The sequence below is a fragment of the Eumetopias jubatus genome, unplaced genomic scaffold (assembly GCF_037043125.1).
Source record: "Eumetopias jubatus isolate StellerSeaLion01/CBP00866 unplaced genomic scaffold, mEumJub1_p1.0 scaffold_1, whole genome shotgun sequence".
NCBI lineage: Eukaryota > Metazoa > Chordata > Mammalia > Carnivora > Otariidae > Eumetopias > Eumetopias jubatus.
This window is the reverse complement of record NW_028274807.1, coordinates 121,002,779-121,146,957: the sequence shown is the minus strand read 5'-3', so window position 1 is coordinate 121,146,957 and position 144,179 is coordinate 121,002,779. Positions and strand designations below refer to the sequence as shown.

Genomic DNA, 144,179 nt, shown 5'->3' with positions numbered 1-144,179 from the left:
ATCTTCGGTGCAAAATATAAGGGGGTGCCCCAAAGCTCAGTAACCGAGATAAATAATATTGTTTGTTTAAGTAAGCTCCACGTGGAGCCCAATGCGGGGCTTCAACTCACCACCCTGAGATTAAGACCTGAGCTGAGATCAAGAGTCAGATGCTGAACTGACTGAGCCACCCAGGCAGCCCAAGATAAGTAATATTTTAATGCAGTCTGTATTGGAATCAAAATTAATGCAAAAAAAATCCGCGATAATGAATGAATGAAGACCTGGCCAACAGAGCCAGGATTAGTGAGGGAAGCAGTGAGTTGTGCAAGGCCGGGTCAGATGCTGCCTTTACATGGGCCTCGTGCTGGCCCTGTGTCTGGATGCGCCCGCCTCATTCTCTACCATCCAGCTGGGCCCAAATAGCTGTTCAGCATCCCTCAAGCACCACTTTGCAGTGCTGTCCCCTCCTCCTGGAATTTTCTCCCAGCTTCCTTCTCCCGTTTCTTCTTCGCCTGGATCCTTTGAAATGCCTCTGAAACTCAGCTCTGCCAGTCCCTCCCCTACCCCCAGGCCAGGTAAGGAGACCTTCCGTGTCACCCCTGCCCCCACCCACACTGCCTGTCATTTGGCTTCTGCTCCTTCAGAGTGGAATGTTGACTCATTCATCTCTGCATTCTTAAAGCCCATCATGGGGGCTGACGCAGATTAGGCTTTGATTGGCTCTGACTGACCGATGAATGAATGGACAAATGAGAGAATAACAGGGCTATGGGTCATATGCCATTTCAACTAAAACTTTAATGACCAAAACCAAACAAAACCCTTAGAGTTCCTCAGGCCCAGATGAGTCCACATCTATGCTGCTAGCACCTTAGAGTGCTGTGATGTTTTGGCCCAATGAAGAGATTCTAGCAGTCTCTGAAACTCTCCTTGATGGAATTTGACCTATAGTTTTTAAAAGCACTTTTCTTTTCGTGAATAAAGCTCTTCAGCTAAAAGATAACATAGGAAGAGGGAGACCGTGCTGGCCAATCCTCTCCAAATAAGGCAAAACCCAACTTTCCTTTATTTTTAGCCATGAGTTTCTCAGCTGCAAGAAGGCACAGGTCCATGAACCAGCCTTGCATTTTGGTCCAACAAACCCACCAACTTCCAGAAAATTTTCAACAACTCCTGAAGATTCGAATGTCCATGATAACCCAATCACCCCTTTGAGAGATGGGGCCCTCAGACAGAGGCTGAAACATGAGTTGGGGCCCAGTCGCCCGGTCCCCAGGACAACTCCCCAGCCAGACTGGCCAGTGAGGCCCCCTGAACAAGCCTCCTCAAACTCCTGAAGAAATTCAGTTTTGCATTTCCCTGAAGTTTGGTGGACCTGACACCAGAACACCCTTGAAAATCCCGTTCCAGAGCCCTGGAGAGCCCAGCCTACAGCAGAGGAACCGGAGGAAGTTAAAGCACCTCACTATCACTACCCATATCCTCACTGCCCTCATCTCCAGACTGGCCTGGGTTGCCTTTAACCTGAGCGAGAGCCGCCTAGCACCAGGCTGGCTGGAGGGAAATGCGTGGGCCCTCCTCTGGTCAAGTCAGGAGCACTCAGTGCCTGTCGACGCATCTGGAAAATGGGGGTAACGTCAGGATGAGCTAATCGAAGTGAAAGCCAGAAAGCCCGCTGTCTTGCCATCTCTGTTTCCAATATGATTTTTATGGCCTCCAAGATGGTGTCTCCTTGTAGTGTCTCTGTTACAGGCTCCTTTTTCTGTTCAAATTCCTCTCTGTTTGGCTAAGAACAATGTGTTTTCCCTACATTCGTCAAGTTGCTCAAAATTCCTAATGCTCATTCATGTTCTTTCCAAGGATTAGCAGAACACCCCTTGCTCATCTTTCACCACACTCCCTCCGCACGTGGGGTAAAAATTATACTTGAGTAGAACCCTGGCTATCGATGCCCATAAAATGGAGACTTTGGCGAGACTCCCTTGCATGGGGCAAAGTGGGAATGAGGCTGAAAAGCAGGCCTGAGCATCTTTAATGACGTGCAGAAAGAGAGGGGCCTCTGCCTGCCTGGGCAGATGTGCACAGCTGTTAATGGAGAAGCCCCTAATACTGCGACCAGCGCAGAGTAACGGATACCCTCAAATGCTTCCTAGCGGAGTTAAGAATTTTTTGTTGATAGTGCCTTTGAACTAAGGTCATTTAAGTATACAACAGATGTTCCTCTGAGGGAAACAGACTTATAAAGTCAGGAACACAGAAGGGACCTAATGGTTTACTGGGGGTGGCGCATTAAGTTCATAGCAGTTTAACTCCTTTCAATGTTAAACAAAACAATGACGCAATTTTATGCACAATAAAAACCTGTCAAAACAATCATCCTGGGCAGTGGAGGTCCTTTCAGTCACTCTTCTTCTAAAGATGAACTGAGGGCACAAGTGACGGACATTTCTGGCTTCTCCGTGTGGTTAAGGGCAATCCGTGTGGCAGCCTTAGCAATTTCAATGCTGAATCGTCAGGGATGGTCAGAGTCTGAAGCTTGGGGGTAGAGGCAGGGAGGGGGCAGGCATAACATTAAAAGGCAGAAAATTCATGGTCTGTGTGGCTTACAGGTCTTGCTAGCCTTCCACAGGTGGAATCCACAGTCACTTGGGAGGTGATGTTGGTGGGGAGCTGGGTGAATCCCGTTCTTGTAGCTGCCTCCACGTGTCACACTCCATCATTAGAGCTTTTTCAGTCTGACCACAGATAGCTTTTGAGTGCCTGCTAAGCATCAGGCGCCTCCACCGGGGTTCAGCATCGACCCTTTCAGGGTCCTCAATGGAAATGTGCTTCTCTCTGGGAGAGGTCCTGGAGCAGAGCGAGAGAAGACTGGATTTGAATTCAGATCAGAGGCTGAATCCCAGTCCTGGCCTTTATTAGCTGTGTGACCTCAGGCAAGTCGCTTATCCTCTCTGAGCCTATATATCCCATTTATGAAATGGAAGTGGTCATACTCACGTCACAAGATTATTGTCAGACTTGAGTGAAAGTAATGGATGAAAATTCCCAGTATGGTTCCTGGAACAGACTGGAGGTTTCACTTCCTTTCTCAGGGAAGAGCTGGGCAGCATCCTGTCTTCAGGGAGCTTATAGCTTAGATGAGCAGACATACTCCATGTGCACAGAGCACATTGATTCTGCTGGGCCTTAAGAACGCCGGTGCTTTAGAAGCTGAGCAGAAGGCAGGCCGCTTGGACTGGGGGACCAGGGATGGGTCCCTGGAGGCATAGGCCTTGAGCTGGGGCCGGTAGACTGTGGAAAGGAGAAGAGTGGGCATTTCAGACAGGCAGAGCGCAGTGAGTACAGGTGCGCTGGGAACCCTGAAGGCATGTTGGAAGCCCAAGGCGAGGCAGCCGGTCTGGTGGAAGCATAAGGTTCAGTGAATAACTGGGTAGGAATCAAGATTGCTAGGGACGTGGGGTACAGATTGGGAAGGGCTTCGAATGCCAAGCTTGGCTTTTTCTGAGGTAGCCCGGACCATGGTGGCTCTTTGAACTAATGGACACGAATAATGTTTGTATTCCAAGATGTGTCTAGTTCATGAACGGGGGAAACCTGGCACACTCCCCTCTCTCCTCTGTCCATAGCAGACATGATTAATCAATCTCAGCCTGGAGGCCGGGAGACAATTTCGGAGCTGCTGTAATTGTCTGTGGGTATGGGGGACAGAGGTGTGCCCTGTGTGAATTTGTTCAGTTACTTGAGAACTTGGGGAGAAAGGGCTCACTGTGAGTGTACAATGATCTTCATCTCTGCTGCTCCCGGGACAGACTCTGGGTCTGGAACCTTCTCGCCAGTCTCCCTCCTGCTCTGCGTTCACCATCCTGAGCAGTCTCTGGTGCCCCCTGTTGGATCCCCAGACCAGAGTCTGAGAGCTGCCGCTGCCCTGGCATCTAGCCGCAGAGCCCTGGCCTGCGGGGAGAGGGGCTGGGGCTGGCAGGCTGGCCCCTGCAGCCCTGGGTCCGAGGTTCAGCAGTCAGCTGTGAGTTGTGGTTTCCCTCTTTGGCAACAACACACATCTGAAGTGTCTGACTATTTGGGCAGGAGCTTGGCAGGTTTGACTTCGCTTTGGAAGGGGGGTGGAATTTTCCCAAAAGGACAAACCATTTAAATCTTTCGGGACTTTCTACAGTTACCAAAGTGCCAGAAATAGAAGGCAAGTCTGCTTCACATTGTTGTAATTTCCTTCTTGATTGGCATTTCGAGCCAATTTTGATCTACAGAGATGGCAGCTCCCAGAACTGAGGCCTGTCTCTGCAGGAACAGGAGAGGTGTGGAGGCCGCTGGAGAGGAGAGGCCACCCTTCAGCCAGCCCCACCCCACACCCCAGCATCTGTATGGGGTTGCTCCGTTCCACTTGGCCCCTTCAGAAGGGAAGGGCAGGGGCGCCTGGATGGCTCAGTTGGTTAAGCGACTGCCTTCGGCTCAGGTCATGGTCCTGGGGTCCTGGGATCGAGTCCCGCATCGGACTTCCCTTGCTCTGCGGGGAGCCTGCTTCTCTCTCTGCCTCTGCCTGCCACTCCCCCTGCTTGTACTCTCTCTCTCTGTCAAATAAAGAAATAAAATCCTTAAAAAAAAAAAAAAAAAGAAGGGAAGGGCAGCTGCGTTCTGCTACCTAGAGAAGCCTTGAGCAGCCTGGGGCGTGTGAATGGCCGGTTTCACGCCTCCCTGAGCCTGGCATCTCCAGCCATGCTGCAGCCACTCTCTTCACCTCCATGGCCGCTGTCATCTCTCCTAGAAGACTGGAACAGCCTCCTCCGTGGTCTCTCTGCCTCCTCTCTTGGTGTCTGGCCCCCCGGCTCCACCATTTCAGACGGTAGCCAGGGTGGTCTATTTAAGAGCAATGCTAGTAATAGGAGAGACTGATTGGATGGTCTTCTAGGTCCTTTGCACGCAGCAACCCGGGGAGGGGGATGGCATTATCACTTTCCTCATGCCCGTTTTATAGAGAAGGAAACTGAGGCACGGGTGTTTAATAGCTCCCTAGAGACTACACAGCTAGCAGTGGAAGAGCCGGGACGTCCATGCACCGGGTCCTACCAGCTCTGCTGATGCCTCAATTCTGCTTAAAGCCGATCTCCGGCTTCCCGTTGAGCTTAGAATAACAGCTGTCCCTTGCCAGGCCCTGCAGGATCTGCCCAGGGACCCACCTTTGATCTCTCTCAGGCCATTTCCGTCTTGCTCATTCTGCTCTAGTGAGCCTGGAAAGAGGGTTCGAGGGTTCCTGGATAAAATAGAGAATGCCCAGTTAAATTTGGACTTCAGAGAAACCATGAGTACTTTTTCAGTAGAGGTATGTCTCAGGAAGGGTTTGGGACATACTTAGACTAAAGAAGTATTTGCTGCTCTCTGAAATTCAAATTTAGCATTTGTGGGTGTGTACATGTGCGTGCGTGTATGCGCGTGTGCCATTAAACCTTGCAACTCTGGCTTCGGCTTTTTCTGTTCCTCCAGTTGCTGAGTGTGTGCCCCCTCAGGGCCTTTGCTTCACTTTTCCCTCTGCCTGCAGGGCTCTTCCCTCACTCTGCCTAGTTGGCTCCTCCGTGTCCTTCACGTGTCAGCTTGGGTGTCACCTCCTCCGGGACGCCTTCCCTGATCACCAGTCTAAAGCAGGACTCCCTCTTCTTCTGCCTCAGAGCATCCTCTTCTCTTCCCCACGATTTGGAGTTACACGTATAACCTTCATTCAGCCTGCCTTCCTGTCTGGGCTGTGAGCTCCCCCGGGAAGGGCTGATGCCCAGTGTCGGCAGGAGCCAGGCCCACGACGCTTGTTATGTCGATAAATAGCTCTGCTTTTACCCATGTCGGTCCCTCCTCCGGAAGCCCTCTCTCTCGCCTCACCCCGTTCTCTATTCTTACTGTCCTTTTAATTTGGTTGAATCAGTGTTACTGATGAGCCTACCTGTGTCTGGAGCCAAACTAGATGGGTCTCCAGGAGCTCAGTTCTTGCCCACAGGGAGCTCGCGTGAGTGAAGGGGACACATGGGGACAGTGAGCTCTGGTGCCGTGCGCTAAGTGCAGAGCTGATGGCCTGGGTGATGTGTTGTCAGGGGAGTGCCCTCCTGGCAGGCTCCTGTGCCACCCGCCTTCACCCTCACCCTGGGAAGAGCCAGTCCTCCTGGCCCTGTCCCAGGAGAGCTTTGTATAGACTTCAGCCAGGGGGCATCCAGCTGACTCCCCTGCCCGTGCCTCCTGGAGGGCGGAGTTCCTGCTTGCTCCTCCCATCCCCCCAGCTCTTCCTAACAGCCCCAATCACCAAGAATTGGTTTATACCTTAGAATGCTTTGGGCTGCAAGTGACAGAATGTATGACTCAGACTACTTAAGTCAATAGGAAATGTCTTGTTTCACACTGCAAGGAAGGCCAGAGGCAGGGTACACAGATCCAGCAGCTCACTGGTGGCTGCAGGGACCCTGGTCTCCCTGCCCCTCAGTTCCATTGTCCTCAGCGTGGGTGCCGTGCTGGGGGCAGTTCCCTGAGATCAAGGTGGCCACAGGTGGCCCTCGGGTCTGCGTGCAGCTCTGTTGTCAGCCAGCAGGAGAGTGAGACAAGCAACCAACCATGGCACATCTGTGCCTATCCTCAGTCTCACAGGGACAGTGGCACACTCTGGACCACAGACAAGTATCAGGGAAGTTCTTTGTTCTTATTAGCTTAGGGCAGAGGTTTCCAAACTGCCTCAGTGATGGCACCCTTAGTGCCCCAGAAAGTTTTAGGGCATCGTAGGCCAAAAGAAATATCTAACAGTTCTCCTTATTAAGTACTTAGGTACAAACTAATAAGGTGCAAAATTAGTGGTAATTAAAAAATAGTGCACATAAAGTGAAAAGAATTATCTTTTTATAGCATTCTTAATTAACCATAGATAAATATCTGAACAAAATTCGGGTTCTGGTTTGAAAGAGAAAGAGGGAGTGGGTGCCAATAGGTAACAGAATCCACCAAAGTGGACATTACGACCGTTGCCCGAATGTTGAATTTCAAGCCATCAAGGAAAGGGAACTACCTTCTAGCAGCTACTTCCTGATGCTCCCCACTGCCGTTGCTTCGTTCCTGTTACATAGCGTCATTTCACTTGGTTTCGGTAGGTGACTCTGTTCAACACGTCAGTAACTGGCTCGGGGATTCCTCACCTCTTTTGTGACAGGCTGGTGAAGCCTCTGAGCCCGTCCCAGAAAAATGAGATGGAGTAGACTTATGTTCACATGCTGCTTGGCCCCTAATTCACTTTGTCAGTTTTAGGCACATTTTCTGACCACTCTCAACCTTGGTTTCGGGTTGAGATCTGTGAAATGCTGACGGGCTCTCCCACGCAGTCTCCTCCAGGATGACCTCCTGCTCTGGAATCCGGGGTTCCTCTCGCCGCTGGGCTAACTGGGGTGCTGAGGACACCTGTTCACCAGAGCCGTGACCCCTTCCTCCCGAGAGCCTGGGTGTCCCCTGAGCCAACCAGCCATTCGTCCCAGGCGGTTCTGGCTTGGCCCAGCGGCTGGCCGCTGGTCACAGGGCACATTTCGGATCATGGCCTGTTCTCTCCATCCTCAGCCCAGAGAGAGGATTCAGTCCTGATGTCAGTGACAGCCTCCACCACCTGGAGCCAGGGATCTGGCTCCTGGCTCACCAGAGACCCGGAGGAAATGTCTGCGCTCTGAGTCAGCGAGGCCCGCAGGTACAGTTTCTCTTGGCTACTACACAGGCTTATCGGAGGGCAGTGTCCTTGTTCCCCAGCGAGTGAGTTTAGACAATCTCTTTCCGGAGATTATGTTCCCAAGCCTCCACGCAGCCTGGGGCTTTGATAACCACCTGGTGAAGCGGCCTTCACCTCCCCTCCTGGGGAAGCTTCGTGTCATGTTTCGGAGCTGCCTGCCTGAGGGGTGCTGCATGGCCAGAGCTGGGGGTCAGATGTCAGATGAGCGAGTGCTGGTCACTGCCTGGGCCAGACGGAGACAGGGTAAGACTGAGGCCAGATAACTCGTGCTCTCTCTCCTTGCTGGATGTGTCAGCCTCCGAGCACCTCCTCTGATTGCGTTGGTGTTCCTGCTCTAAACCAAGCAAAAGTGATCCATCCATCAGACCTTTTGTGTACTGTTGACTTTGGGTCAGGCAACCTTTTTCAAATGTTTCAATATATAATTATATTTAATCCTCATGATAGCTTGATAGAGGTAATTTAATTTCCTTCATTCCCATGTTACAGATTATAGGATTGAGACGAGCCAGTTAAATAACTTCCCAAGAGCATGCTATTGGCAAGTGGGAAGGCTGGGTTAGGAGGTGAGGCGATTTGACACCCTTGTCCGGATCTCTGCCTCCTATACTGCCAGCCTCTACCCCGGGCTGGGGCCTTTGTTCCCCGTTCCAGTGCCCTGCCTGATCAGTGAAGACCCGCATTCACTCAACTCGCTGGTGGCAGAGATTCTGAGACCTGCGCTTCTAATCTCTTGGGCCCAGAGCGCTTTCCAAACATGTTTAAAGTTTTTCTTTTCTTTTCTTTTTTTTCTTTAATTTTGTGGGGAAGATGGCCTTTGAGGGGTGGGGGAGACAGGGAAATGTTTGGTGCTTGGAAACCCCAGGATTGATAGTGGTGGCAAGATAACTGGATCCAGAGCAGCAAGGTCTGTGGTTGAGGGCTCTTCTCTCACTTGCACAGAGCATGGGGTAGCAAATTTTCTGTTTATCAAGTATAAACTGGCTCAGTCCTCCCAGAGAAGATTGGGTAACAGAGACCAAGAACCCTAAAAATGTTCCTACACTTTACCCAATAGGGCCATTTCTAGGAATCTGTCCCAGGGAAATCTTTTGAAATATAGGCAAAGCTTTTCATGTCATGACTTTTGCAATACCACAAAACAAACAAACTTAGGGGAATGCTCATATAAACCCTGGTTCAGTCCAGGGAAGGAAGATCATGCAGCCTTTAAAAATGGGGAAGGTGAGCACAGAATGACAGAATGATAAATACTATAGCATCTCAGTTATTTGGAAGGAAAAAATGAACAAAGGGTAAAAAGACTGGAAGGAAAATCCTATAATACTGATTGCTCCTCTTGGCAATTTTCTGTTTGTATGGTTTTCTACAGATTCAGCTCTACTTGTGTAGTTGGAAAAAACCAACCAACCAGTCACAACAATAAATAGAAGTGAACATTCCGGGGGGGGTTGGTGCCTCTCCAGACCTGGAGGGCAAGGGCAGCCCCAGCCTTCTCTGCTCCCACAGGACCCAAGGGAGGGGTAGGCTCAGGGACTGTCAGAAGCACCATGTTGAACTGATGTGGAAGACTCGCTGCCCCAGTGTTGGGGGGAGGGGATAGTGCTCCAGCTCACCCTCGCTGGAGAGAGGAGTGTGCGCACCTGGGTGGGTTGGGGTGGCTCCTTCGTGCAACCAGCTGAGTCGACTTTGCCTGTTGCTTGGGGAGGGCCCAGGAAGGAACAGGCCCACTGGGAGGGTGTCCCAGCTGGCCGGCCAAGAGTTGACCTGTAGTTGGGCTTCCCTTCATCCCTTCTGCAAGGCCAAAAAAAATCCATGTTGCCATGGAAAGTGCTGCACGTTGAGTGGGTGTGGAGAAGCAGAGCCTCCAGGCAAAAGGAGGTCTGAGTTCAGGTCTGGTTTGAAGTCCAGAGAGATGGCTGGAGAGTCAGGGGAAACCTCCTACATGGTCCAGGATGCCCAGCAGGGTCCAGAGCTCTGGGCTGGGGTGGGTCCACCAAATCCATGCCACAACTCCCTCTGCATACCCACCTCCTGTGGAACTGAGGTCCAAATGGCTTGCCCCCCGGGCAGGCCACTGGCTTGGGGAGTGAGTGGACAGAGCCTACGCATAGGAGACTGTGGCCCTCAGCAGAGTGGACTCCAAAAAGTCCTGCTGCTTCATTAATAATCGTATCTTCTGTCTTTTGAGTGCTTGCCTTGCTGTGGTGCACCCTGCCCCGGAAACTACTCAGATGTCTACATAGGGGTCAGTTGGATGAACAGCTGGAGCAGCCTGGGACCCGCCCCAACCCTTGGTCTGCTGCCTGGGCGAATCAAGCGTGAACAGCGGGGCGGGGTGGGGAGGGGGAATTGGCCTCCAGAAGAGCCACAGGGTGCTGAGGAAGGCCCCCAAGGAGCCAGTGGAGCGACTCTCCACATGGCAGGATTGACAGTGAGGCTCCACTGGGTGGAGACCTGAGCTCTCCACAGCTCTCCTCTGTTCATGTGATTCCTGTGTTCTGCATATTCCTGAGCCTCCTCTCCACCCACCCACAGACTCACGGCCAGAGTGGTGTCGCCGGCCCTGGCGCTGTGCAGATGTGCGCATGGGCCCCCTGCTGTCCCCCGCTCGCCCTGGCTGCCTTGGTCTCCACGCTGGAGTCTGACTCACCACCCCCAGGAGCAGTGTCGGGTTTCCTTTGCTGGATCTCACTGGGACTTCTTTCTCCGTGGTGGCTGGACTGGCCCACTCAGCTATGCCTGGCATGCGTGTGGTCACGGGACAGTTATGGAGTTACTTGGTGCTGGTTATTTTGGTTTTGCGTTTTGTCTGTTACTGTTTTTTAATACTGCTTAGATGAGACGGAGATGTGGTTACGTAAAAAGAGTAGGGACTTTTGGCTGTCGGCAGCAAGGAAACTCACAGCGCAGGGCTTCAGTGCTCCCACCTACTTTATCATAGTAGCTACCATTTATTGAGTGCTTACTGTGTACTCCGCCCACCCTCATCATGTTTCCCCTAATCCTCACAGCAACCCTCCAGAGTAGGTGTTTTTGGATCACTCATTCACGCCACAACTCTTGGACTAGTCTTCACTGGCCGTCAGGCATTCTTACCACCCCTATTGTAAGGTGCAGCGACCCGGGCTGAGCCTCTCGCTCAGTAACTTGCCGAAGCACTCAAGGCAAGGAATGAAAGGAGGTGAGGGAGGCCTGGAGGGATTGGGCCCAGCTCTAGGAAGGCCTGTGTGTGTCAGACTGGTGAGTCTGGGGATTGCTGCTGAGAATGGGACCTTCAGGAACATGATTTAAAACCAGCAGGTGTGTGTGTGCGTGTGCGTGTGTGTGTGTGATGATTTACTGAGAAGGGGCGTGGCTCTGGAAGAGGACACAAGCACTGATTGATGAGCTTGGGGTCTGTTGGAGATGAGCCCAGTTCATTGTACAGGTTCCCCAGACTTTCATTGAACAGAACAAACACAAAAGGAAGAGCTGAGAACATAGGAACAACTGAAACTGAATTTGAAGTCATGAAATTTGTTTTATTAGATTTGACTTTCTTAAAACTCCCTGTAAGGCTCAGATTACTCCCAGCCCACGTTTCCATCCAAAGGTCTTAGTGGACACGTACCAGGTGCTTGGGCCTGGGCCTGCCGCTCTGGGGAGGGAGGGAGGGAGGGAGGGAGAGAGAGCAAGTGTGGAGCCTGCACGCAGGGAGTTACAGCCCAGGCAGAGGTGACAAGACCAACGTGTGTTTCCATGCGCCATGGGCTGGAGAGCTCACAGATGTCTCCACGGAGGAGGTGGCCCCTGAGTTGGGCCTTAAAAGTAGGGTAGGGGCTAGATTGGTGAGACAGAGCTAAGGACACGCAGGGAGAAAGCCCAGCATGAGAACAGAGGGGACTGTTTTAAACATGATTGTTGCAGGCCAGGGTCTAGCTTGAAGGGAGTGGAGGAGGGTGTGTGTGCTTTTTTTCCCCGTTATTGAGATGTAATTGACATAAGGTTAAGGTGTACAGACAGCATAATGACTTACACATATTGTGAAATTATTACAATAAATTTAATGTTCATCGTCTCATATAGATACAAAAAAAAAGTAAAAGAGAAAATGTTTTTTCTTTGTGATGAGAACTTTTAACAACTTTCCAATATACCACACAGCATATAGTCATCTATAAGTCATCTTGCTGTGCATTACCACCCTGGGACTTATCTATCTTTTAACTGGAAGTTTGTCCCTTTTGCCCACCTTCCTGCAATGCCCTGCCCACCACTCCTGGCTCCTTCCAAGTCTGATCTCCTTTTCTATGACTTTGATTTTTCCTTTTTTAAGATTCCACATGTGAGATCATACAATATTTGTCTTTTTCTGACTTATTTCAGTGAGCATAATGCCCTCAAAGTCCATTCATGTTATTGCAAATGGTAAGATTTCGTTCTTGTTTATGGCTGAATAATATTCCATTGTATGTATCTACCTCAACTTCATTATCCATTTGTCCATGGACACCTAGTGGTTTCCATAGCTTAGTTGTTATAAATAATGCTGCCGTGAGCATGGGGGTGCAGGTATCTCTTTGACATAGTGATTTCATTTCCTTTGGGTATGTTTCCAGAAGTGGAATTCCTGGATCCTATGGTAGTTCTATTTGTAAATTTCTGAGGAACAACCATCCTGTTTTCCATAGTGGCTGCACCAGTTTGCACTCCCACCAGCTGTGCACGAGGGTTCCCTTTTCCCCCACATCCTTGCCAACACTTGTTATCTCTTGTCTTTTTCATGGCATCATTCTCACAGGCATGATAATTTTCCTAATTATTAATGGTGTTGAACACCTTTTAATGGCCAACCGTTTGGCCATTCATATATCTTTTTTAGGGGAGAAAATTATCTCATTAGTTCTTGCCCCTTTTAAAAATTTCATTATATGGGGTCTGTGTTCTTTGAAAGCTTTAATCTAAGATGTTCCTGCTGAGAAGGAAAAGCAGAGTCCCAGGTCCAATCTGAAGAGTAGAAAAAACCTGTCTTGAATTTCTTGCCACCTACTCCCACCTGGAAAATCACACCTGGAGTCCCTCACTGGTGAACTGCCCATGCTCTTCCAATTACCTACAAAGAGTAAGAGGCAGTATGACAGAGGCGCCTGGGTGGCTCAGTTGGTTACATATCTGCCTTAGGCTCAGGTCATGATCCCGGGGTTCTGGGATTGAGCCCCACATCAGGCTCCCTGCTCAGTGGGGAGCTTGCTTCTCCCTCTCCCCCTGCCCCTCCCCCTGCTTGCGTGCTCTCTCCCTCAAATAAATTAATAAAATCTTTAAAGCAAACAAAACAAGAGGTAGGATGACATAGTGGCTATGAGGTCAGCCTCCAGAGCAGAGAGACTTGGGTTCTAGTCCTGGCTGAGCTCCTTCTCAGTGCTGTACCTTAGGCGTATTGTTTAGACTCTCTGCATTTACTTTACTCAGCTGTTTAAAGGAGATGAGAACTTCTATTTCACCCAATTGTTGTGACGATCAAGTGAGATATAACACTAGAAGTTCCAGTGCCTAGGTGGCTCAGACCGTGCAGAGTCACATTCAAGGAAGCCCAGTCTGAGGGCCAAAAGTAACAAAAAATATTTCAGTCTTCACGTATGTCTTAAAGAACCTCCGAGGAGAGCCATTCTGTAACTCTCCAGAGTGAGTCCCAAAGTCACTCTCCTTTTCCCTCAATTCTCCTGCACCTGCTGCAGAAATCCTCACTCACCAAAGGGCTTTTCTGTTCTTTCCCTAGTGATTAGTTGAATTGCATCATGACATGGCAAGTGGAGGGAGCCTGTGAGAGCTCATACATTGTTTTGTTTTTTGTTTTTTGTTTTTGTTTTTGTTTTGCATCATTACAGAAATAGTGCTTACAAAGCACTTAGCACAGAGCCTGGCTCTTTAAGACCTCAATGCATTCTGTTATTAATAGGAAACACTGGGGGCGCCTGGGGGGCTTAGTTGGTTAAACTTCTGCCTTCTGCTCAGGTCATGATCCCTAGGTCCTAGGATGGAGCCCCACATGGCGCTCCCTGCTCAGTGGGGAGCCTGCTTCTCCCTCCCTCTTCCTCTGCCGGCCGCTCCCCCTGCTTGTGTGCTTGCTCGCACTCTCTCTCTCTCCCTCTCTGTCAAATAAATAAATAAATAAATAAATAAATAAAAAATCTTAAACAGTACGGAGGTTCCTCAAAAATTTGAAAATAGAGCTACCCTATGACCCAGCAATTGCGCTCCTGGGTATTTACCCCAAAGACACAGATGTACTGAAAAGAAGGGCCATATGCACCCCAATGTTCATAGCAGCAATGTCCACAATACCCAAACTGTGGAAAGAGCCGAGATGCCCTTCAAGAGATGAATGGATAAAGAAGATGTGGTCCGTATATACAAAGGAATATTACTCAGCCATCAGAAAGGATGACTACCCAACTTTTACATCAACGTGGATGGGACTGGAGGAGATTATGCTAAGTGAAATAAGTCGGGCAGAGAGTCAATTATCATATGGTTTCACTTATTTGTGGAACATAAGGAAGAGCATGGAGGACATTAGGAGAAGGAAGGGAAACATCAAGGGGGGGAGGAATTTGGAGGGAGAGATGAACCATGAGAGACTATGGACTCTGAGAAACAAACAGGGTTTTAGAGGGGCGGGGGGGAAATGATTAGCCCGGTGATGGGTATTAAGGAGGGCATGTACTGCATGGAGCACTGGGTGTTGTACGAAAACAATGGATCGTGGATCACCACATCAAAAACTAATGATGTATTGTATGGTGACTAACATAACATAATAAAATTTAAAAAATTTAAAAAATAGGAAACACTGTGAAAGCACATAGTAATTGTTCAAAAACTGGAGCTCAAAAATATAATCAGCTAATTCAAATAGTACTTTTTCTCCTAAAAATATTAAATAACTGAAAACCGTTATTTAAACCTTGAGAATTTTTACTTTCTTTTTTTTTAAATTTTTTATTAACATATAATATATTATTTGTTTCAGGGGTACAGGTCTGTGACTTATCAGTCTTACACAATTCACAGCACTCACCATAGCACATACCCTCCCCAATGTCCATCACCCAGCCACCCCATCCCTCCCACCCCCCTCCACTCCAGTAAACCTTGAAAACTTTTAATAAGTAACACCCCTAATGTTTTAGTTCCATCAGTCTGCTTCCTGAAATGGTGTCTGTGGATCAGCAAGGGAAATTCTCCCCCCAGGCCAGCTCCAGCAGACTTTCTACTTCCCTTTGCCACTCCTTGTCCCGAAACCACAGTGAGCACTGCTGAAACTCTGGAGACAATTCAGGGAGCTCTGAAGCTGGAAGAGATTTCGGGGCCCCTTGGCCTCCAGAATAGGAGGGGCCACCAGAAAGGAATTCCAGGTGGGAGTGGGCAGGCAAGGAGTCCAAGTGACTTGCCACTTGGAGTTGGTTGGAGTCGTAACTGAGAAGAATTGTGTGAGGACAGAGGAGAGATGGACAGTACAGAACAAGAGCAATTCATTCATTCATTTATTCATTCATTCATTCACCAGCCCTTCATTGAGTAGCTGCTTGTAACTGATTGTGGCAGACCGTCTTCCAAGGATAGCCGCCAGACATCTATATTTATTCCATCCTATGTGCTTTCCTTACGGTGTGACTGTCGCTCTTTCCACTGAGAAGCGGGTACCTATGTTTATTCTCCTTCAGTCTGGAAGGGTGTGTGTAGCTACTTTGGTCAACAGAATACAGCATATGCTGTATGACTTGGAATTTTAGGTCATAAAAATGATACAGATTCCTCTTGTGTTTGTCTGTCTGACTCTCTGTCTCTTCTTGGATGCTTGCCCTTGGCACCCAACCACCCAGAGGAAACCAGGCCACAACAAGGGGCCCAGCTAATGCTTGGTCAATAGGCAGCATCAACCACCAGCCATTGTGAATGGTCCTTCACATGGTTCTAGACTCTAGCTAAGGCCCCAGATGCTGTGGGTACGATGTCCCTGCTGTGGTAGATTCCTGATCTCTGGAAATGTTGGACACAATAAACAACTGTTGCTGTTTTGAGTCCCTGACTTTCAGGATAGTTTGTTATGCAGCAATAGATTGCTAATACATAGGCTCTGTGAGGAGGCTGGACCCACAGAGTGGGAGCGCTGGCAGGGTCTCTAGGGAGATGTCTAAGTTAACAGATAGCAATTCTCTTGCTTGATAAGGTGAGATAGAGAGAAGCGCCGAGGACATTTGTCAAACTCCCCTGGGGCCGTGGGGTTGAGGGCTCAGAAAGTCTTTTTGGAAGAGGCAACACTTCAGCTTGGTCTGGAAGGGCAGGTAAGAGTTAGCCAGGGGGAGGATGGGAAATGGGGAAGAGTGTGGGGAGAAATCCCTGAGAAATGGGTGTCAGGGAGTTATCTGGCTTTTTCACTCGGTACACGAGTGACTGGTCTCTCCATGATCTGCCAGAGCGTATCAGGACAGCGGCTCCAGAACACTGTCTCCAGCCAGGCTCTGGGCCCTGGCAAGGTGCCAGGCAGTGGCGCCACTGACAGCAGTGGGGCCTCCTCCCGAATTCTGAAGGGCCAGCTTCTGAAGGGACTGGAGACCGGCGGTGGTGGGGAGGGTCAGCAACCACAACCAATGCAGTGGGCTAACATTGGGCAGTTTCAAAATGGTGCCCTGCTCCTAGGATTGGGGTGGGGGGAGGAGTTCTTAATATGAATCACAGCAGCATCAATGAGCTGACTTCCTTCAGATGCTCCTGGCCACTCCTCATGGTCCAGGTACACCGTGTGAACTACCCTTCTCTGAACATCGCTTCTCCCCAGTTTTCTTGGGTTTTGTCCTTCCTGCCATTTTCACCTCATCCCTCACCTCAGGTGCCCCCTCCTCTGGGAGGACCTCGAGGTGCCCCCAGGCTCCTTAGGACTGCACAGCCCCCTCTGTCACAGCCCCGAGCTGTGGTGATGCTCGGGCCTGCTTACCCGTGGGCCTCCCTGACTAGGCTTAGGATGGTGGGTTATTAGAGTAGGTGGGCTTGGGGTGTCTGTAAGTGTCCTGTGGTTTGGGTCCATGTGTCCTGTCTAGGTACGTGTACTGGCATGTGTCTCTGAGTGTCCATGTGTGTCTAATCCTGGATGTGTCCATATGTATCTTCTGTGACTGCATGCCTTGTGTGTTGTGTGCGTGTGTGGGGACGCTCTCCCTCTGGGCTGAGAGCGGGGGTAGAGACAGTCACCAGTCAGGAGCCAGCCAGTTATGTCTTCATGTAGTCTTTTGCCTGCTGGCCTCCCAGGACAGCCAGCCCAGCCCAGCAAGACACTCTGTGCCCTCTCTTCCAAGTTAGGACATGTGACACAGACATAGCCATGGCCCTGCCCACCCTCCACGCCACCCCCCCCCCCGCCCCCCGCCTGGGTGGTGTGCGTGTAGACATGGCCAACATCTCTCTGGTCTCTGTGCTGCTCAGTAAGGAACGGATTATAATTCCTGGGCAAGCTGCATCTGCAACCAACTTGAGGGAAATAATTGTTGAGCGAGTTGAAAGAAAAAAATCGTAGCAAGGAACTTCAATCCAGCCAGCCATCCGTGTCATTAAATTAGGCTAATCTAAATCCTCAGAGCCTAATTTAGCAGCCTCCAAGGCCAACCGAAGCCTTACCCTACATGGCTCTTTGGAGTTCCCACTGCAGTGTCCCCGGCAGAGGGGAGCTTCGGGGGACACGGCGGGCAGTGACCTCACGGCCTGAGGACACGCAAAGCTATGATGGACACCAGCTGCTCCTCAGGGACCTGGCTGTGCAGGAGGAGGCCTGGGATGCGGCGCGGGCCCGGTTCCTGTGCTGGCCCTGCCACCAGTGTCCAGCCGCTCCAGGCCTTGTCTCTGTGCTCGCCCAGCTCGCAGGGGCCATTAGCAACGTGAACGGGAACAACGAATTCCCTCAAAGTTACCTTAGTGTTGCTCCTCTGAGCTGAGGGCTGTGTCTCGTCAACACCAACCTGTGGCTGAATGGGAGAACGAACGGGTGCAAGGTGAATCTGTGCCATGAAACACAGCTTTTGTAACGACTACTGTGAATCATTAATTCCTTCGCCCAGTCAGACACTTACAGACTCACTCATTCAACCATTGCTCCCCTCCGTTGTTTGTTTTTTCTTAGACCCTCTCCCTCCTCATTCTTTCTGATGTACTCATTCATTCTCTGACTCTTCCTACCCTCCCTCCCCCCCCCCCCGCCTTCCTTCTCTCCCTCCCTCCTTCCCTCTTTCCCTTCTTTCTTCCTTCGCTCCCTCCTTTTATTCCTACCTTTGAGGAATTGCCTGGGAGTTGCTCATCCCAGTGGCTGGCCAGAAATGAAAAGCACTTGAGGCCTCATGCCTCAAGGATCCGAGGATCCGTGTCTAGGCCAAGCTCCTGAACTTACTCCTCTTCCTGGATCCTTGCTCCTGGCTCCCCACTGCGCTCTTCCTGGCATTTCCTCCCTGCTCCCCTCCCTAGGGGGCAGGGGGAGTGTGGGAGCTGATGGTGGGCTGTTGGGTGCGCCTTGCCAGGGGCACTCAGGAGGAAAGGTGCCGAACTGACCTGATAAATGAACCAATAGGGATGTGTGGCCTGGCCCCCCTCCCCCTTTGATCAAAAGCCTCTGAACCCCTGATGACATCCCATGGCGTATTCCTCTATTAATCAGAAAAGCCTTGACAGATGTAAGCAATTTGTCTTTGGAGAGGACTGGAGGGGGGGGTGCGGGGAGGGAGCCCGCTCCAGCCCCATCAGTGTGGAGAAGATGCTGAGGGTAAGTCTTGAAATGGGGGCTGAATTCATGCATACTAAGGAGGCAGGAGAACCAAGAGCCAGCAGATCAGAAAGAGAAGCGTTTTCATTTCAAAGCATATTTCTTCCTTGATTGAATAGGGCCCCCCCACTACCACCACCAAACCAGGATGCTGGAATGAGGCTGGGATCCAGGGGTTAATCCCACCCAGACCCTTTCAGGGCTCAGATGCTTCGAGCGCGACAGGGGTTGGCAGGTGGGGTTCAGGTGTGGATTCTCTGACAAAGCAGTGGTGGGCATTCTCCTAGTGCCCTGTGGTTCCTTTGGTTCTGGCCTGCTGCTGCCGGGGAAGCTCAGCCTACAAACACTGGCAGACGCCCCCCGAAACCACTGCGCTGCAGGTCCAGCACTGGCACTGGAGACACAGAGAGGAAGTAAGGGCCACTCTCCCAAGCACCCAGCCTAGACCACCAGGCAGCTCCGTAACCCAGAGATGGGGGTGGGGAGGGGAGGGCGTGTACCTGGTACAGTGTGGACAGGGAGGGGCTCACCAGCTCAACAAGGTGGGGACACTTCCCAGAGGAGGAAACATAAGCTGGGTCTTCAAGGCTGAGTAGATGTCCTTGCACGGGAAGGGCCTTCACTTTTTTGTCAGTTTGGAGAACTCCTCTTCATCCTTCAAGACCCAGCTGGGCCTCCTCCTCTCTTCGCCTCTTTTCCTCACTAATTCTTGAGGTCGGAAACTATGTCCGACTCATCTCTGTGTCCTAGTGCCCAGCCCAGGGACTGGCATAGAGTAACAACAAATGCTCCCGGAAGTGAGTGGAACAGAGTTGCAGACAGTGGGAACAACGTGTACAAAGGCATGGAGGCAGGCAGGAATCAACGTGGGGATATAAGAAAACTACAGCCTGTGTTTACATCGGTAGGGCTGTGTCCACACAGGGTTCTGTATCAAGAGGGAAACTGAACACTGATTTGCATTTCTCAGTTTTTATTTGCATGTCTGACACCCTACAAAGGCAGCCCAGAGATTCGGCTGCAACTGAGGAGTATATACAATCTTATTTTCATTGTGACTTAAAAAAAAAAAAGAGTGCTCCGTGAATCTGTTTAGATGCTTCAAACATAGATTTTAAAACTCGCTCTTGCAAATTTCAGAGACCAAAGATACAGCCAGTGTTTTGATCATTTGCCTCCTTCCCTTTCCAATAAACACCTAACATACTTTGCCAAGCTTTCTGTGGTCAGGATTTACAGATCTGTGACTCACCCAAGTGAGCCAGGGAACATGAAAAGATGTCGCTGGGGAGAAATATGCAGGAAGGATGGGAGAGGTCAGCTCCTCCACCAAGCAGGACAGACTCCCACAGCTTTTCCTAATAAACAAGTTTCCAGGGCCCTTTGAATTCTTCCGGAGAGGAGAGGAACGTTAGCATTCACATGGTGGGGAGGAACATCATGGACAGTGACCACGTGGGCCCAGATCCCAAGAGAGGGGGTGTAAACTCGGGCAGGAAACAGAACTGGGAGGTGGGCCGGTACCCGAGTGGTGGTTGCTGACAACCATCATTGAGCACCTGCTGTTTGCCCATCCCACAGAGGAGGTGGACTGTCTTGTCGGAGGTCTTGTGGCCTATAAGCAGGGAGCTGGGATCAAACCTGGATTTGTTGGTTCCACAGAGCCTGTTGTTCCATATTCCACTGTGATTTGGGCAGTGTTGGGCCTTTCAGTAGGGCTGTGACCCGGGGCCTGGGCCTGAACTGCCTCACTGGCAGATTGCTGCTCATTGAAACATGCCCAAGGACACTCAGTGATGCCGAGGCTCTCGAACTAGTTCCAAGGGAATTTGGGGTAAGAGGATTTTAAATAGGATTCACCCCAGGCTTAGGGTATCCTCTGAATGCCCACCAATCTGCAGGACAAACCCTCTGCCAACCAGGACTACGCATGTATAAGTTCCATTGCCTGTGACCACACTGTTTCCTCCAAATGCCTGACCCCCTCCGAGTTCAGAGCGGCATCCACCCCCCTGCACACAGCCCGCTTTGGCTCCTCTGGCCTCCGTTTATGTCCTGGTCTCCAAGCGCCTGACCATGATAATAAAAAGCTGTCCTGCTTACTCAGTGCTTCTGGGTTAACTAACTCCCCAACCCTGCCAAGAGGTGGGTCCCACTGTCTTCATTTCTCTGATGAGACAGCGGAAACTCCGGGAGGTTAAGGAACTGGCCAGAGGTCACCCAGCTAGGAAGCGATGGCAGCCATCTGAATGTGGCATCTGTATGACTGGGGAGCCGGTGTCTCCAGTGCCTGTGCTCTTCTGTCTGCAGGCCGCCTCACATAGGGTCACTGCCCTCCTCTGGGCTGCCACCGGCTTGGGCCCATCTCATCAACCCTGGCTTCCCAGGTGAGGGGACTGGTCCCTTCCTCTCCCAGCATGGACAGGGAGCTTTTCACTGTGTGTGTAAGGCATTTTAGCATGGGCAGACCTCAGCATGTGGCTTCTGGAGGGTCATTCTTTGCAGGGGTGAGCCTGTGCTCATGTACATCTGTGCACGTATATGAGACCATGCATGCTTGTGATCGTGTGAGCATATGTGTGCATGTGAGTATGTTGGTGGGCAGAGATAGGAGACAAGAGCAGAGAGGAGTGGGAAGGAACTTAGGACAGAACAGGTCTCCAGGAGATGAGAGGGGGCCTCATGTTCCCAGGGCTCTCTGCGCTACACCGCAGGGGACAAGAGCAGAGGGAGCCTGGGGAGCCTAGCAGGGGTGCAGAGCCTGGAGCCCTGGGATGCACAAGGCCTCTGTGAGGCAGACACACTCCTCTATGATCTACTTGGCCGTGGCTTCCAGGCAGCCTGGTACAGACTTGTATAGACCCATAGGGAAAAAAGACAAGCTTCCTACAAAAGCAGGACCTGCTTTAATGATGAGGTGTGAAGAAATAGAATAATAACAGCCATTAGCGGAGCACTTCTTATATGCTAAGTGTGTTATGTGCATGAATGTGTGTAACCCTTATACCCTTGCAAGGGGTACATTATGAATGAGGAAACTGGCCCAGAGAGGTTACGAGGCTTGCCAAGTCCACACAGCAGACCAATGAATATGGAAACATGAATCAGGACAAGGGTGGGTCTGACTTCCAGTGACTGAAGCTGAGCGCCCTCCTGGGGTGCTGCCAGGTCTCAGCTAGTGGGGGTGCCCAGGGCCTCTGATGAAGAGGCATTTCCCACCGTTATGTTCCCCACTGTTGGCACAGAGTATATGTGAGCAATATTGACAGAGCTTTGGAGAGCTTTGTATCTGAGTCTTGAAGGTCAAGTAAGCGTTCACCAGGGAGACCCCAGGGCAAGTACATGTTCTCACCAAGCTCATCCTGCCTCTGAGTCACTGAGCTGGTCTTCCCCTTCCTTTCCTCAGTCTGATTCGTATCCACTTACTGGGGCTGAGTTCCAGGCCCACCTCCTCCAGGAAGCCTTGCTTGTCTAGTCCAGCCGTGTTGATCAGATCCCAGGGCGGCCCCACCCTGGCCTGTGTGTGGGACGGCTGTGACCCAAGCTGGGTGCTCCAACGTGGTGGAAACACCACAGCCTGGAGGCCCAGCAGAAAGCTGGCTGGCCAAAACGGAGAGGGAAGGGAGGTAATGAGCCATTGTCATCTGCTGAACAAACGCAGTGGTGGGGAGCTATCAATGGTCTCTTGTGTGGAAATAAATTCTAGTCAAAGAGCTGCAACTAAGCAGGTCCTTGAAGAGTGTGCAGATGTGAATATAACCAGCATACTATTTTTAAAATGCCTCTGAACATACATTCTAAAATGAGTAAGCTGGCTTTTTTTCTCTGAAATCCCACCTACCCACGGAGGCAAAGCCATAGGGTTTGTGTTCCAGCGGAGAAGACTAGAAGACGGTGCTCCCTAGGGCAGGGAAGGAGGAAATGCTGAGGGGAATCTGTCAGGCTCCAAGGGGGAGGAAAACCCCTCTTAGTCTTGGAAGGGAGAAGGGAAGAGAAAGAAGGCAGGGGAAGTGGTCCTGACTTTGTCCTCCAGTTTCCCCTATAAGCCCTCCCCACCATGAAACCCAAGAGAGATGTGGTATAAGAAGATGCAGAGAAGTCTGGGGATATATCTGATTTTGGGGCTTATTTATGGTTCCCATGGAGGTAGACAGAACATTTTGAGTCCTGTTAGGGAAGTCCTGCATCCAACACGGTGCCACTGGCCAGACGACAGAGTCAGCAATGCCTGGACAGGGACCGATACGAATAGTGGACGGTCTTCTTTGGTCTTCCTCTAGAGGAGCCTGGAGTTGTCCCCAAGTTCCCACTGGGAGATGTAGGAAGAAGGGAGCAGAATAGCTGGGGGACTCCCATGGTGAGGGTCACGGGGTCCCAGAAGAGAGACCAGGACCGGGGAGGCTGAGACACAGGGCGTGCAGTATCACTGAGGATGGGGATAGGTGGTGAGGTGGGGGAGCCCAGCGGACACAGGCCATACTGAGGGAAAGACCATGAGTTCTCAGCCCCGAGTGCCATCAGAGGGTGTCAGGAGTGGGTTGAGGGAACGATGCCAAGGTTCATCTCTCACTTTCCTGAGACCCCTCCCCCACCAAAAAGGGCCACATAAGCTTCACCTATTCTTAGAAGCTGTTTTGGTAAGAAAAAGAGGAAAGCGGGAGAAAGACAGAATATTTACCTGGAAGGGACTGGGATTCTTTTCGTTGTTAAACTAAGTGGCTACCTGCTTCCCTCCACTATCCAGATAGAGGAGATAATTTATTTTTTTAGATTTTATTTATTTATTTGACACACAGAGAGATAGCGAAAGAGGGAACACAAGCAGGGGGAGTGGGAGAGGGAGAAGCAGGCCTCCCGCCGAGCAGAGAGCCCGATACGGGGCTCGATCCCAGGACCCCGGGATCGCGACCTGAGCCGAAGGCAGATGCTTAACGACTGAGCCACCCAGGCTCCCCTAGAGGAGACAATTTATAGAAAATAAAAGGAAGTCTCAGTTTGGGACTTAGTCCAGTGTGTGAAATTTTTGATCGTGAAACAAGATGAATCTCAGGTTTGGCCATAACTTTATGCTGAGGGCACAGTATCTCACATGTGAGAAATCTTTTCTCTCTCTCAGATAATTTACGATTTATCATCTTAAGTACTATTAGCATTTATTATTTGAAATACCCAGAACCAGAGGCCTTTGAAGACCATTATACCGCACTTCTTCCTCCCTTCAAATGGGCAAGTTCTTGCTGTACTCCCTTCCTCTTCAATCCCAGTTCCTGTGTACGCTCCAGTGTGTGTCCCTTCTATGGGGGAGAGGAGTGAGGGTGTGGATGTGTTCTCCAGCAGCCCAGCTTAGCTGGTGTCCCACAGCGAGGGGACCTGGCCAGCTGGAGTGCAGATTGCCAGATCTAAGCTTTGTAGTCTGAAACCACATTTACTATCTTACTTAGCTTTTGGCTGCAAGTAGCAACTCAAATAAGGGTAGCTTAGAAAATACATAACAGGAAGACTGAAGAAAGGTGGCTCCAGAGTTAGTTCAGTGGCTTGAAGATGTCATCAAGTTCCAGCTATTTTCCTATCCTTAGCACATCAGCATTTTGACCCCCATGCATGTTGCCTCACAGTCACAACATAGCTGCTGTAACTCCAGACATCACATTCTCATGCAAGTATATTCATATTTAGCTCATATGCCTCTCTTTTCTGGTAGGAAGACTTCCTGACCAGGGTAGGGGGCTCATATGCCTACTCCCCAGACTAGGTTCTACACCCATCTGCCCTAGATCAAGACATCTATTATCAGATAATCAAGGGTCTCTTAGAAAGGTTGCAGTGTGTTTAGTCCAGAAAGCCAACAGTGTTTGCCGGTGGTTCAAGTAAGGCCAGGCAAGGAGCAGAGCCAGGGCAGGAAGCCTCATGAGGCGAAAGCTAAGAGGAGACGAGAAAGAGGATATAGAGTGGGTCACTGCTGAGCTGCCGTGTAGATGATGACGATGGTGGTAGGGATGGAACTACGGTTCTGGAGCCCTTACCATGTGTCACACTTGCTCTGCACTGAGCAGTCCACGCTTCATCCTCACAGCAACGCTGTTGTTTTACTCACAGGGGAACCCATTCCGTGTGCTAGTGGCGGGGTGGGGGTGTCATTATTGCACCCCACCTTGGCTGCTGGTGTGGGATGCTGGGAGCTGTGCGTAGATTCCCTCTTCCCTCTCCCATCACATACTTAAAAATACTTAATGAGTCTCCTCCATTAGACTCTGCAAAGGTCCTCACATTCTGGGATACACTGGAGAACAAGATTGACAAGGTCACTGCTCCCATGGAGCTACATTCCGGTGGGAAGCTTGGGAGATTGTCATTCGGTTAGTCAACAAGAAAGACGCTGTAGTAAGGACATTGTGACAAGGGGGTGCCCCTAGGAGTGCCTGGAGAGAGAGCCCCTTGTGTACTGGGTCGTTTGGGAAGGGCTCTCTGAGGAGAAGGTGATTGGGTTGAAACTTCAGTGTGAGATGGTACAGCCACCTGAGCATCTGGGGAAAGGGAATTCCAGGCAAAGGAACAGCAAGGGGCCAGGCTTGGGGGCCATTGGTAGCATTTGAAGAACAAAAGCAAATCACCCTGGCTGGAGCCTGGCTGGGCAGGGGTGAGAGTGTTTGGAGAGGAGTCTGGATATTTCCCCAAGTGATACGGGACACAGTAGAGCGTCATCAGCGGGGGAATGCCTAATCTGAGTTATGCTTTTGGACATGTACTCCTGCACACAGAGCTCTCCCTTTTCTGTGGGGCACACTGACCCTCCTTGTCCCGTGGGCATTGGTCACGTCTCCCTCGGCGGGCTGCAAGTTCTTGGAGGTGAGAACAGAATGGTGCGTCCTCCTGCACCTGCGCAAAGCCATCAGCACCAAACTAGTGACCGTCGCCGATGTCATGAGTACATATTGGAAGTTCCTATCTTCACCGGAAGGGACCTGGCGGCAGCTGTCCTGGGTGGAGAGTGAGCATGAAGTCATCTGCTTCTCTGAAGGGCTGGGGTCCCCCACTTCACACAGTGCAGCAGGCTTGGTTGGGAATATCTTTCTTCCCTGGGAGACATTTGTCCAGGGTGTTGGGGGTTCTTCTCGATCCGGCCTCCCCATGCAAGCTTGGGAGCAGCCCTGGGTCTCATTAGGAGGAGACTGTCAGATGATCTCAGCGTCCGGCAGATCATTCCCACAATGAGATCTGATAGGTAGCAGACATGTGTGCTGGGGGGTGACCTGGTGAGCAGCTACCCCTCCGCCCCCACCCGCCAGCCAGGGGGCCTCCCCCGCCCTCGCAAGGTGCTCTCAGAACTCGACTCTGAATACACGAAACATGAGGCCGTCCCCCTTAATCAGAGCTGACTTACGGGAAAATTAAACACAGAAGGACACGCCAGCTCCAGGGAAGTTTCCTTCCCTGCCTTCCTGGAGGCTCAGCCTGACTCTGAGCACCTTCAGGGGAAAGGCTGACCCTGCTGTCAGCCAGAGAGCCGTGACCCTGTGGTGGCAATTGCATCGAGATGACGTGTTCCTATTGACTGGAACAGGAAGGCTAGTAACAAAATACAAGTAAAAGACAGAAATCTTTTTGTTTGGAATGTTCTGTCTACTCTCTAAGTCCTCGTGGCTAGATATCACTGATCTTTCAGAAGTACCAAACTGAAGTCTCATTAAGTTTTTCCAGGTGTGTCAGGTACAAATTATCTAACTCCTTCTGCAGCCATTAGAAGGAATGCAGGTTGTGCTTGAGGCAGTTACAATAGAGAGCCAAGGGGGCCAGGGCAGAGGGACTGTCGGGAGGCCGGGCCTGAGGAAACCTGGAGAAATGGTTCAGGATGTTGAACTCTATGGAGGGGAGACTGTCACCATTCGGACTGAGGGACAGGCTAAGAGTCTTCTCCTTTGAGCCACACTGAACTTGCATACAGGGCAGCAGGGTGATCCAGAGCCAGGGGTCTTCCTCATACACCCTAATGTGTCCAGAGAGCCCTTTGAAGGCTGCTGTGGGCTCCCTCTCCACTTAAAAAGACCCTTTCTCTTGAGGATTTAAAGCATATGCTTGCTTGGCCAAGGCTGTCAAAATGCATCACAGAGATGGTCCCAAACCAACTGCCGAGCACCCCCCCTGTCCTGATCAAAGCAGAAAAGGCAGACGTCCCGCTGCCCATGGATGCTGGAGCTGAACGTGGGGAGAGCCAGCTGGGACTGCAGGCTGACAGCCCTGCTAGTCATGGCTTTGGGGATGGGGGGCTGCTGTCCATGTGTTGCTGACCAGTTATGCACCTGGATGGGCCCTGGACCCAAGGTATCCGAGATGGATCAGTGACTACTCACGTCCAAAGCCAGATCACAGCAGCTTGCGCTAGACCAGGGAATCAGAGTCTGGCAGGGCTGGGTGGGGAGGGGCCGTCCCTGCAGGAGCTAGGTGGGAAAAAAACAGATGGTGCTTGTTCCCTGGAGGTGGGCAGAGGACCAGAGGAGATCCTGGAAGCCCCAAATCTGAAGCTAACTCTACAACAGCCAGCTTATTTGAGCACCCGCCATATGCCTGGCAGCATGCCAGAGCTGTCATGCTGAGCCTTGTGCGGTCCTCGTACCAGGCCTTGGCGGTGGGCTTACCAGTGCCTCTCAATTTGACAGATAACACAATGAAGCACAGAGACTGAGTGCTGTGACCAACTTCACCCAGCTAGCTTGCGGCACTGTTAGGATTTGAACCCATGACTGTGTGAACCCAAAGTTGGAGCCCCTAATTCCCGACTGTATCACTGCCCAGGGATCAGATCAGACATAGCCTTATCACAGAGGAAAGGTGATGGTCAGGGGGCTGAGAGCTTGGGGCACAAGAGCTTCCCAGTGGGAGGCTGGCACAGGGGAACTCCCCATGTGGAGAACCCCAGCTCAGCAGTTCTACACCCAGGGGAAGATGGAAAGATTAGATTAGAGATGGAAAGGGGATTAGAGCGATTTGGGTGGGGGGGCAGGGCATGGGTCCCAGCCTGGATCTGCCTGGGGATGGCCAGGGGTTTGGCAGGGCCAGGGAAGAGCAACCCATATTCTCCATCTCATCGCCCTTCCTGACACCCTTGAGTCTGGGGTGTGGCCCCATTCTCTGCAAACTTCTGAGAAAAAGGGACTCAGAGGTGAAGTGAGTGGTGGCTGGCTTATGGTCATTACAACCAAGAGGCTAGTTTCAGAAGAAAGCTGCAAATTAGCTTGGGAATGAACCGTCTGAGATCCTAATGGCCTTGCCTTGGGAAGACTTCAGGTGAAGAAGAGGCACTGTGTCTAGGAGAGAGGCAAGATTGCACAGCTTCCTGGACTCTGCTTTTCCAGTTCCTTGGCTCAGACAGCCTCGGTTGTCTTAGGACATCAGGCCACTCTGGTCCTATATTTTCTCAGAAGTGTCTGTTGAAACCATTTGCCTATTTCAAAGAACTGGATTGCTTTCTTATTATTGAGTTGTAAGAGTTCTTTACATATTCCTGCTGTCACTACCTCTGTGGTATCTCAGGGCTCCCTTGCCTTTTCAGTTCTATAACCAGTTCCTGGTTATCAGTGCTTCTGTGAAATGGGCCCTGACAAGAAGATGCTTTCCCTCTCCTGATGGAGACACCTGTTCATACCTGACTCCCCACCTGTGCAATGGGGAGAATGACTCCATGTCCAGGTGGTGGCGAGGACTCAGTGAGGAGATGCCCGTGAAGAGCATCAGGGTCTGAGATCTGGCACCCAGGGAGGACTCGGGCAGGAGGGCCCCCAGCCGGGGGCTCCCAGTACAGTGCCTTCTGTCTGTTTTAAGCTGAGGGGAGAAGCAGAGTGGTTGAGTTTAAGAGGGCCTTAATAAGAAATCAAAAACTTCTGATCTCCCAAATGCATTGTTAAGTAGAAAGGCGAACTGGGTGTTATACGCAACTAATGAATCATTGAATACTACATCAGAAATTAATGGTGTACTGTATGTTGGCTAACTGAACATAATAATAATTAAAAAAAAAGAAGCAGAAGGGTGAGCAAAGGACTGGCAGATACTATATTCAATAATAAGTATACTAATGACTAAAAAAGGGCAAAAGATTTGAATAGCTACTTCACAAAAGAAGACATCTGAATGGCCAGCAGGCACATGAAAAAATGCTGAGTGTCATTTGTCGTAGAGACATTCAAATTAAACCGCAGTGAGATATCTCTAAACCCCCACTAGGATGGCTGAGGTTAAAAAGACTGACAATACCAAGTGTTGGTGAGGACATGGAGTACCCACAGCACTGCCTCTTTGCTGGTGGGCTGCAAAAACATAGAGCCACTTTAGAAAAGTTTGTCAGGTCCTTCTAAAGGGAAATGACACCTGCACAATGATCCAGCAATGCCCCCCACAGGTATTTACCTGAGACAAAGGAAAACAGGTATCTCTACAAAGACTTGTAGGCAAATCCCCAGAGAAGCCTTATTCATAATAGCAAAAGCCTAAAAACAATGTCAATGCCCATCAGCAAGTGAAGGAACGAATACACTGTGACATATTAGTGCAGTGGGATACTAACTCAGCAGTGAAATCAGCGAACACCTGGTATGCACAGTAGCACACGGATAAACGTCAAAATCCTGCAGAGGGAAAGAAATCAGGCACAAAAGAGTATGTACTCTATTTTTCCGTGTATATGAATTTCTAGAAAAGCCAAGTGGAACATATAATAATGACGAACAGACTGGTGGTTGTTTAGAGGCAGAGGTGGAAGGGAGTCTTGACTAGGAAGGGGCCAGGAGTCCTTCAGAGAGATGAGAACGTTCTCTATGTTGATTGTGGCGATGGTTACATGGGTATATACATTGTCAAGATTCATCAAAATGTAGACTTAACATGGATGTATTTTACTGAGCGGCGTTATACCTCAATAAAGTTGTCTTCGGGGATATCACTCAGACATGAGGCAGAGAGTCTTGACAGTGTATATGAGGCAGGGACCCATAACCAGAGAGATCCCCCACATGGGGCCCCCCTCAGATTATACCCCCTTCACGGCTCCCTGTACTGGGCATCCCTGTTTGCTCCCCCACCCTCCATCCTGCTCTGTGTCCAAGAGGCTCACCGGAGGGGACTGCATGGGTGGCGCCCTGCCTGTGGTCTTCCTGTCAGATCCGCCAGCAGCAGGCACCAGCAGGAGGTCCGAGGGAGAGGACAGGGAGTTGCTGCTGGCCGCCCATGTCCCTGGACTGAAGGACGTAGCCCCCTCAAGGCAGCCCTGTCTGGATGGCTCTCCCTTCTGGGTTGTGGTAACCCTCCCATCGTCCCACCCTTTCTGAGTCTGTGCTGTGCCAAATCAGCCCGTTGTCTGAGCCGTCCGTTGGTGAAACCCCCTTCGAATTCTCCTAATTCGAATGTGGCATCTCTTGCTGGCAGGGATCCCAACAGACAGAGCACACGCTCTTTTTGGTGAAACAAAACAGAGGCTCTGACCCTGGCAGCAGACTCTGGGATGCAGGTGGGGTGGTGGAAGCAGGGCCAAGGGGCCCCGCATGTCCCACAAATGCACAAGCTTTCATGCCATCGCCTATGGGAGCTGGCCTCAGGGGGCACAGTCCTCTTCCAAAGCCCTGGCCCAGGCCTGGACAAATTCCTGCCCTTGGCGCCCTACAGGGCTGAGACTTCTTTAGTCAATTCCAACGGACCGTAGCAGGCAGAGAGACAGAGGGGACAGACACACAAGGCCTGCACCGCGCAGGTGGCGCAGAGGGCCCACAGCAACCACTGCCCGCGGCGCCCTGCGCTGCTGAGTACCGCGCGCTGCTGAGTACTGTGCTGGGTACCACGGACTGCTGAGTCCCGCGCCGGTGGGTCGAGCCGCTGTGTGGTTGCCTCTCCGCAGTGGCTATCGTGCGCTCTTAGCATGGCCGCCTTTCCTACCGCATCTTCTGCTCATGCTGGCGCCGTGACTGGGACACTACTGTTTCCATCTTTTGCACAAGATGAAACGGAGGTTCAACACAAACAGGTAACCCGTCCAGGGGCATACCGCTTACAGCTGGCAAGCCCAGCTTTGAACCCAGCTCTCCCTCCTTGGTCTGACTCCTAGTACACCCTGTTGCTGCCCTTCCTTACTCACCTTGGGGTATGAAAGCTCACAGCTTGTGTGGTGGCACCCCCATCTGTAAAACCCAAGGACCCAAAGGATCGATTTTCTGGCACCCTCCAAAATGCCACAGCGAAGCACCGAGCCCCGGGCCTTGCTGAGCAGAGAGGAGGGGAGGCAGGCCATTCCTCCATCTGCTCCCCACCCCCAGGGCCCCGTCAGAACCCACAGTGGAACAGAGCCCAGGGGACTCTCCTCACTGCACAGGGCACTTGTCCTCGGCAGCGGGAGCTCCTCTGTATTCCAGTGTTATGGAGGGGTGTTGGTGGCACATGTCGGGCTGCCCAGGTCTCTGAAATGCCCTGTGAGCATGCCCCAGCCACAGCACTAGTCCCCAGGCTCCCTTTGCGGCTGGTGGCCAAGGCTGACCTTATGTCGTGGGCCTGCCCACTGATCCCCCAAATGCCCAGCTGCACACTCTATGCTTACTTTTGCAGTGTATAAAACATTTATGTAGGGCGCCTGGGTGGCTCAGTCGTTAAGCGTCTGCCTTCGGCTCAGGTCATGATCCCAGGGTCCTGGGATCGAGCCCCGCATCGGGCTCCCTGCTCCGCGGGGAGCCTGCTTCTCCCTCTCCCACTCCCCCTGCTTGTGTTCCCTCTCTCGCTGTGTCTCTTTCTAATAAATAAATAAAATCTTTAAAAAAAAAACATTTATGTAGAGTTTATAGGATATATATAGAATGACCACCCTTGTACATTGCCAGGATCTGAGAAGCCCTATGTGAGCAGCCACCCCTTATCCCTTGGACTAGGGTGTCTTAAGAGCAACACTAGGACACTTGGGGAAGGATAATTCCCAGGGGAGCGTGTGGGGGGCTGTCTTGTGCATTGTGGGATATTCAGCAGCATCCCTGGCCCGTAGCACACTCCTACCCCCCACATTTGTGACAATCAAGTATTTCCCCAGACGCTTGTCAAATATCTCTTGGTGGGGGGGGGGGGCAGAATCACCCCAGTGGCGAAGCTCTCCCATGGAGAAAACCACCATTGTGACTTGGTGACAGTCGGCACTTTGATTTTTAGAGTTGTAACACCCATGCACACATCACTACAGCAACATGGTTTTATTTTGCTCGTTCTAAAATTTGGTAGAAATGGACTCACACGTACGTGCTGTCGAGACTGGATGGGCTGCGTCCTGCCGCTGCATGTAGTCGCCTGCCGTGTGTTTTCATCTCTGCGCAGCATTTTGTCGTGTGAACACGCCACACCTGGCTCTTCTGCATTCTGGCGCCATGGGCACTGGGCCGCTTCAGTGTGGGGCTGCGCTGAGCCGGGCCTCAGGGCGCATGCACCTGCCACTCGCTGGTGTGCTTCTCCAGAGCATATACCTGGGAGTGGAATTTCTCTGAGGGGTCACAGAGAGTGGACATTGTTTTTCAAGTGGTTGTGTTAAATCAGCCTCCCACTGGCATGGTGTGAACATTCCTATTGTTTCACATCGTTGCCAACAGTTGAGATGACCATTTTTTAAACATTCATCAACTGATGCGTGCTCACGCGTTATGTTCTTCTTCACACCCCATTTGTCTGCGCACCATTGGGAACCTGACCCCCACCCCCCATGCTATCCCAAGTGATCAGAACCTTCCTCTGACTTAGCTCTCTCTGCCTGCATTGTATCTGCCTCATTTCAGTCCCTTGTTTTTCTTGCCTGGGAGCCCCACAAAAGCAGGGATGTGTCTGTGTCCCCCAAGCCCCCCAGCAGACTGTGTGTTGGACAAATGAATGAATAATTCTGTTGGGGGGGGAATCCACATATGTATTAGCCTCTCCTTCTGACAAGAGGAGAAACTGCAGCTTAGCCCAGTGGGGCAAGGCATGGCCCAGAGCTCCGTGGGGAGACAGGCAGAGGCTCTGGACTCTGAACCCTGTGTTTTCCAGTGAGTCCCATGCCCCAGCCCTTCCCCATCCCCAACTGCTACTTGGGCTGAAAGAACAGAAGGGCCCTAGAGTCTTCCTTCTTCTTATTGTTCCCTACCCACCCCCATTCCCAAATCCAAATACACTTTGTCCTGAAAGCCACTTGGGGTCCCAACGGTCAGGCAGCAGGCAGGTTGGGGGGACCTGCCCTACTTCCCTGAGGTGGTTGGATTTCTGGAAGGTGCTGGCTGGGGAGGGAGGGCATATGCCCGTGGTGTGACTGAGGCACAGCTGCAGTGCAGGCTGTGTTGGTCTCTTTCTCTACTGCATTCGGGGAACAATGACATTGACTGTCATTTCCCATCCAGGAAGGCTTGGGGAGGGGCCGACAGATGGGCATTAGGGAGACAGAAGCTACTGAGGCCAGTAGCCTGGAATCCTGAGAGTGTGGGCACAAGGAGAGAGGCAGCAGTGAGGGAGAGCCTTTCCCGCAGACAGAATGCATGGGTGACAACCAGTGGGCATGCCTGGCCTGGTGGAGCGCGGGCCCAATAGACGGTAGTGGTAACTAGCAGGTGCACTTACTCAGTGCCTACTGTATGCCTGGCACCCTATTAGGTGCTTTACTGGCATCATCCTATTTTCCTGCCTTAAAGCTAGGGCTGGTATCACGTCCATTATACAGATGAGGACCCTGAGGCTCAGAGACTGGGAGCAGCTTGTCTGCGGCTCTGCTGCTGCAGCAGTCACACACTCCAGCCAGGGCTGTTGAGTGGACTTAAGACCCTCCCACTACAGCACATGCTCCTTGAAGGCAAAGCTACAACAAACCTAAGCCACATGAACCATGGAGGGCAGGACCCAGAGCAGAGAATGACTTCATCAGCCTCCAAGAACCAAGCGAACCTGTCGAGAGTCTGGAGAGTGGGTGGGGGGAAGGGGACAGATGTGAAAGCAGGCGTGGGGGGGTGGTGGTTGGAAGAGCAGGGGAGCCCTTGAGTGATGAAGAGATTCCACTGGAGGAGGGACATTCGGGGGTTCAAAGTGAAAGACCATTTTGGTTGCTAAGGTTACTGTCCACCATCTTTCTAGAGTACCTCCCAGTGTGCGTTTTCAAAGTGTGGACAGTTCTGAAGCCCTTTCACCCAGATGACCCCTCATAAAGTCTGAGGGAGTAGAGTTGCCAGATAAAACACAAGATGCCCAGTTAAATTCGAATTTCAGATAGACATCAAATAATGTTTTAGTAGAAGTATGTCCCAAGTATTGCCTGGAATATACTTGTAGGAAAAGATTATTTGTTGATGATCTGAAATTCAAATCGATCTGGGCATCCTGTATTTTCATTTTGCTAAATTTGGCAGCCCTAAGAAGAAGGCCTGGACTGGTGTCCCCATTTTGCCTGGAAAGGAATGGAGGCACAGATAAGTTGTGTGGGGCGTGGCTGGCACCGGCCCCGTGCACCCTGATCCCAAGCCCGGGCCCTTTCCACTCCACACAGCTGCCACCTCTGAGAGCTAATTGCTGCACGGAGTTGCAACCTGACATCTGGGGCATGTGTCAGACCACAACAGAGCCTGTCTTCCCTTTCATCAGGCCCGGCCGGGGGAGCTGCCGGAGCCCTCGGAGGGAGGGAGAACTGTAACTTCAAAGGCCGTGTCGCTGAGAATTCCAGCTACAGCCTTCCAGGTTTGCTTTTGGCTTCATTTCTTGGACTCACTTGGCTCTGGGGACTGAGGTTTTACTTGTATGTACTGAGAAGATACTGCTTCTTTTTTCCACTGGGGGGAAAGTACCACCTTCACTAAATGGTGCATGGCCATTTTCCAGATTCTTTTACAGGGATCCATTCATCCTCACATCAACCCCATGAAATGCCTTCATGTACTGTTGTCCCCATATTGCAGATGGAATCACTGAAACTGGAGCACTCTGGGGGCTGTCCAGGGTGCACAGAACAGGGCTGGCTCTGGTTCAAAGGTCTCGCCGGGCCACCACAGCGAAGGGAAAATTATGTGATATGGGGAGTGTCTCCCAGATCTCAGAATGTAAATCTCACTAAGCCAGAACCCAACAAACCAAGTCATCCCAGATTCTGCCTTCTTCCTCTGCCTTTTCTGTGAAGGAGGCAGTTTCAGGGGGCATGGAAGTAAACTAAGATTTGAACTTTTCCTCCAAAGAGGTGGTCCCCACATATGTCTTCAGGACAGGTCAACCCCTCTTGATGTCTTGCTCTTCTCCTTCTGTGGGCTCTCTGTTGCTGGGGTTCAGAGTTAACGTTCAAAAAGCCACCAACAATGATGCGAACTGTGTACACTGATACTTCAGAAAGATTATCAGCCACAGGCAGAGAAAAGAAAGCAATTTTGGGTGCTACTGTACTCCCTAACAGAAGAGCCCCTGCCCCAGCCCTCTGCGCACCCCAAGTCTTCTGGCCAGCAGTCCCAAGTCTTGGTGATAAGGTTGCCATGGGGTGGTGGGGGGGAGATGCCACACTGCATGGGAGGGGCCTCCCAGCGGCAGCACCTTCTCTTCTGGTGTGTGGCAGAGGGGATCAACCCCATCAGCATACCACGTGGCCATGGGGTTTGTACAGCTTTCCTTCAGAGCAGAGGTGGTCCTGACCTCCACACATTTCATTCTTCAAGTATATCTGTGTGGGTGTGTGTGTTGGGGGGTGGTGCTGCCATGGGTACCATAACCAGCTTCTCTCCTTGAGACAGCTCAGACGGGCCTCAGCTGGGCTCCCTGCCTTGCTGGGAAGCAGGAGGTGAAGCCTCAGAAACACAATTTATGGTATCAGTGCAGATGGGAACACATCTGTGTGTGTGTGTGTGCGTGCGCGTATGCGCACACATGCGCTGTCACCTAGACAGTCCTGTCCTCCTCAGACAGAAAGGACACATGAGTCTCCACTCTCAAGCCCATTTCAATTGTCAGGACAAGTTAGAGCAGCCTTCCAGAGTCACAATTAAGAACAGGGTGAACTGCCACTGTGACAAGGCGACATGTAGTTGTGTTGATCAACAGCTAAGCCCAGATGTCTGGCCATCCCCTCCAAGGTACCAGCATGTAAGTAAAGTCATCTTGCATCCCTCAGACCCAGCTTAAGCACCAGCTGAATACCACAAGGAATCTCAACTGATGCCATATAGAATAGAAGGATCACCCAGCTGAGCCCTACTTGAATTCCTAACTCTCAAAATTGTGAGAATAAAATAGTTGCAGTTTAAACATCTTAAAAAAAAAAAAAAAAAACAGGCTAAAATGCACACGGATTACAACAGCCTCCAGGCTGGCTTCTCGCTGCTCCTTTGTCACTGCTGCCAGAGGGATCTCTCCAAGGGCTGCCCCTGTGGGTAGAAGTTCCCTGATGGCTGGGTACTGGGTTCAGATGTAGCAGTCTACCACTTAAGTCCCCGCCCCACTGCCTCTGTCCTCTCCTTCTAGCCTGTGCCCCAGGCTCCACTCACCCCACACCTTCCAGTCCCTGTGCTCCTGTGAACCTGCTCCCCCTCCACCCTTAATCCCACTGGCCTGGCTCAAGGTCTGTCTCTCCCTTCCACCCTCCCCTGGCCTCCCTGGCCCTGCCCACACCCGCCATTTTGTAGATGTCCCAAGGCTATCCAAGTTTGTTATCTTTTTGTGATAATCACATCTCACAGGTGCCTAGAACTTTCCAACAGACAAAGCACGTTCACAAGATACACTCATGTATTCCTCATGGCAACCCTACAAAGCAGGGGTCACTCACCCCACTTTGCAAATAAACCTCAGAGAAGTTACCTCTGGACTACCTCTGATTCTAAATCCCCCTGTTCCTGAAAGCTGGGTTTGCTTTCCAGGTCTGACTTTTCCTGACTCAATGAAAATTCCATAGCAAAGGCCTGAAGGCAAAAGTGGGGTTCCTAAGTACCAGATGGGAGGGGGACTTGGCTTTCTGGCTCTGTTAAACCCTTTTAGAAAAGCAAGTCTCCCCAAAGACAGGGTTTGCAGAGCTTTATCATCAATTCCAGAATTAGAAAGAGGGATTTGCATGCCTGGATGTGGGCTGTTGGCTTTTAGGAGGTAGATGGGGTCTTTGCAGCAAGGCACTCTCTCTCTCCCCCTATTGTCTGCTCCCCACTGCCCCCTGAATCCTGGGAGATCCCCTGCCTCTTTAGCTCTCTGTCCGTGGGGCCGGTGGGGAAGGAACCAAAGGCTGCATGAGAGGGACACGGTCTGCCTTTCCAGAGATGCCGAACACGGAGGGGTCCGCGGGGGGAGGGGAAAGGCACCCTCAGGGCTGCGTCGCCAGGAGGACCAGACTCGCCAGGGTCTGGGTCCCCACGGCGATCCCACAGCGCCATCTAGTGGCAGTCAGGAAGAACACGTGTGCCCTAACGTGGAGTGGGGCTCTGTGCAGGAACCCAGAGCACCTCCTAAGGGTCAGTCAAAACCTAGGCCAGGAACTTCTGCACATTAAGTGGCTGGCTCACCTTGTTAATCCTCTCACCAGCTCTGCCTGGCAGGAGAAAGGGACCGGGCTTAGAGTAGGTGGCCCTAGAAGAACTTAGTTCCTTGTAGTGGCTCCTCATGTCCCCCTCCAGTGCCCTTAGCGCACAACCACCTGTGTTCCCCTGCCTCTGCTTCTTACTTGCCTCCTGGATGATTATCTGCACTCTTCTCCCATGTCATTTCAGGGACAAATATAAAATGTCTTACAAAAGTAATAAATGTCACTCACTGAGTACCTGCTCTGTGCCTGAGATTGCTTAGAATTTTTTGAGTATTCTCACTAAGCCCCACACTAAACTGAAAGATTTTATAGAAGAGAGACTGAATCTCGAAGAAGTGGAGTAATGCATACAAATTCACCCTGCTATACAAAACAGAACTGGGATTCATACCCTAAAGCCCTTAGGTCCCTGGTTCCCTGGGAGGACCCCTTGCTCTTATCATTATTGTCTTAGAGCAGCCTCTGCTGTGGTGGAAAAAAAAAATTGCAACAAGGAAAAAAAACCCATAAAACAGTAAATTTTCTACCAAATTCAGATCCATTTTCTCTTCATGGCTTAAATGAAAATGGGCATCATTATTGTCACCATCAGCAACATCACGTATTCCACAAACATATAATCAACCCTGTCACTGTCACTGCGGGAGTCCAGCATGAATCATGGCCCCTGTCTGCCCTCAAGGTCACCATCACTGCCATTCTCTGGCTCTGATTAGGGTGGGTTCTTCTCATCTCTGCCTGGAGACCTGGACTCTTCTAATTTTAATTCTGCTTATTATACTTCTTCATGTGCTTATTCATTCATATATTTAATGGATATTTGTTGAGCTCCTATTACATGTCAGGCACTGTGGTGAATGCTAAAGATATAGTGCCAAAAGGCCCTCACAGAGCCTGTAGTCTGGAAGATAAATAGATAATAACCAAGTAAGCGAACAAGTATTTGATGACAATCTTCATAAGCACTCTGAAGGCAGGACTGGGATACTATGACAGCATGTGATGGGACCCTGCCTTAGTCTGGGGGTCCCCTTCTCTGCAGCCTGCTTCACAACCTCCAGCCCACACTGACTGTACACTAGAGGAAATTCTCCAGCCACAGGGCCCTCCATCCTGGATACTCAGTGACATGTCCAGTTTCTTGAGATTTCATTGCTTTTTTTGAGTTGCCTCACAGGTTGTATTACTTTGTGAGTCTTCAGGAATTGCAGTTTTTAAATCAGAAGAAAAACATCCCTTGACAGTCTGGGTTCAGAAAATTCATGTTCTACAATCTTGAATCACTCCCTAATGGCATCATATGAGTGTTTGTGTCCTTCAGACTCCATTGAGGAGGACTCCACTTCCACTTAAGACAGAGGAATAGGGACTAGATTTACCTGAAAGAAAGAAACAAAAAATATACAAAATATATAAAATGATGGTTTTCAAAAATAGTAGACACCAGGCAATGAAGGACAGTGATCCCTGAGATGGGAAACAAATGGAGTAAGTCCTATAATTTTCACATCTTACTGACTTGAGAAGTTCTCCAGGCTATAATGTAGAGAAGGGGAGCTCAGCCAGAGCCCAGAAAACTCCCTGAGTTCAGGAGATGGAGCTGAGAGTCCAGGGAGACCAAGGTGGCCAGAGTTTGCTAAATATAGTACCAAAGATACAGAGGGCTACACATAGAACTCTGAAGGTCCACAAGGATTTCTCTTCAAGTGTTCAGCAGAGTACTAGTGTATGAAGTACATACATGAAGTGCATGTGTATGAAGATACTTCCTGAAGTAGGGGGGAGACATCAGAAAGGAATAGAATACAGTGGACAGCACCCTCAAAAGGCTGGAAATGGTGACGGTTCCAACCAGCAAGAAAAATTCACAAATTAGGGGGCATTGGGTAGAATATTTGGAAAGGTCTTGTCTAATTAATGTGAAATAAATAGCCCATGTGAAGCACTGTTCTTGACCCACCTAACAAATCATAAAAGAATATTCAGAAAGATCAGATGTTTTCAATTCACTTGACTGAATCCCAAACCAAGGCACAAGAATATGTATAGGAATACTGAAATATTTGGCACCCAACAAAGTAAAATTCACAAAGTGTGGCAATCAAGCAAATTAACAGGCATAAAAAGAAGCATGAAAACATGATTAATAAGAAGAATAATCGATCTAAACTGACCCAGAACTGACATGATCAGTTAGAATGATCAGAAATATTAGAATCATCAGAAAAAGACACTGACCAATGATTATAAATGTATTTCATCTATTCAGAAAGTTAAGTAGAAACATAGAAGATACAAAAAAAGGCCTAAATCGAACATCTGGAGATGAAAACTACAATGTCTGAGATTAAAAGTACACTGGGTTAGATTAACCACAGATTAGACTCAGCAGAAGAAAAGATTAGTGAACTTGAAGCCATAGCAATAGAAATTATTCATAATGAAACACACATAGAAAAAAAGATGTTTTAAAAAGGATAGAGGATCAGTAGACTAAGGGACAAGTTTAAGGGGCCTTATCCTTATGTAATTGGAATCCCTGGAGAGTGGGGGGTTAAGGAGTGGACAGAAAAACATTTATAGATGTAATGGACAAAATTTTTCACATTCACTGAAAACTATACACCTACCGATCCAAGAGACTCAATAGATCTAAAGCACAAGACATGTGAATAAAGCTACACCAAGGCACATCATAATTAAAGTACTCAAAACCTAAGATAATGAGAAAAATCTCAGTTGCCAGAGAAAAGAAGACACATTATGTGCAGAGAAACAAACAAAAAAAATGAGTACAACAGATTTCTCGTCATTAAAATGTAATCAAGAATACATTGGAACACATCTTTAAAGTACTGAAAGAAAATATTGAAAATTTAGGATTTTATACCTAGCAAAAAATAGCTTTCAAAAAATGATGAAATAAAGACCTTTTTCAGACAAGCAAAAGATGTAAAAATTTGGTATCAGGAGAAATGAAGAATGCCTTTGGTGGGCTCATTAGTAGCCTAGACATGGCTGAAGAAAGACTCTCTGAGCATAGGAAGACACGTATATATTAAAAGTAAATGGATGGAGAAAAATGTACCATGCTATCACTAATCAAAAGAAAGAGAGTCACTATATTCAGCCAGAGCAGACTTTAGAGCAGGGGATGTTATCGGAGATAAAGAGGGGCATTACACAATAACAATGGGGTCAATTCTCCAGGAAGACATGATAATCCTTATGTGTATGTACCTAACAAGCACATCAAATATGTGAAGCAAAACCTCTTGGAACTCCAAGGAAGACTAGATGAATCCACAATTATAGTTGAAGAATTCAGCAGCCCTCTATCAGAAATGGACAGATTTATCAGGCAAAAAATCAGTAAGGAGACAGTTGAACTCAGCACCATCAATCAACTGGATGTCATTGATATCTGTCAACCACTTCATCCCACAACATCAGGGTATACATTCTTCTCAAGCTCACATGGAATATTCACCAAGATGGACCATGTTCTGGGTCATAAAACACACCTTAGCGAATTTAAAAGAACAGAATTCATACAGTGTCTGCCCTCAGATCACAGTGGAATTAAGCTAGAAATCAGTAACAGGAAGATAGCTAGGTGCACACTGAGATTTACTAAGGTAGACTATACTTTGGACCATAGTACAAGTCTCAATAAATTTAAAAAGTTTCAAGTCATACAAAACATGTTCTCTGACTGCAATGGAATTAAATTAGAGATTTATAACAAAGATATCTGGAAAATCCTCAAATATGGAGAAACTAAATAACCCATGGGTTAAAAAAGGAATAATAAAATGTAAAAATATTTGATCTGAATGAAAATGAAAACACAACATATAAAAATTTGTGGGATGCTCCTTAAGGGGAAATTTATAGCATGAAACCCCTATATTGGAGGAAAAAAGATCCCGAAACAATAACCTCAGCTTCCACCTTAAGAACCTAGAAAAATAAGCAGAATAAAGGAATAAATAATAAAGATCAAAACAGAAATCAATAGAAAACACAAGAGCAGAGAAAAAATATGGAAACAAAATCTGGTTCTTTGAGATGATCAATAGAATTGATAAACCTCTAGCTAGACTCATTAGAAAGAAGAGAGAATATACAAATTATTAATATCAGGAATAAGAGAAGTGATATCTTTATAGAATCTACAGATTTAAAAGGCTAATTAGTTAATACCACAAACAGTGTTATGCCAATAAATTTGACAACTTAGATGAAATGGACAAATTCCTTCAAAGATACAAACTACTAGATAGAGCTCACTTAAAAATAAAAAGGTAATCTGAATAGCCCTATATCTACGAAAGAAACTGAACTTTAGTTAAAAACCTTCCCACAGTGAAAATTCAAGTCTCAGATGGCTTGATGGGTGAATTCTTCCAACATTTACAGGAGAAGCAATACCAGTTCTACACAAACTCTCAGAAAATTGCAGAGGTTGAAAGATTTCCCAACCTACTCTATGTAGCCAACAATACCTGATACTAAAACCAGACAAAAACTATAAGAAAAAGTAACTACAGACTAATCCTTCATGAAAATAGAGTAAAAAATTCTAAAAATGTTATCAAATCAATCCAACAATATGTATTAAAAAGAGATATCCTTATCAAATGGGGTTTATTCTGGAAATGTGGGGTTGGTTTAACATTTGAAAAGCAATCAGTATAATTCCCCATATTAACAAACTTTTATAAAAGAAAAACCCTATCATCATCTCAACAGATTCTAAAAATGCATTTGATGAAAATTAAACATCCATCCCTGAGAGAAACTCTCAGCAAACTAGGAATAAAATGAACTTCTGTAACCTGACAAAGGACAGCTATGAAAAAACAGCATTACCCTTAATATGAAACACTAAATGCCTCTCCTCTAAGATCAGGAACAAGACCAGGATGTCTGTTCTTACCACTGCTCTCCAACATTGTACTGGAGGTTCTAGCAAGTATAATTAGGCAAGAAAGAAGAGGGGGGGGGAACGTCATCCAGATTGAAGAATTAAAAGCTATCTTTATTAACAGACAATGTGATTGTTTATGTAAAACATCTGATGGAATCTACTAAGGAGCTACTAGAACTAAAAAGTGAGTTTAGCAAGTTTGCAGGATACAAGAGCAATACGCAAAAATCAATTTTATCTCTAGACTAGCAACAATCATTCATTGAAACTAAAATAACATTTACAATAGCATCAAACATATGAAACTCTTCGGGATAAATCTGACCAAAGATATGATTTGTACATTGAAAACTACCAAACATTGCTTAGAGAAGCTAAAGAAGACCTAAATAAATGGACAGATAAGCATCGTTAATGGGTCAGAAGACTCAGGATTGTTAAGATATCAATTCTCTCCAAATGGATTTATTTGAAGAAAATACAATTGATTTAATTGGAGATCTTAGATTTGATCTGAGATTTGATATAATTTTAATTGAAACTCCAGCAGGATTTTTAAAAAAGATTCATTTATTTTTAGAGAGAGAGTGCACGCTAGCACGTGCCAGTGCAGGGAGGGGCAGAGGGAGAGAATCCCTGCTGAGTGGGGAGCCCACCCCGAGTGTGTGGGGCCCCCATAGGCTGATCCCACAACCCATAAGATCATGACCTTAGCCGAAACCAAGAGTCAGATGCTTAACCGACTGAGGCATCCAGGCGCAGGATTTTTGTAGAAACACATTCTAAAATTTATATGGAAATGCAAAGGACATAAAATAGCCAAAACAACTTTGAAAAAAAAAAAAGGAAAGGAGAACAAAATTGGAGAACTAACACTACCTGATTTCAAGCTTTATTATAAAACCACAGTAATAAAAAAACAGTGGAATATTGGCATAAACATATAAAAATAGGTCACTGGATGGGGTGTCTGGGTGACTCGGTCACTTAAGCATTTGCGTTTGGCTCAGGTCATGATCCCAGGGTCCTGGGATCGAGCCCCGCATCAGGCTCCCTGCTCAGTGGGGAGTCGGCTTCTCCCTCTCCCTCTGCCCCTCCCACCCACTTGTGCTCTCACTCTCTCTCAAATAAATAAATAAAATCTTTTAAAAAAAATAGGTCACTGGAATAGAATAGAGACTTCAAAGGTACACCCACACAGATATAGATGGCTGATTTTTTTTAAAAGGTGCAAAGGCAATTCTGTGCAGAAAGGGTAGTCTTTTCAGGAAATGATTCTGGAACAATTGGCATACATACACAAAAATATACTTCAATCCATACCTCACACTATATTAAAAAAATAACTCAAAATGTACCATACGCCTAAATGTGCAATGTAAAACCATGAACCTTCTAGAAGAGAACGTAGGAAAAAGCTTTGTTACCTTAAGTTAGGCAAAGCACAGCCCATGAAAGAACACACTGATAAATTGAACTTCATCAAAATTAAAAACTTCTCTCTTAAAGATGTTGTTAAAAGAATACAAAGGCAAGCCACAAACTGGGAGAAAGTATTTGCAAACATATTTTTAATATAGGTCTTGTATCCAGAATATGTAAGAATTCCTGAAATTCAACAACCATAAAACAACCCAACTTTAAAAATAGGCAAAAGATTTGAATACACAACTCGCCAAAGAAGATCCACGCATGGTAAATAAGCACACGAAAAGATGTTCAACATCATTTGTCGTTAGGCCAATGAAAACTAAGAACCATAATGAGATACACAACACATGTATTAGAAAGGCAAAAATTAAAAAGACTGGCCAGCATCAAGAGGATACTGAGGAAACAAAACTCTCATAGCTGCTGGAGATTTAAAATGGTACAATGACTTTGGAAAACACTTTGGAAGTTTCTTGAAAAGTTCAATGCACCTATCATATGATTCAGCCATCCCACGCCTAAATATTTTCCCAAGAGAAATGGAAACACATGTCCAAAAACTTGTACATAAATGCTAATTGGAGTTTTATTTCTAATAGCCAAGGACTGGAAACAACCCCAAAGTCCCACAGCAGGTGAATGGATAACAAATTTTGGTACATCCATATAATGGAATATTAGTCAGCAATAAAAAGGTACAGGCTATTGATATACATGACAACATGGGTGAAACTTAAAATAATTATGCTGAGTGGAAGAAGCCGGACAGAAAAAGAGTACGTACTTAGGATGCCTTTTTATCAAACTCAAGAAAAGGCAAGCTAATGTGTAGGGGAGGAGTGCAGTGGTTGCCTGGGGGAAGGAAGTCGCACAGATTCCTGATTGGAAGGGATCCCCAAGGGGCATGAAGAAACCTTGGGGGTGATGGGCATGTTTGTAATCTAGATATGGTGATGGTTACATGGTGTGGACACAGGTTAAAACTTATCAAATTATGTGCTTTAAATATGTGTCATTTATTGTAGGCCAATTATACACGAATAAGCCTGTTTACTTGTTTATTTATTTTAAAAAATCAGCTGGGTATGCAGAAGGTGGCCAGCCACCTTTGGATTACTCTCATCTCCACAAGACATACTGGCATAGAAAGAAAACTCATTGAGCAAGGCTGCTTACTGGTGTCATGCAGCTGATGGGGAAATTGTGACTTACTGTTGTAGCCAAAGTCTCAGGGCAGGAGGGGAATTGGTCTGGTCACTCATGTCTCTGGACTGCTAGTTCAGGTTAGTTCATTTCCATCTGAAATGTTTGCCACCCTGGATGGGTTTTAAAGGAGACGGAAGGAATCCTGCACAGCCATGGAAAGAGATGAGATGAGACCAGAATGATGCTGATGTTGACAGCAATGGTAATAATGCTATCACTGGATGGGCAATGACTGTGAGCCAGAGTGCCAATTGCTTCATGTCTGTTAACCCTCACTCTTACCCTATGTAGAAGCTGCTATCATGTCATCTTAGAGAGGAGGAAATGAAGGTGGGGAGTAGTAGGGGCTCAGACAGCTAATGAGTTGTGGAGCTAGAATTTTAACCTATATCTTATCTGATCCCCAAGCTCTTACCATGGAACTACCCCCATTCCCAGGCCAGTACACACATGTGAACATATGCATGTTCCCCTGTACCCAGACAAGACCACACACACACGCACACACACGCTCACTTTACATATATGTGTGTGTACGTGCATACGTGGACTTACATGCATGTGCATACGTATTTGAACACATATGCACATTCACATGCATACAAAATGGCCGCCTATGCATACACACATGCACGCATGTGTCTCCTGAAGCCACACATTTGCATGACACATACACATAGGCACACACGCTTAGAATACTCTAAGAATTTATATTCTGCTCTTTTGGTTCTGGCTTCCTGTCAGCAGCAACCACCGAATCCCACTACCAACCTCTCCCAGTCCAGGCCCCAGGAATCTTCAGGATGCTGCAGTCCTGAGTCTAAAGTGAGATTATGCTCAGGCCCCTGATCTGGGGCTGCATTCAAGTCAGGGCAATCAGATGCATCCCATTTTCTCATGAAAGAAATTTCTGACAGGCTTATTAACCTTTGAAAATACCAGCTCTCTGTCCAAAGGACTTCTGGAGTCCAGATCGAACTGAAAAATAATCCTGTGACAGACCACCCAGTTCTGAGCTGATGGGAATTACTTTCAACCCAGGCCAGCATGTCCCTCCGACAAAAAGTTCCACATACCAAACCTGACAGCAGCCAGCTCTTGGGAGCAAGGGAGCCAAGTGTCAGCTATTATAGATCATATCCATGAAGCCTGTGACATGGGGTGATCGCTCTGGGCCTCTGTCATTCTGGGGGCATCTGGGATAGCAGGAAGGAGCTGGTCTAAGTGCCTTTGACATTTATGTCCTGTGCTAGAGGACAGAGAATCTGCCTGTCAGCGCAGACAGATGTAGCCCTGGCCTCTGGCAATCATTTTCTCTTTTGAGTGTTCAGTTTGGGGTGGAATTATAGTTCGGTGGGTGCTGTCAGAAGTAAAGAGACAGAGTGTCATGTGGAAAATTGGAGATAAACGGATTAACTGCAGGGTTGGAGGAAGTGACTCATCCATCCCCATTGTCTCATGGAGACATCCCCATTGTCTCAGTCTTCTTGCCTGCTCTTTTTGGGCCACCTTCTGGGCTCAGAAGACAGTCTATCATTTCTGGAAGTCTCAGTGTTTTTCCTCTTTTCTACCATAAGAGCTGCCAGGGACCCCAGAGTGTAGCCTTGTCTTTGCCTTGAATAAATTGGATGGCCTTGGGCAATATCCTTAACTTTAGAGCCTCAGCTTACACGTAGAGAAGATGCTCATATTGATGCCTGTCTTGTCTGCCTCACCAATTTTCCATGAAGACCAGCAGGGACTGATGAAAAGAGTACACTCCAAGTGGCAGGGACAGTGGCTGTGCTTTGTCACATCTTTCAACATCCTCATCATTGCTTAGGGTGTTTCTGCTCCAATGTAGAATTGCACAGGCTCCCAGGCAAAATGTTTTCCATCTTCCTCTAGAACTATCTGGGGACCCTGGAGCTTCCATCCTTCAAGGCCTTCCTGAGGCTTGGCTGTTCAGTTTTCCCTTGAACTCTGTGAGATAGTCAACATCTTTCCCATCACTTCCATCTCTGTGTTAGACAGGAAAGATTTCTGTTGCTTATAACCAGGTAATCTTAACTGACGAACATGTAACTCTCTAAAATTTTCCTTCTGAAGGTCTTCAGAAAGGTGCTGACTTGCTGCCACCCAATCGTCTTGCACCCACCCCATTTATGAAATACCAGGCCTCAAATCCTGAAAATCCTTTATCCTCAAAGTCTGCAAGATAAGTGCTCTCATTATACCCATTTTGTAGGTGAGGAACTGAGACTCTGAAAGATGTGGGCATCTGTCCAAGGTTACAGCTAAAACCAGGAATCTTGGTTGATACATGTCAGTAAGACTTAGTGTGGCCCCAAGTAAAGGAGATTAATGAAAGGAACAGGGGAGGGTCTCTTGCCAAGATAGCACCTTTCCCCATCTCTCTCTTTCTCAAAGCACATAGTCTGCCATCTCTGCTTCTGCTCCGTCTTCCTGCCTTTTTCTGTGAACTGGCTTTCTCTGCTCACTCATCAGGGAGTATATTGTTGAGAAAGGGAGCTCCAAACTTAACTCTAAATAGTAATTAATTTCAAGGTTCTGCCTTCAACTATAGTTTCTGTGTTTCTTAGTTTGAATATTAAGAGAAAACCTGTTCAGTGCTTGGACAGCTGGGGTAGCCTGAAAAATGTCCTTCCTTCCCCAAATATACCTAATTCCTAGAACTTGAGACTGTTACCTTATATAGAAACAGTCTTTACAGAAGTGATTAAGTTAAGGATTTTAAGGTGGGGAGATGATCCTGGATTATCAGGGCAGGTTCTAAATGGAATCATATATATCTTTATCAGAGTGAGGCAAAGGGAGATTGGGCCACAGACAGAAGAGGTTATATGATGATAGAGGCAGAGCTTGGAGTGATGCAGCCATAAACCAAGTAATGCTTGCAGTTACCAGAAGCTGGAAGAGACAAGGAACAGATTCTCCCCTAGAGCCTCTGAAGGGAGCACAGCTCTGTTGATACTCTGCTTTTGGCACAGTGATACTGATTTCAAATTACTAGCATCCATGACTGTGAGAGAATAAATTCATGTTGTTTTAAGCCACCAGATTGTTGTAATTTGTTACAGTGGGTACAGGACACTAATACAGCAGTCAATGGATTCATTCCTCCTGCATTAGGTGTCCACTCATTGTTCAAACAGTATTATCCAGGGGGATGTTAATATGAAAAACACAGCCCGTGAAGCCTATCCTCTCAGCAGTGCCTATGGGAAAGAAGTAGGTGGCGATCCTTAGAGAAAGGCATGGGCTGGGAGACACTTGCATGCCTCTCACTACCACTCCCTGACACCTGCTCTCGTGTAGGTGTGAGAGGAAGTGTTGGGAGGCACAGGGCAGCAGCCATGCCTGAATGTAGCACCAAGATGAGGGCTCTCTCCTTCTCCACCCAAACAGGGAGTGTGTTCAGAAACAGCTCTTAATGGGCAGTGGTGGAAAAGAGGAAAGGTTAGGAAATGAGTCTACCTGTCCAACTAATTCAAACAAGTGTTAACATACTCCTTTAGCTAGGCCTTGCGATGAGTTCTTAGCATAGGCATCAAATTATAGGAAAGAGAAAGACCTACACATCCTGGACAGCTGGTAAGAAAATAACAGGATAACTAAATCATTCATTTAGTCATTTATTCAACCAATGTTTCCTGTGCATAGAGATGTACCAGGTTAGGTGACAGTACAATAAAATATGTAGAGTGATCGTCTTCATGGGATAAGAAAAATAAGCAAAATAATCATAAATTGAGAAAAGGAAGTAAAGGAGTAAGGTTCTGAGACAGAATGAGGTGTATGAGTGGGTGGGGATGAAGGTGGTGGTGACAATCAGACTTTGGAATCAGGAGTTACATTGGTTGTGCGGGAGGATCTGTGATAAGTTTGAATGGGTAAGTCGAATAGGCAATTGGATTTAAACCTGGGGCTGGGAGAAAGGATTTGGGCAGGAAATGGAAATTTGTTAGAGCCATGGAACGAAGGAAAGGTCCAGGGAAAAAAGAGCATTTAAGGGAGATGGTGTGAGTTTTACCTTTGGCTCTATGCATACAGAGGACACGAACATCCTCCACGTGTGAAGAAGAGGTTTACAAGAAAATTGTGAAATTGTGTAGCCTTGACTCCCTCCTCCCTCAATCAGACTACATTTCCCAGAATGCTGCGCGAACCTCGCGAGACCCGAAATCTCTCACAGCCGCTTCCGGTGCAGGTGGCCCCGGATAATCATGGCGACCCTCAGAGCTTCTGTGTTGCTTTGGAGCCTCCGGACAGGTTCTCGGAGCACGGAGCGCGTTTGTCTCCGGGCCCGAAGTCAGCCCCAGCTCCGCGCCCTGCTCCAGCCACTGCCCGGGCCCTGCGAGGCGGGCCTGCTATGCCGTCGGCTTGCCTCTGAGGCGGGTAAGTGACCTGCCAGACGTCCGCTGGCACATTCTCCTGGGAGACCTAGAGCCTGCTTCTGGCTGGCGAGAACCACGCGGACCCCATCCCGCATCTCCGTCCCCGGCTCCTCTAGCGGTGCGCCCTAGGCCAGCCGGCTCCCTTCTTTATCTTGTACCTGTGGGGTCATCGCCCGCCTGTGTCATTGGTTCACTCAATTAACTAACAGTGCCTGAGCTCGGTTCCTTGCAAAGCACAGTGCTACGTTTAGGGGGGATAGGGCCAACTAAACGGGTTTGTCTTTGAGGAACTCATGGCCCAGCGGGGAAGTGGCAATGCAGTGTGACCCAGGTCGCGATAGAGGAACACACATTCTTATGTGGCACTCAAACTTGGTGGGAAGGACAGGGAAGGGTTCCTGGAAATTAGGACCAGAGCTGAGACCTGGCTAACCATGCTAGTGAGAAAACAGGAAACATTTCAAGCAGAGGAAACAACATAAGCAAAAGTCCAGAAATGAGACTGAACACATGTAGTTTGGAAACCCATGTTTGAGGTAGGATTGATAGGCTTGGTTAGGGCTTTGGCTTTAAGTTCAAAAGGAGAAATCAATGTTCCTTCTCATGTTTCTGGCTTGAGCAGTTGAGTGGAGGAGAGTAGTCCCATTTACACCAAGACAGAGAAGCTTAATTTTAGGAACAGTGTATTTTGTTTTTTTGTTTTTTGTTTTGGCGGGGGCGTGGAAGAGGGGAGGTGAGGGAAGAAAAGGCAGGAGTAGATAAGATGAGATTGGAAGGGAGGCAGAAGTAAACGTCTGTTTGTACACGTTAAATTTGAGGTGCTTTTGAAATTCGAGTGTAGGTACCCAGTACGCAGTCATATCTAAAATGAGAAACATTGGGTAAAAGTGATAACTCAACCTGGGGGAATGGGTGAGAATGAAGAGAGAGTAGTGCTGAGCACATACTGTCTGCCAGGCACTGTAACTGACGTGGGTGCCTGGGATGAGTACAAGAAGTACAAGACCTGGTTCTGGACTTTGGAGGAGCACACTGCTTAGTGGGGGACACAGTGAAGTAAGCAGACTACCTTAGTTTCTCTTATAAATGAAGTTGGAAGTCTGGTAAATTTTAAGCATGAATCTTGATTACGTTTAAAAATTTTTTTCAGTTTTATTGAGATATGATTAATATATGGCATTGAATAAATTTAAGGTGTACAGCCCAATGATTTGACTTCATATATCATGAAATTATTACCACAGTAAATTTAGTTTACATTTTTCCTCTCATGTAGATACAAAGAAAAGAAAAAAAATTTTTTTCCCTGTGATGAGAAATCTTAGGATTTACTTTCTTAACAACCTTCATCTATGCCATTCAGCAGTGTTAACTATATTCATCATGTAGTATATTATCCCTAGTTCTTTATCTTTTAACTGGAAGTTTGTACCTTTTGACCACCTTCATCCAATTACCCCTCCTCCGATAACCATAAGACCACAAGTCTGATCTCTTTTTCTGTGAGTTCTTGTTTGTTTGTTTTAAGATTCCACAAAAAGTTGAGATCATACAATATTTATCTTTCTCTGCTTGATTTATTTCACTTAACATAATGCCCTCATGGTTCATCCATGTTGTCCCAAATGGCACGATTTCCTCCTTTTTTATGGCTGAATGATACTCTATTACACACACACACACACACACACACACACACACACACACACCCCACAACTTTATTATCCGCTGATGGACACTTAGTTGTCTCCGTATCTTGGCTTTTATAAATAATGCTGCTGAGTTCCTTTTCCTCTTTTTGAGTCTTGCCATTCTGACAGGTGTAAGGTGTTATCTCAGTGTGATTTTGATTTGCATTTCCCTGATGATTAGTGATATTGAGCATCTTATGTGTCTGTTGGCTATCTGCATCTTCTTTGGAAGAATGTCTGTTTAGGTCTTTGACCCATTTTTAATCAGACTAGGTGTTTTTTTTGGCATTGAGTTCTATGAAGTTATTTATATATTTGGGATATTAATCCCTTATCTGATATATCATTTGCAAATATCTTCTCCCATTTAGTAGGTTGCCTTTTTGTTTGTTGATGGTTTTCTTTGCTGTGCAAAAGCTTTTTATTTTGATGTAGTTTCAGTAGTTTATGTTTGCTTTTGTTTTCCTTTCTTGAGGAGGTATATTGAGACAAATGTTGCCATGGCTGATGTCAGAGAAATTACTGCCTATTTTTTTTTTCCTAGGAGTTTTATGGTTTCAGAGCTCACATTTAGGTCTTTAATCAATTTTGAGTTTATTTTTGTGTATTGTGTAAGAAAGTGGTCCCCTTTCATTCTTTTGCATGTAGGTGTCCAGTTTTCCCAGCACCTATTATTAAAGAGACTGTTTTTTCTCCATGGTATATTCTTGCCTCCTTTGTCTTAGATTAATTGACCCTGTGAATGTGGGTTCATCAGGGATACTGGTTTGTGGTTTTTTTGTTTTCTTTCTTTCTGTCTGTCTGTCTTTCAGTGTTTTTCTGGCTTTGGTATCAGGGTAATGCTGGCCTCACAGAATGTATCTGGAAGCTCTCCTTCCTCTTCTATTTTTTTGGAATAGTTTGAGGAGAACAGGTATTAGCTCTTCTTTACATGTTTGGTGGAATTTACCTGTGAATCCATCTATTCTTTTGTTTGTTGGGAGTTTTTTTTAATTACTGATTTAAGTTTATTACTAGTAAGGGGTCTATTCAGATTTTCTATTTCTTCCTGCTTCAGTTTTGGAAGATTGTATGTTTCTGGGAATTTATCCCTTTCTTCTAGGTTGTCATACAGTTTTTTATAGTAGTCTCTTATAAGCCTTTGTATTTCTTTGGTGTTGTTACCTCTCCTCTTTGATTTCTGATTTTATTTATTTGAGTCCTCTTTTTTCTTGATGGGTCTGGCTATAGGTTTATCAATTTTATCTTTTCAGCAAACCAGGTCTTGGTTTCAGTGTTATTTTCTATTTTTTTTTTTTATTCTCTGTTTCAATTTTTTCTGGTCTAAACTTTATTATTTTATTCCTTTTAATGTTGGGCTTTGTTCTTTTTCTAGTTCCTTCAGATGTAAGGTTAGATTGTTTATTTGAGATTTTTCTTGGTTCTTTGGTAAGCCTGTATCACTATAAATTTCCCTCTTAAGAACTTTTTGCTGTGCTCCAAAGATTTGGGGCTGTTGTGTTACCATTTTCATTTGTCTCCATATATTTTTTTATTTCCTTTTTGATTTCTTTGTTGACCCATTGGTTGTTTAGTAGCATGTTGCTTAGCCTCCATGTGTTTGTGTTTTTTCCATTTTTTTCTTGTAATTGACGTCTAGTTTTATACTGTTATGGTTGGGAAAGATGCATGATATGATTCAATCTTCTTAAATTTGAGACTTGTTTTGTGGTCTAACGTGATCTATCCTGGAGATTGTTTCATGTGCACTTGAAAATAACGTGTATTCTGTTTTTGGATGGAATGTTCTGTGTATATCTTCTAAGTTCATCTGGTCTAATATGTCATTCAAAGACACTGTTTCCTTATTGATTTTCTGCCTCGATGGTCCATCCATTAATTTAAAAGGGGTATTAAATGGCCCTGCTATTATTGTATTGCTGTCAGTTTCTCCCTTTATGTCTGTTAATATTAGCTTTAGGTGTTTAGGTGCCTCTATGTTGGGTGCATAGAGGTTTACAATTGTTTTATCTTCTTGTTGGATTGATCCCTTTTATCATCATGTAATGCCGTTGTTTCTTGCTACAGTCTTAGTTTTATTTTTTAAAAGATTTTATTTATTTATTGGGTGGGGGAAGCATGAGCAGTGGGAGGGGCAGAGGGAGAGAGAATCTGAAGCAGACTCCTCACTGATCAGGGAGCCTGATGTAGGCCTTGATCCCATGACTGTGAGAGCACCACCTGAGCCAAAACCAAGAGTCAGACGCTCAACTGACCGAGTCACCTAGGCGCCCCTACAGTCTTAGTTTTAAAGTCTGTTTTGTCTGATGTAAGTATTGCTACTCTGGGTTTTTTTTTTTCCCCCTTCAGTTTGCATGGAATATCTTTTCCCATCATTTCACTTTGAGTGTCTGTGTGTCTTTAGTTCTGCAGTGAGTCTCTTGTGGGCAGCACATAGATAGGTCTTATTTTTTGTTTGTTTTTTTAATCCATTTCAGCCACCCTATATCTTTTGTTTGGAGCACTTAGTCCATTTACATTTAAAGTAATTATTGATAGTATTGTACTTATTGCCATTTCATTAATTGTTTTCTGGTGGGTTTTGTAGTTCTTCTCTGTTCCTTTCTTCTCTTTCTCTCTTAACTTGTTTGGTGGCTTTCTTTAGTGCCATGTTTGGCTTTCTTTCTCTTTATTTTCTGTGTATCATAAGTTTTTGATTTGTGGTTACCATGGGGTTATATTATAACATCATATATGTATAGCAGTCCCTATTAACTTGATGGTTGTTTAAGTTTGAACACATTCTAGAAGTACTAAGTTTTTACTTCCTTTCTCCATGTTTTATATATATGATGTCATACTTTACATCTTTTTAATTCGTATGTCCCCTAATTTTTTTCCTAATTTTTGTAGATATAATTGATTTTATTGCTTTTGTGTTTTAACTTCCTTACTGACTTTATAAAGTGACTAACCTACTACCATTACCATATGTTTGTTCTCACTAGTGAAATTTTTTTCCTTTCACAATTTTCTGACTTGTAGTTATTGTCTTTTTTTTTTTCACTTAAAGAATTCCCTTTAACATTTCTTGTAAGGATGGTTTAGTGGTGATGAACTCCTTTAATTATTGTTCATCCGGATAACTCTTTAAAAACTCTAGTTCTGAATGATAGATAATCTTGCAGCATAATTTTTTTTCTTAAGATTTTATTTATTTATTTGAGAGAGAGTGCGAGTTAGTGAGCACAAGCTGGGGAGGGGCAGAGAGAGAGGGAGAAGCAGATTCCCTGCTGAGCAGGGAGTCCAACACGGGGCTCAATCCCAGCACCCCAAGATCATGACCTGAGCCAAAGGCAGACGCTTAACAGACTAAGCCACCCATTTGCCCCTAGAGTATTCTTGGTTTTAAGTTTTTTTCTTTCAGTACTTTGAATATGTCCTGCCATTCCTTTCTGACCTGGAGTTTTTGCTGAAAAATTAGGTGATAGCATTATGGGGTTTCCCTTGTATTTAACTGTTTGCTTTTCTCTTGCTGCTTTTAATAATCTCCTTTTATCTTAAATTCCGTCATTTTAAGTTATTATGTATCACAGTGTGGACATTTTTTTGGGTTCATCTTGTTTGGGGATTTTCATGTTTCCTGAACCTGGATGTCTTCCCAGATTAGGGAAATTTTCAGCTATTACTTTTTTAAATAAGTTTTCTGCTCCCTTGTCTCTCTCTTTCTTCTGGGATCCCTATAATACAATGTTTATTATGCTTGAGGGTGTTATAGAGGTCCCTTAACCTATTCTTACTTTTTGTTGTTCAGCTTGGTTGCTTTCCATTACACTGTGTTCCAGATCACTGATCCATTCTTCTGCATTCTGTAATCTGCTCTTGATTCCCTCTAGCATATTTGTCCTCTCAGTTATTGAATTCTTTGGCTCTGACTGGTTATTTTTTATATTTTCTATCTCTTTGTCAAAGTTGTAAATTCATCTGTTCTTCTCCCAAGTCCAGTTGAATATCTTTATAATTGTAACTTTGATCTTTTTGTTAAGCATATCATCTCCATTTTGTTTAGCTCTTTTTCTGTGATTTTATCTTGTCTTTCATTGTGGACATATTCTTCAGTCTTCTCATTTTTTTCTAACTCTGTTTGTTTGTATGTGTTAGGTGGGTGTGTTTCCTGGTCTCGAAAGTAGTGTCCTTGTGTAGAAGAGGTCCTGTGGTGGCCTGTAGTACAATCCCCTCTTGTCACTGACCAGGTGCTCCTGTGTAGGCTGTGTGCACTCTCATATTGTGGCTGAGCCACAGTTGCTGTGGGCATGCTGGTGGGTAGGGTTAGCTCACCTTACTTAGCTCAGCTGGCTCAGCGTCCTGCTTTGGTTACCGGGCAGCGTTTGCTGTTTTTCCTGTTGAGAGGCCTGGCTGCCGCTGCTGTGGGCTTGCTAGTGGGTAGCCTGGCTGTCTGCAGCTAGCCGCTGTGACAACTGTGGGCGCACTGAAGAGGGCAAGGTTTGCTCCCTGTGCAGGCAGGTAAGAGATCTGGCTGCAGGAATTGAGTGCCTGCTGGTGTGTGCGGTTATCTAACCCCACTCTCCCCATGGCAGGAGTTGCTGGCCAAGGCAGGTGGTTTGGATGAGAACGAGCCACAGGGCAACACTGAGGAAAGGCACGTGGCGCTAGCAAGGTAGACGGGGAGTGTGTTGAAACTGGCTCCCAGAAGTGTCTGGCTATCTGGGCTTGGGGAGGGCAAGAAAAATGGCGCCCACCATCACTTTTGTTCCCAAGCAGTTTCCTGCAGATTCCTGTCTCTCTGGCAAATGTCCTTAGGTTAGTCAGTAAATCTGTTTAACCTGTGCCCCAGGTACTTTTCAAACTGCTGCTTTTGTGCTGTGTCTGGTGTGAGTTATTTAGCATGCTGGGTCTTTATGGAGTGTCTCAGTTTTTTAACCTCTGGCTCTCCCAGAGTTTAAAATCAACCCTATTCATTTTCAAAGCAAGACCTATGGGGACTCCTTTTCCCAATGTGGGTCCCAGGGCTGGAGGAGTCTAGTCTTGGGGTCTGATCTTCTTGCTTCTCTGTGCTTGTGATGTCCTTCTTGTTTTTGGTTAATTGAGTCAGGGGCTTGGTTCCTGAATAGGTTTCCGCTCATCCTACCCTTTTTGATATGGCCTTCATTCTACGGCTAGCTGTTAGCCATCTTCAGTTCATTTTCAGAGTTAGTGGCCATATATGTAATTGTTGCCTCAGCGTGCCATGGGGTGAGGTGAGCTCAGGATCGTCCCACTCCACCATTCTCCCTTCATTCCTCTTCTTTGATTTCTTTCATCAATGTGTTTTAGTTTTCAGTATAGGGATCTTTCACCTCTTTGGCTAAATTTATTCCTAAGCTTTTCATTATTTTTGATGCTGTTGTCAGTGGGATTGCTTTCTTTTTTCTTTTTTTTAATTATTCTGTTAATCACCATACATTACATCATTAGTTTTTGATATACTGTTCCATGATTCATTGTTTGCATATAATATCCAGTGCTCCATGCAGAACGTGCCCTCTTTAATACCCATCACCAGGCTAACCCATCCCCCCACCCCCTCCCCTCTAGAACCCTCAGTTTGTTTTTCAGAGTCCATCATCTCTCATGATTCGTTTCCCCCTCCGACTCTCCCCCCTTCATTCTTCCCCTCCTGCTGTCTTCTTTTTTAAAAATATAATGTATTAGTTTCGGAGGTACAGATCTGTGATTCAACAGTCTTGCACAATTCACAGTGCTCACCATAGCACATACCCTCCAATGTCTGTCACCCAGCCACCCCATCCCTCCCACCCCCCACCACTCCAGCGACCCTCAGTTTGTTTCCTGGGATTAAGAATTCCTCATATCAGTGAGGTCATATGATACATGTCTTTCTCTGATTGACTTATTTCATGCAGCATAACACCCTCCAGGTCCATCCACGTCATTGCAAATGGCAAGATTTCATTCCTTTTGATGGCTGCATAATATTCCATTATATATATATATATATATATATATATGTACACACACACACACACACACACCACATCTTCTTTACCCATTCATGTGTCGATGGACATCTTGACTCTTTCTACAGTTTGGCTATTGTGGACATTGCTGCTGTAAACATCGGGGTGCACGTACCCCTTCGGATCCCTACATTTGTATCTTTGGGGTAAATAACCAGTAGTGCAATTGCTGGATGGTATGGTAGCTCTATTTTCAACTTTTTGAGGAACCTCCATACTGTTTTCCAGAGTGGCTGCACCAGCTTGCATTCCCACCAACAGTGTAGGAGGGTTCCCTTTTCTCTGCATCCCTGCCAACATCTGTCGTTTCCTGACTTGTTAACTTTAGCCATTCTGACTGTTGTGAGGTGATATCTCATTGAGGTTTTGATTTGGATTTCTCTGATGCCGAGTGATGTTGACCACTTTTCATATGTCTGTTGGCCATTTGGATGTCTTCTTTGGAAAAATGTCTGTTCATGTTTTCTACCCATTTCTTGATTGGATCATTTGTTCTTTGAGTGTTGAGTTTGATAAGTTCTTTATAGATTTTGGATACTAGTCCTTTATCTGATATGTCATTTGCAAATATCTTCTCCCATTCTGTCGGTTGTCTTTTGGTTTTGTTAACTGTTTCTTTTGCTGTGCAAAAGCTTTTTATCTTGATGAAGTCCCAATAGTTCATTTTCGCCCTTGCTTCCCTTGCCTTTGGCGATGTTTCTAGGAAGAAGTTGCTGCGGCTGAGGTCGAAGAGGTTGCTGCCTGTGTTCTCCTCTAGGACTTGGATGGACTCCTGTCTCACATTTAGGTCTTTCAACCATTTGGAGTCTATTTTTGTGTGTGGTGTAAAGAAATGGTCCAGTTTCATTCTTCTGCATGTGGCTGTCCAAATTTCCCAACACCATTTGTTGAAGAGACTGTCTTTTTCCCATTGGACATTCTTTCCTGTTTTGTTAAAGATGAGTTGACTGTAGAGTTGAGGGTCCATTTCTGAGCTCTCTATTCTGTTCCATTGATATATATGTCTGTTTTTGTAACAGTACCATACTGTCTTGATGATGACAGCTTTGTAATAAAGCTTGAAGTCTGGAATTGTATTGCCACCAGCTTTGCTTTTCTTTTTCAACATTCCCCTGGCTATTCGGGGTCTTTTCTGGTTCCATACAAATTTTAGGATTATTTGTTCCATTTCTTTGAAAAAAGTGGATGGTATTTTAATGGGGATTGCATTGAATGTGTAGATTGCTGTAGGTAGCATTGACATCTTCACAATATTTGTTCTTCCAATCCATGAGCATGGAAGGTTTTTCCATTTCTTTGTGTCTTCCTCGAATTCCTTCATAGTATTTTATAGTTTTCTGAGTACAGATTCTTTGCCTCTTTGGTTAGACTTATTCCTAGGTATCTTATGGTTTTGGGTGCAATTGTAAATGGGATCGACTGCTTAATTTCCCTTTCTTCTGTCTTGTTGTTGGTATATAGGAATGCCACTGATTTCTTTGCATTGATTTTATATCCTGTGTCTTTATTGAATTCCTGTATGAGTTCTAGCAGTTTTGGGGTGGAGTCTTTTGGGTTTTCCACATAAAGTATCATATCATCTGCAAAGAGTGAGAATTTGACTTCTTCTTTGCCGATTCGGTTGCCTTTTGTTTCTTTTTGTTGTCTGATTGCTGTGGCTAGGATTTCTAGTACTATGTTGAATAGCAGTGGTGATAGTGGACATCCCTGCTGTGTTCCTGACCTTAGGGGGTAAACTCTCAATTTTTCCCCATTGAGAATGATATTTGCTGTGGGTTTTTCATAGATCGCTTTTATGATATTGAGGTATGTACCCTCTATGCCTATACTCTGAAGAGTTTTGATCAAGAAAGGATGCTGTACTTTCTCAGATGCTTTTCCTGCCTCTATTGAGAGGATCATATGATTCTTGTTCTTTATTACTGTATTGTTATCACATTGATTGATTTGCAGATGTTGACCCAGCCTTGCAGCCCAGGGATAAATCCCACTTGGTCTTGGTGAATAATCCTTTTAATGTACTGTTGAATCCTATTGGCTTGTATTTTGGTGAGAATTTTTGCATCCGTGTTCATCAAGGATATTGGTCTGTAATTCTCCTTTTTGATGGGGTCTTTGTCTGGTTTTGGGATCAAGGTAATGGTGGCCTCATAAAACGAGTTTGGAAGTTTTCCTTCCATTTCTATTTTTTGGAACAGTTTCAGAAAAATAGGTATTAATTCTTCTTGAAATGTTTGGTAGAATTCCCCTGGGAAGCCATCTGGCCTTGGGCTCTTGTTTGTTGGGAGATTTCTGATTACTGCTTCAATTTCCTTAGTGGTTATAGGTCTGTTTAGGTTTTCTATTTCTTCCTGGTTCAGTTTTGGTAGTTGATACATCTCTAGGAATGCATCCATTTCTTCCAGGTTATCTAATTTGCTGGCATAGAGTTGCTCATAATATGTTCTTATAATTGTTTATATTTCTTTGGTGTTGGTTTTGATCTTTCCTATTTCACTCATAATTTTGTTGATTTGGGTCATTTCTCTTTTCTTTTTTTTTTGATAAGTCTGGCCAGGGGTTTATCAATCTTAATTCTTTCAAAGAACCAGCTCCCAGTTTCATTGATCTGTTCTGTTCTTTTGGTTTCTATTTCGTTGATTTGTGCTCTGATATTTATTATTTCTCTTCTCCTGCTGGGTTTAGGCTTTATTTGCTGTTCTTTCTCCAGCTCCTTTAGGTGTAGGGTTAGGTTGTGTATTTGAGACCTTTGTTGTTTCTTGAGAAAGGCTTGTATTGCTATATACTTTCCTCTTAGGACTGCCTTTGCTGCATCCCAAAGATTTTGAACAGTTGTGTTTTCATTTTCATTGGTTTCCATGAATTTTTTTAATTCTTCTTTAATTTCCTGGTTGACCCATTCATTCTTTAGTAGGATGCTCTTTAGCCTCCATGTATTTGAGTTCTTTCTGACTTTCTTCTTGTGATTAAGTTCTAGTTTCAAAGCACTGTGGTCCAAAAATGTGCAGGGAATGATCCCAGTCTTTTGGTACCAGTTGAGACCTGATTTGTGACTAGGATGTGATCTATTCTGGAGAATGTTCCATGGGCACTAGAGAAGAACGTGTATTTTCTTGCTTTGGGATGGAATGTTCTGAATATATCTGTGAAGTCCGTTTGGTCCAGTGTGTCATTTAAAGTCTTTATTTCCTTGTTGGTCTTTTGCTTAGATGATCTGTTCATTTCAGTGAGGGGGGTGTTAAAGTCCCCCACTATTATTGTATTGTTGTTGATGTGTTTCTTTGCTTTTGCTATTAGTTGGCTTATATAATTGGCTGCTCCCGTGTTAGGGGCATAGATATTTACAATTGTTAGATCTTCTTGTTGGATAGACCCTTTAAGTATGATAGAGTGTCCTTCTTCATCTCTTATTACAGTCTTTGGTTTAAAATCTAATTTGTCTGATATAAGGATTGCCACCCCAGCTTTCTTTTGGTGTCCTTTAGCATGGTAAATGGTTTTCCACGCCCTCAGTTTCAATCTGGGGGTGTCTTTGGGTCTAAAATGAGTCTCTTGCAGACAGCATATCGATGGATCTTGTTTTTCTATCCAATCTGATAGCCTGTGTCTTTTGATTGGGGCATTTAGCCTATTTACATTCAGGGTAACTATTGAAAGATATGAATTTAGTGCCATTGTATTGCCTGTAAGGTGACTGTTACTGTATATTGTCTGTGTTCCTTTCTGGTCTATGTTGCTTTTAGGCTCTTTCCTTGCTTAGAGGACCCCTTTCAATATTTCTTGTAGGGTTGGTTTTGTGTTTGCAAATTTGTTTAGTTTTGTTTGTCCTGGAAGCTTTTTATCTCTCCTATTTTTAATGACAGCTTAGCTGGATATAGTATTCTTAACTGCATATTTTTCTCATTTAGTGCTCTTAATATATCATGCCAGTTCTTTCTGGTCTGCCAGGTCTCTGTGGATAGGTCTGTTGCCAGTCTGATGTTGCTGCCATTATAGGTTACATATCTCTTCTCTCGAGCTGCTTTCAGTATTTTCTCTTTGTCTCTGAGACTCATAAGTTTTACTATTAGATGTCAGGGTGTTGACCTATTTTTATTGATTTTTGAGATAGGCTCTCTGTGCCTCCTGGATTTTGATTCCTGTTCCTTCCCCACATTTGGGAAATTCTCTATTAAAATTTGCTCCAATATACCTTCTGCCTCTCTCTCTCTTTCTTCTTCTTCTTCTGGGATCCCAATTATTCTAATGTTGTTTCGTCTTATGGTATCGCTTATCTCTCGAATTGTGCCCTCGTGATCCGGTAGTTGTTTCTCTCTCTTTTTCTCAGCTTCTTTATTTTCTATCATTTGGTCTTCTATATCACTAATTCTTTCTTCTGCCTCATTCATCCTAGCAGTTAGAGCCTCCATTTTTGATTGCACCTTATTAATAGCCTTTTTGATTTCGACTTGGTTAGATTTTAGTTCTTTTATTTCTCCAGAAAGGGTTTCTGTAATATCTTCCATGCTTTTTTCAAGCCCAGCTAGTATCTTTAAAATCATCATTCTGAACTCTAGTTCCAACATCGTACTAATGTCCCTATTGAGTAGGTCCCTTGCAGTCGGTACTGCCTCTTGTTCTTTTTGTTGAGGTGATTTTTTTCGTCTTGTCATTTTGTCCAGAGGAGAATAAATGAATGAGAGAACAAAATGCTAACAGGGTAACAACATCCCCAGAAAATATACACTAAAGAAATCAGAAAAGACCTGAAACTGGGGAAAAAGAAAGGGAAAGAAAGAAAAAAGGAAAAAGATAAAAACAAAGCCGAAAAAACCAGAATATGATCAAATATGATCAGGCTGGTGCATAGATCAGTGCCACACACTAGATTTTGGGCGTATTTTGGTCTGTTAGAAGAAAGTGCCTCCCAAAATTTTAAAGAATGAAAAACCTATATATGTACAAAAATAAGGGTTAATACGATGAAGGGATGGAATATGAGTGTAAAGATGAAAATTATAAAAGATTTTATAAATTTTTTTAAAGGGATTGATAAGATGGTTGAAAAAGGGAAAAAGAAAAATTCAAAAGAAAAAGAAAATTAAAAAAATTAACTTTGAAAGACTAAAGAATCATGGTAAAAAAGCCATGAATTCTGTGTGCAGTATTCCCCTAGCACTGGAGTTCTCCTGTTCTCTTTGATCGGTAAACTTGGCCTTGGCTGGCTGTTCTTGCTGATCTTCTGGGGGAGGGGCATGTTGCCGTGGTTCCCCAATGTCTTTGCCAGAGGCGGAATTGCCCCGCCCTTACCGGTCCAGGCTAAGCAATCTGCTCGGGTTTGCTCTGGGGGGGTTTTGTTCCCTGCAAGCTTTCGGTACAGCTTTGGAGGAGGAGAATGAAAATGGTAGCCTCCCAATCTCCGCCTGGAGGAGCGGAGAAATTGGGGCTCCACTCCTCAGTGTGCCCCCAGAGAAAAGCAGTCAGTCACTTCTGTCTCCCCGGTCTCTGGCCGCATCCGTGCTCACCCGGCCTGTGACCGAGCGTTTCTATCTCTAGCTCACGACCCTGTGTGGAGTCTCCAAACCTAGCAGATCCCTGCTCATCCCCGGGGGGAGGAAGGGGAGTCTCCCTGGATCTGCTGGTTGTTGGGTCCCTGCTGGAAGAGCAGTGAGTGGCCTGACTGTGCTGCGGATCACGGTTTATGGCAACCCCGAGCTGGGAGCCCACTCTCGGCTCCGTGTCTGCAGCCGGCTTCCCTGCTCTGATACCTGGGAGCTCTGCCGCACTCAGCCATCCCTGTCTTTCTGTGACCCCGAGGGTCCTGAGACCACACTGTCCCGTGAGGGCACCCCCCCCCCCCTTAGCCACTGGAGCAACGTCCCTCAGCAGAGCAGACTTCTATAAGTTCCAATTTGGGGCTCCGCTGCTCTATCACTTGCCAGAAGCGGCGGACGGAGTCTCCCTCCCCCGTGGTCTTTCCTGAATATCGCCTAGGATTCACTTCTCCGCACGTCCTACCTTCCAGAAAGTTGTCATTTTTCTGTTCAGAGAGTTGTTGCTATTCTTTTCTACGATCTCCTTTTGAGTTCATAGGTGTTCAGGATGGTTTGATCCCTATCCAGCTGAATTCCTGGGCTGCTTTCTTTTTCACATAATTTGTTAGTATAGAAATGCTACCAATTTTTAAATGTTAATTTTGTATCCTGCAGCTTTACTAAATTTGTTGATTAGATCTAATAGTTTTTTGATGGAGTTTTTAGGATTTTCTACATACAAAATCCTATGGTCTGCAACTAATCAGACAAGTTTACTTATTCCTTTCCAATTCTGGTTTACTTTTACTTCTTTTTCTTGCCTAATTGGCTAGGACTTGCAGCATTATGTTGAATAGGGGACAACCTTGTCTTAATCCTGAACTTAGAGGAAAGTCTTTTAGTCTTTTATGGTAGTTGTGGGTTTTACATGTATTATGTTGAGGTGTGTTCCTTCCATACCTAATTTGTTAAGAGCTTTTATCATGAACTGATGTTGAACTTTGTCAAATGCTTCTTCTGCATCTATTGAAATGATTATATGATTTTTTTCTGTCAGTTTGTTAATTGTGATGTATCACATTGATTTGTGTATGTCAAACTATCCTTGCGTCCCAAATTCCACTTGATCATGGTAAATGATCTTTCTAATGTGCTGCTGAATTTACTTTGCAAGTATTTTACTGGAAATTTTTACATCGATAATTATCAGGGATATTGGCCTGTAGTTTTCTAGTAGTGTCCTTTTCTAGCTTTGGTAAGGGACTAGATTGGGTGCGTTCAGGGTGGTATGGTTGTAGAGGCTGGCTTTGGTATCAGAAAATGCTGGTGTAGTAAAATGAGTTTGGGAGTGTTCTCTCCTGTTCAGTTTTTTGGAGGAGTTTAAGAAGGATTGTTTGGCGGGCGCCTGGGTGGCTCAGTTGGTTGAGCGACTGCCTTCGGCTCAGGTTATGATCCTGGAGTCCCAGGATCGAGTCCCACATCGGGCTCCCTGCTCAGCGGGGAGTCTGCTTCTCCCTCTGACCCTCTTCCCTCTCGTGCTTTCTGTCTGTCATTCTCTCTCTCTCAAATAAATAAAATCTTTAAAAAAAAAAAAAAGATTGTTTGGCAAAATTCACCTGTGAAGCCATCTGCTGCTGGGCTTTTCTTTGTCGGGAGATTTATTATTGCTGGTTGAATCTCCTTAGTAGTGATTGGTGTGTTCAGATTTTCGGTTTCTTCCTCAGTGTTGGTAGTTTGCATGTTTTAAAGAATCTTCCCATTTCTTATAGGATATCCAGCTTGTTGCCACGTATTTATTCCTATTAGCCTCCTAGAATCCTCTGTATTTCTGTATTGTGAGTTGTAATGTCTCCTTTTTCATTTATAATTTTGTTCTTTTGGGTCTTCTCTTTTCCTTGCTTAGTCTAGCCAAAGGTTTGTCAATTTTGTTATCTTTTCAAAGAACCATCTCTTAGTTTTGTTACTCTTTTCTATTATTTTGACTACATTTTTAAGAGATTACTCTGGTTGTTCTATGGAGAATGGTCTCTAGTGGCATCAGAATAGAGTCAAGGAGACTGGTTAGGAGGTTAAGGCAAGAGATGAGGATGGCCTTGATCAGAGTAGTGGCAATGGGAAATGGAGGATTAAAGAGAGATTTATGAGGTATAATAGAGAGTATGTTGTGTGTTAGTGTCCTTTCTTTGTAAAATGGGGATAATTGTATTTCTGGGGTTATTGTAAGGATTAAATGTGCTAAATATGTAAGGTACTTAACTCAGTGAGTACTGGCACATAGTAAATACCTAACAAATGTTATCATTGCTGTTACTGTAACAACTGCTGTTGGCTAGATGCGGAGGGTAAAGGAGAAGTCAGGAATGACTATAAGGTTTCTGGCCCACATGACCTGTTGGATGCTACTAAGATAAGGAGCCATAGGAAAAGAAAGGTTTGAGACAGGAGAAAGTTGATGTGTTCTGAAGAGAAGGCTATAGTTCAGAATTTTTAGGGCCACCAGCATTTATAAGACTAGCAGAGGAAGAGGTGGCTGGGAAGGAATGGTACTTTTTCCCCCCTCCTTCTTTTCCTAATGGAAATGGAAATAGAGGAAGTTAAGCAAAGGGATGGGCAAACTATGTAAGGCAGAGGTGATATCTGGGTGTCTTCACCTGTCCAAGGCTCTTCGTGACACTGCATGGCCTTTTCAGTCTCACGTCATGATCCAAGCCTGTGTTTTCTAGTTGCAGCCCCTTAGCCTGGAATTTCCTTCCTTTTTTTCTCTGTCCTGTTCAGGCCCCAGGGGAAGCCTTCCTGACCCTGCTGCCTTGGCCTTTTCTGCTCCAAGAGTATGTGTATAGCACTTGCACTGGGGAGCACCCGGGTAGACTAGTTAATCTAGTCTCTAGAAACAAACTTTGGTTTAAATCCTGACTCTGTAACTTAACAGCTAGTTGGTCTTTAGGCAGGCTCCAGTATCATCATTTATAAAATTGAGATATCAATATCTATTTTGTGGGTTGTTGTAAACATTCCTGAATATGTAATGTCTGGCATCTAGGAGACAACTCTGTAAATTATTATTATTAATAATACTATTACATTACTTATTTTAAAGACTTATTTGAGAGAGAGAGTGTATGCGCATGCATGTGTGCACATGCGAGTAGGGTGAGGGGCAGAGGGAGACAATCCTCAAGCAGGCTCCCCGCCAAAATCAGAGCCCTGTGCGGGGGGAGGGCTCGAGGCCATGACCCATGAGATCATGACCTGAGCCGAAATAGAGTCAGACGCTTAACTGACTGAGCCACCCAGGCACCCCTTATTTTTTTATTTTTAAGTAATCTCCACACCCAACATGGGGCTCAAACTTAACAACCTCGAGATCAGGAGTCATGTGCTCTACTGACTGAGCCAGCCAGGTGCCCCACATTAATTACTTTAAAAAAAAATTATTTTAGAGAGAGCAAGAGCTGGAGAGGCAGAGGGAGAGAGTCTCAAGCCGACTCTACATGGAGCCCGATGCAGGGCTTGATCTCACAACCCTGAGATTGCCACCTGAGCCGAAACCAAAAGTTGGACGCTTAACCAATGGAGCCATCCAGATGCCCCTTAATTACTTTTGTATTTTTATTTATTAAGATTTTATTTATTTGAGAGAGAGAGAACAAGCAAGGAGAGGGACAGAGAGAGAGGGAGAAGCAGGCTCCCCACTGAGCAGGGAGCCGGATGTGGGGCTCAATCCCAGGACCCTAAGATCATGACCTGAGCTGAAGGCAGACATTTAACGGACTGAGCCACCCAGGTGCCCCTTAATTACTTTTTTATGTTTCTTCCTCCACTAGATTTTGAGTGCCTTTTTGGCAATATTCTCATCATTGTAAATGCTCAGTAAATTTTATCAAGGAATGAATGGAAGGATTTCGTAAGTATTAACATTATGCATATTGAGGTAGACATTTTGTTAATCATTCCTATTGTTAACTTTTCTGTTTAGAGGTCTTGTTGGCTTGTCATTTTACCATCTTACTTACTAAAATCCATTTTAGCAGAATCTGGTAGCTCAGAGAACAAGAAACCTACATTTATGGATGAGGAAGTCCAAAACATACTCATCAAGATGACAGGCTTGAATTTGCAGAAGATTTTTAAGCCATCTATACAAGAACTGAAGCCACCAACCTATAAGCTGATGACCCAGGCACAGTTGGAGGAGGTACGTTAATGCAGAAATACTGGTAGAATACCTTTCTTGAAGAGGTTAAACAGGATTTCCAGAGGTCCCTCCAGATACCAATAGCTGCTCTTCTGTAGGCACTCATGATGGGGAGTTCCAAGCACAGACTGAGAAAAGAAATGGGAGCAGGCAGGCAGGCAGAAGCAGGGAGCATGGCTGAATTTAGGCGGACTGGGGCATGTGGGTCAGGCCTACATGTCCAAGCAGCCTCCTCTGCTTCCAAACCTGCCCGAGTATCCATCATTTGTCCTGCCTGGTTCAGTTTCCTTCCGGAGAAACCTCTGCTTTGAGCTTTGAGGATGATGCTTTGGTGGGATTATGAGACCCTGCTGAACCACAGACTACTTTAGGCACCAGGGTCCTCCTGGAATCATGGGTATGAGTGCTTTGTGGAAGATGCTCTCATGTATGAATATGTAAAGCATTATTGCTCCTTTTTCTAATTCAAAGTAAGTTACAGTCATAGCAAAACATTCAGATATCCAGTAGTATATCACATGAGGAGTAAAAGTACCATTTTTACTTCTCAGAGGTAATCACTGTTAACAGTATGGCTTGGAGCAGTGTGGTCAGTGGTTAAGAGCATGGGCTCTGGAATTGAGTTGCCAGAGTTCAAATCCCAGTGCTGCAGATTCTTAGCAATTTACTTCACATGTGTGTGCCTCTATTTTCTCTTCCATGAAGTAACAGGTCACCTAGCTCCTATGGTAGGTGTGGGCATCAAATGAGCCAAATACAGAGTATTTGAACAATATACGGTGCGTAGTACACACACAATAAATGAAATCCTTTATTCTATTTCAAATAGCTTTTGTGGCCTGGCTTGGTCTCAGAGCATTCCTTTGCTGCGGTGAGAATGGTTGAGCCTAGCCTGTAGGTGGTGCTCTCAGCCACACCACAGAGTTGGCAATGGCTAGGGCCCAGGAGCCTTTTCACTCACTGATTCAGGGCTAGAGCTGCTTATCTTTGTAGTTCTTGGCATTTTTCCTGCTTTTGTCAGATGATCCTTCTGGCTTGCAACCTTGTGGCTTTCCTTAAGAAATATTTTATTTCATTAGGCTACAAGAAAGGCAATTGAGGCAGCTAAAGTACGATTAAAAATGCCACCGGTTCTGGAAGAACGAGCACCAATAAATGACGTGTTAGCTGAAGATAAGATTTTGGAAGGAACAGAAACAGCCAAATATGTATTTACTGATATATCATATAGCATACCACACCGGGTGAGTAAATGTCTAATTACAAAATGATCTTTATTTGAAATATGTGGAGATGGGTCTGAGGGACGAGGGTCAACATTATTGTGACCCAGCTGTATCTGAATCTTCCAAACCAGAATTCCTGTGACTGGGTGAGACCCTCTGGAAGATCCAGCCCAGCATAAGGAAGAAGAGAAATGCAGATCAGCCCCACATCATCCTGTTACCATTTCCCTGCAGATTATGGACACACTTTATTCCAGATTGACTGCAGAGAAAGAGACAGGTGTGCTAAGACAGAACTAGGAGTTTACAGACAAACCCACCCCCAAACCACAAATAGGCAGAAATCTTCAAGGCAGTGGGAGAAGGGGATTCTTTCTGCCCAAGTTAGACTAACTCCTTTAGCTGAAACATTTTGAGAAAAATGGTTTCTTTCTTATAAATTCTTGAGGATGCCAAAAAACCTAGACTTCCCAAAGGATTTTCACTTTTCAGAATTTGCAAAAAGAATGATAAGTTTCTGCAGATAATTTTCGGACACCACTTGCTTTTCTGTTGTGGTTCTTATTCTCTAGCTCCTCTTCCCTTGATGGCCAGTTCCAAAAGAACACTCTGGTACTTATAAAATATATCAGTTTTGTGTTTGAATCTTTTCAATTAAGAGTGAAGCGATGTACAATTCAGCCCACAGAATGCAGAATACTATGTAACGCTACAGTTGGGAGAAGGGCCACCCCACATTTATCTTTTTATCATCTATGATTATGGTTAGAAGACATGATTTGAATAATGTCCATGTCTGTACATCAACTACCTGTACTCCTGACATGATAAACAGGGATCACAGAGTTTCATTTTAATTAAAATTTTTGCTCTGGGGTACTTTACTATATGTTGCCATGCTTTGAAGGGTGTTTATGGGAGCATTTTATAACCTGAAAGGGAGAAAGGAACTTAGAATTCAAATTGCCACAGTCCTTTTGAGGAGTAATTGTGTTATTTAGACATCTGTTATTTTTTTCTATTTGCAGTACCTGATGAAGGTTTTAATTATATTACCCTCAGAACACATTCAGAGACTCTTACACCTCTGAAAAGTAGAAAGTACCATCTGGTTAATTTAAACAGTCAGATGTATATCAGTTACCTGCTATGTGCAAAATTCTGTGTAAGTCACTGGGTATTGCAAAGAATTAAAATCGACAGTTCCTGCCCTTTTTCAGCTGACAGTATCTGAGCAGTGTCAAGAATCTTGCACATGATAAATTGCCAGTTAAATGGCACAGTAGGTGGAATTCAGAGGGAAGTGATCTCCTGGCCTAGGATTTGGTAGTTGGAAGAGTGAAGAGACCAGAGGCAGGTGGACAGTCTGACACATTTATGTCTCATGCGAGTTTGGGGAATTACAGAGGTGTAGAATTAAGACTCCACATTCCTGGGTTTGTTCCTTTTATCCCAGGGACTTTAGAAGTAGATCACAAAGTAGTGAAGTCTGTTTCAGTGAGACTTTGGGATGGGGAAGTGAAGCAGTTTGAAAGGTCTCATAGCACTTCTTTCCTCTGAAATGGATTTAGATGAATCTCTGACCTGCTTTCTTCGGTTGAACCATTTTATGTATGAAACCCACTTGAGGACCCTAGTTGGCACTCAGTAAATACTTTTATTTTAGATTTCTGATTGTCAGAGGCACAGCAGTGATTAGTGAAGGAAGTATCAAATCTTGCCAAGTGTTTGAGGTCTAAAATTATTATTGAAATCATATATGACTGCATTTTGCATCTCCCAGTTGCATTTTATATTTTGATTGCAAATTATTCTTATAATGGTGCTTAGTGGAACACTGGAACTAGAAATAAGTCTTCACTAAGCCATCCTTGATTATGTTTTCTATTTCAGGAGCGTTTTATTGTTGTCAGAGAACCAAGTGGCAGGCTACGCAAAGCCTCTTGGGAAGAACGGGACAGGATGATACAAGTTTATTTCCCCAAAGAAGGCCGTCGAGTTTTAACACCAATAATTTTCAAGGAAGAAAATCTTAAGGTAAGGTGACTTTGGTTTCCTAGAGTCAGTGGTGATGGTTTCTTCGTAAACAAGCTGGCTCTGGTGTTATGGGGCGTTCCACTTTGATAAACACACATACGTGTTTCTGATGGTGACTCCTCTGCCGTTCTCTGTCTTGCAATTGGCTTAGTTGGGATTTGAATCTGGGTGTGACAGTTAGGAAGCCTGTGTTATTCCTGCCTCCCACTTGGCACAGAAGTGGAGGAGCACATCTGTCATGGCATCAGGGCAGGTGTTGAACTTTCATGTTTTTCTCATCCAATTCCAACTCTGCCGTGTGGTTTTAGACCATGTATAGCCAGGACCGGCATGTTGATGTCCTCAATCTCTGCGTTGCCCAGTTTGAGCCGGATTCTACTGAATATATCCAAGTGAGTATATTTTATAGTTTCTAAGATGGACTTAGGTATGGTTATGAGTTAAGATTTTTACAGGGGGAGAGAGGAGAAATACCTGGACATCTGTTAAGTACCTGATGTACATCAGATATTTTATCCTCACAGCAGCCTTTGGGTTAAGGATGGGAGAATTTAAGCTTGGAGAATTATGTAGCTCGCGGCAAGTTGCACAGCTAGTAAGTGGCAGTGGTAAGGACCCAAACTTGATGGCAGAGCTGCTTCTCTTTTCATCATTCAGGAACAGAGTCATTTACTAAAATTTGCCAAAATGTAATGTATGCGTCTTACAATTCAGTGTAATAAGTAATCATGTAGTGCTTTCTACATATAGTACTGCGGATAGTATAGGTGCCAGTATGAACTGGGACAGGGTGTGCTGTGTCAAAGCGTGCAGCCCAGAAACGATTGTGGGGAAGGGTGCTAGGTAAGTGTGCAGATAATTATCACCTTAGGTTTGAGATGTTAGGTGCTAAGACAAGATTACGGAGTGCTTTCAGGAAAGGTTTCGTAGGGTTCTTGAAGAGGGTGGGGCAGGAGGGGCACGGAACATTGTGGAGTTGGGTGAGGTGTTTCAGGCAGGGAGAGGGAACAGTGTGAACAAGCAGGAGACAGTGTGCTTGCAAATGGCCAGTCATCCGGTTTGCTTGTACATGCAATGTATATGTATGGGAGGTGTTCAGGGTTAAGCGAGAAAAGTAAATGGGGCCATGTCACAGGTGACCTCAGATGCTAGGCTCAAGAATCTGGACGTCAGTCAGCAGGTCTTTGAAAGCCTTTTGAACACAGGAATGCCCTTATCATAGCCCTCAGTTTGCAAGATCAGTCTGGAAGAACTGAAGGAATATTAGTTAATAAGGTGGAATGGGGTTGATGGCATAGGGGAAAAATGGAGGAGTGAAAAAATATATATATTTTTTTTAATCCCCTAGTGACCAAGATAATTGTGGTCCATTATTTCTAGTGGTCTACATATATGTAATAGGTGCTTCAGAAATAGTGGTTGGCTGCTGAAAAGTAATTGATATGGCTATAAATGTGTGGCCGACTTGTTCCGGGCTGCCACACACTTCTACAGTGCAGGGCTGATCTAGACCATACCTATTGATTAATGAGAGTAGAGGCAGGTATAAATGGACCTGGTTTACTGGTCCTTTCTTGGGCAACACTCATGCAAGTAAATGTGGATCCAGTAATGCTCACTTTTTATTTTCATGTTTCTGAAAAAAGTTGCATTTTATGTGAATAGATTCATCATCAGACCTATGAAGACATAGATAAACATGGAAAGTATGACCTTTTACGTTCAACAAGACACTTTGGTGGAATGGCTTGGTATTTTGTAAATAGGAAAAAGATTGATGGTTTACTGATTGACCAGATTCAGAGAGATTTGTAAGTATGATCTAATAAGTAAAAGAAATTCTTACTACTGGTACAGTAAATCTGTGTTTAAGCTATTTTTTCCTCAGTGATGACAGTGTATTGTCCAGTGATAAATACCTTTCACTTACCTCATTTATTTGTGGGTTCTTCCAGCATAACCCACTTTTCTCAGTCTTTGCTTTTGTGTTATTTAAATAGGGTGAGATTCTTTGAAAGAGTAAGTCGCTGTGGATCTGTATTATATACCTGGAATACTGACTTATCCTGGGCCTCACCAGTGTTCCTGGGTATCAGTGAACTTCCCAGGCACTCAAAGGGGATTAAATGGGAAATGTAAAGACATAAGCTCTGGCAGGTGCCTGGTTTCTGGTGGAAGTGGGGCTTTTCAGTAAAAGTCATCATTTAATTTATGAAAATACTATTGCTTTTGATATCCCTTGCTTTTGCAGGATTGTTAAGGCACTGAAAAAAAATTAGATTTTTTTCCAAAGTTGCATGAAACAAGGAGTATCTATTGTATTTTAATTGGTGTGCTCCCAGGTTTCTAGCTGAAACAATAGTGTTCTTTACAACTTGTGATGAAACTGAAAAGAAAATTGTTTTTGAGTATCAGTTGGATTAGAAATGCCAAAATGACAAGGAAAAGAAACCAGCGTGGCTGTAGTAAAAAAGTCAACTTTCTACAAAAAGTCCTTGACTGACTCAAAAGTCTGAATTACAGGAGGGTTTAGTGATTACTGCCACCTTCAGACTATAAGGAGCTGTGATTCAGCATATCCTCCATGTCATCTGATCTAAGCCATTCACATAAAGGTCCAAAGGCATTTGGAAATAGAAGGTTCCACAGGTATTATCTAAGAAATACATTCCATATTTGGAAACCGAGCACCATTTCTCATAGAAGCAGCATTCTCAATGGTAGATGTCTTCAGGCCAGCTCACTTCACCAGCAAGTGTAGTGTAATCCAATTCAGAGGGCAGACATATATCTTCATCACACATAAGTAAGGGGCTGGTTGACGGTCATGAGGATACTCCAAAAAAGGTACCTACTTTCAGAGGTGATTTAGCAGTGACATCTCCTGTGAATGAATTTTCTTATAAAGTTTTTGAGATGGACTCATTCTGAAATGATTTTATTATAAAGACGTAACATTTTTGTAAACAGAGTAAGAAATGTATAACTGAACATTAAAGTTCTTTATCAAAGTGTACTAATATAGGATATTATATTAATACTCATTACCACATGTAAGTTTTACATCTGAAGCAGTTTACTTGTATACTGGGAGGGAGTTTTGAGTACTTAATTTTTCCTGCTGTGCATTAAGTACAACTATTGTGGGATTTCTGACCAGGACAGCGTGCTGCAAATCCCAGACTAGACAGTAGAGGGTGCACGTCCTCACTGAATGGAACCTAAGGCAGAACTGAGATTCTGCATGTTTATTTCAGACTCAAGTCCCACTGTTGTTTTTTTTTTTTAATTTTTTTTATTAACATAAAATGTATTGTTTGTTTCAGGGCTATAGGTCTGTGATTCATCAGTCTTACACAATTCACAGTGGTTTTTAAATGAGTTCTTTTAAAATCTTTTTGAACATGTAAATTTATTTGCTCTTATTTTCCAATATGGGCTGGGTGTTTAACTTGTTCAGTAAGATGCAGGCATTATACTTTAGCATGAATGTAATGAAGCCCTAAACAGGAATCTAAATATAGAAGCCCAGTTAAGCTCTTTATAGGACCACATGCCTAAGCTCCAAAGGGAATTTTATTTATTTGGGGAATTTTGTTGCCAAGTTTATTGGACTTTGTTAGATTATAACAAGCACATACATTTATAATAAACATGTTTCATTATTTTCCCTGAAAAATTTTACTATATGAACAGCCCTGGTTTCTCAGTTCTCCCAGAAGATGGCCTTAAGAGTGGATGGGCCTTGGGATAAGCCTAGAGCATTTCTCTAAGGTCACCATGGCTTGAGAAATTCTTTACCTACTCCCACTGTCACTCCACTTTTTATCCCCCAGCCCAGGTTTAATAGGAAAACAGGGAAAATTAGTGAGATAGCCGGGGAAACACTGAATTAGGATGTCTTCACCCCTTTACCCCCCAGCTGGAAGCTAGTGACTCACTATACGGAGCACAACCTCAAAAGCACAGGCATTTTAGAAAGGATATTTACTCCTTCAGCTTTGAGGTTGCAAATGGTGGGCTAGTGTTGACTATGTGAGAAGACAGTGATTGACTGGTTTGGGGAAAGCCAAGGAAGTTTTTATGCTGATAAAAGTTGTTTAGAGGTTTCTAAAAAGGTAAGTACACGCCAGAAGAACTGAATTCTAGATTGCTGAGTAGAACCTGACATTCCTTCTGATTCAGGAGCATAATTTCAGATTTACTTCACTAGGATGCTCATTTTTAACTAATGGTTCCCATGAATAGACTGGTGGCCTGGAGTCTTTCCTTGGACTCCTAGGAGGCCTCTTGTGGAGGCATTTATTCACGGATTCAGAGTCTTTAATGAAAACCTGTTAGGAGATGTCACTGCTAATGAACTTGAAGGCAAGTGGCTTTGAGCATCCCCTGATCACCAGCCTCTGCTTATGTGGGATGAAGGTAATATTCCTGCCCTCTGAGTTGGATTACGTTATCTGCTGGTGAAGTGGGCTGACCTGGCAGCCACCTACTATTAAGAATGTTATTTCTATGAGAAGTGATGCTCCGTTTCCAAAAAGAATACAGTCACATATAGAATATATTCATTTTCATAAATGGGGCACTGCCTGTACTGATTCCTGCCCTGCCTACCTGAGAATGGATATGAAGCTTAAATTAGCCAATTTTCTGAAAATGCCTTTGAAAATATAAAACTAAAGTCTTAAAAAATGTCTGGCCCAAGGAAAGTCTGAAGTGTAATTGTAAGTTGGCACACATTTTTATGGGACTGTGAAGCAAATGAAGAAAACCCACTGATAGCAGTAAATCCTTTCACTCTAGAGTTGATGATGCCACCAGCTTGATCCAGCTGTATCACCTCCTCCATCCAGATGGCCAGTCAGCTCAGGAGGCTAAGGAGCAGGCTGCTGAGGGATTACATTTAATTAAGGTAAAGGGACTTTTCCCACAACTGGCTGTTGTATGGTGATAATTAGTTGGGAAGAATTCTGAAGTGGGTCATATCTAATGATAACAGATTCACATATACAGAAAATTTGTGATCTTGAAATAGTAACTAGAGTCCCATATTTCTTCATCTGATAACAGAAACAGATGGGATGGGGGTGGGGGGAGCTGCAGCTGGAGTCCAAGTAGCTCAGATAGTAGGGCAGCAGCCCCCTTGTTCTTTGAGGTGATCAAGTCACCAGCACAGGGCAGGGTGGAGGGATGAGGTAAGCACATATTCCCAGTGCACCCTCTTGTCCTAGAGTGTGGTCACATTCCTGTCCAGAAGGGGAGAAGGTGGTGCTTGTATATTACTCAGCCTTAGTTGCATTATCATTTTGGAAGTGCATACCTCTCAGAACCATGGGCTTACACAGATTTCTCTTTGTGTATTTTCAAATGCTCAGAACAGACATGGTTTTGTTGGTCCGGCTTCTCTCCGAGTTTTATTTTATGCATGCGACAAAGCAGTTCTATGGATAAAAATGACCAGTGATGACCCCCTAGGAGGAGTAGAGAGAAACTGTGGTACTAATTTTGGTTTTCTGTGATAGGCCAGATAAAGCAAAATGCTTTTGGGGAAAATAGTCTTGTAAATATCTCTAAAGTGAAAAATTAGTTTGTTGACTCTCATCCTCCAAATTTATCTTGAAACCTAATGTTTTTCATTTTGATCTAGCAGGAGGTGCACTGTCAGGTTTTAAATTTTTTTCTGGAAATAGGCTGAGCTGGCAGCCATATTAGGATTCTTCTGGTGTTCAGAATTACTGTGGCTTGAACTGTCAGATACTATTTTTTGGCCCCTGTAGTATGCTTATTCTATAATCAGAAAAAAAAAATATTGTGACCCTTAGAAGACTTTAAACTGGGACTTTGCTAATGCAGAAATGGAAAACTATAAATAGTGTGTGTCCTATTGCTTAAAAGAGTTTCTTTTTTTTAAATTTAAACAGGTCTTTGCAAAAACAGAAGCACAGAAGGGACCATATATAGAATTAACACTACAAGCTTACCAAGAAACATTCATTAGCCATTCTGCAGCTTCCTGAAGACATTTTTTAAAATAAATTTCATTTTACTAAATTATAACTTGCTTTCTCTGTTAATGTTGAGCTGAATGTTTAAGACTGTCAAAATTAAAAGTACTGATGCGAGTTCCCTATATAAAATTGTTTTTTTTTTTTTTTAACAGTGCCTCTAACAGAAATACAAAGAAAACCTTGTTACTCCACTCATTTTCCTAGGGTGCAAGGGGATAATTGAGAAGTATATTTGAGTGCCTGGTTATGAATGTCTCTAATCAGACAGGTGCAGTGTCAAAGACCAAAAAAAGTACTTGTATGTTTCTGTATTACCAAACAGGTAGTTTAAACAGAGCCCAGCTTAACGAGGTCAGAGGAGTTGGGTTTCAGATTCCAAAATCAGGGTGAGTCATAAAAACCCAACTATATAAACTTGGGGGAGGGTGAACGTGACCAAGAAAAAGGGTTAGGAGAATGTGAGCTGATCCCTAGGTGATCAGTAGTTTGGCTCAGCCTTCTAAAACCAGAGGCTTATTTTCATTATTTAGAAAGGAAACTTCCAAGTATTTTCATTAATTCAAAAGATTTTATGAGATATGGTCTAATGACAGTATGAAAAAATCAAAGCCCACATTTGGTTTACTTAAGATGCTGCCATAAACCACTCCTAAGATGAGAAGAGCACTGTGCTCCCAGTGGGCCACACACAGCCTTTTCATATAAAAATCTAAGACGTTTCTCAGAGTCCAAAGCACTGTGGTCAGGATGGCAATCAATACCTGTCCATAATAATGATCTGTGAAGTTGGGTTCTCAAGAAACATTACACTCAATCATCCAGAATATCTTCATCCAGGTTGATGTCTGTCGTGTCAATATCTTCTAAGTCCAAATTATCCAGATCTTCCAGTTCGAGTAAACTCTGCAAAGAAAAGAGTTATATAGCACTTTGTTATCTCTGATAACCTTTTGAAGTTACCTCTGATTCATGATCCAAAGGGAACCAAAGCAATAGTCAAAAGGGGCATTTTCTCATTTCAGAGCCCCTGCTCTGAAAGTGATTACATCACTTGAAATGCAGAGGCCTGCCCATCCTGCAACCATTCATGGGGAGGAAGAAGTGAGCCTGGAGTTCCCATGGAAAATCTAGGTATGATGTCTGTACCTTTTCTTCTTTGTTGGCTGTGTGGGAGGCCACAATAACTGGAGTAGGAGAAGCAGGTTTCCCATCAAGTTCCTGAAAGCCCAAGTGGAGACACAGATAAAGATGAAGGAATTTGTTCAGGTAATTTTCCCCCAAGGAAAGCTGTTTAAGGATTAGGAAGTAGGAGATGGTACTTAAAATGAACAAATCTTAATCAGATTATCTCATGCAGTATTCTACTGACCTGCTGAGCTGCAGATTTTGAGGGCTGAAAGCCTTTTGCCTCTTCCATAACATTTCTTTCTTCATTTGGCTATCAGAATAAAGCAATAATGAAATATTCTGAAGTCATAATTCATCTATGAACTTGACCCAAATACCAGATATTAGCTCTCAATCCAAGTACATTCGTAAATGTACATGCACTTCTACCCTCTAGTCACAATAAATGAGGTCTGGTTGCCTAGAGACTCACCGTGACAAGTGGGTATTGCTTGGCTGGCCACAGATCAGCATGTGTTTCCTTCACCCATTCTTCCACAACAAAGGCTTCTTTTAATCCAGGAAAAAGGTTTTCATACTCTGTTGGATCGGCAAGGGATTCTGCTGCTTTCTGATTGACTTTTGAAAGATTTTCTCTCCAGAGTTTCACCACCCTATTGTAGAGATCATGGAACCAAAGGGAGACTGAGTAAGTATGCTCTAGTTTTTATCCAAAACATTTGTTCCTAAAACCTAGAAGTCTATACCTTGAAACCTGACTGGGTAAGTAAGTCCGGGCCAGGAAGGCAGCTTCTGGCAGTCGGCCAGTTCTAATCAAGAGTTCCAGGCAAGCATCAAGCCTAAAGATTAAAAAGGAGAGGCACTATTACCAAGAATAGACAAAGAAATGTAGATTTAGTGTTGCAAAGTCCCCAACTTCCACACATACAGCTCATTTCTTTCACTGAACCATTTACTTGTCATCACCAGTGTGTTTACATAATCAATGGACTCCATGAGCATGAAGGATAGGACAGGTTTGTGATCATTTTCAATCTCCTGATAACTTGTTTTAAACAACTCCTAAGAAGCAGCTAAGGGGGCTTTTCAAGACCAGCTAAGGCAGCTTAGACAAGCACATTTTAAAGGCTTTCAGGAGATACAGGAGCAGAAACTCAGTTTCACAAGTGGGATCATTGAGGTCAGTGTCTCCAGTGTGGGCTGTGCTGGCAACCCAGTGATGCCCAGCCAGAAAATGTCCTAGTGTCTGTTTTCTTAATTTCAATTTTCTTTTTTTCTAAGTTTGATTAAGTAGATAATGTGTTGTAGAATTCACAGGTTTTTTGGGGGAAAAAAAAAACACAGGGTTTTGGGTTTTAGAAGGATAATACAGTACATATACTACACATTACCTAACATCCTCAGCATCAAATAAAAGTCATAAACAATATTCTGCAATAACACATGAATACTAAATGTGATAAAATGAGTGGCATAAAAGCAATTAATAGTACTTCAGAGTTCTGGTCTTGCCATCAAATAAGTTATAAGACACTATTTTCAGGACATATTTTGGCTTTTAAATTACAGATCTATTTCCTACAAGTATATACAAATTTATAAATACATATAGAAACAAACTGGGGTGCACTAAGTTTTTATAATAAAGTGTGAGGTTTAAGAAAGTCACTAGGGGAAGGTTATTGAACACTTTTGTGTTTTATTTCATAATATGGTCAACTATGTTGAGATGATTTGGTTTGCACTAACTGCTAAACTTTTAGAAGTATATATTTTTATGCTTTACAATTGGACTCAGTTCTAGAAATACCTGACATCCTCAACCCCCTTTTATTCTTGTCATGGACAGGTCAGAACTACCCAATTTGGGTAAAACTACCTGCCATTTGGGTACTACGGGAGCAGCACAATAGCTTCCTGCCGTGGTAAAATAAAATAGCTCAGCTAGGGAGAAGCAGGGCTTTTGAGAAAGGGGTTTAACATTTCTCTCAGTCCAAGCCTCCCTAAACAGCTCATTTTGCTCATTTAGACCAAATGTGTGAAGAGCATCCCTTGCTGAAGGCGAATGCCACCAAGGTAGCACTGTCCTCTGACTGCCCCCACTAGCCAGGGGCTAGGCCAGAACTCTGTCCATTCTCTTTCCAGGTTCATTCTTCCTCTCTAAACCACCCTCAAAGTCAGTGCAGAAACCAGTGTTTTAAATTACTATGCCCGCCTCTCTTAGACCTAGGATAAATACTTACTTGCCCTGTAAAAAGTAGCTCATGAATGCCACGTTGTTCTTGCCGTCCCTCTCTGCACCCTCTGCTAGTTTGTTCACCATACTAGCATTTCCGGAGGCAGTGGCCAAGAGCAACAGACCCCCATAATCCTGTGCATGGTGCAGGCACTCCTGGGCAAGGCCAAACTGACATTTACTGATGGCAAGTTCGGCAAGTTGTTTCCACTTTTGTTCTGACTGTAAGAAAGGGTTTCCAAGTTAAAACATCTATGGAAATAAACATTTGAATTGTCAACATCAACTCTTCTGTTAACCTATTACTATCCTGACAATGGGAGATATTTCATACATATACTGAGCTGTGCCTATTAAGTTCTATCAGTCAAAATAAGAATGGAATGACAAAATGTGTAATGAGAAAATGGAAGTTATTCACATATACAAAATTAATTCAAACAAATCAATTTTAATGATGCATGTATAATCATCAACCCATTATATTTTTATTTTGTAACTACACAGTAAAACTAAAAGTAATACTATCTAAATGGAGTTTTAAGGTAATTAGATTGCAGTTACTTTAATGACTGATTTAATACCACTTTTTGAAAGAGCAGATTGCTTTTTATATCCTTAAATATTTAACAATATTATTTCTCCTTTGTAGCTTCTCAAATCAAAAGGCTACCCATTTGGATGATCTTAACATAGCTGAAATTTATTTAGCACATCTGAAATGAATTTACCAATAAATGCTAGCCTTAAACCACAGCTGGGGGCCCTCAATAGATAACAATTCATTAAAATGTCACAAAATTGTGTCCAAATATTAAAATCTTTCTTTAAAACCAACAACTTTCTTACTAGTTTGGGATACTGGCAAATTACTGCTTTGTCTGTCTGTACTCTTAGAGTTCCGAGACTACTGTATCTAGTATCTTACATCTTCTCTTACAAAATAGATCTCATATAAGCTATTGAAAACACTTTTTCTTAAATCAGAATACTAAGAATATATCTCCAATATAAGCCATTTAAATTTACGTAAAGACTAACAAAATACATTTTTAAATGATCAAAGGCAATAATCTCACCAAAGAGAGTTACTGATTTGTATTTCAGAAAACTTTAATAAGAGAACTTACACTAAATACAAAGAAACACCTTCTAATCTTTGCATCATTATGAAAAATCTTGACTTAGTACATACCTCTGCTTCTACTGCTAACTGGTATGCAATGTGCAGTTCTCCAAGCTGAAGAGCAAGTTCAAAGCGATGCTCTGGATCTGTGGATACTGTAAGAGCTTGCTGCTTGAAGCCCTAAACAGAGAAGAGATATAACAGTGTATGTGCAGTCTACATGTGAAGACAGAAAAATTAAGGAGTCATTCATTAAATTAATTGGTAAGAACAAACCAGCAGACAAAATTCAGTCCCACAATACTGTTTTCTAAGCAGTAGGAGATAACTGGTGCTACACAAACTCATGTAAAACTAGTAAAATCAGAAATGCAAAAGCAAACCAACGTCAAAAAAAAAAAAAGGATTTTGGAAAGTTGAGTGAATAAAAGCCATTTCAAAAGAAGAAAGGCACAGTGGTCTAGACCTAGCTGTTCACTCACTAAGCTGGGCTTAGAGATCATTTAGTCTAGTCCCTCAAAGAAAATTAAGTCAAGGGCTCCTGGGTGGCTCAGTCGTTAAGCTTCTGCCTTTGGCTCAGGTCATGGTCCCGGGGTCCTGGGATCAAATCCCACATCGGGCTCCCTCTCCCACTCCCCCTGCTTGTGTTTCCTGTCTTGCTGTGTCTCTGTCAAATGAATAAAATCTTTAAAAAAAAAAAAAGGCAAGTCAAATGTAAAAGCCGCCTTCCAATTTTCCCTGATCTGGAGGTCATTCAGCAAACATTTGGCTTGCAGGTCCTGACATAGATTTTACTGTTGGTCTTATGTCCAATTTAGTCACCAGCAAGCATTCCAGAGGGCAGAAAATCTAGAACTGTCTTCCATGTTCCACTGAGTCATCAAAACAGGCTTTTAAACCAACTATTGTTAATTATCAAATTAGCCTCCCCCTAAGACAAAGAGTACTGATGGGAGTCCGCACTATGGGCAAGTTCGTCAGTCCTATGGATGTGGAGCATTAGACAAAGCTCAGATTTAAAGAGACTTCACTTGAATGAGGAGGAATGCTCAGTTTTGGGGTGGCCAAGACGGAGTAGCTGGACAGCTTTCCAAGTTCTCTCCAGCTGGATCCTCAGGAAGGCTGTATCATTAATGTTCAAAATGTTTTAACTTCCCAGATTGTACAAGCTGCCCATCCTTTCATTCATCCATGAGTACAATGTAAACAACGCATTCTGAATAATCTGCATTACTCCTTTTCTCTCCTAGCACTGGTGTAAATAATAAAAATCCAAGAGAGGATGTAAGCTCTATGGAACGCGTAAGATACAGGCAAGGGCAAAGCAGATGAAGTTAGGTGGCCTAAATACACTTCTGTTTTCCCCCAAATCCCCACTGAAATAACACAAAAGGGACTCTTTTTTTAGGGCATAAATTCCCAAGGACACTGAAAGGCAGAGGACCCCGTAACAAAATTTTGGAAGCTGGAATACTGGTAGAGGAATATTAAACACTTAAAACACTAATCCTAAATCAGGAGTGAGGACAGCATAGAAACAACTTCATTTACACATCAGAATCCCCAACGGTGTCTCATGGAATGCAGTGCTAAAGTAAACAAAACTGCCTGAAAGTCTATGTAACAAGTTGGAAAGAAACAGATACTCCAGGTCCCCACACCTCTCCCCGCACCCCTTGGGACACACAGAAGACAGGAAAGTTTATTGCTTGAAGAGGGTAAACTAGGTCTCCAGTCTGAGGGATACCCTACACACCTTTCAAAAGGAAAATAGGAAATTATGAGAATAGAGATTGAGACAAAATGAAATCCCAGAATGATGGTGATTTAAGCCCAGTCTTACCCCTTGGGGTATAAACTCTGTATTAAACAGCCCAAGATGTAACACTAAAATGTCAACTGCCTATGAGCCATATGCCAGCTAGTGTAGTGCCCGTACAATGTTAAGTGATCATTAAATTCATGGGATGAACATATGGACACTTAGAATCCCCAATTAGATGGCCCAGCCACATCCACGTTATGAAGTCCATACCCAACAAGACCACCCACAAACTCAGACCTTTTGATCTGCTTCTTCTTAGACCTCCACTCTTAAATGAGGGCCCAAAGATCATCAGATGCATGAGGAAAATCTCTAACAGGAAAGAAAGATACCAAAACGAACCATTAACAGCAACTTGAAGGAAGCATACCATGAAGGGGGAAAACTCCCAAACAACGACAAAACTTATTATCGTTCAGATCCTGAGAGAAATAAACTTTCATCCATACACAAGAGTAAGATTTTAAAAGTACAAGAATAACAAAACGAGACCAGTGTAGGAGGCCTAACATTTGACTAACAGTTTCACAAAGACAGAATATAGAAAACGGAAGGAAGGAAACCATCAGAAAATGATTCAAGAAACTCTCTCAGACACGAAGGACATGAGTGTCCAATTAAAACAGTCCATCTAATACCCAACAAAATGAATAACTGACCCCTACCCAGGCCCACCATCATAACATTTTAGAACAAGAGGGACAAGTTCCACAAAGCTTCCAGAGAGAAAAAACAGACCAGGTATCAAGAATCAGGAATATAAATGGCTTTACAACACTAACTAGAAGCTAGAAGGCAATGGCACAATGCCTTCAAAATTTTGGGAGAAAATTACCTCCAACCTAGAATTCTGTATCCATTAAATGGCCAAGGATGTTTTAGAGTAGAACAATGGCGGTTTCAGATAATCAGGGTTACAAAAAACTTTACTTTCTATTAATAACCCTTCTCTCAGTAAACTACTGAACGACATCCTCCAGCAAAATGAGGGAGTAAAGTAGGAAAGAAGATAGGGGATGTAGGAAACAACGGATCCAACTCAGAGGCAAAGGGAAGCCCCAACATGAAGGTGAGGGGATATCCATGAGAGCAAAAACAGTTCAACCTGAAGCAGACTAAACATACTAAGAGATTTCAAGGAAATCTGGAGAACCACCAGAATCTAGGGAGAATTAACCATACGTACACAGAAAAATAAGCAAAGGAAAAAAAAAAAGAATTATTATTAATTCCAAGGAAAACAATTGCAGGAAGGGAAAGCTATAACACACTACATGGCTCAGCTGTAAACAGTGTTTACATAGCCATAAAAATGTGAACACTGAAAACTGATCTAATCAAAATCATAATATAACCATATTGAAAGGATAAGGACAGAAAAATAGCATGTATATTGTAGAAACAGGGTAGAAATAAAGGTAAACCGTCACCGTCTATAGAGCAGTAAGTCCACAAGAAATGCCTAAAGCTGAGAAATAGCAATATGTTAGAGATGTAGAAATAAATACCAAAAGATCAACCAAAATAATAAAAGTGATTACCTCTAGGAAGTAGGTATAAGAGAGGAAAGGAAGTGCGGTTGTTTTTCTTAAGCTCTGCAGAAGTTTACACTTTGTGCACATACAAATTTGATTTAAAAACACTCCATTCAGAAAAAGGCGTATCACTAGTGGTAAATTTTACGTATATTTTACCATAATAAAAAAAAAGAAAGAAATGCCTGCTAGCATAGAGGGGGAAAATGCAGGATAGAAATGAAAATACTGGGGCGCCTGGGTGGCTCAGTCGTTAAGTGTCTGCCTTCGGCTCAGGTCATGATCCCAGGGTCTTGGGATCCAGCCCCACATCCCCACATCGGGCTCCCTGCTCCGCAGGAAGCCTGCTTCTCTCTCTCCCACTCCCCCCTGCTTGTGTTCCCTCTCTCACTGTGTCTCTCTCTGTCAAATAAATAAATACAATCTTAAAAAAAAAAAAAAATGAAAATACTGACAGAATGGAAAAGAAGTCTACAGAAAGAGAAGACTGATAATTGCTTCAAACATTTAAAGAAGGTACTAAGAGTTGCAGCCCCTTGGTGGCTCAATCAGTTAACCATCTGGCTCTTGGTTTTGGCTCAGATCATGGTCTCAGTCAGGACTGTGGGATTAAGCCCTGCATGAGGATCTGGCTAAGTGCAGAGTATGCTTAGGATTCTCTCTCCTCCCTCTCCCTCCCTGTGTATGCACATTCTCTCAAATAAATAAATAAATAAATAAATAAATAAATAAATAAAAATCTTAAAAAAAAAAAAGAAGGTACTGGGGCATTAAGAAAGGACAAGGAAGAGTCAAATAAGTGACTTAAGTTTACAGGAGAAATTTCATTGCCATTAAGTGGCAATAAAGAAATAGCTTTCCAATCTATACTAACATTCTTTTAAATTGGTTTAAAAAAACACTCAAAAAGAAAACAAGCAAACAAATAAAAAAAACAGACCAAAAAACTTACCTGCTTTTCTAGAAAGTGTGCAACTCTGGTCCTCTGTTCTTTTGGAATGGTAGGAAGAACCTTATCAGCCATGCTGAAGTCCCTTCTCATGACAGCTGTCTGGTATTCCAGCACTGAAACCAGCAGAGAATAGCTAACGATGTTCAGTTCTTTATCCCCCAGATAAAGCCTGTTGTCTTTAGGAATATAACCCAGGAGATACATTGTCCTATAACAGAAATAGAAACTAATTTAGGAGTAGGCCCAAATCAGTAGGTAAACACACACACACACATATACACACAAAACCTGCCTCTTGCTCAAAATCTTTCCATTTTGATTGATGTAATTTTGATCAATAGCCAACCTACTAAAACTATACACTGAAAAATCAAGCCTATCAGTGCTACAAGCCAGCAAGAGGTTTTGTTTAAAAAGCATAGTTCTAAATTTAGGATGCCTGAGACAAAAGCAAAACAATACTCAGTTACCTATCCAAGTGGGCAATGGTGACTATTTCTCCTCCAACATAATAATTTAATCTGTTCACAGAACTTGTGTAAATGAAGCAATCGCCTACCCACAGCCCTGTTTTCACAATTTCCTGAATCTCACCAAGAACCTGCAGAGAGAAAATAGTCTATCATTACCTTATTAAGTATTAGAAATCCTGTCAATAACAAAAACTGAGTATGATTGGGGGTGATAAGGTAGAATAAGGAATGCAAAGTAAAATCCTACTTCAAGAAAGAAAATATTTCCTTGGAATTTCTATCTTCTTTCTCTATTTAAAAACAGATTCCTGGCTGAGTATATCCGTAATGCAGAATCTCATTCCTACATCAAAGCTGTGATCTAAAAAGTGGTGATCTAAACTCACACACATGAAACTGGAAAAGGAATTATTTCATAAAAGCTTCCAGGACCATCTACACAACAGATGATTTAACTTTACCATTTGAGAGGTCATTTAAATCACTCTGGGTAAACTGTCCTAAGACCAAAACACCTTCTAATTTCCTTATTGAAAGATATCAAAATGAATCTAAAGACTTTCTAAAATCAAAAGTACAAATTTCTTTTAAACATACATACTTTCAAACTCTGATCTTTCAGTCAAGACTTTAATTTATAGATTTCACAGGAATTTCTTAAATATTTACTATCCCCAAACCTAACTTATTAAAATCAGTGAAGTTCTGTTATACAAATACAAATCATTTAAAAACAAAGCTGAAGTTGTGTTGGTCAATTACCTCAAAGGCATCTTCAATGCCATCTTCAGTAACTCCCTCATGTGTTTCCTGTGCAGCCAAGACTTTTTCTGACAGATATTTCAGGATAAAAAATGACTCCTCAGTGGCAATACAGACCAGCTCTCCAGAGTCAGACCAGAAAATCTACAACATGGCAAACAAAACACAAACAATGTCGGATTTCTGAGTGTTATGACAAACTGCATACACTTTGTTTCTAACATTTGTCTTCTTATATTAGGATAATAAGTATGCATTTAACAATTTTATGTAGTGCATAGTGTGTATATGCAGATACACACACACACACACACACACATATGTACGTATATGTATGTATGTACTTGGAGGGTGGACAGGGCAGTGCCTCACTATTTAGTCTAGAAATGGGAAGACCCAAGGGAGACAGGAAGGAAAGCTGTCAGTACGTGCTGTAATTTAGAAGCAGCAGCTTATTCCCTATTGCTCTAGAAAAGTGTTTTTCAGCCTTTTTTTTTTCATTATCACGCCCACCCAGGAACCATTTTAGACATTTTTTTCCTCACCTCCTATAAAACCTTAATACCATGGATACTATATATATATACACATATGTACATATGCTTATACATATGTAACACATATACATACACATATGGTGTCTACATATACAGAACATATATATACAAATAAATATGCTTTACAGATAAAGAATGAATTTTCTTCACCCTCAGTAACCAATTTTTGCCCCATTGGGGCACTAGTGCCCACTCAGACTGCATGCTGTAAAAGACACAACCAGGACCCTAGGGAGCTGGATTTGTCTCCAAAGGATTTTGTTACAATGAAAGCTATAAAAGAAGCAGGTAGTTCCAAAGGTAGAAAACTGTCACTGGAGACATTTACCTGAAGTTTAAAAAGCATCATCTGGTAAAGTATGAAAAGGCTTTCTGAATGGTATGGGAGCTCCTAGGCCTTTCCAAGTTAAGAGCTCCCTGACTTCCTGTCTTCAAAGCATACTTTTTATATTCTGTCAAATGCCATTTAAAACATGAACAGCACTTCGCATTTGTATAGCTTTTGATGCTTTTCAAAATACCCAATGTCTACTGCCTCATTCATATTCTGATTTTTTTAAATGTTTTTATTGTTAATCACCACACATCATTAGTTTTTGATGTAGTGTTCATGATTGTTTGTTATAACACCCAGTGCTCCATGCAGAACATGCCCTCTTTAATACCCATCACCAGGCTAACCCACCCCCGAGCCCCCTCCCCTCTAGAACCCTCAGTTTGTTTTTCAGAGTCCATTGTCTCTCATGGTTCATCTCCACCTCCGAATCCCCCCCTTCATTCTTCCCCTTTTTTTCTTAACATATATTGCATTATTTGTTTCAGAGGTACAGATCTGTGATTCAACAGTCTTATACAATTCACAGCGCTCACCATAGCACATACTCTCTCCAGTGTCTACCACCCAGCCACCCCATCCCTCCTACCCCACCCCCACTCCGGCAACCCTCAGTTTGTTTCCTGAGATTAAGAATTCCTCCTATCAGTGAGGTCAGTTGATACATGTCTTTCTCTCATTGACTTATTTCATGCAGCATAACACCCTCAGTTCCATCCACGTTGTTGCAAATGGCAAGATCTCATTCCTTTTGATGGCTGTGTAATATTCCATTGCGTATATATACCACCTCTTCTTTACCCATTCATTTGTCGATGACATCTTAGCTCTTTCCACAGTTTGGCTATTGTGGACATTGCTGCTATAACATCGGGGTGCACATACCCCTTCGGATCCCTACATTTGTATCTTTGGGGTAAATACCCAGTAGTGCAATTGCTGGATCATATGGTAGCTCTATTTTCAACTTTTTGAGGAACCTCCATACTGTTTTCCAGAGTGGCTGCACCAGCTTGCATTCCCACCAACAGTGTAGGAGGGTTCCCCTTTCTCCGCATCCCCACCAACATCTGTCGTTTCCTGACTTATTCATTTTAGCCATTCTGACTGGTGTGAGGTGGTATCTCATTGAAGTTTTGATTTGGATTTCCCTGATGCCGAGTGATGTGGAGCACTTTTTCATGTGTCTGTTGGCCATTTGGATGTCTTCTTTGGAAAAATGTCTATTCATGTCTTCTGCCCATTTCTTGATTGGATTATTTGTTGTTTGGGTGTTGAGTTTGATAAGTTCTTTATAGATTTTGGATACTAGCCCTTTATCTGCTATGTCATTTGCAAATATCTTCTCCCATTCCGTAGGTTGTCTTTTGGTTTTGTTAACTGTTTCTTTTGCTGTGCAAAAGCTTTTTATCTTGATGAAATCCCAATAGTTCATTTTTGCCCTTGCTTCCCTTGCCTTTGGTGATGTTTCTAGGAAGAAGTTGCTGAGGCTGAGGTCAAAGGGGTTGCTGCTTGTGTTCTCCTTTAGGATTTTGATGGACTCCTGTCTCACATTTAGGTCTTTCAACCATTTGGAGTCTATTTTTGTGTGTGGTGTAAGGAAATGGTCCAGTTTCATTCTTCTGCATGTGGCTGTCCAAATTTCCCAACACCATTTGTTGAAGAGACTGTCTTTTTTCCATTGGACATTCTTTCCTGCTTTGTCAAAGATGAGTTGATCATAGAGTTGAGGGTCCATTTCTGGGCTCTCTATTCTGTTCCATTGATCTATGTGTCTGTTTTTGTGCCAGTATCATACTGTCTTGATGATGACAGCTTTGTAATAGAGGTGGAAGTCCAGAACTGTGATGCCGCCAGCTTTGCTTTTCTTTCTCAACATTCCTCTGGTTATTCGGGGTCTTTTCTGGTTCCATACAAATTTTAGGATTATTTGTTCCATTTCTTTGAAAAAGTGGATGGTATTTTGATGGGGATTGCATGGAATGTGTAGATTGCTGTAGGTAGCATTGACATCTTCACAATATTTGTTCTTCCAATCCATGAGCATGGAACGTTTTTCCATTTCTTTGTGTCTTCCTCAATTTCTTTCATGAGTATTTTATAGTTTTCTGAGTATAGATCCTTTGCCTCTTTGGTTAAATTTATTCCTAGGTATCTTATCGTTTTGGGTGCAATTGCAAATGGGATCAACTCCTTAATTTCTCTCTCTTCTGTCTTGTTGTTGGTGTACAGGAATGCCACTGATTTCTGTGCATTGATTTTATATCCTGCGACTTTCTGAATTCCTGTATGAGTTCTAGCAGTTTTGGGGTGGAGTCTTTTGGGTTTTCCACATAAAGTATCATATCTGCAAAGAGTGAGAGTTTGACTTCTTTGCCGATTTGGAAGCCTTTGATTTCTTTTTGTTGTCTGATTGCTGTGGCTAGGACTTATACTATGTTGAAGAGCAGTGGTGATATGGACATCCCGGCCGTGTTCCTGACCTCAGGGGGAAAGCTCTCAGTTATTCCCGATTGAGAATGACATTCGCTGTAGGTTCTTCATAGATGGCTTTAATGATATTGAGGTATGTACCCTCTATGCCTATACTCTGAAGAGTTTTGATCAAGAAAGGATGCTGTACTTTGTCAAATGCTTTTTCTGCCTCTATTGAGAGGATCATATGATTCTTGTTCTTTCCTTTGTTAATGTATTGTATCACGTTGATTGATTTGTGGATGTTGAACCAACCTTGCAGCCCAGGGATAAATCCCACTTGGTCGTGGTGAATAATCCTTTTAATGTACTTTTGGATCCTATTGGCTTGTATTTTGGTGAGAATTTTTGCATCCGTGTTCATCAAGCATATTGGTCTGTAATTCTCCTTTTTGATGGGGTCTTTGGTTTGGGGATAAAGGTAATGGTGGCCTCATAAAACGAGTTTGGAAGTTTTCCTTCCATTTCTATTTTTTTGGAACAGTTTCAGAAGAATAGGTATTAATTCTTCTTTAAATGTTTGGTAGAATTCCCCTGGGAAGCCATCTGGCCCTGGGCTTTTGTTTGTTGGGAGATTTTTGATGACTGCTTCAATTGCCTTAGTGGTTATAGGTCTGTTCAGGTTTTCTATTTCTTCCTGGTTCAGTTTTGGTAGTTTATACATCTCTAGGAATGCATCCATTTCTTCCAGATTATCTAATTTGCTGGCATACAGTTGCTCATAAGATGTTCGTATTTCTTTGGTGTTGGTTGTGATCCCTCCTCTTTCATTGATGATTTTGTTGATTTGGGTCATTTGTCTTTTCTTTTTGATAAGTCTGGCCAGGGGTTTATCGATCTTGTTAATTCTTTCAAAGAACCAGCTTCTAGTTTTGCTGATCTGTTCTACTGTTCTTTTGGTTTCTATTTCATTGATTTCTGCTCTGATCTTTATTATTTCTCTTCTCTTGCTGGGTTTAGGCTTTATTTGCTGTTTTTTCTCTAGCTCCTTTAGGTGTAGGGTTAGGCTGTGTATTTGAGACCTTTCTTTTTTCTTGAGAAAGGCTTGTATTGCTATATAATTTCCTCTTAGGACTGCCTTTGCTGCATCCCAAAGATTTTCAACAGTTGTGTTTTCATTTTCATTGGTTTCCATGAATTTTTTAAATTCTTCTTTAATTTCCTGGTTGACCCATTCATTCCTTAGTAGGATGCTCTTTAGCCTCCATATATTTGAGTCCTTTCTGACTTTCCTCTTGTGACTGAGTTCTAGTTTCAAAGCAATTGTGGTCCCAAAATATGCAGAGAATGATCCCAATCTTTTGGTATCAGGTTGAGACCTGATTTGTGACCTAGGATGTGATCTATTCTGGAGAATGTTCCATGGGCACTAGAGAAGAATGTGTATTCCGTTGCTTTGGGATGGAATGTTCTGAATATGTCTGTGAAGTCCATTTGGTCCAGTGTGTCATTTAAAGTCTTTATTTCCGTGTTGGTCTTTTGCTTAGATGATCTGTCCATTTCAGTGAGGGGGGTGTTAAAGTCCCCCACTATTATTGTATTGTCGATGTGTTTCTTTGCTTTTGTTATTAATTGCCTTATATAACTGGTTGCTCCCATGTTAGGGACATAGATATTTACAACTGTTAGATCATCATGTTGGATAGACCTTTTAAGTAGGATATAGTGTCCTTCCTCATCTCTTATTAGAGTCTTTGGTTTAAAATCTAATTTGTCTGATATAAGGATTGCCACCCCAGCTTTCTTTTGGTGTCCATTAGCATGGTAAATGGTTTTCCACGCCCTCACTTTCAATGTAGGGGTGTCTTTGGGTCTAAAATGAGTCTCTTGCAGACAGCATATCGATGGATCTTGTTTTTTAATCCAATCTGATAGCCTGTGACTTTTGATTGCAGCATTTAGCCCATTTACATTCAGGGTAACTATTGAAAGATATGAATTTAGTGCCATTGTATTGCCTGTAAGGTGACTGTTACTGTATATTGTCTGTGTTCCTTTCTGGTCTATGCTGCTTTTAGGCTCTCTCTTTGCTTAGAGGACCCCTTTCAATATTTCTTGGAGGGCTGGTTTCCTGTTTGCAAATTCCTTTAGTTTTGTTTGTCCTGGAAGCTTTTTATCTCTCCTATTTTCAATGACAGCCTAGCTGGATATAGTATTCTTGGTTGCATATTTTTCTCATTTAGTGCTCTGAATATATGATGCCAGTCCTTTCTGGCCTGCCAGGTCTCTGTGGATAGGTCTGTTGCCAACCTGATGTTTCTACCATTGTAGGTTATATATCTCTTCTCCCAAGCTGCTTTCAGGATTTTCTCTTTGTCTCTGAGACTCGTAAGTTTTACTATTAGATGTCAGGGTGCTGACCTATTTTTAATGATTTTGAGAGGGGTTCTCTGTGCCTCCAGGATTTTGATGCCTGTTTCCTTCCCCACATTAGGGAAGTTCTCTGTTATAATTTGCTCCAATATACCTCCTGCCCCTCTCTCTTTCTTCTTCTTCTTCTGGGATCCCAATTATTCTAAAGTTGTTTCGTCTTACGGTATCACTATCTCTCGAATTTTGCCCTCGTGATCCAATAGTTATCTTTTTCTCAGCTTCATTTTCCATCATTTGGTCTTCTATATCACTGATTCTCTCTTCTGCCTCTTTTATCCTAGCAGTTAGTGCCCCCATTTTTGATTGCACCTCATTAATAGCCTTTTTGATTTCGACTTGGTTAGATTTTAGTTCTTTTATTTCTCCAGAAAGGATTTCTCTAATAACTTCCATGCTTTCTTCAAGACCAGGTAGTATCTTTAAAGTTATCGTTTTGAATTCTATGTCCGACATCATACTAATGTCCGTATTGAGTAGGTCCCTGGCAGACGGTCTACCTCTTGTTCTTTTTGATGAGGTGATTTTTTTCTGTCTTGTCATTTTGTCCAAAGGAGAATAGATGAATGAGAGAACAAAATGCTAACCGGGTAACAATGTCCCCAGAAAATATACTCTAAACAAATCAGAAAAGACCCGAAACCAGGGGAAAAGGGAAAGAAAGAAAAAAAGGAAAAGAAAGATAAAAACAAAAACAGAACAAAAAAGAAAAACATAAAAACAAACAAAAACAGAACAAAACAAAAAAAAACAGATGATCAAATATGATCAGGCTGGTGCATAAATCAGTGCCACACATTAGATTTTGGGTGTATTTTAGTCTGTTAGAAGGGAGTGCCTCCCAAAATTTTAAAGAAAGAAAGAATTATATATGTACAAAATAAGTGTTGATATGATGAAGGGATGGAATATGACTGTAAAGATGAAAATTATAAAAAATTTTATAAAAGGAATTGATAAGAAGTTGGTTGAAAAAATTAAGAAGAGGATTAAAAAAAAAAAAGGAAGAGAATGTGATCAGGCAGGAGACTAGAATAAAGCCATACACTAGCGATTTAGAGTATATTTTGATCTGTTAGAAGAAACTGTATCTCAAAATTTTAAAGAGAACAACATATATATATATATAAGGGTAACTACTATGAAGGGATAGAATATGACTCTAAAAATGAAAAATAAACATGTTTTTTTAAAAAAGGGATTGATAAGATGTTGGCTGAACAAGGGAAAAAGAAAAATTCAAAAAAAAAAAGTTGAAAAAATTAACTTTGAAACACTATAAAGAATCATGGTAAAAAAGCCATGAATTCTATGTGCAGTATTCCCCTAGCGCTGGAGTTCTGCTGTTCTCATTGATCTGTAAACTTGGTTTTGGCTGGCTGTTCTTCCTGATTTTCTGGGGGAGGGGCCTGTTGCTGTGGTTCCCAAATGTCTGCCGGAGGCGGAATTGCCCCGCCCTTGTGGGTCTGGGCTATGTAATCTGCTCAGGTTTGCTCTTGGGAGCTTTTGTTCCCTGCAAGCTTTCGGTACAGCTTTGAAGGATGAGAGTGAAAATGGCGGCCTCCCAATCTCCGCCCGGAGGAGCCAGAGGGGTGAGAACTTGGGGCCCCGCTCCTCAGTGCGACCCCAGAGAAAAGCAGTCAATCACTCCCGTCTCCCGGTCTCCGGCCACACTCTGTGCTCACCCAGCCTGTGACCAAGTGTTTCTATCTCTGGCACCTGACCCCGTGTGGAGTCTCCAAACCCAGCAGATCCCTGCGGTGCACTCCTGCGCCGCTCCTCCCAGGGGAGGAAGGGGAATCTCCCCGGATCTGCCGCTTGTTGGGTCCCTGCTGGAGGAGCAGTGGCCTGTGTCACTGATCACAGTTTATGGCAACCCCGAGCTGAGAGCCCGCGCTCTCGGCTTCGTCTCTGCAGCCAGCTTCCCCGCTCCGATACCTGGGAGCTCTGCTGCACTCAGGTACCCCTGGTCTTCCTGTGACCCTGAGGGTCCTGAGACCACACTGTCCCGCGAGGGCATCACCCCCCGCTTAGCTACTGGAGCGACGTCCCTCAGTGGAGCCGACTTCTAAAAGTTCCGATTTTGTGCTCTGAGGCTCTATCACTTGCCAGAAGCGGCTGACGGAGGCCCCCTCCCCCGCCGTCTATCCTCCCATGTATCTCCTCGGATTCACTTCTCCGCATGTCCTACCTTCCAGCAAGTGGTCACTTTTCTGTTCAGAGAGTTGTTGCTATTCTTTTCTTCGATCTCCTGTTAAGTTCGTAGGTGTTCAGAATGGTTTGATCCCTATCCAAGTGAATTCCTGAGACCAGAAGAAATCCAGGTCTCCTACTCCTCTGTCATCTTGCTCTGCCCCCTACAATTCTGATTTTCTAAGCAATCTTGAAGTAAATGGTATTGTGTCCAACACAGTGGAACCAGGACAGCTGGGTACAAGGACATTTCTTTGCCTCAGGGACCCAGAGCTCCTCACAAAGGTACACATTCCAAAAGTAACAATGGAGGGAAAACTCACGTGTTTGGGCTGAATTTCAATTCTGCGTATGAGTTCTGTATTGTCCCAGTCATAGAAAGCTAAGCCATTTACAGATCTGACTCCCAGTAAGAAGCCTCCATAAATACCTAAAAAGAAAAAAGATATTAGTTTAAATGTTTCTGAGCCACCACAAAACTTCTAAAATTGTGTCATAAATAAATAGCACTCACTTTCAGCTCCAAAATCTGGTTTGAATGATTTTTTTTCCTTAAAGTTCTTAAATATCTTTACAACACTGTTGCTCTCTCTTATTGCATATCTGGGGGGAAAGGAAGGGCATATTATATACCAAGCCATACTTGCATCAAATGTTAGAAATATTTTCAAATGTATCTGAGTAATGAATTATGGGTTTTACACTATTACACACATTATTAGGGTTTACAAACTATTTTAGAAACTGAGAAAGACCCACCATCCCTCAAAAGGTGAGTGATTAAATCAACTATGGTATATTCATACAGTGGAACACTACTCTGCAAAACGGGACCAATTATTGATTCATGCAACAATAAGGGTGAATCTCAGAAACATTATGCTGAGCAAAAGAAGCCAGACACAAGAGTGGATACTGTAGGACTCCATTTATATTAAACTCTAAGACAAATCTAATCCACAATTTTTGGTGACAAAAATCCAATCAGTGTTTGCAGCCAGGGAAATGACTGTTAAGGGAAAACAAAGGGATTTTCTGGGGATGACAGAAATGTTCTGTCTTGACTGTGCTAGTGGTTACAGATTGTATATATCTGCCTAAATTCAATGAAATTTAAACTAGTGCATTTAATTTTGTATAAATTACAATTCAATAAAGGTGACTTAAAAATAAAAACTTTTATAAGTGGCTCAGCCATTTTTGGCAACAATTTAGAACATTGTGTATATTCAGGCCTCCTGAAAAGAGGGACTGTGGCTGTTGCTGGATAATCAAGAGTATTTAAGGAAGTGATCTGATGAGCGGTCCTATCAAGATAGGAAAGATGCTGAATAGGGCCTTAGCTGGATAAAGCTAAAAAAAAAAAAAAAGAAGCAAATTATCAAAACAGTGAGGTATGTTAAGAGCGGTAAGGCAATCCATGAACTATAATTTTTTTTAAGATGATATAAAAGTACATTTTAGTATTTGGAACTGTGCATGTATGAATGTATTTAGGAAATTTATGAAAAGATCAAAACAAATTCTTATCTCTCAGTATATCTTATTGTTAAATAATTTAAAAACATGCACCTTATATGCAAAACTGAGGCTCAGGTTACTTACTGTTAGGGTAGGGGCAATACAAAATATGGAGGAAACAAAACTAAGAAAAATGAAGATGTAATTCAATTGTGTGGTCAGAAAAAACCAAAGCCCTGATATTTTATATTACATGCACCAAAAAGGAATCAAGAAGAAACCACTTGGTAACCAGTATCTACTATAAAGAATTATAAATAATTAACACCTAGTATGATAATTCAGAGTTAATTCAGTTGTGCGGTCAGAAAAACCCAAAGCCCCGATATTTTATATTACATGCACCAAAAGGGAATCAAAAAGGAACCACTTGGTAACCAGTATCTACTATAAAGAATTATAAAGAATTACAAATAATTAGCACCTAGTATGATAATTCAGAGTTAAATGATTTTTCTTCTTTTTAATGAGAACATTTTATGAACTCTAAATTCAGACAGAATTTGTTTTAAGAATGAGGGTTGGGTAACATCACAGAAAATGAGTTTTAAAAAAGATTCAATGAAATTCTCATCAAGATGACATCAGACTGGGTGCCTGGGTGGCTCAGCTGGTTAAGCAACTGCCTTCAGCTCAGGTCATGATCCCGGGGTCCCAGGATTGAGTCCTGCATCGGGCTCCCAGCTCAGCGGGGAGGCTGCTTCTCCCTCTGACCCTCTTCCCTCTCATGTTCTCTCTCTCAAGTAAATAAATAAAATCTTAAAAAAAAAAAAAAGACATCAGACCGCACTTTCTCCCAATTGGCTCAGGACTTGGCAGCACCTCAGGACGCAGGTCACAGGGAGAGCCTACTTTGTCTTGAGCCCATCCATAAACACCAGGCCCTGCCACAGGCTCCAGCAAGGAAATGGGTGCTTGGCCCCCAGTTTAATGGGATTATTAGATGAGCTTGAGTGAGTATGCTGAATACGGAATACAGAAAGGGCAAAGGTAGCACTGGTGAGAACTGTCGTTGAACACGAAGAAGGACAGCCAACATTGAGCCTTCGGAACATATTTCATACAGCTGCACACAGATCACCCATCTGCAATCAGGGCCAGCTGGACAGCACAAGCCAAAACTTACTCTGAAGAATCGTGGGCCCATGCAAACTCCTGGGCAGACCCAAAGCTCTTGTTTCTCAATGCCATTGCTGTGTAGATGATATACTCACCATCACCACACACCACAACAAACCTGGAAATTATGGAAGCCAGGGAGAGAAGTAGGACCAATGAAATGTGGAAGTTACGAAACAATGCTTCATCTTCATAATAAAATACTTCTAATAACAAATGCTACTTCAGTTGACTTATAATTGAATTTAGTATCTTTTAAAGTTACACAATTCTTCAAATACAGACCAAGACATAAATATTCTACCCAACAATTCCAAAAACATATTATAAAGATGGGGTTTTGCTGAAAATCTTATTGCAGTGGCCTTCTCCTATAGACAAAGGAGACTTGGGGCAGGAAGATAAGAATGGCTGGAGATGCACAGGGGCCAAGATTCTAATAATCCAACTAATTTTTAAGGGGGGGGAGGGGGAAAGAGAATCTTAAGCAGACTCCACACCTCGTGTGGAGCCCGATGTGGGGCTCAGTCTCATAACCCTGAGATCATGACCTGAGTCAAAATCAAGAGACAGACACTTAACTGACTATGCCACCCAGGCACCCCTCGACTAGTATTTGTTGAACACCAAGATGCCTAGCACTTTCCTCATTACATTTACACCATAAGAGGGTGCTACTTTGGGGTGCCCGGTGGCTCAGTCAGTTAAGTGTCTGCCTTCAGCTCAGGTCATGATCCAGGGTCCTGGGGTCCTGCATTGGGCTCCTTGCTCAGCGGGGAGCCTGCTTCTCCCTCTCCCTGCCTCTCCCCCTGCTTGTGTTCTCTCTCTCTCTCTGACAAATAAATAATTAAAATCTTTAAAAAATATATTTTGTATTGGCTGCTAGTAGATTGCCAATGGTAAAATGCAAAACTTGCAGCAAAAAAAAGTTTTATGATATTAAGGGAAAAAATATATAATGCATTCTTAATCTTCCTAAGAAAATTATATTACAAGTAACTATGGATATCATTTACTGAACAAGTAGTACACTTGGTTTACACAGCTTGTCTTTTTCAATACTCAACACAGAATTATAAGATGCCCACATCTATTGTAAAGTGACTTTTAAAGGTGCATGGGTTTAAACTCATGCTTGAAACTCAAGATGTTTGGTGCTTTCTAAATCTTAAGAAACAAAAATGACGGTTCAAATTACAAATAAGAAGCAGAATTATTACCAATCTCCCAGTTTTTTCAAAGGACATTTACTTACTTCAGAGTCACCTTTTCGTCTTAAGTTAGCAATTATTTAGAGCACCTATTGAGTCTCAGGATATGATACCTGCCCTCAAAGGAGAACACAAACCCAGTACATTTAAAATGAATAAATACAAAACTATTTAACTGTTCAAAATTGTGTGGTGGGACAAAGCCAGAAAGGCAAATATGCTTTCACCCTGCATGCCAACTCGATAGACTGGCATGCTGCCTGCAGAGCTGTGTTGAGGATTCCAAGGCAAAAGCTCATGAGAGATGCCCACCACAGAATAAAAGTGGTATACACTGTGGATATGCACACTCTGCTTTAACATACACAGAAGCTCTGGAGAGATTCTGGTGATGGCTTACCGCCCGTTAGGATTATGCTGAATAGTCTGGGGGTATATTTCACAACTGCCCATATCCTTGACGGCTAGTGGCAGTCTTTCTCCATCTTTAATTTCAGCATCTCCCATTGCTTTCAGGTTGGCTTGCTGGACTTCTGAATGCTTGGCCCAAATTATCTTTCCATTGGCATCCATGGACATGGCAGGTTCCTCCCGACCAAGCTGGAAGAATGACAAAGGGCTTTTAGCAATGAAAGAAAACAAATAAAACCGCAAAATAAACATTTTCTATTTTCATTTAACAGAAGGCTCCTTTCTTCCACTTTAAATCTCTAGTGCTTAATCTCTTGTGCTTAATGAAAGAGCCAGTGTAATAAAACTGGCGACTTAGAAGATGACTGTACTAAGATACAAGGAAAACTGCTTCCACTATGTTCATTTATTCAGAGTATAATTAGAGATTACCTTAACAATGATGCTCCCTTCGTCGTAGCCCAAAGCGACATTGTTGGACCCTCTCAGACTGGCCACACACCACACTCTCTCCATTCCATAATTCAACGTGCTCTCAAGGCGATACGTGCTTGAATGCCAAATACGCACGGTTCCTAAAAAGAACAATGTGAACACTCCCTTTTAATCTGAACATCTAACAATGAACTGTGTCAGGTGAACCGGCCATGGGAAGTCTTTTTTTATTAGCTTCCTGGCAGCTTAATTTTTTGATCTATAGGTGATTTTATAAAGCAACATAAATAGAAAATTATAAGAAACTAAGAAATGTGATTTTCCATGTAAAATAACGAATTTCCTCAGCACAGCGCCTATTATGTACCTGCAGATGCTTTACACACATGATCTTTTCTTTTCACTATAATCCTATGAGGTGGATTTGTCTGTTCCCATTTCATAATCTGCCTAAACCACATATGCATGAAGTGGAAGCACCTGAATATGACCCCAGGTTTTTAGACACCAAAGCATCGACAGGCTTTTTCACAGTTTTTCTCTAGGACTTCTGGGTGTCCTCTTATTTAATAGTCAAAACACATTAGGATGATGATGATGATGAAGATAACAATGCCCCTTCGCTCTCTTACAGCTCAAGTATTCTACTCTAATAAAAAGAGCAAAATTCTCAGAAACCTCCAATTACAATGCAGGGCACTACCTGGCTTAAATATCCACTTAGTAATTACAAGCACAGGAATAAACATACATTTCAAACTTACCATCTTCTGAACCTGTGATGATGATTGGCAACTCAGGATGAAAACTGGCACAAGACACATTTTGGGCATGTCCCTCCAGTGTCTGTACACATGTTTTATTCTGTAATCAAGACGCAGAAAATTTTTTTTTTTTTATTTTTAGTGAAAAACAAGTAACTCATCCTTAATTTTTCCAGTGCACAGATATATTATGAGAGTGGTTATTGCAACTAAACAATTTTCGTTACAGAAATTTTTGAAACACATTTATCTTATCTGCATATTTTCTCTAATTCTTTAACAATATAGGGAAATGTAATTGTAACTATCACATTTAAAGAAGAAAACACACACACCTCAAAAGATCTGGTTTTCTTATGAATATTTTCTCTCCCAAACTTCTAAGACAGTATCTTTAATAATTTTATCCTGTACTTAAACACAAATTTGAATAAGCCTCTAAGTAACACTGGTTTTCTAGGACTCATTTTATTAACTGTTTATGGAAATTCTGATGTGAGAAACAGAAAACAGAAACTCAATCTGTCTCTGAGAGATAAAAAGCATAATAACAAGAAGTCATAACTAGGTTTACAAAGTCTATGTGGCAAAATGTCTGTACCATGGCTGTGTCATGATATTATTCATTTATCTGTTAGTTTTCAAATATAGTCTACCAGTGAGAATACTAGAGGGTGTAATACTTCATTTTAGTCAAAATGTTTAAATTTCTAATTTCTACCATTGAATGAAAAATAAACATAATGGCATTTTATTTTAAAATCTTGATAGGCATTTGTTTTCATTTTTATGGAGAACTCTGGAACTACTATTTAGAGGCAAATACTGAAGCCTTAAGTTATTATGCTTTGAACAGAGTTCAATAACCCAAGTTTTAACTGCCCTGTAAGAAACAGTGAAATCCATGTCTAACGTATGACAAAGTAACAATTATGAAAACACTGTACCTGATAGTCCCATATTTTAACAAGACGGTCATCTGCACCTGAAATGAGGTATGGTTTGTCGCCACCACTGTAGTAATCGATGCAATTCACACCTTTCTCATGTCCCTCCAGAGTGAAGTTTGGTGAGGAAGAACCCAACTGCCACACCTTTAGAGAGCAACAGCATCTGCCCATCAATAAGGGGCCTTGCTTTTCAGAAGGCAGCTCCACCACACTTCTGACATATTATATAAAGTGCCAAAGCCCAGGGGAGGAAAACTAAAGAATGTACATTTTTTTTTCACCCATTTATTTCTGTTCTCACTTGACTTTCCAGGGGGCAGAATAACTATGGTGTTCTCTGAAAATGCCAATTTCCAGGCTTTATCCCTAGAGATTTCTCTTTATTTTTAAATTTTTAACAGATTTTTATTTTTAAAAGAATAAAAAATAAAAAAATAAAAATATTTATATTTAAAAATTTCAAAGAGATTTTTAATAGACACCCCAGTGATCCACAGGCTATAGTCTATAAACAATACTTTTAAGGGTAAGAAATGATTTTATGAGAATTTTAATATAAAGATAATGAAAGTGGGTTTAGTAAGGTATATTAAAAAGAGAAAATGACCACGTAACTAAAAAATGTAAAGTATGGAAAAGTAGTCAAACATTACCACAGCACTAGTATTGAGCTTTAACTTTACAAAAAATTACTGAGCACCTCCTACACAGGAGGCCCTCTGGGAAGCATAAAGATGCATAAACAAATCTAAACACTTCAGTAAATACTGACTGTATACAACAAACTTTACTAGGGCCAAAGATAAGACAATTTATGGTCTCAAGATACACCTTTTAGTGAAGAAAGTTGGAAACTAATTTCAAAGTTTCCAACCTATGTCAAAAGCAAGGACAATCCAGCAAAAGGGAAAAAAGTAAGGTCAAAACCCTAACAGATTTAGACAGATCTCATTTAATACTAAATTATCAAATAACATATAACATTTTATATCACTTAAAGGAATGTTATAAGATGTAAGCATACACACATAAGCAAACGTTAATGCAATATACCATTTTAAATCTACGTATATAGAGACATTTTAAGTACTGTAATGGAAAAGGGAGTACGACTACACTCACACAACATGTATTAAGTGTTTAGTATAAGCAAGGCATTGTGTTGCTTGCTATGGAGTATTTGTTTGAGGGAGTGGGGGGGTGACACCCAGTTTCTGCCCCAAACATCAACATTTTGAGAGAGAAAAGATTTCTGGAGACACATTAGTTATCATTCAAAATGAAGGGAACAGAGACAAAAAGGAATGGAAGAAATGGGATGAGCATGATTGGCTCTGTCTAGAGGTAAAATGGATGTCTGAGGACAGCCTCTCAGAGTAAGTAATTGTGCTAATAAGCCTTGAAAGGTGAGTAGTTCTCCAGAGGGAAAAAAGTAAAAAAGGGAGAATAAAGAGTATTGCAAGCAGAGTTAACAGTTGAATGAAGTTTTATGAACATTCATGGCATCTCTAGAGAATGGTGGACAGACCAGGGTTATAGGAGATATCTCATAATATTAGCTGTGGCTAGTCTTGGAAACCCTCATATTCAACAGTAAGGTAGTGGAACTTTATCCTTAGATTGGGAACGGAAAGGTGAAATCCATGTTTTAGAAAGATAACTGGCAGCAGTACAGAGAAATGCAGTAAGGAAAAGAGAATGGAGGTAGAGGAAATTTTAATGTAAATCATTAATAATCAGATGTCAACAATGAATACACTGAAAGGAAACAGGAAATAGAGGAAATACACAAAAAGGAGAGGAAATAGAAATAAGAGGGCATACTGGCATCTTTCTTATTCTGGGTTTATAGTAGTTTAAAAGTCTTAAAATATATTGCTTTGACATGGAAAAACACTCCTCCCATTAAGAGCATCAAGTTGCCACAATATTTTTCTAAATAGAGTATGTCCCTTTGGACCAAAGTGAGAAGTCCCTGGTTTCACTCATACGTGGACCATAAGGAATAGCATGGAGGACCACAGGGGAAGGGAGGGAAAACTGAATGGGAAAAAATTCAGAGAGGGAGACAAACCATGAGAGACTCTGGACCTCTGGGAAACTGAGGGTTACAGAACGGAGGGGAGTGGGGGGATGCGGTAACCAGGTGATGGGTATTGAGGAGGGCATGTGTCGTGATGAGCACTGGGTGTTATACACAACTAATGAATCGTTGAACACTACATCAAAATCTAATGATGTACTATACATTGGCTAACAAAGTGAGAAGTCCTATTTTGATTTCAATATGAGCTTCTAAGAGAAACTTCTAAGCAGGAATAACTTTCTGGGCAGCCAATAGTAAAATATCTAAATCAACTATATTTCACATTAAAACAGATACAAATAGTAGACAACTTACCTTGATGGTCCTGTCCAAAGATGCACTAGCAAACTGATTGTTATCTTTAGGATTGATCACAATCTGCATAACATAATGGGTGTGTCCTTCAAACACTTGTGAGCAGGACCATTTTTTATCCCAGTCCCAGAGCTTAATAAGCATGTCATCTAGGCAAAAAGAAAGTCTCAAGTTAGTTGTCATTTATATTTCTTTCATTCAGAACTAAGATGCAGTCTTTGTGCATAAAAGCAGCAAATCTAAGAGAAATCATACATTCCATGACTTAAAGAAAGAGAATCAGAACTAAACAGATTTTTCAAAATCCTTATTTATCCTAAGAATAAACTTAACTCTCTACAGAAGAGTGGAGATAAGATAGAGAAATTACTACTAGCAAATATAAAAATTTCATGAAAAATTTTAAGAAAGACTCAGTGGGCTTTACAGAATTACAGAAGAGTAACACAAGTTTGATTAGAATCTAAGTATGACTGAATAATAATAGCAATGTCTAGGGAATAAGCATTCCTCTTATAAAAATGGTTAAAAAAAAAAAGCTTTGAGTTACTTCTCAATTTTAATTTAAAAATGTTTCAAAGAGCTATTACCAAATCAGTGCAACTTGTTCTAATTACCCTACAAAAGTCCACTGTTTTAGATAAAATACCAAGGAGCAAACTAGCCTGAATATAAAGATAAAACTGACAAGGGTATGTAGCAATCTGGCAAAAACTCACCCACCAGCACGTAAATTAGCTTTCTGTTCAGCAGATGTTTAATCATCTAGACCTTCAGGCCTTCCCTGACAGGAACCGGAGCAATTGCTATACAAATCCCAAGTACAGTTGATATTTCATTAAATACGAAAGCAAGCAGCATTTGATAGCATGATAATGGATGTACATAGTTTAAAGGCTGCTCGGAATTAGAACTCTACATGTAACAGCAGAGAAAGAATTGCAAGTCTCACTGAATGAAAATGAATTACTCAAAGAGATGCACATGATCAAAAGGAGTCATCTCTTACCACTGCTAGTCAGAATGAAAGGCTGGGTTGGATGAATAGCAATACAGCGAATGTAGTCTGAGTGTGCTTCAAACATATGAACTCTCTCCAGAGTATTGTAATTGAACACTCTAATCTGCATGTCATCCTAGAAATGGAAATTTGAAAATCATTGTTATTGTTTTAAGTAAACTGTGCAAAATAGCATAGGGGCGCCTGGGTGGCTCAGTCAGTTAGGTGTCCGACTTTTTATTTAAGTTCAGGCAGTGACCTCAGGGTCCTGGGATGGAGCCCCGCATGGGCCTCTGCACTCAGGGAGTCTGCCTCTCCCTCTCCCTCTGCCTCGCCCCTCACTTTCTCTAAAAATAAATAAATAAATCTTTAAACAAAAGTGTATTATAGGGTCAAGGTATAAAGTCCATGCTTCAAAACATTACACTAATTAACAAATCAAGAATCAAAATCATTCACATAATCACTGACCAATTAAGAAATTGAAGGGATTAGAAATTCATATAATTACTTACCGCTCCTGTCACAACCCAATTCTTTCTTGCAACAAACTTTGCAGCTCGAACAGGAAGATCACACACTTCAAATGTTTTCACCAATGTCTTTAAAATTTAATAAAAATATACACTTTGAGTTATGAGAAAATAACTGAAAAAACTACTGTGTTATATTTAAAACATCCAATTATTTAGATCACTGTTAATTTATTCTCAGGCTAAAACACAAAAGCTCAACAATCAAATGAAAAAAACAGACCAACCATCTTTCCTTTAACAGTTTCAAAATTAAAATACTTATATAAAGGATAAAAGAAAGCAAATGTCCACAAGATGGAATTTCAGATCCTCTGTGCTCCAGCCTGCCACTAGCTATCTCCCTAGCCTCATCTTTGGCTACTCCCAGCCTTACCTTTGCTCCTCCTGTTCCTTCTGCCTGAAAACCCACACAGAACCTTATACTCCCCTTTCATAACATAGCACTTTCATAATTATGTGTTTAATGTCAATCTCTCCTACTAAGCTCCCCAAGGTCAAGAATCTTGTTCACATTGTATTCTCAGAGCCTAGAACAGTGGCTGGCAAACAACCAGTGTGTAATAACTATTTGTTGAATGAATTGGCTCTTAGTTTTTTCTTTTTAAAATTAAACCTATCAATTCACAAAATAAACTCATAAACAAGAAACAATTCCTTTGAACACTTTAGCAATATGTTTCCATATAAATGCTATTTACCTCTCTTTAGTGAAGCATGCAAACAAGGTGATTTAGATGTCTCTTCAAGCTGCTCAAAATGGAATAATATATACAGGATAAAAACAGAAAACTAAAAGACCCTCTTAGAAAGAACAGGGATAAATGCTTCTCTTTGTCCTCCCACTTCGATGCTTTATTTTTTTAAAATTCTGAGAATCAAACTATCATTTTGCAATCTCTCTTTTTGTACCAGAGAGTAGCTAAAAACAGCACAATCTTACTGATGAACCATGTGCACTAAATAAAAAGGAAACTAGTACACCTGAAACTGTTATACTGTATGTCAACTATACTAAAAAAAAAAGTTATAGAGAAAAAAAAAATAGAGACTGGATCATAAGAACTGTTGAGCCTACTCTGGCTTCTGAAGCCAGACTTCACAGATTCTTCACACAAAGACAATAAATGGGGGCATCAGCTCCAACCTGTACACTACCAGTTGACTTCAATACAGACACTGAGAGCAAACACAACATACAATCTGTAAGATGACAGACAAATCCACGAAAGCTCATAAGGAGCCAACAAATCCAGGGATCTGCTGAGTAGTACAAATAAAGCAGCTGCAGAACAGTCCATGTTAAGTACTGTGGCTGATAAAAATGACACAAGAGATGGTTTCCACATTCTAGAAGCTAAACAATCTAAAGAGGAGGAAATGCTACATACTCAATATACACTTAATGTAAATTAGGAAAATAATGACTAACACTTGTATGGGACTTTACAGATCTCACAATATTATCTAGTTTGATTTAATCCTTTTTTTGACAATCCTGTGATATAGGAAAGGCAACAATATCATCTTCATTTTAAATAAGTAAACTGAGCCTTAACATGGTTAGGAGGCTTGCCCACATCATTTAATTAAGCAGGATGGCTTCAAATTCTAACATACTGATTTTTAACCACTGCACTCACCACCTCAAAGACTTAATTGAAATTCAAATACATTTGAATTTACTTCCAAAAACTTTTTGCCTCTTTGAAGAATTTTGCTCTTAATACACATGAATGGCAAGTAACTTCTTTTGGTGATAAATACAGGGAAAAAAAGAGGGAGAACCAAAAATAGATCAACCATTGAACAAAGACTTACTCAGTATCTACTATAAGTTTGGCTGTCAGATATGCACTTGGAGTAACAGTGGGAAATAAGACTAGGATAATCCCTGTCCATCCCAGGACCTCCATTCTTGAAGGAAATTAGAAGTTACCAACAAGATGAATTTTGAAAGTGGAAGCAGGTGGCCCTGCCAGAGGTCACAGAAGGGCACAAAAGGGAAACAGAGGCAAAGTGGATGAACCAGATAAGAGTTATGGTACAGTAAAACCCAGAGAAAGGTAAGGGAAATACAGCTGGGATTTAGAACATACTTCAGTGAAATGACACAGCTGAGAAATGGCTAAATGGAATTGACAGAAGGGATCCCTAGAAAGAATTAGGATGTGTGGTGGGGGTTGGGGGAGGCACCAACATATCTGATAAGCATAAAATGACAAAGATATTAAACCTGTGAAAGCAGAAGTAGATCAAAAAAAGCAGTAAGCATGCATACTATCTGCAGTAAGACAAATGGATTCACAAGATCAAGATTTGAAATTGCAGAGGTTAGAAATCCTGATATAGTGATAAATGGAATATTATTCATTAGCTCAAAAAGTAATTATTGAGTACTTACAATGTGTCAGACAATGTTATCAGCACTGGCATAAAGCAGAGAACAAAGTGTTAATGTTTATAAAATGTCACTGATCGGGTCCTGGTTTAGTGTGCAGTCATTCTATGCCATTATAGGGACCTAAGACTGTAAGAGTGTTTTTAGGTTTATTCCTGACCTTGGTTCCCCCTAAGCCTATTTTTCCATCTTAAATTACTCAACGTGAATTTTGTCTGGATATTAAGTACTTAACCTTGGATGTTGAAGATAATGATTGTGTAAGAAGACACAAAACTGTATGGGGTAGTGCTGACTATATGTTCTGTATTTTGAAGGAAAAAGATTAAGAACCACCATTAAAGACTGGAAAATATGAGATAAACCAATTTGAAGGATAAATGATTTACTCAGATGAAAAAGAGCAAAACAAGCATTTAAGGCAGAAAATCTGTATAATGCATATTCTCATATATGTAATCAAAAGCTGACTACAAATATTTCTCTGACATACTCTATAATTTGAATGGTTGATTGAAAGTTATCTGTATATCATTACATCAAGGATTTGGGAAAAAATAAAATTAAAAATCCAATTCTTAAGAATATTGACTGAATAGAAAATTAAGTATTATTCAATACTTTATCTAGAGCAAGTGACCTTATATTGGTGGCAGTTTCCTTCATTTCAAAGAAAATACTAACCTACATCAGAATTTAACATGTAAGTATTGTATATAACAAGACCCAAACATTTTCTCTCACAAGCTATACCCCCATAACTGTTAGTTCCTCTTTCCTGAAAATACTTTGTACTAATTTATTTGAGAAAGCAGTCTGCATACCTACTGGACTCTATGTCTTCTCTTGCATTATAAACACAGTCTAACACACTGGTTCTAAAAAGTCCTTAAAAATTCCTACCTGTGTTTCATGATTCCAAACGCACACACTGCCATTGTAAAGACTTGCCAACATCCATGGCTCTGTAGGATGCAAATCCACACTCTTAACTCGATCCGATCGAGCAGTTAGCTTTCTCTTTATATCAAGTCGCAGAGGCTAAGGAGAAACAACATAAAAAACCCTCAAACATTAAATTGCTATGCCAAATAAAACATGTTTGAGATCTTAACTAAAAACAGTGCATTAACAGGCCTTCAAAACAATTCAGTTTTTACTTTGCTGAAGACACAGTTTCAACTCTACCAGCACCTACTTCTTCACTCATACTAACATAAGAGTATTTAAATTTTTTAAATTTACAGTAATGGTTGTCAAACTTTTTGGTCTCAGGACCCCCTTCCACTCAAAAAAATTTCCTAAAGAGCTTTTGCTTATGTAGGTTATATCTATTGATATTTATCATGTGAAACATTAAAACTGAAACTTTATTAATTCATTTTCTTTTTTTTTTTTTAAGATTTTATTTATTTGAGAGAGAGAGGCAATGAGATAAAGAAAGCACGAGAGGGAAGAGGGTCAGAGGGAGAAGCAGACTCCCCGCTGAGCAGGAAGCCCGATGTGGGACTCGATCCCGGGACTCCAGGACCATGACCTGAGCCGAAGGCAGTCGCTTAACCAACTGAGCCACCCAGGCGCCCCAATTAATTCATTTTCAATTAACAAAAATAAGCCCATTACATGTTGACTTAAATAACATATTTTTACGAAAAATAACTGTATTTTCAAAGGAAATTTAGTGAGAAGAGTGGCAACATTTTATATTTTTGCAAACTCTTTTAACATTCTGTCTTAATAAGAAACAGTTGGTTTCTCATATCTGCTTTGGACTTCAATATGTTGTGATATGTTGTTCTGGTTGATGTATATGGAAAAAAAACGGCCTTACAGAGATATGTCATTGGAAAGAGAGAAATATTTTATTGTTTTAAAGATTTGTTTTTTTTTTAATTTGTCAGAGAGAGAACACACAAGCAGGGGGAGGAGTAGGCAGAGGGAGAAGCAGGCTCCCCGCTGAGCAAGGAGCCCGATGTGGAACTTGATCCCAGCACTCTGGGATCATGACCTGAGCTGAAGGCAGACGCTTAACCGACTGAGCCACCCAGGCGCTCTAGTAACTTTTTTTAAATAGTTGTGAATATTCTTCTTTCATACACACCCAAACTTGACAAGTGGTAGTTTCCTAAAGGTTAGTTGCAATGTGAAATCTGAAACCACATAAATGAACTTTTTATACTTTGTTACATAAAAATCTCTTGGCCTATTATGTATTTTGAATGGATCTCTGACCCATGCATCTTTTGTAATATCATGCATTGGTTATTTGGAAAATTTTGGTTCAGTGAATTATGCAGATCTTCAAAAATTTTGACACATTTCATTATATGGTAACAAAAAGTCACATTATTATCACCATCTACCTCAATGGATACATCTTCAAGTATTAGAAATTTATCCAGTTCAATGATAGGAAGTTTTCTAAAATTCTAATTTTCACTTGAAAGGACCAATTTTATTATCAGGAACAAATACTGCCAGGGACCAGCTAACTTATTTCAGTTTTTAGAAAATATCTGCCAAATAGTCAAGTCTGAACAAACACAGTATGTCGGTCACTATTTCAAGTAAGCCTGCAACTTAAGAGCATGCAACAGAAGTATCTTGTGCATACTTCTCATGTCATTACACAGAATATTTAAAAGAAGTATGCTAAAGTATCGAGATGTAATAAAACTAGTATTTTTTCCCTGCTTCATCAATGACATTCTTAAGTGAAACTGGATTTTAAAAAAAAATGTGTGGTAATGAAAAATATAAATATACTATTAGTTCAATTTGGTGAATTTACACCAGCAGTTCAGTTTTACCTTCTATTAGGTTTTACAGCAACAGTGCAAATCATCAACATAGTGAACCTCCTGGAAGAGTATGGGGGACTCCTAGGAGACTGCAGATCACATTTTGAGAATCCCTGGTTTATAGAATATCTAGTAAGTAAATATAAAATATCTACTAAATCACAATGTTGTGCCCATGTCATTAGTGTCCTATCAGAAAATATTCTGAAGAAGCGTTATTCATGAAGTCTTAGTAATCCTAAACTATAACATCAATCAAAACAGTATGGTATTGGCATAAAAACACAAAGATCAATGGAACAGAATAGAGAGCCCAGAAATAAACCCATACATATATGATCAATTAGCCTACAAAAGAGGAGCCAAGAATATACAATGGGAAAAGGATGGTCTCTTCAATAAATGGTGTTGGGCAAACTGGACAATATGCAAATGAATGAAACAGGGGGGCGCCTGGATGGCTCAGTCGGGTGAGTGTCTTGACTCCTGATTTCAGCTCATGTCATGATCTCAGGGTTGTGAGACTGAGCCCCATGTCGGGCTCTGTACTGGGTGCGGAGCTTGCTTAAGATTCTCTCTCTCCTTCTGCCCCTCTGCACCCCCTCTCCCTCTCTTAAAAAAAAAAAGAGAGAGAATGAAACTGGACCATTACCTTATATCAGAATTAATTTTACAAAAATTAATTCAAAATGGATTAAAGACTTGAATGTAAACCTGAAACCATAAATCCTAGAGGAAAACATAGGCAATAAGCTCCTTGATACTGATCTTGATGATTTTTTTGGATTTGACACCAAAGCAAAGGCAATAAAAGCAAAAATTACCAAGTGGGTCTACATCATATAAAAAGGTTCTGCAGAGCAAACTATCAACAAAATGAGAAGGCAACACACTGAATGGGAGAAAATACCTGCAAAACATATATCTGGATAAGGGATTAATATTCGAAATATATAAAGAACCCATACAACTTAATAGCAAAAAAATTAAGTAAAAAATAGGCAGAGGTTCGGAATAGACGTTTTCCCAAAGAAGACTACAGATGACCAATAGGTACATGAAAAATGTTCAATGTGACTAATCATCACAAATCAAAACTACAATGAGATATTACCTTACACCTGTTAGAATGGCTATTATCAAAAAGACAAGAAATAACAAATGTCAGTGAGGACGTGGAGAAAAGCAAACCCCTATGCACTATCGTTTGGAACGTAAATTTGTGCAGCCACTGTGGAGAACAGTGTGGAGGTTCCCCTCAAAATTAAAAACAGAACTGGCCATATGATCTAGCAATTCCACTTCTGGGTATTTATCCAAAGAAAAACGAAAGTATCAACTTGAAAAGATATGTGCACCCCCATGTTCACTGCACTAATAGTTACAATAGCCAAGACGTCAAAACAACCTAAGTGTCCACTGATAAATGAATAAAGAAAATGTATATTATACATATTATACATATTTCATTGTATATATGTATATATTTTATGCATATATGTAATAATACATATTATTTGCATATGTATTATTATATATACACTGGAAGTAGAGGAATAAAAGCCTCGTGAGGTGTTTGCTTTGTCTCAGGAAATTCTCTCTGCTGAAATTATCTAGTGATCTTCATTTGGTGTTGAAAAGTAACCCTAAATTTCTATTCCATTCATGATCATCGTGGAAGATCACAAAAATATTCTCTCTCTCACACACACACACAAGAATATTATTCATACATAAAAAAGAATGAAACCTTGCTATTTGTGACAACATGGATAGTACTTGAGGGTATTATGCTAGTGAAATAAGTTGGAGGAAAGACAAATACTGTATGACCTCACTTATATGATTAATTTTTTAAGATTTTATTTTTTTATTTGACAGAGAGAGACACAGCGAAAGAGGGAACACAAACAGGGGGAGTGGGAGAGGGAGAAGCAGGCTTTCCGCGGAGCAGGGAGCCCGATGCGGGGCTCGATCCCAGGACCCTGGGATCATGACCTGAGCTGAAGGCAGACGCTTAACGACTGAGCCACCCAGGCGCCCTCTCACTTATATGTATAATCTTAAAATAAAATAGCTCAAGCTCATACATGTAGAGAACAGACTGGTGGTTGCCAGAAGCAGGGGGTGGGGATGGGCAAAATGGATGAAGGAGGTGAAAGAGTACAAACTTCCAGTAATAAAATAATTAAGTCATGGGGATATAATATATAGTTAATAATACTGTGTCTCATATTTGAACGTTGCTAAGAGTAGATCTTAAAAGTTATAAGAAAAAAATTACTGTAACCACATATGGTGATAGATATTAACTACTTACTCTTGTGATCATTTCACAATATATACAAATACTAAATCATTACGTTGTACACATGAAATTAATATAACATTATGTCAATTATACCTCAATAAAAAAACTGATTTCTTTGGAGAAAAGTATTTTGGCAATAATATTAGTAAATGGTAAGTGAATGTGATGTGTGATCAATACGGGTTACATCCATGTCCATGAAGGCCTTTGGAGACAAACAGGAATGTTTATAGCATTTTAATGGATTTCAGTTACAGGAACCTAATGTAACTTAATTGGGAACCTAACTAGTGAGTTACTTAGTAATCTAAAGAAGAACCTAATTCTAACTTAATTAGAACAATTTTAAACAAAAATTAAAATACTCTCGAGTCAGAAAATGCTAATAGTTTAAACTTGCTTTTTTTCAATCTAGATTCATCTAAACAGATAAGAAAATGATGTGAATAAGTATTTTCTCAATTCTCCCAAGGATACCATTCTAAGAGAAAAGAATTCATTATAAACAATGATGCCTAGGTCAGTAGTTTTAATTCTCTCTTAGCCACAGATCAGGGAAGACTGCTTTAAAATGTTTCCCTGGGCGCCTGGGTGGCTCAGTTGGTTAAGAGTCTGCCTTAGGCTCAGGTCATGACGCCAGGGTCCTGGGATCGAGTCCCGCGTTGGGCAACCTGTCCAGCGGGGAGCCTGCTTCTCCCTCTGCCTACTGCTCCCCCTGCTTGTGCGCTCTCTGTCAAATAAATAAAATCTTTAAAAAAAAAAAAATGTTTCCCCTTCAACAGGTTTTAAACACAACCTAAAAGTTTACTCGGTAAGTTACCACTGAATCTTTATTTTTGTGATCTTCCACGATGATCATGAATGGAATAGAAATTTGTTACTTTTCAACACAAAACGAAGATCAGTAGATAATTTCAGCAGAGATAATTTCCTGAGACATAGCAAACACCTCACAAGGCTTTTATTCATCTACTACTTCCAACCTTGTTATTACTTCTATACATGCCTCCTCTACTTTTAGCAATAACCTAGATCTCTTTATTCGAAAAGATCAGAGTTCTTTGGCTCTTCTCTACAATCACCAAAAAAATGTTTCCACTGCCATGCCTTCCTCTCCATCTCAAGCTTTCTATTTTCAAACCATCATCCTCACATTCCTTGGCCGTTCAGGGAAGCAGGACCTTTTACTTCACCCTTTTCTTAATTTTGCCTCATTAATTAGCATGACAAATTTCAACTCCTTTCACTGGTCTCTTTAGAGTGAACAAACATGAAGTGTCTTTTGTGTGCCAGAAATCACAATCAGGGCTTTCACGTAGGCCAGCACATCTCATACTTTTCCTCTAGCAAATGAGGAAATTCATCACTTATAAATTGTGTGTATTTTATCATATGAATGTTTAATGATTACTGAGTAAAAGTGATGCTCTGGAAAGGTGGGCTGGGGGACTAAGCAACCTCCAAATACCCCCAATTCACAAATTCCAGTTTAAGAAACACAGCCGAGATCTTTTGCTGTATTTCTCCCAACATTTAAGTGACTACTTTGAATGAAGTAGATATTCTGAAATACAAAGATATTTATACTGTACCCTTAATTCTAAATGTCTCCCTCCATTTTCCAAAAGCTGGATGCATTTAAGACTCAGCTTAAATGCTACTGCCACCAATATAATCTTTAGGATTACCCTAGCCAGAACTATCCTTTCCTAAGGGATCTTAAAGAAGCTAATTTTAATATTTGTATACACGTCTCTTTTTGCTTTATAGAGTAGATGCTCCTTAGGGCGGAGTCATTGCTTATTCATGTTTTTATATCCACAGCATCTTATGTATTTGGATATGGGGGTTTAAGGACAGATGGTATAATTGAGGTCTAGAGAATTATGCTGAATTAAAATTTTAGTTCCACCACTCATTTCAAATATGCAATATTGGACAAGTTTACTTAACTTCTCTGAGGTTTGACATAAGTAAAAGAGGGATAATACTTTCATCTACATCTTAGCGTTATGAGAATTAAATTCAATGTTAAGCAGTTAGAATAGGGCCTGGCCTATCATAACCACTCCATAAACATTATTTATAACTCATTCTCCCAGCTGCTCTAAGAATTAGGAGGCAAATGTTTAGCAAAGTGCATGGGCACATAAACACTCTATGGTAAACAAGTGAATAAATAAATTCACGTTTTGTATCTTATACAAAAAATTTTAAATGCATTAAAGAATGAAGGATATTTCATTATAAAATGTCCATTACTGAGAGCACAGCAGATTCCAGACCAGAACAGATCACTGGTAACAGGAGGCAGAATAATTAAGAGACCTAAGATCTTGTGGAGGAGCTCTTAACCTGGGGACCCAAGGAAGTTCATAGGCAAGGATGGGGGAGATATGGTGTCTGTGAATGAACCCACTTAAGGTTTTGCAACACTGTATGCTTCTCTACCCATTTTTCTAGAAGGATCCATACCTTTCACCAGTTTCCCTAAGGATTCAACCTCTGTTGTAATTCCAACTCTGCTTCAATTAGCCTTGTACAACCTTAAAAGTTTTAAACTACAAGATACAGAACTTGGTCTTATTAATCCCTAACATTTTCAAGCCCTCAAATCTTTGAACCTATGCTTCATTACAAGTAAAAAAAAAAAAAAGCGGGCAGGAAATCGTTTAAATATAAAACACTGACTTTCTTACATTTTTTCAGAAAGGATATTCTCACACTACTGTATTTTTTTCTTCTTATTATAACACTCTTGAACCAAAGTACTTTAGGGTATTTTCGGGGGTGAGACTGACAATAAAAAAGTGCTGTCTGTCGTGACTGCCATTCTTACCAGCCACTATATTTGTAAATGCAGAAAACCACGTCAAACGGTTTTAGAAGCAACGTCCTAACCCTTCCTTGCCCCCTAGAAACTTAAAGTGGAATCCCAAAGCGTTTGAAATTCCATTTCTGACATACACACTTTACCGAATTTCAGAAGGAGTGCTTTTCTGCTTAAGACCGTAGTTTGTGGTTAGCACACACTAATATAGCATGAGTGTAAGACCAGCTGCCACCGTTTTAAGGGCAGAATGAGGTAGGTTTGGCAAAGCCCCGGCAATGCCTCTCCACACCACCTCAGATTCCTGGGCCCCACCGCCGCCTCCATCACAGAACTCAAACTGGACCAGGACCCCACAAGGCCTGAGGCGGCGGCCGCAGCGGGAGCGCAGGCCGCTGCTTACCACAGCCCCCAGTCCAGAAGCCCAAGAACTGGCTTCAGACAACGAGGCCCCGCTCTTTCCTGCAGGGTCTGGACCTACCATCGCTCCGTTGGTCCGAGCCCGGGAGCCCTCACTTGCCACCGGCGACGCAGTCCCTGAACGACCCACCGACCCGCTGACCAACCGACTGACTGACGTGGAACTTCCGGGCAGCAATTCTCGCGATGGTGGAGGCCAGGGTCCTAGCGCCTGCGCAAACGCGACGCAGGACTGGCGTTTTCCAACGCCCTCTCCGGTTTCCCAGGTAACGCGGCCTCCTAAACTGTCCCTAGCCGACCCGGGGCCGCTTGAGAAGGCGGGGTGTGGTCTTTACCACTGAGCGAAATGACATCGGGCTCCTGAAAGAAGACGAGGACTAGAAAACAAAGATAGAAAAAAATATGAGAAAAACGAAATGCTTAGTCCCCTTGGACGCTAACGGCAGGGGGAGCTCCCCCTCAGTGGAGTTGTGGCTTGAAGCGCGACTTTGGCTTCCTTCCGACTCTGAGGGGAGGGGTGAGGAGAGAGGATGAAGCAAGGCTCCAAGGCCTCAAGGCTAGAGAACGAGGCCCAGCGAGTTCTCTGCGAGCCCTGGACCAAGCGCCGAGTGAGGCTGGGAAGAAATGGCCTGACTCGGGGCCGAGCTTCAGGCCTGTGAGGTTGGAAGGAGGCCAAGAGCCTTCAGTCTGGAGCCCCCAGGAGATGGGGACTACCCCACCATGCATGATCGCTCTTTACTGAGCATCCACTGTGTTACTCATTTATTTAACAAATATTTATCGATCTTCGGCTGTGTGCCAGGAGTACTTTCCTCTCAAATCCTCACATCAAATCTGAGTTATCTCCATTTTACTAATGAGAAAACTAAGGCTCAAAGAAGTGCTTTGGGCAAGGCCGCGTAGTAAGTGCTGGAATCCGGATTTCATCTCAGATTCCCATGTCCTCAAAGTCCCGTGCTCTTTCTACTACATCAGAGTACCTCTTCGTTAAGGTAGTTGAGCTCTGGAATGAGGACCCGAGCCACAGGAGTTGAAAAAAACTGCAAGAGCATTTGCCTACCACCATCCTCCTACACTCCTGCTTTTATTTTATTTTGTTTTAAACCCTGTGGGCCAAATAAAACTTGTTACATATGAACCAGTACCTCTGGCTTGAGAGAAGCCTTGGCTTTTTTAGACCTCTGTATTTTCAGAAAAGCTAAAATTGGGTCTGTGTGTGTAGAAAGTGATATTCAGAGGGAGACATGGACTCTGCATCAGGTAATTTGGCTTTTAGTGGGAGCTTTGCTGTTACTGTGATCTCTTTATGGACCTCAGAGTTCCTCATATTAAAAAGAATTAGGTTGGGGCGCCTGGGTGGCTCAGTTAAGCCTCTGCCTTCAGCTCAGATCATGATCCCAGGGTCCTGGGATCCAGCCCCGCCATGGGCTCTCTGCTCAGCAGAGAGCCTGCTGCTCCCTTTTGCTTCCGCTCTGGCTCTCTCCCTGTCAAATAAATAAAATCTTAAAAAAAAAAAATTAGGTTGAATAATTTATAAAGATCTTTCCATTTCTACTATTCTGTGATATTTAATAGTAGAAGAGTAGGTCTGGAACTGGATTGTAATGCCAGGAGTTTTATATTATGAAATGTAAGTTGAGACTAATAACTGAATACTTTGCTTACTCTGTGGAGTGATTGAGGGTCACAAGAGTTAGTTGAAAATTTTACAAATGCAAGCTATATCTAATTTACTTGAATAGTGGAGCTGCCAATATTTCTGTTTCCTGGATACTCTTGCAGTTGAGAAAGTATCTTCAGACTTGGCACATTACCAAGTAATACAAAATAAAATGACATCATTTCTATTTTCAAGGCACTCAGTTGGGGATACTTAAATCCTTATGTACCACTGGGCACCCAAGGATTTATTTAGCTGGTGTTGATGAGAGTTGAGCCCCCAAGTGTCACACTCACTTTGACTATATCTTTTCTCATTTTTCCCACTGCAGTTAACCAACATTAAGTCCTGTGGTTGTATACTATAAATTCATTTTTCTTTCAACCATTACATACTGAATTTGTATTATATCCAAAGCACTATACTAGGTGCTGCCTGAAAATTAGACATCAAAATTTAGTCTTGGATTTGGTTGAAAGAAATTCCATTTTAAAGAAATAAGATTCTCACATATGAACTAATACATAAAATAACATTAAATATTTGTGTATATTCCTATGTTTTCAACTGTGGGTTTAAATCTTTTGTTTACACTGTGGTTTAGAGGAGACTGGAAAGTTAGGAAAATAGCTCTGGGGAAAAAATATGGACAAGCTTAGCAAATTGATAGAGTTTCCCAAGAGGTTGGTTGCAATTGATCAATATATCTTAAAGTCTTACCTGGTCACTTGCTAGGATAACTGTTTCAACCCTGCCTTTTTTCTGCTGGGGGGCGGGGTGGGAGGGAATTCCAAATGGAAGTTCAGCCAGCAATGCCTCAGTACTCTGTATACACCTTGCTCTCCCCCTTCTATTCCCCTCTCCATAAAAAGTTGAAGTGAAAATAATTCCTTGAGGAAAAGTCTACTTGGTATTTTGAAAAAATAAACCTCTCTCTCTTCCTCTCTCTCTCCCTCTTCTTCCCTCTACCTCTGTGCGCACGCATGTATGTGTGTGTGTGAGATCACTTAGCAAAGTGGTGAGTAGGCACATGAATAATAACCTAGTTTCTCTCTTCAAAAGGAGGTCAGTTATGTACAAATAATGAAATAATATACCCAAATATGAGTACCCTGAGAAGTACCAATAAAGTACTCTGGGAATAAAATACCCCTAGCCAGGGGTATCAGTTTCACAAAGGAGGCATAATTTGAGCAGGACTTTGAGGTAAAGAGTATGTGGTACATTTGAGAACCACAAGAAGTTCAGTTTTCTTGGTATTTGTTTAGGAGGGCGTTGAGGGAGAAAACTGGAGAGGAAGGATGGAGCTAGAACCTGAAGATTCTTAAATAGGGAGGAATTGGCCTTTGATTCAATAAGCAATTTGGAACCATTTGGCCAGAAAAGAAACCTGTTCATATCTCCACTCTGTAAAATTTACCTTTTGTTCATGAAACAAGAAATTCTTGTTTCTATCAAGAAATGGATTGGGGGCGCCTGGGTGGCTCAGTTAGTTAAGCGACTGCTTTCGGCTCAGGTCATGATCCTGGAGTCCCGGGATCGAGTCCCACATTGGGCTCCCTGCTCAGCAGAGAGTCTGCTTCTCCCTCTGACCCTACCCCCTCTTGTGCTCTCTCTCTCTCTCTCATTCTCTCTCTCAAATAAATAAATAAAATCTTTAAAAAAGAAAGAAAGAAATGGATCGGGACGGTGAAATACTACACAAATTTAAGAGAAGTGTGAAAATAACAGTAATTATGAATAAATTTTATTGAGTGCCCACCCAGCGTTGGAATATGCACTTTGCTTACTGTGATTCATACAGTAATACTAAAAGATAGACATTTTCTCCAACTTCTAGATGAGAAACTGAGGTCCAATTTGTTAAGTAATATCCTCCATTCCACACTGCTCAAGAATGAGTGACAGACTTGAAATATGAATCCAAGTTTATCTCCAAAATGAATGCTCTTTTTACTGGCCTTATATTTCTTCCTTTTTCACTAATAAGCTAGAATCAACAAGATACACAAATGATTTGCCTTTGTTATGAGTTAAAGGGTTGGGAGGCATCTTAATACTAATGTTTTAAGTCTAATAAACCTGGAGGAACACACCTTTAATTAGAGGAGAAGTGGAACCAGTAAATGACACAGAGAAGAAACAGAATAAGATATCTAGGAAAACTGTATGCCATGAAAGGAAAAGAGCGGGAGAACATAATAGGGTGACCAGCAGTCTAGATGGCTTTAGAAAACTTAAGGAGGTTTGGTATTTGGAAAAAAAAATAAAACTATTGCCAATGAATTAAATGATTATGAGGACACTGGAAGTCTTCAAAAAAGTGTTTTCAGTTAAGTAATGTGAAGGGAAGTAGGTTTGCAAGGGATTAAGATATGATTGGATGGTAAGGAAGTGGAAGTAGTGAATATAATGTATTTTACCAAAAGAGTAGTATAAAAAGGCAAATGTTGATGTCTCACTGAAAGTGAATTGTTTTTGTATTTAGGGTGTAGTTGACATTACTTCATAATAACACTCCAAATGATGTATGCAAGTAAACAGACCTTTGCAGTGTGAGTAGGAACTAGCCAGACAAATGTCAAGAGGGTATATGCAGAGCATTTTAAGTGGAGGGAAGAGAGAGTTTAATTTTTCCAGAGAACTAAAAGTAGTTTAGCATGTCTGAGCCAGATAGTAAGAAGGGGGAGGATTGAGAAATGGTACTAGGAAGATAGATGAAGCTCAGATCTTGAAGGTTCATGATTGCCAGTTTAAGGAGTCTGGACTTTATCGAGAAGGCTCTAGGGAACCATTGAAGAATGTTAAGTAGGGTAATCTTCATGCTCCATTACTGATTCATCATTGCATGTCAGTTATTTTCCTTATTAAAGGAAATGTTAAGGTTATCAGCTGGATTTCTGCATGAAATGAATAAGAAGAGTTTTGACCACATAATCACATACCAACCATCGGCAGACTAAATTGAGTCCAAGAACCACTGAGCTGTCTTCCAAGAATGAAGCTTATGGATGCGCAACACTAGAGGCAAAAGCTTTGATTACAAAAGCATCGATTAACTATAATGTGCTGTGCATTTCATATGATCACCTTTTAAGAATTTAAAAGTTGTTAAATTTACTCCATGTGATGTGGGCTTGGGGATAAAGGAATGCTCACTTTTGTCTACCTGAAAGCATAAAAATGTAAATTTTTAGTCCTGTTTTTGGTGTGGGTATAAATTTTACCTTTTAAAAGAATGCATTAACTTCATGTTTAATAAAAATTTTTAGAGGAGGCAGGGTTTAAAATGAGCTTTGAATGAAATGGAGGAGGTGACTGCATAGATTGGAATTGCTAGACATTGTAAGTTTAGTAGTAGAATTTTGGGAATTTGTTGTTTAGTGACCTCCATAGTGTTCCACATGCCAGGACGTTCTATACCCCACTCTTCACACTTGGAGCGCTAAGACCACCAATGTTAAGTCTTGACCAACAGGCTCTGGAGACTTCTCTGTCTCAGGGTTGTCTTGTGGGGTGACCTTTCCTGGCCTCAGTTACATTACCTGCGAAATAGTGTTGGGCAAAATGAACTCTGAAATCCCTTCCTACTCTAAGCTTCTTCCTACTTTTGAGTGTGATTCTGTGTTCTTGTCAAATAAAGAGGGCAAAGGGATGCAGGATGTATTAGTAGACTTGTGTTTTTACTTCATGCGTCAATGCAGTAATTCTTCCCACATATTTCACAGCACGCATCGCTCTTTTTCTCTGGAAGCCACCTTTGACCAGCAAATTTTGGGTGAGGGTTCATTATCCTTTGAACAATACCATACAAACCTGAGGGTCCTAGGGTTTAGGGCAAGGAGCCTGTTGGATGTGAGGGGACCAGGAGCAGAGACTCAAGTGTGCATGGTATGCAGAGGTCCTTGGTGAACATTTTCTGACAACCAATACTTAACTTTCTTTCCAGAGAAAAGATTTTACAAAGTTTTACATAAGCAAGTTCATAGGTTTAGAGCAATTATGTTTCCTTAAGAATTATGTCCTTGTAAATGACAGTGCTGCATATAAATAAATGAATAATAATGACAAATAGCCTGGATATCTGGTGTGTAGCAGTTACCTTTAAATTAATTGAAAAAAAAATTTAACGTAAAAGTGAAATATCTGGAGTGACAAGGCACTGCACAGTATAATTTCCATCAAATTGCCTTATTCCACTTTCTTCTAAAGAATTTGTCAGCTCAAGTTGATCTAAGGGCATTACTGAATTTGGATTCAAATGTAGTTCAAGCCCAAGTTTTAAAAAATGAAGTCCTTGGGCTCTGAGCTCCTGATATGCTTTTGTACCTGAAGATGATAATCCAAATCATATTGAGCTGCACTACTATAGGACCTCTCATTTGATGTCAAAACAACTTCACATTGATAGTGCTTGATCCATCACTAAAATCCAAATAAAGGTACTGTCGCTAGGAAGAAGAAATTGTTTCTTTTGCTAAATATGGCTATACCTTGGCATCTCTACATTGACAAAGAACGCAGATATAACTATCTTGAAAAAGTTTATATATAAAATGAATGTTAGCTAACTGGATCATATATACATTTTATTTACACACACACATACATTACAGGTGGTTTTATTTGTATTTTCTAACTTTTTTCTACTATAAACATACTGTGTAAAAAATTTTAATGCAAATATATAGCAAAGGAGCTTGTCATTTGAGGGAAGCCTATTTTGAATCTGACTATAAAGCAAAGAAATACCTCTTATTTTCTGCATAAACCTGGATTTTCATTTTATAAAGCCCATTTAAGGGCAACAAAATGATACAGTCACATCAGGAATGAACAGTTTGCCAAAAGAGAACACGCAATCCCTGAGTGTTCCACAGGAAGTATGAGCCAGGTTTTGCAAAAGGATGTTATCCTATGGATTTTTTTGTTAAGGTGTATTCCTGGTAGAACTAGACAAGGAAGCAGCTGTGTTGGAAGATTTAAATGTGCTGGGGCGGGGTGGGGGCTGGGTGGCTCATTAAGCATCTTACTTCAGCTCGGATCATAATCTCAGGGTCCTGGGATTGAACCCTGCATTGGGATCCCCGCTCAGAGGGGAGTCTGCTTGTCCCTCTGTTCTTCCCCCTGCTTGTGCTCTCTCTCAAAATAAATAAAATCTTTAAAAACAAATAAACATGCAAAAGGGTAAGGTTGAGGCAGGGATCAAGAAGGAGGAAGGATGAGCGCTGCTTAAGGTAGCCCATGGAAGGGCTGTAAGCAGAGCTTGTATTCAGCTGGTATGTATTAGTACTGCCAACATATGTGTTGAAATACCAGTTGCTAGATAGCTGCTACTTTGAATGTCTCCACCATCCTAGCTGTTCTGGGCCCTCCCCTGGGCTTCTCCACATTCTAGCCACTAAAGGGGTAACAACTTATACAAGGGGCCCCAGGACCCCAGTCTTGTGCAACAGCGAGCATCTGGTCTGATCCTGGGAATCTTTACTGTTTGATGAGTGCTGGGACTTTTGAGTGCTGTCAAATATTCTGAGTATCAGTCCTACCTGTAAGGTAAGGATAAGGAACTGGTCCTTGATGCATCAATAAATGAGGAATCACTGAAAGGAGAAAGCAGGTGTTTTCCACCAACAAGCTATATTCATGGTAGGGCAAATTATAAGGCAGGCTTGGTTGGTCTTTGACAGCCCCTTTCAACCTCTCAAGTACCCCTATCCCCCTTTCCCACCAACTCTGTGTGCCACTACAGACCTTGTTCTGTAACTTTCTCAAATACTGGTCTGAAGACCTTCTCTCCTAGTGCAACACTTTCAAGTGCGATTAATCAATCAACACTGGTTTTTCACACCTCTCTCAGAGTGTCCAGAATTTTCGAGGGGACCATAGACTAAGAAAAGGGATCAAATTCATTTTTGAATGGTGGTTGTGAGTAGAATTCCAGGTTAGCACTAATTTTCTTTGAGCACATCAAAGCTCTGTCAGTCTGATATGCTGTTAAAAGTTCATTATCAGTTGCTCCTTTGAAGATAACTTTTTTCTCTGGTTGCTTTCCTAGATTTTCTTTATGTCTTAGTTTTCTGCAGTTTCATTATGAGTTGTCTAGGCATGGGTTTCGTTTTATTCTGCTTAGAATCCAGCGAGTCTCTTAAATCTGTGAATAGGTGTCTCTCATCAGTTATGAGAAATTCTCAATCCCTGTGCTAGTTTCTATTTCATCTCTTCCTGGCATGGCAGCATTAGAACTTTGTACTGTATTCTACACATCTCCTACACACTTTTTTGTATTTCTTTTTCATTCTCTCAGTCTGCATTCTGTATAAGGTCTTCTGCCCACCTTTCAGTTCATTATTTCTCCCTTACATTGTCAATATGTCACAAATATGATCATTGAGTTTTTATTTCAATTACTGTCTTTTTATTTTTAGTTTGGTTCTTTTTTAGGTATGGGGTATAACTTTTTATAGCCTCCTTTTAGTTATTTTCAACATTGTCATTTATTTCCACAAACATATAGGCATAATTATTTTTAAACCTGTGTCTAATAGCTGAAGTCTGTATGGGTCTATTTATTTTCTCTTGTTTTGCTGGTTCTTATTCCCTTGATGCTTGGTTATCTTTGATTGAAGAATTAATTGGTCACTGTCCTTAAATTATTTATGGGGGTTGTCCAAAACCTAGTTTGAGTGTGCCTCTCCTCTACCCCCAGAGCCTTTATTTTGGTTTTGCCAGGCACCTGGGAGCAATAACAATTGAGATCTCTTCACACCAAATTCATGGCTTATTAAGTTTCTGGCTCACCCAGGCTAAGTGTACACATAGTACAAACCCACAAGAGGGTGGTCTGTGGCTACAACTTTTCGAAGACTTTTTATTCCTTTTCTTTTTAATTCTCCTGCCTTACTAATTGCTAAGGCGAGCTTTTCGGCAGCCCCCTGAGGTTGAGGGGCAGGGGAGGCAGATTGAGACCTGGTTTATCCTTAATCTGCATGTGTATTAATTTGGGGAAGTTGTTCTGTGGGCCCCAGATCTTACCTGGTATCCACCCAGCTCCTAGTGGTCACAGCAGTGTTGACAGACACCGTTAGGGGTTTTGATCACCCAGTAGTCTTCTTAACATTTGGTAGCATCCAGATATTGACTTGAAAATTCTTTATTGTGTTTTCAGGTCTATGGTTATTTTAAAGTAGTAGTGTTTGTTTAAATCCATTTGAGCAGTATTTTTTGTTCATGTTTTCAGCAAGAATGTTGATCTGAATAACCTAGCTCACTACTACCTGAAACCTGTATAACAATAACACCAAAGCTACATTTTTATTTTTATTTTTTAGAGAGCGAGCACGTGTGTGAGTGGTGGGTTGGGGGTTTGGGGCAGAGGGAGAGGAGAGAGAGAATCCTAAGTAGGCTCCCTCGTCAGCGCAGAGCCTAATGCAGGGCTCAATCTCAATGACCCTGAGATCATGACCATGAGCAGAAATCAAGAGCCGGATGCTCAAACAACTGAGCCACCCAAGTGCCCCCCAAAGCTACATTTTTAAAGGAGGTGAGACAGAGTGCCCCTGAAAATTGACCTCATCTATGGGTGATGTGGCAGGGTGACATTTTGACATATTTGGCAAGAATTTTCCCCACATTTCTTCGTATGCCTATTTTCTTTCAGCATCTCTCAGCTTTGACTCTCCCACAGCCTCTGTTGAATCATCTGTCTCAAATTCTCCCTCCATTCTCTCCACCGCTGCTGCCTCCCTCACCTGGAACAAAATATGAGGGAAAGGTTCACAGTGGTCACCAGTATTCCCAGATTAGAGCAGGATCCTCCCCCAAGGGCAAAAAAATGTACATACAAATATACTTTTTCATATAATTTCAACACTTCATGGGATCCATGTTAAAAACCCAACCTCCATATCTATGATGTAGACATTGCAATTAAATTCAACAAACATTCCTGATGACCTCTTATATGCCAGAAATCATGAAGAGTTCTAAAGCTAGATAAAAAAGACAACATCCCTATCCTAAAAGTGCTTGAGTTTATTATGATAATATACTAAAAACATTGTCCTCACAAACATATCCAGGGTGATCACGCTTCAAAGGGACTTTATAAAATTATTTTGCCTGGGGATGCCTGGGTGGCTCAGTCGGTTAAGCGTCTGCCTTTGGCTCAGGTCATGATCCCAGAGTCCTGGGATAGAGTTCCACGTCGGGCTCCTTGCTCGGCAGAGAGCCTGCTTCTCCCCCTGCTTGTGCTCTCTCTCTCTCTGACAAATAAATAAAATCTTTAAAAAAAAATATTTTGCCTGCTTAAAAAAAGCAGGAAGATTGGATGCACTGTAAATTCCATTTACAGCAAAAGGAGCAGGGGCCTAGCTACAGGTTTTAGTGGCCTATAGGCACATGGTCAAACAAGTGAAGAATAAATCACACAATATAATGATCACTCTGCAGGTGTCAGCAGCACTTACACAGAACCCCCTCCCTCTGTACCCTGGGCATGGAAGGCCATGTTCCAATAAGAAGCTGGGACCACTGGCAGTCGTAAGAGAGCATCCATGGGACACCAAAGGGAAATGCAAACTGCATGTTGCTACCAGGCACGTTGCCTGGATAAGGCAGAACACAAATTTTACTTTCAGCATTAGGAAAGTAGGCAAAAACAGCAGAAATGTAACCACATCTTCCAACAGTCAAGATTTCTGTGAATAGGGTTCTTAATATCTTAATGCAGCATTTGAACATTTTCCACAGATCAGATATGTTCCCCTTGTCTCATCCCCTAATGATCTCATTTGCAATTTACTGAAAAGCTAGGGTGTATGGTACCACCCTGAGTGAGATTCACTAGTGAGCTAAGATGGGGTAAGTTCCTTAGCCTGTGGCTACATAGTGGAATTACATCATACACTCTAATTCATGCAAATTCAGCTATTTGAGCTCAGAAATAAAGATAGGTTAAATAATATTAGCAGTACCTCTCTCTTTCTCCTGGAATGAACACAAACTAGAAGTGAATCTGCTATTCCTTCAAAACACCTCAGTTCCTCTGTATCTCACACAATGAGAACTGTTGCCTCAGTGAATGAGAGTCTAGGTAATTTTCCTATCCCACCCCTCTAAATGCGATCCATCTATTATCTAGAACTAACCCAGGAAGCAGTGATCAAAGGGGAAAATGGCTGTGTTGGGTTATTAGGTGCTGCTACGGATACAGTGAAAATCCCTGCTGTCCAATGATCTTCACTACCTGTATGGAAGGTAGTTTGCACCAGCAAGAAGTGCAAATCCCATGTAAAGATTTCTAAGGATATAATAAAATCAATATACAGAAATCTGTTACAAACCAAAGACAAAAGGAGAACTCAAGACAAAAGAAGGAGGGTGGCACACCATCAGCCTTAGGAGATTGAAAGCCCTTCTTGGAGGAGGAGACACTTAAGAATGAGCCAGATTATTTCACAGTTAACCATCTGTCACAGAGTTTGGTGCTTTTCATCCAATAACTCTGAAAGCATCTCCATTTTAAAGATGAAAAATCTGGTTTTCAAAAGGTTAAATAACTTGCTTAAGGTCACACAATATGTGGTAGAACTGGGCCTCAAACCAGGTGTGTACTGTAAGGTAACATTCCTGCCTGTTATAAGGATGATGTTAACTAGATTCTTAGAACATTTAATAATAAATGAGCACTCAGTAAATATTAATTATCTTCCCTTCTGTCTATATTGTATCCCTCTATAGCACCTAGCTCAGAAGCAAATGTTTAATAAAAAGATCAAGAAAAAGTGGGGTGGAGGATGGGTTGAGCTGTGTAGGGCAGGAAAAATGGTACAAATCACTGGGGCTTGTCAGTGGACTCAGTGCAAATCCCATGTAAAGATTTCTAAGGATATAATAAAATCAATATACAGAAATCTGTTGCATTTCTATACACTTATAACAAATTATCAAAAGATAAATTAAGAAAATAATCCCATTTACAATTGCATCAACAAGAATAAAATACGTAGGGATAAATTTAATCAAGAAGGTGGGAGACCTGCACACTGAAAACTACAAGACATTGGTGAAAGAAACTGAAGAAGACACAAATAAATGGAAAGATATTCTGTGTTCATGGTTTGGAACAATTGATATTGTCAAAATGTCCATACTACCCAAAACATACTATGGGTTCAATGCAATCCCTACCAAATTTCCAGTGGCATTTTTCACAGAAATAGAACAAACAGTCCCAAAATTTTCATGGAACTACAAAAGACCTTGACTAACCAAAACAATATTGAGAAAGAAGAACAAAGCTGAGGCATCACATTTCTTAATTTCAAACTATATTACGAAGCTATAGTAATCAAAATAGTATGATAATGGCATAAAAACAGACCCATAGATCAATGGAACAAAATAGAAAGCCCCAAAATAAACCCAAACATTAATTTATGTAAAAGGAGCCAAGAACATACAATGGAGAAATTTAACAAATGTTGTTGAACAAACATGACAGCCACATGCAAAAGAATGAAACTGGACCACTATTTTACACCACACACAAAAAGTAACTCAAAATGGATTCAAGACTTGAATGTAAGACCTGAAACCATGAAACTTCTAGAAGAAAACATAGGCTGTAACCTTTCTGACATTGGTCTTGGTGATAATTTTTTGGATTTGACCCCCAAAGCAAAGGCAACAAAAGCAAAAATAAACAAGTGGGACTATAGCATACTAAAAAGTTTCTGCACAGCAAAGGAAACCATCAAAAAACTGAAAAGTTAACCTACCAAATGGGAGAAAATATTTGCAAATCATATATCTGATAAGAAGTTAATGTCTAAAATATATAAACAAGCCATACAACTTAATAGCAAAATGAAAACAAAAAACAAACAAAAAACCAATCCAATTAAAAATGGGCAGAGGATCTGAATAGTCGTTTTTCCAAAGATGACATGCAGATGACTAGCAGGTACATGAAAAGATGCTCAGCATCACTAATCATCACAAATCAAAACTATAATGAGATGCAACCTCACACCTCTTGGAATGGCTATTATTAAACTATCATCAAGTGTTGGTGAGGATGTGGAGAGAAAGAAACCCTTGTGCCTTATTGGTGGGAATGTGGTTTGGTGCATCCACTATAGAAAACAGTATGAAGGTTCCTCAAAAAATTAAAAATATATCTACTATATGATCTAGCAATTCCACTGGTATTTACCAAAGAAAATGAAAACACTAATTCAAAAAGTTGTATGCATCCCCATGTATATTGCAGCATTATTTACAACACCCAAGATATGGAAACAACCCAAGTGTCCAACAGTAAATGAATGGATAAAGAGATTGTGGTGGTAGTGGTGGTGGTGTGTGTGCGTGTACACAATGGAATATTGTATACATAAAAAAGAATAAAATCTTGCCATTTACAATAACATGGATGCATGGATGCACCCTGAGAGCATCATGCTAAGTGAAATTAGCCAGACAGAGAAAGACAAATGCCATGTGATCTCACTTATAGGTTGGATCTTAAAAAAAAAAAAAAAGCTCAACCTCATAGATACAGAGAACAGATTGGTGGTTGCCACAGGCAGGGAACGGGGTGGAGGGTAGAATTGGTGAAGGGGATCAAAAGGTACAAACTTACAATTATAAAATAAGTAAGTCCTGGGGATGTAATTGCATCATCATGACTATAGTTAATAATACCGTCTTGTATATTTGAAAGTTGCTAAGACAGTAGATCTTAAAAGTTCTCACCACAAGAAAAAAAATTCTGTAACTATGTATGGAAATGGATGTTAACTAGACTTACTGTGGTGATCATTTCACAATATATACAAATATCAAATCACTATGTTGTACCCCTGAACTAATACAATGTTGTGTGATAATTATAACTCAATAAAAAGGAGTGAAAACTTGAAAAAAAAGATTTCCAGCTGGCCTTCAATTTCTAAAGAGTTGAATATAAGATCTTCACTGGGACATCCAAACCTACTATATATAAATATTTGTTGATTGATTTCCCAAAAATACTTACACACATATGGTATTATATGATATAGTATATATTAATGTGTGTGTGTGTGTGTATTTTTTAATTCGGATATGACATGGGAGTAGTTACTTTCATTTTTTTTCTAACTCATGTACAATGGGCATTGTTGTTTTGGCTGTCTGTATACCCTTCCTATTCCTCTGTATACCCTTCCTGTATTCCCCATCCTCTGGCAGCTTGAGCTCAAGCATGGCCTTGTGGCTTCTGTACAACTTATAAGGCGCTCCTGTCTATGCTGAATCTTGAGAGGCTGGTCAGCTGGTGGTAATTCATGGTGAAGTCCAGTGGCATAGAGGGCATGACCAATGCAGCAGAGCCCACGGAGAAGATGCAAAGGCCTGATACCCATGGTGCCTGCAGAGGCCATGGTACTGTGTTGAGCAAACAGATTCTGTGGTGTGTTAGGCCTTCTTCCCCAGCCAGTGTGCTTCTGATACATGCTAGAATTGGTGTCTGTTCTTTTAGTGTGGTGTCCAATAGCCTGCTCACAAACAAAAGATGGTATGATGGGCTCAACAGTAATTTTGAAACCTGAAGGAAAGACCCAAATAATCACACTGATTTTAACAAGAGCCAAAGCAAGTTTGGGAGAGCAAGTAACCATCCCAAATTGGCCTTGGGTTAGGTTACCACTTATGGAAATAATACTTCTTTCTCTCTAGATGTATGGGTGGCAAGAAAATAACCAGAGTCAATCATAAAACCAGGCCTGACCCTTGGCTCTATGTGGTTCAGTTGGTGTCGGCTCATTTCTTATCTTATCCAAAGCCAGATCAGACTGTCCGGGTGGAATGTTCATAAAAACCAAAACCTGAGTGTGAACATTTTCTTTAAGGTCAGTGTAATTTACAATCTGTCCAGAGAAGCTTTTAGAGATGTAGAATGTGATGTAGAATGTGACTGTAATCCACAATGCACTCTCATTACCCTTCCCTCCTATTAGAAATTGATTCTGGCACAGCTCCTTCAGGTGGAAAGTGACTCTGTCAGCAACTGCTGTTTCGTTTTTCACACACTCATGTTCCCCTACCAGAGTATGAAAGCCTCCTTAATGTTCCTTTAGAGAAGGTTAAAAACAGTTATCACCAACGTTTGGAGTTTCATATCTCCCTGTTATTTCTACTGTGTTTTGCTCCTTGGGCAATTAGCAATCACGTGGAGTGGAAGATCTTTTTCCTCAAATTACCTGAGCTTGACTACTCTGTATGCCAAGTGACCCTGAAGGAAAACATGCCCAGACAAGTCAGTTAGCCCTGGCTGTGTTTGGCAGCATTTGTCTCCCTTTTCCCCTACCTTTATAAATCTCCCTTGCACTTTAGAAAAAGATAATACTGTCACCAAACTACTGACACCTTGCAACTTGACTCTAGACAGATCCAGAGAACAAACTGGACTTTTTCCATAGAGGAGTTGAAGCTGACAAAGAGGATGGTCAGTCCAACTCTGTATGTGGTCATTAGCATTCCGATAACTTTCAGGATATTGGGTAGTGTGATGATTAATTTTATTTGTCAATTTGATGAAATCACAGATGTCCAGCTATTTGGCTAAACATTATCTCTGGGGTGTCTCCAGACAAGGGTGTTTCCCTATAAGATTAGCATTTGAATGGGACTAAGTAAAACAGATTTCCCTTCCTAACATGGGCAGGCATCATCCAATCTGTTGAGGGTCTGAATAGAACAAAAAAGTGGAGGAAAAGAAAATTTGCTCTCTGCCTGACTGCTTGTACAGAGACATCCATCTTCTCCTCCCTCAGGCTGAGACTTTACACCATCAGCTCCCCTGGTTCTTAGACCTTTGGCCTCAGATTAAATTACACCACTGACTTTCTTGGGTCTCTGGTTTGCAGATGGCAGATCATAGGACTTCTCAGCCTCCATAATCAAGTGAGCCAATTCCCCATAATAAATCTCTCTCTCTCTCTCTATATATATACACATATATATATAGGAATGTGTATATATATATATATGTGTATATATATATATATACACACATATATATGTATATGTATAGGAATGTGTATATATATATATGTGTATATATATATATATATATACACATTCCTATACATATACATATATATGTGTGTATATATATATATATATCCTACTGGTTCTGTTTCTCTAAAGAACCTCAATGGATACAGATAGTATCTCTTAACAGTGCCTGTGGTACTCAATTCCTGATACCATGCTTTTTAAGCTGCTTAAATTAATGTATACTCCCTTTGGTCAAATATAAAATATTCTTTCACCCCATATATTGAACACTATATCTTTCACAAGTAGATGTTAAGTTTAATTTTCTTTAAACTTATTCATTTTTAAAGTTTCCAAACATGGAAACATATTGAACATGACTTTTAAAAATGAAGTAAATTCCCTAGAGATTTGTGTCAGCCTCTGTAGGGAGGAAGTACCTGGTTAACAGTAATGGATTAGGACAAATATAATGGGTGGGCCCAACAGCTATCTCAACCTTTTTAATGCCATCCACTTTAAAACACCAAGAAACTTTTCCAGTTTTTCCTGCAGTGAGGAATGGCCCTGTGACATGTAATTGCAGCAGCGATATGTAAGTAGACATCTGCTGCTTTGCTTTCCTAATAAAGGGAAAGACATAGCTGACTCCAACTCTTCCTATCTTAACTTGGGGAAGTTTACCACCTCTAGCAACCTCAGTCTTTTAATGTAAAATGAAAATAGCATCTAATTATCTGATTCAGGGATTGCTACAAGAGTTATAAACATATCACAAGTTAAGATAACTTTTAAAAAATATTAACCCATTTTTTTTGCACCTCATATTTCCTTTAACCCTTCATGTTACAACTTCCCCACCCCCTAATACCCTTATTCATGGTCAACTGTTTTATAGTTACTACCCTACGGATGAGATGTACTGGTGAAAACAGATATACAAGGAGTCCCTTCTAGACACTGAGTAGGTAGGAGTGAGAAAAGAAAGGACTCAGGACATAGACTAGAGAATTCAACAATTCAAGATGTTTTAAAGTTTGTAAACATTAGTATTGACCTCTACTTCCAGGAAAATGAAGTAGATGTACTTTTCCTTATTCCTCTCCTTAAGTATAACAGACCAGCTAGGGACCTCAGGACCCAAATAATGACACAATGGTGAGTTCCTTGGGTTGTCTTTTTGCACTGTATATCCCAGATTTGGAACTGAAGAGCCAGCAACCTGGAAACACCAATGGACACAAACAAACAAATGCCCCAGTAAAAGCCTGTTCTCACTAACCAATAGACCAGGAAAGGGGCATCCTAGAAGGCCAGAAAACTTTTAGGTGATAATCTCTTCAGTCCAACCAAATACTACAGAAAAAAACTGCTCCTCCACCCCCACTCATGTCAGTAAACACTAAGTAGTGAGACTAGACTTCCACCTTCATCAGGCTGCAATGAGATGTCCCAACCCTCTTGCTGCAGTGGTGTCAGAAAAGGTCAGTAGAGAGCTGGAACCTTTATCCTCACTGGATGATAAGGAGGCCCACCCCTCCACAGTGTCAGCAGAGACCATATGGGAGCCTGGTCTTCCACCTCGATCTGTCAGTAATGAGGTACCCCTGCTTCCCACTGGGGTGGTAGCAGAGGAGGCCTGGTGGAGAGTTAGCCATAAAGGAGGCCACCCTCTCCTCCACCCTCATGATATTACTGGAGGCCACATGGGGAACACCAATGAGACACTCCTGCTCCTCCCAGCTAGAGAGGTATCAGTAGAGGCCTAGTGGCAAACTAGAACTTCTACCTCCACCTAACAATAACAAAGAGCTTCTCCCACCCTGCTCTTAGATATCAGTGGAGGCTAAGTGGGGAATTTGGGCTTCCACTTGTATCTGGCAATAATTAGAGTCCCTTCTCCCTCTGACCCCCAGCCACTGGAGTAGCATCAGAGGAAGTCAGCTAAAACAGAAGGTTCAAATAAGATCAAGAGTCAACATAATACCCCAAATGCCCAGATTTTAATTGAAAATCACTCATCAAACCATGAACCAGGAACATTTCCAAGTGAATGGAAAAAGACAATAGATGTCAATACCAAGATGCCTGAAATGTTAGAATTATGTGACAAAGAGTTTAAAGCAGCCATGATAAAAATGCTTCATGAGCAATTATGAATATGCTTGAAACAAATGAAAAGTAAAAAGAAAATCTCAACAAAGAAACAAAAGAAGAACATTCACGTCATCAGAGTCCTGGAAGGAGAGGAAAAACAGAATGAGGCTGATAAAATATTCAAAGAAATAATGGCTGGAAACGTCCCAAATTTGCCAAAAGACATAAACCGTAAACAGATTTGAGATACTCCCAACATGATAGACCCAAAGAAATCCATACCAAGAGTATATCATAGTCAAACTTCGGAAAATTAAAGACAAAGAAAAAAATCTTGAAAGCAGTAAGAGAGAAATGACACTTGTGGGGAAAGACAATTTGAATGACAGATTTCTCATCAGATACCATGGAGGCAATGAAAGCAGGACATTTTTCATATGCTGAAAGAAAGAACTATCAACCCAGAATCCTATATCCAGCAAAGATAACCTTCAGGATTGAAGAGAAAAATCAAGACTTCTCAGATGAAGGAAAATTAAGAAAATTTGTCATCCGCAGACCTATTCTAAAAGAATGGCTAAAAGAATTTCTCACAACAGAAAGGAAATGATAAAAGAAGGAAAGGTGAAACGTCAGGAAAGGAAAAAAAGCTTGGTAAGCAAAAATATGGGTAAACAAAATACACTTTCCTTTTCTCCTATGTTTTCTATATTATGTTTGATAATTAAAGCAAAAATTATCCCATTGTCTGATATGGTTCTAAATGTACATGGAGGAAATATTTAAGACAATTATAGGTGAGAGAGGGTAAAAATATGCAAAGGGAGATAAAGTTTCTACACTTGAACTGGTAAAGTGATATCAGTAGATCATGACATTATGTATTTATTAACACCTAGATTAACCACCAAAAAGGCTATATAAGGAGATGTACTAAAAAACATAATGGAAGCCATAGCAATCTTGAGAAAGAAGAACAAAACTAGAAGTGTCACACCCCCAGATTTCAAGATCTACTACAAAGCTATAGTAATCAAAATAGTATGACACTTGCACAAAAATAGACACACAGATCGTTGGGACAGAAAAGAGAGTCATGCTTATTTGGTCAATTAATCTATGACAAAGAAAGTGGGAATATACAATGAGGAAAAAGTCTCTTCATTATGGCGCTGGGAAAACTGGATAGTTACATGCAAAAGAATGAAACTGGACCATTTTCTTATACCATAAACAAAAATAAGCTCAAAATGGATTAAAGACCTAGATGTGAAAACATAAAACTCCTAGAAGAAAACATAGGCAATTATCTCTTTGACATCAACCATAGCAACATTTTTCTAGATATATCTCCTTACACAAGGAAAACAAAAGCAAAAATAAACTATTGGGACTATACCAAAATTAACAACAACAACAACAACAACAACAACAAACTATTGCACATTGAAGGAAACCATTAACAAGATGAAAAAGCAACTTACTCAATGGGAGAAGATATTTGCAAATGATATAGCTGATAAAAGGTTAATATCCAAAATGTATAAAGAACTTACACAATTCAACACCAAAGAAACAAAAAATCTGATTAAAAATTGGTAGAGGACCTGAATAGACATTTTTTCAAAGACATACAGATGGGCAACAGACACATAAAAAAATCCTCAACATCACAAATCATCAGGGAAATACAAATCAAAACCACCGTGAGATATCACCTCACACCTGTCAGAATGGCTATTATCATAAAGACAAGAAATAACAAATGTTGGTGAAGATGTGGAAAAAAAGGAACCCTTGTGTACTGTTGGTAGGAATGTAAATTGATGTAACCACTATGGAAAACAGTATGGAGGTTCCTCAAAAAATTAAAAATAGATATACCACATGATCCAGTAATCCACTAGTGGGTATTTACCCAAACAAAATGAAAAGATATATTCACCCCTATGTTTATTGCAGTATTATTTATAATAGCCAAGATATGGAAGCAACCCAAGTGTCCACCAACAGATGACTGAATAAAGAAGATGTGGCATATATATATTATATATGCAATAAAATATTACTCAGCCATAAAAAGAATGTAATCTTGGCATTTATGATGACATGGATGGATCTAGAGGGTATTGTGCTAAGTGAAATAAGTCAGACAGAGAAAGACAAACACCATATCATTTCACTTATATGTAGAATCTAAAAAACAAAACAAATGAACAAACAAAAACCAAACAGATTCTTATATACAGAGAATAAACTGGTAGTTGTCAGAGGGAAGGGAAGTGAGGGACAGGCAAAATGGATGAAGGGTAGTGGGAGGTACAAGCTTCCAGTATGAAAGGTACAAGTCACTAGAATGAAAGGTACAGCATAGGGAATATAGTCAATGGTATTGTAATAGTGTTGTGTGGTGACAGATGGTGGCTGCACTTGTGGTGAGCATACCATAATGTATAGAGTTGTTGAATCACTATTTTGTACACCTGAAACTAATGTAACATTGTGTGTGACTATACTTCATTAATAAAAAAAACTTTCCACAAAGATAAGTCCTGAGTCAAACAGTTTAACTGGTAAATTTTACCAAATATCTAGTGAGAAATTAGTATCAAAATTTCACTGACACTTTGAAAAAAAATAGAAAAGGAAACATTTGCCAATTCGTTCAATTTGGCCAGCATTACCTTAATATCAAAGTCAGAGAAAACAATCACAAGATTATGAACCAATACAACTAATGAATATAGATACAGAAATCCTCAAAATATATTAGCAAACTGAATATAGCAACATATAAAAATGATTAGACTGTGACCAATTGGGATTATTTCATAAATGAAATGTTTGCTTAACATCTAAAATCAATCAATGCAATACACAATAGAATAAAAAACAAAAATATCATTTCTATAGGCCCAGAAAACATTTGTCAAATCCAAAACCCATTTGTGATAAAAACCTAAACAGGCTTTTAGTAAACAAAAATTTCTGAGACCTACAAAAGGGCACCTATAAAAAACTCATAACAACTTCACACTTAATGGTGAAGACTGAATGTTTAGGAACAAGATAAGTATATTTAATTTGCACTCTATTCAACATTATACAGGGGGTATTAGCCAATGAAATTCTCAAGAAAAGAAATAAAAGTCTGCAGTTTGGAAATGAAAAAAAAAAACATTATGGCTAAATCAAAATAGAATTCCTTTTTTTTTTTTCAAAGTAAGCTCTATGCCCAATGTGGGGCTTGAACTCACAACCCTGAGATCAAGAGTTGCATGCTCTACTGACTGAGCCAGCCAGCCATCCCCAAAATGGAATTCTTTAAAAAGTTCAAGTAACCCACATGAAGGCAGGAGAAAAGAAACAGAAAAGTGAAAAGCAGAACAAACAGAAAACAAAAAATAAAATGGCAAACTTAAATTTTGACAGAGCAATAATTACATTAAATATAAATAATCTAAATATACTAATTAAAAGACAAGAATTGGCAGGGTGGATTAAAAACTGACCCAACTATATGTTATCTACAAGAAACTCATTTCAAATATGATATAGGCAGATTGAAAGTAAAAGGATGGAATAAGATATATCATACACACATTAGTCAAAAGAAGGCGGTAGTTGAATTATTTCAGGTAAAATAGACTTCAGAGCAAAGAAAATTTCCAGAGACAGAGAGACATTATAGAATGATAACAAGATCAATCCACCAAAAAGAGCACTCCTAAATAGGTGTGCAAAAAAAATAGAGCCACAAACTATGTGAAGCAAAAAGTGATACAACTAAAAGGATAATAAGATAAATCCACAATTATAGTTGGAGACTTCAACACCCCTTTCTCAACAATTGATGAAGCTACTAGACAGAATGTCATCAAGGACATAGAAGAGCTCTGAACTCAACACCACCATCAACAAACAGGATCTAATCAACATGTACAGACCATGCCGCAAAACAATTCCAGAATACACATTCTTTCCAAATGTCCACAGAATATGTACCAAGATAGACCATATTTTGGGCCACAGAATAAATTTTAAAAAATTTAAAAGAATTTGAAATAATACATTGTGTTCTCTGATAATTGAATCAAACTAGAAATCAGTAACTGAAAGACAACAGGAAAATCTCCAAACACTTGAAAACTAAACAATGCACATCTAAATGACCAATGAGTCACAGAGGAAGTTTAAAGGGAAAAGAAATACATCAAATGGAATGAAAATAAAAATAAAAATAAAATGTATCAAAATTTTGGAAGTATTGCTGCCAGGGAAATTTATAGCACCAAATGTCTACATTAGCAAGGGGGAAAGGTCTCAAATCAATAATATAAGCTTTCATCTCAAGAACCTAGACAATGAAGATCAAAATAAATCCAAAACAAGCAGTAGGGCAAAAAAAAAAAAAAAAATCTGTTCTCTAAGAACAGAAATTGGTGAATTTGAAACAGAAAAATGATAGAGAAAAGTTAAATGAAATAAAGAGCTAATCCTTAGAAAAGATCAATGAAATAAACAAATTTCTAGTAAGCCTGACAGAAAAGAGAAGGGACACAAATTACCAATATTGGAAATGAACAGGGGCTATCATTACAGACTTTTCAGAAATCAAAAGGATAATAAGGGAATACTACAAACGACTCTGCATAAATATGACCACTTAGATGAAATGGATCAATTTCTAAAAGAAACACAAATTACCAAAACTCACAACTAATATGAAATAGACAATGTGAAAAGCTTTAATTATGACTATTAAGGAAATTGAGTTCATAATTTTAAAACTCCCAGAAAGGAAATCTTCAGGCCCAAATGGTTTCACTGGAGAATTCTACCAAATGTTTAAAGTGGAATTAATATTAATTCTACACAGTCTCTTCTAGGAAAAAGAAGAGAAGACTTTCCACTTCACTTTATAAAGCTAGTATTACCCTAATACCAAAACTAGACAAAAACAATACAAAAAAACCCTATCCTACAGACTAATGTCCCTCATGAACCTAGAGACGCAAAAATCCTCATTATAATTATATATTATGGCACATATAATTCGCCATACATAAGAAAATTACACAGTGAAGCTTTCTATACAGCTATAGTAATCAAGACTATGTGATATTGGAAGAGGGATATCCACATAGATCAGTGAAACAGAATAGAGAACCCAGAAATAGGTGCACACAAATATGTCTATTTTAACAAAAGTGCAAAAATAATTCAATGGAAGAAATGCAGTCCTTTCAACAAATGATACTGGAACAGTTGGGTATTTATGGGAGAAAAGAAGAGAACCTCACTCTAAGTCTCATTCTTTCTGTAAAAATAAAGTCAAAGTGTATCATGGAAGTAAAACATAAAGTTGTAGAACTTTTACAGAAAAAATAGGAGAAAACCTTCAGATCTAGAGGTAGGCAAAGAGTTCTTAGACTTGAACCAAAAGCACAATACATAAAAGGAAAAAAAATAACAAATTAAACTTCATCAAAACTGAAAACTTTTGCTCGTGAAAGACCCTGTCTTCGAAGAGGATAAAAAAGACAAACTACAGACTGGGAGAAATATTCATATACCACATATCTGACAAAGGACTAGTATCTAGGATATACAAAGAATGCTCAAAATTCAACAGTAAAACAAACAAATAACTCAATTATTAAATGGGAAACAACATGGAGATTTCACCAAAGAGAATATAGAAAAGGCAAATAAACACATAAAAAGATGTTCATCATTAGCCATTAGGGAAATGCAAATTAAAACCACCTGAGATCACTATGCACTAATTAGAATGGCTTAAATGCTGATGAGAATGCGGAGCAAATAGACCACTCATACATTGCTGGTGGGAATGTAAAATAGAAAGACCACTCAGGAAAATGGTTTGGCAGTTTCTTAAAAAAACGAAACATGCATCTACAATACAATTTCGCCATTGTACTAGGCTTCTATCCTAGAGAGTGAAACTTACGTTCACACAAAAACCTGTACACAAACATTTATAGCAGCTTTATTTGTAATAGCCCAAACTGGAAACAATCCAGCTGTCCTCCAACAGGTGAATGGCTAAACAATCTGGCACATACACACCATGGAATACTATTCAAGAGAGAGAAAAGATGAATGACTGATACATGTGACGACCTGGATGGAGCTCCAGAGAATGATACTGAGTGAAAAAAGCTAATTCCAAAAGGTTACATACTGTATGACTTCATGGATGAAATGACAAGATTATAGAAATGGAGAACAGACTAGTAGTTGCCGGGGGTTAAGGATGTCAAGGGTGAGAGGGATGTAGGTGTGGCTAAAAGGGCAGTATTAGGAATGCTTGGGTATGGTAAAGTCTTGTATCTTGACTGTATCAATACTAATATTCTAGTTGTGATATTACACTATAGTTTTACAAGATGTTACCATTAGGAAAACTGTCAAAGTGTGCATGACATCTCTGTATTCTTTCTTATAACTGCATGTGAATTTACAATTATTTCATAACTAAAAATTCAATTAAAATATCAATACTTTGCTCAAATAATGTATTTTATTATTTATAAAACAACTTATATTGTGAACTACTGCCATAGAAGTTCAAATAAGTAGTTTTTTACTGAACTTTTTATTTTGAACAACTTTTAGACTTACAGAAAAATTACAAAATGGTACAGACTTTCCATGTATCCTTCACATACACACTCCCAATTGTTAACATCATAAATAAGCATAGCATAATATCAGAACTAGGAAATTCATGCTGGTACAATATCATTAACCAAATTCAAGACTCCAAACTTCACTAGTTTTTCCATTAATGTTCCTTTTTTTGTTGTTCCAGGGTCCCATTCAGGATCCTACATTGCATTTAGTTATCATTTCTCTATGTTCTGTGACCAGCCCCAATTGTTACTCAGTCTTTCCTTGTCTTTCACAACCTTGACATTGCCAAAGATCAGTTGTTTTGCTGAATGTTTCTCATTACCAACCTGTCTGGTGTCTTGTTAGGACTGGACTGAGCTCTGGTGCTATGAAGCCATCAGAAAGCTTCTAGCTTCTAAAATTAGGAAGAATTCCTAGGGAAAGGGAGGGGTTAGGAGGAAATTCACAGCTACTTCTGAGTCCTATAGAAAAAGGTCCTTTCTCTTCTGAACTTTTAGATGTGTCCCTGGGAGAAAGACCACAGAAATCCCAAACAGACTTGCGCAACTCAGGAGTGAAAGGAAAGTGTCTCTTTCCTGGACAGACAGCACGGGCAGGCAACATCAAAGGTATTACATACATCCCCCTCATTCTGCCACCACATCTAGATGCAATCAAGAGGCTGGATAGACCCTCCAAACTGGCTATTCACTTAACAGAATAGGGGCTTAGACTAGAATCTATTTTGAATTTTAGAAAAATAAAGGTTACATTTCTTAAGCCTCTGAGCTGTGGCTTGGGATTTAAACCCATTGGTAAGAATTAAATAAATGACAGTGAATATTGTGAATAACGGTATATATGCACAGAAGTGTGTGGATGAGTATGAGTGTGTGTTTGTTCTGAGCAGAAAGAGCAGTATGTTCAAAGGCATGGAAATAGAAGTTGGCATGTATGCTTTGGGAATTGCAGACCATTCACGGGAAGGTAACCAATTGGCTGTAATTGTCAGGGTGGGAGGGGCGGGGAGGGCTCCTATCCATATTGTGTTGTATTCCTTCTATTACACCATGACGTGTGTAACGCACCAAGTTGTGATGCCATAAAAACATCTTTTTATGAAATGCCATAACCACCCTCTGGGTAATGGTGCTGCATGCCTTTGGTACTCCAGACCACCCCAGAGAGTGTGTTGTCATTGACCATGAAGGGGAGCCCTTGGCATGTTTATGAGTGTAGGTGGGAAGACTTGCCTCTTCCAGGTGATAAGCAGGTAAAATGACAGCTCAGCCACTCCACCACCAATAAAACTCTGCAGTCCTTTAGGGACTGAGTCTGTTCACATTTCCAGACTTAGGGAAGGATAGGATTTTAGACCAATGAGGTTCTTAGAGGGTCCAGCATCCTAAATTTACAAATGAAGAGACTGAGTGCAAAGAGGGAAGGGTAACTTGTGTAAGTATGACCAGACAACCAGTGACTGGGTCTTTGGGCTCCAGGTTCCCAGCCCAGTGCTTGCGGCTACTTTACCAGGTTTCATGCACCTCTGGGGTAGCCTCCTCTCAGGAGAGCACTACCTGCCCCTCCAGCCCACCTAAAACTTTTTTTTTTAAAGATTTTATTCATTTATTTGAGAGAGAGAGAATGAGAGATAGAGAGCACGAGAGGGAAGAGGGTCAGAGGGAGAAGCAGACTCCCTGCTGAGCAGGGAGCCCGATGCGGGACTCGATCCCGGGACTCCAGGATCATAAACTGAGCCGAAGGCAGTCGCCCAACCAACTGAGCCACCCAGGTGCCCATCCAGCCCACCTAAATCTTATCCAGCTCATATATCTCATGAACTGATCTCTCCCGTGGCAATTCTTGTCAATACTAGTAGCTGGTAATTAAGCAAGTGTTATCTTAATGTCTCATCTTCTAAGGTTGTTTTGTCAGATTAAGGTTTTTTTTTTTTTTTTTTTGCTGTTACCTAACTTTTTAAGCCTTTATGCATTACCTTATCCAATGAAACTGTTTCATTCTTGAGCATAGGCTCCTGTGTGTGCCTGCAACAGTACCAGCAACATACCATGCATCAAGTGGATACATAATAAACAATGGTTGATTTGGTGCTGCTAGCACAAGCTCACTGCAGTGTACTGTGTGACACAGGGAGTGTAATATGAAGGCTAATAATATAGGTTCAAGAGTCAGTAGCCCAGCTTTGGCAAGTTGTGTATGAACTTGGGCAAGTTGCTTCAGGTTCTTTTTGGAGGGGAGGCTTTTTAAGTTTTCATTTAAATTCCAGTTAGTTAACATACAGTGTCATATTAGTTTCAGGTGTACTGTTCAGTGATTCGACACTTCCGTACAACACCCGGTGCTCATCGCAAGTGCCCTCCATCACCTATTCCCCCATCCCTCCCACCCCCTCCCCTCTGGTTTGTTTTCTAACTTGCTTCAGTTTTGAGCCTCGGTTTTCTTTTCTGCAATATGGGATGATGATAATTCTCCTAGGCGTGACAAGAGGATTAAATCAATCAATCTCTCTCTGGCATATAACATACTTATATATACCATGGTCACAGCCATAAACCTTCAGTTGATGGCAGCTAATACTACTGCTAACGTCATTTCATGGGTTGGAAATCACCGAAGGTCTATTAACGTCATGGAGCTCTATGACCTTCAACTAATCCTTCCACAGTCATTTCAACACCTCATAGAAGGGTTATAGGGTCCAGGCAGGGGCATGTAGGTATGTCCCCATAACTGTCACCCATTCTTATCCTTACCCTACTCTGATCCCCATAAAAAGTGTGGTGTGCATTTTATGCATAAAATCATATATATGTGTATATATGTTGTGCACACATTTGTGTGTGCACACACACACAACACACATTTGCAGGACACCCCTTCCAAAAAACCCTTCAGTTGGTAACTGGAGTCTCTCGTTGCATAAATACTTTCAGCCACTAGGCGGTGCCTCAATTCTTCTCAGGGCAGCATTTTTGCTAGTTCCCACCAGGGAGTCAGCTCTAAAAGTCTAAGTGGATCTTCTTTCTCCACCTACTGCAGAGTGTGCAAACCATTTCCTCAGCTGATTCAGATGTATTATGATGTGCTGGAAAACCTGAGCATTCTCTCACCCTGTGGAGATTAATTACCTTGAAATATTCATTGGATTAAATGTATTTAAACATGCACTGTTTAAAGCTCAGTGCTGCAAAATGCCATACTCAAGATATATATTATGGGCATTAAATAATTAACTTTAGTGTGTGAGAGAAAGGAAGACAGGGAGAAAGGGAGACAGAGGGAGGAGAAAGAGAGGGAGGGTGGGAGAGACCTTATTTAGTGCTAAGCCAGGGGTGAGACTGACAGTAGCCAAGTCTAAAGCTTTCCACAAATCAGCTCAATCTTGGCTTCGCTATTACTAGAATGATGTGACCCTGGGAGAAATACTTAACCTCTCCAAGTCTCAGCTTCCTCATCTGTAAAAGGGAATGATAGTACCTCAGAAGTAGAAATTTCATACGGCAAGACATGGAAAGCACTGAGTATCGTGCCTAACTCATAGTAGGCACTCATACAAAACAAGACTCAGGATTTGTTTTTGTTTCTTTAGACCCAGAGATGGCCTTGATCCTGGCTCTGTGGCCCTCTCCTTCCTTCCCAGTACCAAGGTGCTCTCCCTTAGCTCTGGGAGAAGCTCGAGAGAGTGGGTGTTAGGTGCACAGACTCAGGAGCTGGCTGCCTTGGTCCATGGCCCAGCTCTAGCGCATGCCAGCTGTGCAAACTTGGGCAAGCCTCTTACACCCTCATTGCCTCCTTGGGGCATCTGGGTGGCTCAGTCAGTGAAGTGTCTGACTCTTGATTCCAGCTCAGGTCCTGATCTGCCTGGAGTCTGCTGGAGATTCTCTCTTCCTCTTACTCTGTTCCTCCCACTTGCGCGCGCGCTCTCTCTCTCTAAATAAATAAATCTTAAAAAAAAAAAAAACCCTCTCAGTGCCTCAGTTTTTTAATCTGTCAAAGGGGATAGTAATCGCACCTTACCTGATAGGGCTGCTGTGAGGGGCAAGTGAGTCACCACCTGGGGAGCGATGAGAGCAGTACCCAGCGCACAGTCAGTGCTCTGCAGGTGTTGGTTACTACAATCATTTCAGGTTCAATTCAGACCCCGCCTGCGTTTAGTTCTGAGCCGGCCTTCACCCACAATGTAGGGGCTCTGTCGCCTCCCGGTGCATTGTCCTGCTTGTCTCAGTGCCATGCTCAGACCTTGGACCTTCTAGAAGCCCCGCTGCAGGCCTGACCTTCTCCAAGTGTCACCTGCTCCATGCTCTAAGCCTAGCCTCCCCTCTGTTACTCATTCAGATTCACCCCTCCTCAGTCCCTGATTTGTGATTGCTGTAGGAAATGGAGCAACCCAACTAATTCGTAGTAAGATGCTCATGGCTGAGTACAAGCTCCAAGAGCACAGAAGTCTTGTCTGTTTTATTCACTACTTCTCCCTAGTACCTAGGAGGTGCTTGATCATAGGAAGTGCTCTATAAATATCTCTGTTGCACGACTCTTTGGGCCTGTGGGAACATAAAACCTTTGTTGAAAGTAATGCATCTTGAATGGTGGGACTTTAGGCATCTTGACAACTGAAGAGGAAAATGTTGAAGGCAGGGACTCCCACGTATGTCCCAGAGACCACAGTGGCTAGAGGACCTTCTACTTCATTTACATATACAGCTGAACTTATTCTTTTTTTACTTTTTATTTTGAAATGAATTTTGACTTGCAAGAAGAGTTGCAAAAACAAAACAAAACAAAGCACCCATCTCTCAGCTTATCCTGAATGTTAATGTTAACACCTTACACAGTGCGGTGACGGAAACCGTGAAGTGGACACCGGTACTCTTAATGTTACTCTCTGGGCTCTGAATTAGCATTCTCTAAACTCTAGGCCTAATTTGAGTTTCACCAGTACTTCCACCGATGAGACTCTCACATTGCACT

At 42.1% G+C, this 144,179-nt stretch overlaps 2 protein-coding genes across 3 annotated transcripts; one reads left to right on the top strand and one right to left on the bottom strand.

The window, feature by feature from the left end:
* Window positions 1-48,808: 48,808 nt before the first annotated feature.
* Window positions 48,809-75,726, top strand: MRPS22 (mitochondrial ribosomal protein S22). 2 transcript variants are annotated; one of them, XM_028099102.2, is made up of 8 exons: window positions 48,809-48,991; window positions 66,243-66,406; window positions 67,486-67,650; window positions 69,526-69,669; window positions 69,978-70,061; window positions 71,335-71,480; window positions 74,473-74,581; window positions 75,591-75,726. In XM_028099102.2, exons 1-8 carry the CDS (start codon window positions 48,820-48,822, stop codon window positions 75,684-75,686), a joined length of 1,080 nt encoding a protein of 359 aa, XP_027954903.1. In that variant the 5' UTR covers window positions 48,809-48,819; the 3' UTR covers window positions 75,687-75,726. The 2 variants fall into 2 exon arrangements, with proteins under 2 accessions (XP_027954903.1, XP_027954902.1); XM_028099101.2 differs by having other exon boundaries at window positions 66,240-66,406.
* Window positions 73,228-114,933, bottom strand: COPB2 (coat protein complex I subunit beta 2). Its single transcript, XM_028099100.2, has 22 exons — window positions 114,813-114,933; window positions 107,293-107,430; window positions 103,971-104,057; window positions 103,465-103,591; window positions 102,456-102,604; window positions 100,052-100,198; window positions 99,105-99,204; window positions 98,338-98,480; window positions 97,895-98,094; window positions 96,291-96,401; window positions 94,158-94,246; window positions 93,967-94,073; window positions 85,715-85,858; window positions 84,950-85,080; window positions 84,480-84,687; window positions 80,237-80,347; window positions 79,049-79,263; window positions 77,552-77,644; window positions 77,278-77,458; window positions 77,047-77,115; window positions 76,824-76,895; window positions 73,228-76,580 (listed from the first exon to the last, which is right to left on the bottom strand). Exons 1-22 carry the CDS (start codon window positions 114,813-114,815, stop codon window positions 76,488-76,490), a joined length of 2,718 nt encoding a protein of 905 aa, XP_027954901.1. The 5' UTR covers window positions 114,816-114,933; the 3' UTR covers window positions 73,228-76,487.
* Window positions 114,934-144,179: the final 29,246 nt, after the last annotated feature.

Coding starts and splice junctions, on each gene's coding strand:
- MRPS22 (XM_028099101.2), top strand. CDS start 48,820: ATGGCGACCCTCAGAGCTTCTGTGTTGCTTTGGAGCCTCCGGACAGGT. Junction 67,651..69,525: donor CATATAGCATACCACACCGG/GTGAGTAAATGT, acceptor TTTCTATTTCAG/GAGCGTTTTATTGTTGTCAG. Junction 71,481..74,472: donor GACCAGATTCAGAGAGATTT/GTAAGTATGATC, acceptor CTTTCACTCTAG/AGTTGATGATGCCACCAGCT.
- COPB2 (XM_028099100.2), bottom strand. Junction 85,859..93,966: donor TTGAAATTCAGCCCAAACAC/GTGAGTTTTCCC, acceptor GCCATGTTGTAG/ATTTTCTGGTCTGACTCTGG. Junction 77,116..77,277: donor AGCAATACCCACTTGTCACG/GTGAGTCTCTAG, acceptor TTATTCTGATAG/CCAAATGAAGAAAGAAATGT.